This window comes from Ascaphus truei, chromosome 8 (assembly GCF_040206685.1).
Source record: "Ascaphus truei isolate aAscTru1 chromosome 8, aAscTru1.hap1, whole genome shotgun sequence".
In the NCBI taxonomy this organism is placed as follows: Eukaryota; Metazoa; Chordata; class Amphibia; order Anura; family Ascaphidae; genus Ascaphus; species Ascaphus truei.
This window is the reverse complement of record NC_134490.1, coordinates 28,638,490-28,782,668: the sequence shown is the minus strand read 5'-3', so window position 1 is coordinate 28,782,668 and position 144,179 is coordinate 28,638,490. Positions and strand designations below refer to the sequence as shown.

At 41.9% G+C, this 144,179-nt stretch overlaps 2 protein-coding genes across 9 annotated transcripts; both read left to right on the top strand.

Moving 5' to 3' along the window:
- Positions 1-52,709: 52,709 nt before the first annotated feature.
- Positions 52,710-103,925, top strand: WASHC2C (WASH complex subunit 2C). 5 transcript variants are annotated; one of them, XM_075611033.1, is made up of 30 exons: positions 52,710-53,052; positions 55,854-56,018; positions 56,657-56,722; positions 57,205-57,378; positions 58,833-58,926; positions 62,815-62,882; positions 63,813-63,857; positions 66,415-66,501; positions 71,867-71,954; positions 73,267-73,332; positions 74,127-74,239; positions 74,760-74,826; positions 75,691-75,750; positions 76,738-76,890; positions 78,923-79,020; positions 79,504-79,596; positions 82,167-82,265; positions 86,412-86,531; positions 86,962-87,122; positions 89,125-89,230; positions 89,755-89,922; positions 91,471-91,656; positions 92,168-92,296; positions 93,272-93,373; positions 96,084-96,203; positions 96,698-96,760; positions 97,133-97,345; positions 98,190-98,804; positions 100,373-100,556; positions 102,855-103,925. In XM_075611033.1, the coding sequence occupies exons 1-30, from the start codon at positions 52,951-52,953 to the stop codon at positions 102,986-102,988; spliced, it is 3,939 nt and encodes a 1,312-aa protein (XP_075467148.1). In that variant the 5' UTR covers positions 52,710-52,950; the 3' UTR covers positions 102,989-103,925. The 5 variants fall into 5 exon arrangements, with proteins under 5 accessions (XP_075467148.1, XP_075467149.1, XP_075467150.1 ...); XM_075611034.1 differs by having other exon boundaries at positions 76,738-76,899; positions 92,183-92,296; XM_075611032.1 differs by having other exon boundaries at positions 52,711-53,052; positions 76,738-76,899; positions 102,855-103,924.
- Positions 103,926-106,278: 2,353 nt separating this feature from the next.
- Positions 106,279-139,460, top strand: ZFAND4 (zinc finger AN1-type containing 4). 4 transcript variants are annotated; one of them, XM_075611027.1, is made up of 10 exons: positions 106,283-106,632; positions 108,871-109,170; positions 118,668-118,743; positions 118,875-118,942; positions 122,643-122,829; positions 129,824-129,971; positions 131,134-132,270; positions 133,529-133,583; positions 135,766-135,883; positions 138,865-139,460. In XM_075611027.1, the coding sequence occupies exons 2-10, from the start codon at positions 108,987-108,989 to the stop codon at positions 138,998-139,000; spliced, it is 2,109 nt and encodes a 702-aa protein (XP_075467142.1). In that variant the 5' UTR covers positions 106,283-106,632; positions 108,871-108,986; the 3' UTR covers positions 139,001-139,460. The 4 variants fall into 4 exon arrangements, with proteins under 4 accessions (XP_075467143.1, XP_075467146.1, XP_075467142.1 ...); XM_075611028.1 differs by lacking the exon at positions 133,529-133,583 and having other exon boundaries at positions 106,279-106,632; XM_075611030.1 differs by lacking the exon at positions 108,871-109,170 and having other exon boundaries at positions 106,284-106,632.
- Positions 139,461-144,179: the final 4,719 nt, after the last annotated feature.

Here is a 144,179-nt window from a genome sequence, read left to right as displayed (position 1 = left end):
TGTTACCAGGTGTGGTGCGTTACCTGTTAGGCTCACAGGAGGGCTGAGCTTCCACCACGGGGAACCTGGGGCAAGTATAATATGAGTAACCTCGTACTCGGTGCAGCACCTCCACCTGCGATGGCTCCCACCAGAGGGGGAGTGGTTCCTCGCAGGACAATATATATCACTCAACACACAGTATGGATAACAACTATTGCCTGTACTAGTGTGACTGTACTCATGCATCACCATCAATAAATCAACAGGTGTTCCTCCCTAGAGGAGACACTAACTAATGCGTCTCGCAGGACGCTACCTCCACCTGCACCTCCACCGAATGATCCCACCCAGTGTCCAGTACCCCACACAGTATTACCCCACCCTCAAGTGAGAGAGATAAGTGTGACTGCGCAGCCACTATGTCCCGTGTGAATGTGATATGACTCGTTGGTGCACTTGTTGATTGTTACCTGCCAGGCACTCCGGTGCCGGGCCTGCCACGGAACTTCACAAAGGATCCTGATGTTGGCTGAACACAGGAACTGCCGTCCGGGGCGATCCCACCCGGATGATTACAGGAACTACCGTCCGGGGCGATCCCACTCGGATGACTGCTGCAGCAACCGCAAAGAACTGAGCCCAAACCTCTAGATGAACGCACCGCGCCCGCTGGGTCCCTAACTGGCTCTGAATAGTAAGGGGCAGGGTCCCTAACCTGGGGCCTGTCCCTGACACAACTCACTCTACTGTGTGGCTCAGGGCTATCTCGGGCCTCGGGGCTGCTGGCCTAGTGCAGGGAGTCACTGACTCCTGCACCCTACCTCCTTCCCCTGGCTGCTCCTGGCACTGACTGCCTAGCGTGGGCTCAGCGCGTGAAATGTATCTATTTCTCCTGCAGGGCAATCCTTCAGCCCTATTGGCTACTCGGGGGCACCTGGTGCCTTTCCCCCTTAGCCTCCTGGGAATTGTAGTTCTGTGGAGGCTATTTCTACATTGGGGCCGCGCGCGCGATTCTTCTGTGCATGCGCGACTCCCTATAGGCCACCGCAACTCCCTAGCTGCAACCGCGCATGCGCAATCCCGGCGCCTGCGCACGCAACCATAATGGCGGCCCCCGCTAGCCGAGTGCGCCGCCGAGCCTCCTACGGCTCGGATCGCTCCCTGCTCCGGCCCCCACCTTTGGGAACAGCCGATGGGTCCGTCGCTGCCTCCGGCGGCACCCGCGACCACGCTGACCCAAAGGAGGGGGGTCTCTGGGAGCCGGAGGGCACCGGGGCTACATACACTTCAGAGAGAGTGAGGCACCAATCATATCATCACTTCAATTATGATCCTCTACTGATGTCACTGGGCACTCAATCAGCTGAGACCTGAAATATAAACATACAAGTCAATATACATTTCTCAGAAGGGATATATACTTGAATAAGAGATTGCATTAGAGGCCTGCACAACTCCAGTCCTCGAGGGCCACAAACAGGCCAGATTTTCAGGATATCCCTACTTGGATCAATTAGTGGCTCGTAGAGGAACATGGAAAAAAATCAGAGCTTCATTCAAGCCTGCTGGCATGAGGGAACTCAGCTTAAAATCCACCTACAGTACTTACATTCTCTTTAGTGGAGGGATTTCTCCAAATCACCCCCTCTAATTCCCAATGAGACTCTATCTATTGCGAATGCAGTTTGTAAAGTTGCATCTGCATCATGATGTACCAGAAAGTGTCACGCAACTGTAGTGATCCTTTCTAGCATGAAAAAAATGTTTCTAGTATGCTCCAGCACACAAAATCTCAACTCCCTGGTTGGCATTCCTGCATAAATTGATGTGCAAAGACAGAATAAGTAATAGACCGCACCTAAAACATTGCTTCATACAATATTTGTTTGTGCCAGAGATATCATCAAAAGTACTTTGTTCCAACAACCTGAAACACTGGAAAAATCCCTATGTCATTTTTGAGAAAGGTCTGGGGCTGAGGTTGTATTATGTGAGTAGTGATATGAACCAGTTTATCTTTCAAATTGGGAGCAGTTCTGCTGGCGAGACTAATTCTACTCCCTAATACAGTACATCTTGTAACAAAACATGCCAATGTTTTTGGAGTATATTGCGCCTATATGTCCTCCACTCAACCTTAAATAAAAAACTGTTCCCCAGTTTCTTCAGGTACGATGGTTTCAAAAGGATAAGGGTGCGGGGTACGTCCAGTGTGGTATGTAAAATATATAGAAAAAACACCAATAGTGTAATATGTAAATGCTGGTATTCAAAAATTGACTGAAATAACTCACATTTTGTGAGAAAGTTCAGGCAATTCACAATCTATGGCAAATGGATCCAGCGGATAGCTTCATATCTGTGGCTTAACGCAAAGAAAGAACAGAGAGAACCATAGCGCAAAGAGTATCTGTAAATCTTTATAAGTTAAAATGATATCCTAGCCTCCAAAGTGAACACGTACAATGGGAAAACTAAGTAAGGCATAAAACAATGAATATATGTTACGCCGGTGCTGCCAGCAGACCAGACCTGTCCCTTATACTGAGGTGGGGACGTATATGTGCACACACCCGCAGCAGAAGGAGCGTGTCCGGAGTGTGATGTTTTGGTGTTGCCTGGCCAGGTGGAAATAGCTGTAGCAATACTTGCCGGTACCGGTAAAAGAAGAGACGTAGTAGTTGCCGTTAGCCAAGGTCAGGGAGAGGAGAGATCTGGAACGTCGAGGTCCAAGCTGAGATCGAGGTACGTGAGAATACGCGTAGTCAAGAGGGAGCCGGGGTCGGGAGCCAGAGAGTGTAGTCCGCCAAGCTGAGTCGTAACCTGAATGAGCAAAGACAAGAGAGAGCCATAATAGACATCCACAAGGAGAGACTATGTCGAGCAATGTGAAAGTGGTACAACAGGCATTTTATAGTGCGGCTGACCAATAGGAAGTGGAGGCAGGCCTGGAGGAGCACGAGGTGCTGTCCTGGATTGGTTACCTTGATAGGCAGATAGGTGAGCAGCTTTGGCACTATGTAACAGCCTGCGTGTGTGTTGGGGGCATGTCTCACTGCCAGAGCAGTGAATAAATTATCTTCGCCTGGCGTGCGCTCTGTAATATCGGAGAGCGCGCGCCCAGGACAAATGGCAGCCGTCTGAGTGCGGGCTGCCTGCGGGGCAGCGGTGGCCCATCGGGGACGATGGGGAAGCCCCAGATCCACGGGAACCAGGTGGTACTGGCGCCGAGGACATCCCACGGCAGCGGGAGCCGTAGGAGGTAAGGGGGGGTCACGCTGTGACTGCCGTGACCCCCGAATCCTCACAATATTAAATGGATTTTGCTCCCAAGTGGTGACCTCCCCGCGACGCTGCTTGGATGCTGTGTAGTGCCGGCTGATATTTTCTCTGGTTTTGCGGCCGCCCGGGAAATCCAGAACGTCCAGTTACTGCTCCTTCTCATGCAATATGCCTCTCAGGGACACAATACCTCTCTCGGACTCAACGCGTTTCACTTGAAAACTTCGGCTTTGTCAGGAGTCATAAGGTTAACCCACACACGGGTAGGATTTAAAAGGGACTGGGCTGCTCCCGTTGGTTGAGCAATCATCTGTTCTGACACTGCACAAATTCCATAGATTCGAGTTACAAACTCTGTATATGTCACACAATAGATGGATATAAAATGCCCAATGTCCCACAAAGGTTACCATGAAACTACTAAAGCTATAAATTACATATTAGGCATGTAATATATACAATGGCAGTACACATACGTATATATAAATGTGAGATGTGATGATGGTGTTTCCAATAGGATATTGTCATTGATGATTGCATATAGTAGCTTTCTGCAGTTATCTTCTCCAGATATTGACACGTCTTTCTCTTCATGATGTTATCATTCTCTACCTCCTGGTCTCCTATTCCCCAAGCCTAACTGCTGTGTATTTATCCAGATAAAACCACCCAGTCAGCCATCTTAACTTTAAGTGTTATATCATATCATTGTATTTACATACAGTACTGATGTCATGTGAACTTCTTCTGAACATATAAGAAGCTTTAAGCTGTAAATGGTTACTTCAGCATATCTTCATTGGTTAAATGGTACTGTAACTGTCTATCATAGCATCTTATCTCAGCCAGGATCTACAGTTGTTAATAATCACTCAGTGTCAACAGAGCAGTTTAAGCAACTTGAGATCATAATATGACCTTTTGTATCAATTCTGGTTATTAGAATAGACTTCACATGTAATGAATCTAGGAGATCATCAAAAATAACCTTCAAACTTATTCCAAGAAGCTTTAAGCTGTAAATGGTTACTTCAGCATATCTTCATTGGTTAAATGGTACTGTAACTGTCTATCATAGCATCTTATCTCAGCCAGATCTACAGTTGTTAATAATCACTCAGTGTCAACAGAGCAGTTTAAGCAACTTGAGATCATAATATGACCTTTTGTATCAATTCTGGTTATTAGAATAGACTTCACATGTAATGAATCTAGGAGATCATCAAAAATAACCTTCAAACTTATTCCAAGAAGCTTTAAGCTGTAAATGGTTACTTCAGCATATCTTCATTGGTTAAATGGTACTGTAACTGTCTATCATAGCATCTTATCTCAGCCAGGATCTACAGTTGTTAATAATCACTCAGTGTCAACAGAGCAGTTTAAGCAACTTGAGATCATAATATGACCTTTTGTATCAATTCTGGTTATTAGAATAGACTTCACATGTAATGAATCTAGGAGATCATCAAAAATAACCTTCAAACTTATTCCAGTGTTAAGACACATCTCCTTATCTTAATAAGACATAATTTCAACAATCGTCCTGCAATCAATCCTTCATAAGCTTGTGTAGCCATCTAACCCATGGCTACTACAATCCTCTGCCTTAACATGTAAGCCCTGGTACCAGTTCAGGCAGTGTTAGGGTTAATCATTGCTCTTGCTGCAGTAAGTAACTCCCTAGTAGTTACAGGGGGGGGGGGGGCATGGGCGAGGTGCTGCCGACTTACTGGGGCTAAGACCTGGGACCCTTCCCTGGTAATAAAAAGAGGCTGCAGCTCAAATTATAGCGTTCTGATTCTGTGTTTTGTGTGTTCTTAAGCCAGGGATCTGGTTCTGTTCTGTCCTTCCCTCCCTCAGGGGAGTGGGAGCTGATACACCTTATCCCATCATCGGGTAAGGGAGCTAAGGAAGGGGGAGGGAAGAGAGTTTTCCTGCAGTGTCTGCTCCTATCTATGATAGGCCCTTGAGGATGGAGGTGCTGCACCAAAGACAAAGAAGATAATACCCAAAAGCCTGACCTGTTGATCCCCCAATACCATCGGCGGATGCTCAGATCCCCTGAGAACCTACAGGTGAGCAGCACTACACCAGGTAGCAATCGCCTAATCTCCAATGTTCAAGGGTATGTGCCACACATGAATAGGACAAAGTTTTTGTTAATACAAAATGCTACAGTGGATTACTGGTGGGAATAGGGAGAGTTTACCCCTAAGGAAACAGCAGAGATCCTTAGGGATCGTAACAGATACATTCGCCTAGGAATGATTTCACCTTCAGGCCTGGAGGTAGTGACGCAAGAGAAGTTATCCAAAGAGTCAATATTTTGGGTACTGCCAGGGCAAGCCTGTGGGCAGAATCTTATTAAGAATAGTAGGGCGGATCGCATAGTGCTACAACACTATAGAAAATCTCATGGATATGACTATCCTTATGTCCCTGAAACCCTAATGAGTGAGGCTGCGGCTAAAAGGGAGTAATGGGTCAGATATGCCATATTAGACTACCTGTCTCCCCTCTGTAATGCGGCTTGTTACTACAATGAGGAGAAGGTATCCTATCTTGTCAGAGTGTGGAAGGTAGGCAGGAATATCTAAATGGATAGAGTATTGTATATTTCAGAGAGGGGCCAGAAGCGTGACAGTACCGGATGGTAAGGGCAGGATGGTATGCAAGCCTGACCCAGCCCATTATTATTAATCAACTGAGTATAGATTCTCCTGTATAGGGAGGATTATGTTATTGCTCCAGTCATTATCTCATGTTTTACCATGTTATGTTTTCCTGTCCACCAATTTAGGGAAGGTGTATAAATTGGTTGACTCAGCGAGGCTGTGAGGGTTCCACCTGGGGGAGAATGTAGTCATCGAACACCTGGCTACTACAATCCTCTGCCCTAACATGTAAGCCATGGTAACAGCGCAGTTAATGTTGGGGTTAATCATTGCTCTTGCTGCAGTAAGTAACTCCCTAGTAGTTGAGGTGCTGCCGACTTACTATGGCAACTATGGCTTACTATGGCAAAGACCTGGGACCTTCCCCTGGTAATAAAAAGGGTCTGCAGCTGAAATTATAGTGTTTTGGTTCTGTGTTGTGTGTGTTCTTAAGCCAGGGATCTGGTTCTGTTCTGTCCTTCCCTCCCTCAGGGGAGTGGAAGCTGATAGCCTTTATCCCATCAGGGGGTAAAGGAGCTAAGGAGGGACTCTTGTGGCCTCAAGCTCCTTGGGTCTGCTCCAGGGACCAAGAGAGATGTATGCTGTGAGAGAAATAAAGACACTGTTATTTTACTCCTGCCTGAGGATGCCGTTATTCAGGGGGAGGGAAGAGAGTTTTCCTGCAGTGTCTACTCCTATCTATGATAGGCCCTGGAGGATGGAGGCGCTGCACCAAAGAGAAAGAAGATAATACCCCAAATCCTGACCTGTTGATCCCCACTACCATTGGCGGATGCTCAGCGCTCCTGAGAACCTACAGGTGAGCAGCACTCGCCAAATCTCCCATGGGTCTGGGGGAAGGGTGTTACACTTACATATGCTTGAACTTTTTTAAGAAAAAGACAATTTCTTACAGGACGTAACTGAACTTGAAATGCAATTGTCTTGTATATTTAGAGGATTAAGTGGAACAAACATTTTAGAGGGTACAATTGGTAAATTAATTAATTTATATTTATGTATGTATCTATGTCTTTATTTATATAGTGCCATTAGTTTACATAGCGCTTCACAGTAGTAATACACGTGACAATCATATAAATAACAAATAATACAAATAACAGATCATGGGAATAAGTGCTTCAGTAATAAAAGTAACATTGTAAAATAGGAGTCCCTGCTCTGAGGAGCTTACAATCTAATTGGTGGGTAGAAAGTACAAAGACAGTAGGAGAGCATTCTGGTAAGTGCGTCTGCAGGGGGCCGAGCTTTATGTATCGTGTATAGTATTATCCACAGTGGTATTCATATGCCTCTTTAAGCAAGTGTTTCTTAAGGTGGGTCTTAAAAGGTGGATAGAGAGGGTGCTAGTCAGGTTTTGAGGGGAAAGGCATTCCAGAGGTGTGGGGCAGTCAGTGATAAAGGTTTAAGGCGGGAGAGAGCTTTAGATACAAAAGTGGGTAGAGAGAAGACATCCTTGAGCAGAACACAAGAGTTTGAATGGTACATAGCGAGAAATTAGGGCTGAGATGTAAGGAGGGGCAGAAGAGTGTAAGGCTTTAAAAGTGAGCAGGAGAATTGAGTGCGAAATGCGAGATTTGATAGGAAGCCAGGAGAGGGATTTCAGCAGGGGAGACGCTGAGACAGATTTAGGACCTATTTAAAATTAAAACCTGCCCCATATTTAAAATTATTTAAAACCTGCCCCCATATTGCCACACATATTACAGTATGGATGAATTTGAAATGGGGCTTTAGTAAATGCTGCAATGCAGATTTTAAAGTATGGGGTTACCATTTATCATAAACCCTTATAGATTATATGTTAATTAATATCCTATTTAAAATACATGCTATTTACAATATTATACTTTAAAATACATTTAAATTAGAAGTTTATGTTAATAGTTTGAAGTTCTTTTGTTTACAATGAGATTTCAAGATCTGTACACAGGCAAATATTATGAATTAAAAATTAAATATTAAAAATTAATTTTAAACTAAAAGCGAATAATTTCTCAAATGAAAAATAGTTAATATGGGACAAATTTCAATTTTTTCTGACCCAGAATGAGACTAATAATGTGTTACATGATTTTAAATAGTAACATACAAGTGCACAAATTGTATATATTCTAACTATGGCTGTGTAACATCAAAGTGTAACATTTAAGTGTGTGGAGTTAATCTTGGAGTTATAATCTATGGATGTTTTCTTTCTATATCATTAATCATGGATGCATTCTGAATATCTGGACTAACATTCTGACTTATTTCTTCAAACAGGTATGTGTGAGCTGGATTCTACTACTATCAATAGCTACTGATTTTAAAATGTATTAATTGGTATGTGTGAGCTGGATTCTACTACTATCAATAGCTACAGATTTTAAAATGTATTAATTGGTATGTCTCCTTCAATCAATTTGCAAGATCCTAAAATTTAATTAACAATTTGGTGTGTCTGAGTTGATTAGGCAGACCCCTCCCTTAATTGTTAGTCAATGTGATTGTGTTTTAGAATATTTAAGGCCTCAGTCCCGCTGCGCTCGTTGGCGCGGGCGGCCATGTCGCGAGTTCCCCACCAGCAGGGGAATCCTCGCGAGCCGGTCCCCCCTGGCGGCACAGCTGACTACACGCTGTGGCGCGTCATCCGCTAGGAGACACAAGAGAATGGTGTTTCCTAGCGTTGACGCGTCACGTGGTGTGGCTGTGAGCCAATGGGGAGGGGAGGCTTCGGGAGGAGGAGAGGCTTCGGGGAGCGGGGAGGAGTGTGGAGTGAAAGCAGGTGAGTGCCTGTCTGTGTGTGTATGTATGTGTGTGCCTGAGTGCCTGAGTGCGTGAGTGCGTGAGTGCCTGCCTCTGTCTGTGTGTGTGTGTATGAGTGCGTGAGTGCCTGCCTGCCTGCGTGCGTGTGTGTGTGTGTGTGTGTGTGTTTGTGTATGAGTGCCTGCGTGTGTGTGTGTGTTTAAACTTACCCTCAGCAGCTCTAGCTCCAGCCCAAGTTCGTGGAGGGAGGGGGGGGAGAGTAGCGGGTCCCTCCGCTCAAGCCACGCCCCCCTCCCTGTCAAGCCTCCCACCCCCGCCCACCTCCCGCTCCGGCTCCCGCTCCCTACAGACCGCATATCGCGGTCTGTGTATGTCAGCGCCCCGCCTGTCTGCAGTGCGGGTGCGCTGACTCTGGGAGCGGGGCCTTAGCCTAAGGCAGGATACCTTGGCTGTGAGCCATATGGCTGTGTAACATTGAAGTGTAACATTTAAGTGTGTGGAGTTAAACTTGGATTTGAAATTGGAGGTGCAGATTGGAGGAAGATCTGAACTCTGAGCAACAACTTTACAACTGTGAGAACTTTACTTCATAAAAGCTGTGATTAATTGTACTCTGCCTATCCTCCAATAACAGGGAAGTCTCTCCCCCTGCATCTCACTATGCCCTCATTGCATTTTCTGTTTACTGTTTCCTCGCTCCTTGGTGAATGCCCCTGTTCTCTACAACTTCCCCACTACCCACTGCACCATTATTTATACACCACTCTCCCAACAACCCTCAATAAAAATCACCCCAACAAATCCTCCATTCACACCCTCTATCTACTCCTTCCTGCTGCTGGGGATCTCCCCTAAGCCTGAAGCCAGATATATACACCTGATCTCAACCCACGGCTCCCTGCCATCTCTTCCCCTGTAAATGGTGTTAACCTTTTCATTTAACACTGACTAACCTTAAAACTTGCCCCACAAATCAAGCATCCCAATAGCCTGCACTCATGGCTATTGTCCCACAGTCACTTATACCACCCATTGTGGCCAAGCACACCCATCTACAGCACTTATTCCCTCACCTGCTGTCTCTGTAAGTTTCCCCTCAAACCTCTTAGATTGCAAGCTCTTCGGGGCAGGGATTTCCTTTCCCATTGTCTGATTTTGCTGCACTTATTGTATTATTATAATTCCCTGTACTGTATTCTTTGTGAAGCTCTGAGTACACTTTTGGCGCTATATAAATAAAGACATACAATACAATACAATACAATACTATCAATTCTAACAAAATCTTTAAGACATTGATACAAACAGAGAACTAGTATTACACTAAACATACGACACAATCTTTGTCCATTTAGGGACAAGGGGCACATGAAGGCAAGAAAGCATATAGGGAAGAAAACATAAGGAACAGTTGATTAATACTCAAATAACTGAGACAAATAAAATATACAAAAGCTTAAATAAAGAATGCACACAATGCGCACCAGGGATTAGGTAATTGTCATTTAATAATAAAAATACACAAATAATACTGAGGGGATCCAACCCCACCTCAGTAACAATTGTTACACAGCTAAGTTACAGTGACCATACATATGAACCCTGAGATTCCTATATCCCTAACCAGTATAACACATAAAATACAATACTGTATAAAACAAAAGTGATCAGTTAATATAAAACAATAATCCAAGCTGGTTTATGGAAAAACCGCCATAGAGGACTATCAATGGCTGACAGAGGGAGACGGTAACTCACACTGAAACAGAGATGCGGGTCCACGGTGACCGTATGAAGAGGAGCTCCTGACGAAGCACGTTGTAGAGGTCACGACAGGTCATCCTGCGCGTGTTTGCTGACGGGCTGAGACGGTGCCTGCAGGAAGCACATGCGGTGGTTCCATCTCTGCGGTGCCGTGATCCGGATCTTCATACAGTCACCGTGCACCCGCATCTCTGCTTCAGTGTGAGTTACCGTCTCCCTCTGTCAGCCATTGATAGTCCTCTATGGCGGTTTTTCCATAAACCAGCTTGGATTATTGTTTTATATTAACTGATCACTTTTGTTTTATATTGTATTTTATGTGTTATACTGGTTAGGGATATAGGAATCTCAGGGTTCATATGTATTATCACTGTAACTTAGCTGTGTAACAATTGTTACTGAGGTGGGGTTGGATCCCCTCAGTATTATTTGTGTATTTTTATTATTAAATGACAATTACCTAATCCCTGGTGCGCATTGTGTGCATTCTTTATTTTTGTTTTTCAGGGTGTCTTCCCCCCTTTTTAGGGGGGACCACCTTGAGGTGGGAGCTGCTTAGGGAGACGCTCCACACACGTGCAGCAAAGGGATTTTCCATTACCAATCAACTGTAGCACGAGCGCTGAACATCCTGTATTACCTGCTATACAAAAGCTTATTCTGCTGTTCCTTTTACATCTCATTATGGATAACATGTTTTGAAATTGTTATGTACAAAAGTTCATCTAACCCCGTTTCATATCAAAAATGTATTCTGTATACAATTAGTTACGTATACAAATATAATAGTAGAGTAGATTAAAATGATAAATAAATACATAAATTAAAACACCCTAAATCTGGGTGTGGAATCTCCATCTTTATTAAGATACCGGCCTTGAATAAGTCAACACAGTGATCCAGATGTTATGATTAAGGACATTAATGTAATTTTAAATTCAAACATATGATGCACTATTGCACCCAATAAAAAGGAAGAAAAAAGAAAAGATATAAAAATGTGCACAATGTTAAAAAGATCCATCAAACCAGGAATACTCCCAATTCGATATCAACGTTTAGGCCTCTTGGTACCAGTGTCCTGAGCCTATATCCAATAGATTTCTTTCTTGGTGAGCTCAAGATCTCTGTTCCCACCTCTCCAGTATTTGACTATCTTCTCTATGTCTTGGTATTTCAGGCTTCTTGAGTCTGCTTGATGGTGGGTACAGAAATGTTTAGATAGGTCATGGCCCATAATCTTTCTTTTAATATTACTCAGATGTTCGAAAATACGAGTTGTAACAGGTCTGGCGGTTTTGCCCACATATTGGAGGCCACAAGGGCATGCCAATAAATAAATCACGTCATCTGTCTCACAAGTTATGTGTTTTCTAATTACAAACGATTCTCAGATCACGGTAGATTTTACATTGTGATTTCTCCATTGATTTAAATTTGCAAGCTCTGCAGGAGAAACAACCATAGAAGCCTTTTTTTGTATTCAGCCAATTTTCAGAGTCTACTTTCTCTTGCATCAGTGCACTTGGTGCCAAACGATTTTTAAGATTGTTGGCTTTACTAAAAATAACCCCCCGGTTTATCTGGGACATGGCCCTTTAGTATTGGGTCGCTTTTGACAAGATGCCAATGCTTATTGATCATTTGTTTAATTTTCATCGCATCTTTATTATAATCAGTCAAAAAGGCCCATTCTACATTGGTCCTTCCACTTTTGATGCGTTCCTTCTTTTTAACCTTGATAAGATCTTTCCTGTCCAAGGTTTGTACCTTGTTTAATGTTTCTTTAACTATTTCTGGTCTGTAGTCCCTTTATAAAAACCTATTTTTTTAAAGCTGGACTGTGTGCCAAATTCTCTCTCGTCGGTACAATTTCTCTTTAACCGTCATAATTGTCTATACGGTATGTTGTCAGTCCATTTAGGGTGATGACAACTTGTCTTAAGAATAACATTGTTGCTATCAACAGGTTTAAAAAAAGTTTTAACATTGAGCTTCCCTTCATCCACATAAATGGTGAGATAGATGAAGTCAATTTGTACCTCACTTGCCTGATAAGTAAACCTTAAATTATTGTCATTATCATTAATAAAGGACATAAATTCATCCAGACTCTGTAGATATCCCCTCCATATTAATAGAACATCATCAATGAAACGCCACCATAGGACCATGCTCGCACGGAGCCCCGCATAGGACCAGATGACTTTGTCCACTCAAACCCCCATGAAGAGGTTTGCGCAGCTCGGTGCGAACTATGTTGCCATGGCGGTTCCACACTTTTGTACAAAACACTGATTATTTAAACTGAAATAATTATGATGCAGTGAAGGAGAACTGGAGGCAGACGTAAGCAAAGTAACAAAAATGTATTGAGGCATGTAACCTAAAAGTTAAAAAGAGAAACCTCTAACGCGTTTCTCGACAATGGCGCTTTATCAAAGAGTAGTTTCAAGAGTCAAACCGGTGTCTCTTTATAGGTGCACCGCACCAGAATAACTGCCTACCTGCACTCCCAGGTAAAAAGTGCCCCTGGGAGGCAAACCAATCCGGAGAGAATGAAACCAAGGAAAGAAGACAGTCTGACAGTGTGGAGGAAACCTACAAAAGGGCACTAATAACTAAACAAAAATAAATAATACATAAACCAAAACATAAATTGACTCATAGTAACAAATAAAATAATTAATAACAACAAATAAACTGGATGTAGAGAGTATCACTTAAATAATTAATCTAACAATATAATAATATAATCCTATAATTAATGATATACAAATGTACATAATAACTGTGGAACTCAACAAACTACCAGAGGCAATAAATGATCTACTACTCTTCCTAAATGTGTGTAATATTGACTGATTGGATTGGATTAGCATAACAGCAATTGCCAAATTTAAAGAAACCATGTATTTGATTAAGATTCAGAACACTTGCAGACCTTGAGTTGAATAAACCATGCAAATAAAACTGTGGATCAAAGGAAAAATAATTGTGGGTTAGTAAAAATGTGATTTTTATCAATATTACACACGGAAAAAAAGTACATACAATTCCAGTATTTATTCATTGTAATCCAAATTTTGTGATTCATTACTTGACTTGCAGTTGTGGTCGAGGATACACAACTTGGACGATTAGACCTCTAGAGGTTAGAATAATGCAGCACATTCGTACTATCAAAAAGCAAGACTCCATGCTCCCAGTTTCCAGACATTTTTCTAACTGCCTGGAAATGTATCTAACTTTCGCTTTTCAGCGATTTAGTCCATACCGGTCGGTCCCTATACGAGGGGGTGATAGAATTAAACATCTTAACCAACGTGAGATGTATTGGATTCATTCACAATATACTCTATCCCCCTTCGGGATTAAAATAGAATGGGGCCTCAAACATTTTCTTTTAAGTTTTTTGTTAGGATACAGGTTCGATTCTGTGTTTCCCCTGCCTATTCCCAGGTCATTTGATACTTTATGGTTTCATGATACATATGTTTCTATTTGTTATGTACATTGTTACATTTGTTTCTGTTGCTTAGCTGAATTGCACTTTTTTTATATTGTTGCTATTTCTCAGACTTTGGTTGATTTAAACTTTGATATGTATATTCCCATGAGACTAAGACTCAGATCATTCAGGAGAACGCCTGAGAAAGCCGACATTCTAACAAAGGTGAAACGCGTAGGGGTTTTGCCACTTTGAGGACACCGTACAAACCAGCCAGCCAGGCACCTTTGGAACACCATACTGTGGTGCACAAGCTAATGCGGAAGTACCAACTTCGGCAAGGGCAACACCGACATGAGGAGCTGAGCGGGACATCGGTGGCTGAACGCGGCTGTGATGGTAGAGGGTAACTAGGCTATACAATAAAGGTGAAGCCCTCTGGTTACCCCAGAATCAGTGGGATAATACACGTGGAAAGTATAGTGACCTCTGCTTTTTTCTGTTTTCATGTTCCCTTAGCCCTAGAACTGCGGGATTTCTTGTGTGTCAGTTTTAGGTGGGACATTTGGGTGGAAATGCAATAATTTTGTTTGCAGGAGTTCCTGGGGCCAAGGTTACCGGTAGTCGTTTAATTCTCCTCAGCGAGCAGGCATGATTTGCCGGTTTGCAGGGTGAATTACACCGGGGCTACCCAGTGTTCCACAGACTCCTGGATTTCGAGCCCAAATATCCCCAATCCATTTCCCGTATAAGGTTCCCCAAAGTATATTCTTTACTAGCTGATATACCCGGCGTTGTCCGTGATGTAATGTTCTGGCTCCCCCATCCTCCCTCTCAACTCCCTTCCCCCCCCCCTCTTCACAGCTGTTCAGAGCTGTGCCCCTCCCCCACTGTTCACAGCTCCGATTTCCCCCCCCCCATTCAATGCTTTGTTTCCCCCCCCCGGCTCACAGCTCCGTCCCCCCCCTTGTTCACAGCTCCGTGCCCCCCGTGTGTTTGGCAGCTGAGCTGACTGAGGGGGGAAGTGTGTGTCAGTCAGTCAATGAGTGTGTGTGTCAGTGAGTGAGTGAGTGTGTCAGTCAGTGGGCTTCCCCCCCTCTCTCCTGAATCCCCCCCCCTCTCTCCTGACTCCCTCGCCCCCCTCTCTCCTGGCTCCCTCTCTCCCCCCCTCTCTCCCCCCTCTTTCCTGACTCCCCCCCGCTCTCCTGACTCCCTCTCTCTCCCCCCCTCTCCTGACTCTCCCCCCCTCTCCTGACTTCCTCCCCCCCTCTCCTGACTCTCTCCCCCCCCTCTCCTGACTCCCTCTCTCTTCCCCCCCCCTTTTCAGACCCCCCCCCCTTCGCCAGCGCTGGTCCGCTGTGCGCCGCCATCTTACCGGGGGCAGCTGCAGGAGGAAGGGGGTCCTTCCGGAGGCTGCCCGCCCACTGCCTGTCCACTCGGCGCCGCCATCTTACCGGCTGAGGCACAAATTGTTGGCAGGAGCAAAATGTCCCTCTCCACACACACACGACGGGAGTGAGAGGTGGTGGAGAGTGGGATTGGCGCAGATCCGAGGAGGCTGCTTGGCCCCCCAGCGGCCATGTCCTGGCCCGCGTGGCCACCGGAGGTAAGGGAGCACCGGGGAGGGAAGTTAGCGTTGGCGGCTGGGGCAGGAGGGCCGTGCCGCGCTTCCCCTCCGTCCGGGAGCCGGTTGGGAGCGAGGGGGGAGGAGCCTGAAGTTGGCGGCTGGGGCAGGAGGGCCGCGCCGCACTTCCCCTCTGTCTGGGAGCCGGTGCAGGGTGGCGCACGTGAGGGTGAGTGTGATGGAGGGGGGGAGAGAGGTGTGTGTCTGTCTGTGTGTCTGTGTGTGATTAGGCCGAGGGGGAAGAGAGTGGCAGTTGGGTGACGTCATAGAGCCACCAATCTGATTGGCCAGAGGCTGAGGACCAATCAGATTCACCGCATCTAGCACTAACCTTTCGAATTTATATATATAGATTAAAGTGTACTTTATATTGTTTTACAGTTACTATAAGGCTCTATGCTGTCCACCAGAGCATATGTTTACTGTGCCAGCAAGTCTGCATAGAGTCCGTAGTTCAAAGAGGAGACTGAATGTTGAGAGGTGTCGGGGTTGTATGTGGACGGGGCAGGGCAGAGTACTGAGTCCGGAGAACAGAGACCCCCTGCAGGGAGGATCCTCAGGTCTGCCAGACTTAATTGAGCCTGCCCAGTAGGTGGCAATAGGTTGGCCATGGGAAGCGGCAGAATGTCGGTGTGTTACTATTGATCGATTCATATGTCCTGCCCATGGGGCATCCCAAGCCGGCTTCACACGCTCCCTCGTCTGACATCAGCCAAGAGACGGGCCACTGTTTCTATTGGCTAGTGGACAGAGTTCCCACTCCCTGATTGGTCGCTCCTCCTACCTCCATGCTATGGATAGCTTAGTGGAGTGTATGTAAGGAGATGCCCCAGTCAGAGAACCAGACGATTTCGTGGCTTGAGTCGTTGAAGCTAGGGCAGGCTTTTCAAAGTTGCTCTGTCCCAAATAGCAGAGCAACCGGCTTCGTTTTGAAGCTAGGAAAGTCTGTCCTGCAGAGACTAAGTCAGACGCGAGGACCAAGTTCTCATCTGAGAACGTAGCTGACGCGGTCAGGAGTTCCTGCCGAAAAAAGTTCCAGGAGTATCGGGACTAGGTCCCGGTCAGGAGTTCCTGCCGAAAACAGTTCAGGAGTTTCTGCTGAATCCAGGACGTCCGGAACAAGGTACCAATCATGGTAAGCCCTTGCAAGCGGGCGCCCTGCACCTAGGAAAGGCTAGATCTAATACCCCAGACCCCAGTAAGTGTGTATATTTCTGTATTTTGTGTTTCTGAGGTCGTATCCAAATAAACCTCATTTTATTTCACTGCCTTGTTTTGCCTATTGACTGACTTAAATATAAATGTGTTAGGAGACTTGATCTCCCGTGACAGCTGCGTTTTCAGGATACTCCAGAGTGGCTAGCGTGTGCCCTTATGACACTCATTGCACTCAACAGACTGGGAAAATGTGAGTGCAACCTGTATTTTCCCTGTTCTGTCAATGCATATTAAATGTTATTATGCTATGTTCTCTCTATGTTTTTCATGTGAGGAGGTTTTCTGTGTGCAGTTATCACCATCTGAACACTGCATTTTTGGTCAACTGATCACCACAGACTATTTGTGAGTGCTTTTATTCACCAATTGAGCAATGCACGGGAGTTCATTTTACTTATTTGCTCCTTCACTTTTTTCACTCTATTGCCTCTGGTAGTTAGTTGAGTTCCACAGTTATTATGTTCATTTGTATATCATTAATTATATGATTATATTATTAGATTAATTATTTAAGTGATACTCTCTACATCCAGTTTATTTGTTTTTATTAATTATTTTATGTTACTATGAGTCAATTTACATTTTGGTTTATGTATTATTTATTTTTGTTTAGTTATTAGTGCACTTTTGTAGGTTTCCTCCACACTGTCAGACTGCCTTCTTTCCGTGGTTTCATTCTCTCCGGATTGGTTTGCCTCCATGGGCCACTTTTTACCTGGGAGTGCAGGCAGGCAGTTCTTCCGGTCGGACACACCTATAAAGAGACACCAGTTTGACTACTCTTTAATAAAGCGCCATTGGCAAGAAATGCGGTAGAGGTTTCTCTTTTTAACTTTTAGGTTACATGCCTCAATACATTCTTGTTACTTTGCTTACGTCTGCCTCCAGTTCTCCTTCATTGCAATGCTCCTTTTTTTCCAACTTTTTTCTACTTGTTTGCATCGCCTGAAGGAATCACGCTGGGATGTCAGGATCACCTACATATGGGTCCTTGAGTTATTCTACGCATACACAGGACTGCTGAGAATTTGCTGTATAGCCACAGTAGTATTGCTAAGGGAGTCTTTCTGGTGCCGTGCATTGCTGCTGGTTGCCATCGGGTGACTACCGGCTCTCCGTGATATACAGTCTGTCCCTATTCTTTGTGATTTATCCATTTAATCTCCTGCTACAGCCACATTCTACATACAGTGGCTGACACCCCGCTCTTCAAGGATTTAATTAATTCCGATTAATTACCAGCCCAGGGTTTGTAGCACCTACCATTGAGGTGTTTCCTCTCTACATTTGATTCAGGGTGAATTCTATTTTCTCCTAGAGAAAGCCTGCCTGTTCTTCTGTTATATCCTGGTCTTTGTTGAAGACTTTTTTTTTTTTATCACATCACACCCCTGTACATGCCCTATGGACATGTACAGTGATGTCACATCACAGGTTGCTAGTATTAAGCCATTTTCCCATGAAAAATTCTCTAAAAGGCCTAAAACATCTGTGGTGTCTGGTAGATCCAGTAGGATTTTTGTCCCTTCACATATTTTTCTAAAAACACGTCTATGTATTCGGACAGATTCTGGGTTAGGGAATTAATGCCAGAGATTATTGGTTTTCCCGGGGGATTTATGTATTTTGGGCAGGAAATTAAAAATAGGAAGTTTGGGATTTTCTTCCGTCAGATATTTGTATTCCCTGTCCTCTAGGATCCCTATTTTTTTCCTTTCGATAGGATTGTTCTCAATTCATCTGAATCATTTTTTTTTGTTGTTTCAAAGTTTTTTTATTAGGCTTTAGTACATTTCACAAAATTACAGGTACATAAAATATTTTGGCCTAATACAAGTTTTTCACTTTTTGTTGGTGTTGGTGTTTGTTAGGGAAAAGCCTCAACATTCCCCTGACCCTCAGGGGTCTGCAGGGGTAGCGTGAGTGTAGAAACAGAAAAGGGAAAAGAGGGGGTAGAGAGGGTGGAGGGGGGGGGCATTGCCTCCCTTCTCCTCAGCTTCCATTACTGGAGTCCCTGTTCTATCTTGATTCCTTTTTTATTGTTACTGCTGCGGCCGAGTTTATTCGAGCATTTGCCCGTTCTCGGCCGCAGCAGTAAACTGGCGCGTGCCGGAGGGTGCCGGGCGCGCGCCGAAGCAGCGGAAGAGCGCCCTCCGATCGGGGCGCTCTCCCTCCCGCTGCCGGGTCCGCCGGGTCCCCCGGAACCCCCTGCCGCCGTCCCCCACATCGCGGGACACCAGGGCTCCCTCGGGGAGCCCTGGACGCGCGTGCAGGGGGCGCAGGCTCCCGATGACGCTAGACCGCGCGTCGGTGACGCGCGGCACGCCGAGGGGCGGCCACTAGCAAGCCGGGAAATCTCCCGGCTTGCGGAACTGGCCGCAGTGCAATAAACTGTGTCGGTAGTGTATGAGGTGTTTCAGCGCTGGAGTGCCATTTGGGTCAACCATGAGTCCCATGTCTTATAGAAAGAGGCAGTGGACCTTTTCAAAAAGGCTGACAGTCTCTCCATTTCCATCACCTCCTGAACCCTTTTTTTTACTGTTTGTTTAGAGGGGGGAGACACCTTCTCCAGGCGGCTGCCACCGCACACCTAGCCGCTGTGAGAATGAAGGAGACTAATTTGCCTGTTGGTCGGTCCAGTATTTCTAAGGGCTTAGCCAACAGGTAGGTCAGCGGGTCAATGGGTATTGTGAGGTCTGTGACCTCTTTTATTAAATTTTGTATAGTTTCCCAGTATTTCTGAATTTCCGGACATGTCCATCAGATATGGGCCATGTCCCCCTTTTGACCGCAGCCTCTCCAACATAGATCGGAAGCCAGGGGGTAGATTTGATTTATTCTAACTGGGGTAAGATACCAGCGAAACAGTATTTTATATATGTTTTCTTTGATTGTGGTACATATGGAAATTCCTAAGGCTGTTTCCCAAATACTTTCCCAATCCTCTCGGTCTATATCTATATTCAGTTCTGCTGCCCAATGTAGCATATAGTCGTGTGTGGGGGCTTCTACACTTCAGTTCTGCACAAATTTGCGTTATGAGACCTTTCTGGTGGCCTGTTTCTCTACAGAGCCGCTCGAAACCAGTGAGAGGGGGAAATTCCAACGTTGGGGATAATGTTTGAATAAAATGTCGCATTTGTAGGTATTTGAAGACGTTCAACCCTACTATTTCATATTTGGTTTGTAAACTTTGGAAACTCAGGAACTGCCCAAGACTCAGGAGGTCGGCAACTACCTTGATGTTTTTTGTTTTAAATTGATCGAATTGTCTGGGCTCACATCCAGGTGGGAATTTTGGATTTTTATGAATTGGTGTAAGTTGAGAATGAGGTACTGTGAGCTTAAACTTAAATTTGCATTTCGTCCAGGTCTCCCATGTGTGTCTCATCGGGCCTAATTTGAATTTACTATTCTGCACATCTAAATCATTTTTAATATGGTCCCTATCCAATTTTTGATAGGATGTTGGGGGACTCAGAGACCTATCTGCTTCTCTGATATAATCTTGTCTATTCATTACGACGACACCCCCTCCCTTATCTGCTTGTTTTATCACAATGCTTTCCCACTGCCAGTTCTGTTAAGGCGTCTCTTTCTTTCTTGCTTAAATTATGGTTACATTTCATTTTCTTATCAGTTAGTTCTTCAAAATCTTTTGAGATTAGTTACGAAAATACATTAAGTAAATTGACTTTCTCCCTTTTGGGTAGAACGTAGATTTTTGTTTAAGTTTTGTGTGTATAAACTCCAGTTTTGGGATATCAACAATCTCAGGTAAATTTACTATGGGATTAGCCAAGTTCCTCATTTCAACCTCTTTGTTGAGAAAAAATCTCTTCGCCGTTACCGTAATTTCATGAGATATCTATTCGCATCTATAAATAAATCAAAGCCAAAGAAAATATAGTGTACACGGTTGAATAAGTGAGGGATGTATACCTAAAATCTTGGCTCATATGTCAGCCCACTTACAGGAAGATGAAAATTATATAGCTTCCTCCAAAGAGGAAGATAAATGTGAAGATAAATGTAGATATTCCCTCAGGGGGAAAGAGACTACAATCCAATAGTAACACTTTAGCAATTAGGACATGTACTTCAGCTACAGATTGTGAATTGCCTGGATTTTCTCACAAAATGTGAGTATAACCATTGCAATTATTTCAGTCAATTTTTGAATACCAACATTTGCATATTACACTATTGGTGTTTGTTCCTATATTTTGTACATACCGCACTGGACGTCCCCTGCTCCCTTATCCTTTTGGAACCATCAGATCAGGAGCAGGAAAAAGAGGAAAACACTGAAATCACCCCAAAAGCCATGAACAAATTATTCAAAGAGATGCAGGGGGTCTTCCGAATAGCTTTAGATAAGGCTGTGGCTGAATTTACAGTGGATCTGACTCCCCTGACTGTGAGAACACTGCATCTGGAAAATAAACTCGAAAAATACTTACAGAGCCAGGGTTCAATTGAAGACGAGGTATTTAGACTTAACGACGAGATCAGGATCCTGAAAGAAGGCGGAACCTCACGGTAAGGAACATCCCAGAAGCAATTGAATTAGAAGAATTGCAACCATATTTAACAAAACTATTTACGCAAATAGCTCCGTCACTTCAAACAAGCGGGATAGATCACACACCGCTCTTGGTCCAAGATTTGCAGACCCTCAGAAAAGCAGGGATGTAGTAGTAAAATTACACTAGAAAAAATGAGTGTATATAGCGCTAAAAGAAATAATGTGTGTATTTTAAGTGATATTAAATTAATAGGCTGCCAGGTGATACTAACTCCAAGACCTAGTTAGCAATACAAAACACAAATATACAATACAGACCGGCGCCACTAATGTCCAATGGTAGAATAAAGATTGTCCAATATGGGAATGTTCTCACACGGATGGTAACTTTAAAAGTAGTTTTCTGCTGTATCTTCACTGTGTGAACTCCATCAACATGTTTAAAGAGAAGAAAAACAAGAAAATCACATCATAGTGCAGATATGCAATGATATATAACACCAAACAAGACTAACATTACACAAAACATATAACATATAACATGTAAGGCTGGCTGAAACTAAAATGAATTTATTTAACACAATAATATCGCAGGTGTGGGATCCGGTTGGTAAAAACCGGAGTCCTACTTACAGCACTGCCATAGACCATGAGCGGGGGTTTTTTGTTAGAGTTGAAACCGGCTGCAGCTCCGTCGAACACGTGGTATCCTGGGAGCTCCACAGTCCTGAAACCGGAAGTGCGTCGCTCCGTGCGACTCGCTTCTTCTCCTGGTACCGTCAATCACTCTGCTGCCGGAAATGTACTCCTGGAGGCGGGTGGAATCGCCAAAATGTCCCTTCTCTATGGATTACTACGGCTCCAATGCTGTCCTCTGCCACACTGCACAAGTAGTAAATGATACTGCCCAACGCGTTTCGTGCGCATGCGCACTTCTTCAGGGGTTATATAGATCACTGGGCATGGGATGTTTATATACTGACTGAGCCTTTGCTATTGGATAATTAGACCCCAGCATGTAATTGGTCTAGGCGGCTGTCAGTCATGCCCTTTATACAATCAGCCTTAATACATACATAACAAACTCTTACAACAAATACATACCAACAATAATGAAAATAAAAATATTGTTATTTGACTTTACTAAACACATCTTTGCTCCATAATCACATTTAAGTTATTTCATAATTTAAAATAAATTTATATTAATAATTAACTATAATTGTAAATGTATATTAAAAAATAAATAAATAATTTAATATTTTAAAAACAACAATTGATACTTATTTATTTAAAATATTATACTTAGTGTGTTAATGTTTTAAAAATGCTCCCAGGTCAAAATCAATATTTAAACCATTGGGTGAGAGGGTTTTCAGCTCATAGATCCAGTAAGACTCTCGTCTACTGATCTGATTGAGCTGATCACCCCCCCTCCAATTGACCTGCACTGCTTCAATAGCTTGACACTTCAATCCCTCTGGGTTTTTATTGTGGTGTGTTAAAAAGTGGTGTGACACACTATGAGTAATGAGACCTTTTCTGATATTATATACATGCTCATACACTCTCCTTTGATAACACCTCCCTGTGCGGCCCACATACTGAAGGCCGCACGGGCACTGAAGCAAATAAATCACATATGTTGTGTGACAATTGATGTAGGATTTTATAGAATACATTTTTGTTGTCACATTAGATCTAAAAGTTTGGGCATTACAGCTATACGTGCAGGCCGTACATTTTGTACATTTAAAAAAGCCCCTTTTCACATTTGTTGACACAGATTTGGCATGTTCTAACGGGCAGCTTGGTGCCAGACGTGATTTTAAATTTGCTGCCTTAGTGAAAATAATCTTAGGTTTGGCTGGAAGGCATGATGCCAAGGTACTGTCACACTGGAGAATGGGCCAATGCTTATTTATAATTTGGCGAATCTTTGGGGCCATTTCGTAATATTGTGTGACAAAGGCCAGATTGCCCTTAAATTCCTTATCTTTAGCTGGTTTCTTATATTCTAATAAACTATTCCTATCAATCAGTTCAACCTGCTTTGAAGCTTCTGTGAGGAGTTTTTCAGAATACTTTCTAGCCTTAAACTTATTTTTCAGCTCCTCCGCCTGAACCTCAAACGTCTCCTGATCGGAGCAGTTGCGCTTCAGGCGGGTGAGCTGTCCCTTTGGTATATTTTTAATCCAACTGGGATCATGTTGGCTATCCGCTCTTAGGTAATTATTTGCCTGTACGGATTTAAAATAGGTCTTAGTCTGGATCTTATTATCTGCTACTGATATATCTAGGTCTAGAAACTCTATATGTTGTTGGCTATGATTGAATGTAAATTTTAAATCCCTATTGTTATTGTTTAAATAGACAAAAAAGAGTTCCAGCTGTTCTGGACTACCAGACCAGACAAACAACACGTCGTCTATGAAACGGCGCCAGAGAACCAGGTGTGCCCCAAGAGGACAGTTGTTCCAAACATAATCCTCCTCCCAACTGTCCATAAATAGATTTGCATAACTTGGGGCAAACCTGGTTCCCATTGCCGTTCCACAGACCTGTAAATAATATTGTGAATTAAACTGAAAATAATTGTGTGTTAAAATAAACCGAATGCTATTTAACAAAAATGATTTACGAACTGTAGAAATGATATTGTCTGATTCAAACATGCGTTCTACTGCTTGACACCCTTTAAGATGGTTAATCGTGGTGTATAAAGATGTTACATCTGCAGTCACCCATGTATAATCAGGACGCCATTCTAGGCCCTTTAATATCTGAAGGACATGGGTAGTGTCACGCAAATAGGATTTTGCCTGACAAACTAAAGGCTGAAGGTGATAATCAATAAACTGTGATAGATTAGATGTGAGGGATGATATGCCTGAAATAATAGGTCTGCCTGGGGGAAAACTTATGTTCTTGTGAATTTTGGGGATAAAATAAAAGATTGGTGTGCGTGGAAAAGGGGAATTCAAAAATTCTAACTCTTCTTGTGTGATAGCTCCCTCTTCAAGGCCCTTACTTAGCAACAATTTATATTCTGTTTCGTATTGTGCCAGAGGGTCTGCTGTTAGGGGGAGGTAAGTGGTAGTGTCCCCAAGTAATCTCATGGATTCCTGTATGTAATACTGAGTATCCATCACCACTATACCCCTCCCTTTGTCAGCAGGTTTTATAACGATTGATTTATTATCCTCCAACTGGCGTAATGCCACCTTTTCCTTAAGATCTAGGTTGTCTCTGCGGATCTTATATGATCTACTTTGATTTTCCAAATCTTTTGTCACTATGTCAACAAATGTGTTTATCAAATGGCCCTGTACAAATTTAGGATAAAATGTAGATTTAGATTTAAAAATCTTTGTTGATTGAATTGAACTAGGTTCCGTGTCACTCAATTCTGATCCCATTTGGTTTGTAATTGGATCCTTCATGAAATATTTTTTCAACGCTAATTTACGAGCAAATTTGTGTACATCAATGTGGAGGTTGAAGCTATTTGGCCCACAAATGGGTGCAAATGTGAGTCCTTTACCTAACACCCTCTTTTCATCACTGGTGAGTTTATAATTACTGATGTTAAAGACACTTTGAATTGGACCACTGTCCTTCAATTTATATCTATTAACACCTCCCCTTCTTCCTCTGGTGCATTTTTTCTTTTTTTGTAATTTGAGGGAGGCTGGGGATCTATATGTGTTTTTATTATCTCTACCTGTGGGAAAATGTGTTCTCTCTCCTTTCTCCACTCTAAAAAAGAGAAGCTTGTTTTAGCTCCCTGAGTGGGTAATGGTGTAAAGGAGACACTATCAGGCTCACTTTCTGATTCTATCTCTGAAAGTACATGATACTTATTGTTGGCCAATAATGTTGTTTCACGCTTGGCCGCCAATTGCGCATCATAAATTTCTTTGGCCTGTTTCTGTTTTAAATATTGATTCGTGTCATGACGAGGCAACACTCTTTGTGGTAATGGGATAGGGATAGGAATGGGTAATAGAGGTAAATGATGAGGTTTCTTTGGCCCTAGCCTATCTCTATTTTTAGGGTTCTCGTTAGAGACTGTATTGTTACTCTCTTTCCGACTACGTTTAGTTCCCAGAAATTGACCACTGTTCTTTTTGTGGTTATCTGTGGTTTGGACCTGATTACTTTTATTTTTCTTATTCCAGGTTCTCTGGCAACCTGTATCGTAATCGGTCTTGTCTCTGAAAAACTTACTTTGTTTCGTACCCACTATTTCCAATTCGATTTGATCCAATCTTTTTTTAACTGTGGGTTCAAGTTCTTGTAATTCCTTATTGTTTAAGAAAGGATCAAGTTGAATTTTCAAATCTTCAATTTCCTCGTCTAATTGAATTAGAGTTTTTCTACGTTGATGTATTAGTAACTTCATTAACGAAAAAGAACAATTATCTATAATATCATTCCATTCTTGCATAAATGGTATATTTTGAGTATCCACTGTTGGTACTTTTTGGACTCTGAGCCCTCTAGGGATACGATGGTTTTCTAAATATTTACTCAGAGTGGTGACTTCCCACCACTGTTTACTCTCTGCAATTAGAGATTTCTCTAATTGTGCCATAATTGGATAGAAATCAGCCTCCTTGGGCTCCACTCTAGGCACCGAGTGAGGGTCTTGAAAAATAAGATCCACATCTAAATTTCTACGTGATCTAGATATAAATAAAGTGCTCATAGTGATATATTTATAGTGATATTAAATAACTTAAAGCTGCTACACCTACGCTGGTGAACTAAAACAAGAAAAAATGAGTGTATATAGCGCTAAAAGAAATAATGTGTGTATTTTAAGTGATATTAAATTAATAGGCTGCCAGGTGATACTAACTCCAAGACCTAGTTAGCAATACAAAACACAAATATACAATACAGACCGGCGCCACTAATGTCCAATGGTAGAATAAAGATTGTCCAATATGGGAATGTTCTCACACGGATGGTAACTTTAAAAGTAGTTTTCTGCTGTATCTTCACTGTGTGAACTCCATCAACATGTTTAAAGAGAAGAAAAACAAGAAAATCACATCATAGTGCAGATATGCAATGATATATAACACCAAACAAGACTAACATTACACAAAACATATAACATATAACATGTAAGGCTGGCTGAAACTAAAATGAATTTATTTAACACAATAATATCGCAGGTGTGGGATCCGGTTGGTAAAAACCGGAGTCCTACTTACAGCACTGCCATAGACCATGAGCGGGGGTTTTTTGTTAGAGTTGAAACCGGCTGCAGCTCCGTCGAACACGTGGTATCCTGGGAGCTCCACAGTCCTGAAACCGGAAGTGCGTCGCTCCGTGCGACTCGCTTCTTCTCCTGGTACCGTCAATCACTCTGCTGCCGGAAATTGAAGATTTGAAAATTCAACTTGATCCTTTCTTAAACAATAAGGAATTACAAGAACTTGAACCCACAGTTAAAAAAAGATTGGATCAAATCGAATTGGAAATAGTGGGTACGAAACAAAGTAAGTTTTTCAGAGACAAGACCGATTACGATACAGGTTGCCAGAGAACATGGAATAAGAAAAATAAAAGTAATCAGGTCCAAACCACAGATAACCACAAAAAGAACAGTGGTCAATTTCTGGGAACTAAACGTAGTCGGAAAGAGAGTAACAATACAGTCTCTAACGAGAACCCTAAAAATAGAGATAGGCTAGGGCCAAAGAAACCTCATCATTTACCTCTATTACCCATTCCTATCCCTATCCCATTACCACAAAGAGTGTTGCCTCGTCATGACACGAATCAATATTTAAAACAGAAACAGGCCAAAGAAATTTATGATGTGCAATTGGCGGCCAAGCGTGAAACAACATTATTGGCCAACAATAAGTATCAATGTGAAAAAGAAAAAATGTGCACAAGCGCTAAAGACTAAAACACCAGTGTGACAATTGCAAAATATATATATATAAAGGCTGCCTAGTAATACTGTCAGTACTGACAGAGAAAGTGAAAGTGAAAACAAAGAAAAACCTGGCGCCAAAAGTTCATTGGATAATCCTGTACTCCTCAGGGGATCAGCACACTTGCTTGACAGGCCATATAGGGGAAAAAACACAAACAGACACAGATCATAGTGCAACACTGTAGGGTTAAAACAGGTCTACACTAATACACACACTGCACATATAACATAGAGACTCCTAGTGACTATAAAAACTATTTATTAAATAAAAAGAACTATGCCATAAAATGGTTTGGACAAATGATCTCATTTGTCCAAACCATTTTATGGCATAGTTCTTTTTATTTAATAAATAGTTTTTATAGTCACTAGGAGTCTCTATGTTATATGTGCAGTGTGTGTATTAGTGTAGACCTGTTTTAACCCTACAGTGTTGCACTATGATCTGTGTCTGTTTGTGTTTTTTCCCCTATATGGCCTGTCAAGCAAGTGTGCTGATCCCCTGAGGAGTACAGGATTATCCAATGAACTTTTGGCGCCAGGTTTTTCTTTGTTTTCACTTCAACAATAAGTATCATGTACTTTCAGAGATAGAATCAGAAAGTCAGCCTGATAGTGTCTCCTTTACACCATTACCCACTCAGGGAGCTAAAACAAGCTTCTCTTTTTTAGAGTGGAGAAAGGAGAGAGAACACATTTTCCCACAGGTAGAGATAATAAAAACACATATAGATCCCCAGCCTCCCTCAAATTACAAAAAAAGAAAAAATGCACCAGAGGAAGAAGGGGAGGTGTTAATAGATATAAATTGAAGGACAGTGGTCCAATTCAAAGTGTCTTTAACATCAGTAATTATAAACTCACCAGTGATGAAAAGAGGGTGTTAGGTAAAGGACTCACATTTGCACCCATTTGTGGGCCAAATAGCTTCAACCTCCACATTGATGTACACAAATTTGCTCGTAAATTAGCGTTGAAAAAATATTTCATGAAGGATCCAATTACAAACCAAATGGGATCAGAATTGAGTGACACGGAACCTAGTTCAATTCAATCAACAAAGATTTTTAAATCTAAATCTACATTTTATCCTAAATTTGTACAGGGCCATTTGATAAACACATTTGTTGACATAGTGACAAAAGATTTGGAAAATCAAAGTAGATCATATAAGATCCGCAGAGACAACCTAGATCTTAAGGAAAAGGTGGCATTACGCCAGTTGGAGGATAATAAATCAATCGTTATAAAACCTGCTGACAAAGGGAGGGGTATAGTGGTGATGGATACTCAGTATTACATACAGGAATCCATGAGATTACTTGGGGACACTACCACTTACCTCCCCCTAACAGCAGACCCTCTGGCACAATACGAAACAGAATATAAATTGTTGCTAAGTAAGGGCCTTGAAGAGGGAGCTATCACACAAGAAGAGTTAGAATTTTTGAATTCCCCTTTTCCACGCACACCAATCTTTTATTTTATCCCCAAAATTCACAAGAACATAAGTTTTCCCCCAGGCAGACCTATTATTTCAGGCATATCATCCCTCACATCTAATCTATCACAGTTTATTGATTATCACCTTCAGCCTTTAGTTTGTCAGGCAAAATCCTATTTGCGTGACACTACCCATGTCCTTCAGATATTAAAGGGCCTAGAATGGCGTCCTGATTATACATGGGTGACTGCAGATGTAACATCTTTATACACCACGATTAACCATCTTAAAGGGTGTCAAGCAGTAGAACGCATGTTTGAATCAGACAATATCATTTCTACAGTTCGTAAATCATTTTTGTTAAATAGCATTCGGTTTATTTTAACACACAATTATTTTCAGTTTAATTCACAATATTATTTACAGGTCTGTGGAACGGCAATGGGAACCAGGTTTGCCCAAAGTATTGCAAATCTATTTATGGACAGTTGGGAGGAGGATTATGTTTGGAACAACTGTCCTCTTGGGGCACACCTGGTTCTCTGGCGCCGTTTCATAGACGACGTGTTGTTTGTCTGGTCTGGTAGTCCAGAACAGCTGTAACTCTTTTTTGTCTATTTAAACAATAACAATAGGGATTTAAAATTTACATTCAATCATAGCCAACAACATATAGAGTTTCTAGACCTAGATATATCAGTAGCAGATAATAAGATCCAGACTAAGACCTATTTTAAATCCGTACAGGCAAATAATTACCTAAGAGCGGATAGCCAACATGATCCCAGTTGGATTAAAAATATACCAAAGGGACAGCTCACCCGCCTGAAGCGCAACTGCTCCGATCAGTAGACGTTTGAGGTTCAGGCGGAGGAGCTGAAAAATAAGTTTAAGGCTAGAAAGTATTCTGAAAAACTCCTCACAGAAGCTTCAAAGCAGGTTGAACTGATTGATAGGAATAGTTTATTAGAATATAAGAAACCAGCTAAAGATAAGGAATTTAAGGGCAATCTGGCCTTTGTCACACAATATAACGAAATGGCCCCAAAGATTCGCCAAATTATAAATAAGCATTGGCCCATTCTCCAGTGTGACAGTACCTTGGCATCATGCCTTCCAGCCAAACCTAAGATTATTTTCACTAAGGCAGCAAATTTAAAATCACGTCTGGCACCAAGCTGCCCGTTAGAACATGCCAAATCTGTGTCAACAAATGTGAAAAAGGGCTTTTTTAAATGTACAAAATGTACGGCCTGCACGTATAGCTGTAATGCCCAAACTTTTAGATCTAATGTGACAACAAAAATGTATTCTATAAAATCCTACATCAATTGTCACACAACATATGTGATTTATTTGCTTCAGTGCCCGTGCGGCCTTCAGTATGTGGGCCGCACAGGGAGGTGTTATCAAAGGAGAGTGTATGAGCATGTATATAATATCAGAAAAGGTCTCATTACTCATAGTGTGTCACACCACTTTTTAACACACCACAATAAAAACCCAGAGGGATTGAAGTGTCAAGCTATTGAAGCAGTGCAGGTCAATTGGAGGGGGGGTGATCAGCTCAATCAGATCAGTAGACGAGAGTCTTACTGGATCTATGAGCTGAAAACCCTCTCACCCAATGGTTTAAATATTGATTTTGACCTGGGAGCATTTTTAAAACATTAACACACTAAGTATAATATTTTAAATAAATAAGTATCAATTGTTGTTTTTAAAATATTAAATTATTTATTTATTTTTTAATATACATTTACAATTATAGTTAATTATTAATATAAATTTATTTTAACATATGAAATAACTTAAATGTGATTATGGAGCAAAGATGTGTTTAGTAAAGTCAAATAACAATATTTTTATTTTCATTATTGTTGGTATGTATTTGTTGTAAGAGTTTGTTATGTATGTATTAAGGCTGATTGTATAAAGGGCATGACTGACAGCCGCCTAGACCAATTACATGCTGGGGTCTAATTATCCAATAGCAAAGGCTCAGTCAGTATATAAACATCCCATGCCCAGTGATCTATATCCCTGAAGAAGTGCGCATGCGCACGAAACGCGTTGGGCAGTATCATTTACTACTTGTGCAGTGTGGCAGAGGACAGCATTGGAGCCGTAGTAATCCATAGAGAAGGGACATTTTGGCGATTCCACCCGCCTCCAGGAGTACATTTCCGGCAGCAGAGTGATTGACGGTACCAGGAGAAGAAGCGAGTCGCACGGAGCGACGCACTTCCGGTTTCAGGACTGTGGAGCTCCCAGGATACCACGTGTTCGACGGAGCTGCAGCCGGTTTCAACTCTAACAAAAAACCCCCGCTCATGGTCTATGGCAGTGCTGTAAGTAGGACTCCGGTTTTTACCAACCGGATCCCACACCTGCGATATTATTGTGTTAAATAAATTCATTTTAGTTTCAGCCAGCCTTACATGTTATATGTTATATGTTTTGTGTAATGTTAGTCTTGTTTGGTGTTATATATCATTGCATATCTGCACTATGATGTGATTTTCTTGTTTTTCTTCTCTTTAAACATGTTGATGGAGTTCACACAGTGAAGATACAGCAGAAAACTACTTTTAAAGTTACCATCCGTGTGAGAACATTCCCATATTGGACAATCTTTATTCTACCATTGGACATTAGTGGCGCCGGTCTGTATTGTATATTAGTAAAATTACACTATTACACCACAAAGGCGAGAATAATAAGGGGTTGCAGGAATCAAGAATATCTGGACTTGGAGAACACCAAGATTCAGATATTTCAAGATCTTTCCAGATCCACCATTTCGAGAAGAAGAGGTCTTCGCCCAATTACAACAGCCCAGAGATAATGATATTCGTTATATATGGGCTTTTCCATTTCGTCTAGTCGCAAACAAAGATAGGAGACAAGTTTCATTGAGATTCCCGGACGAGGCGGATACTTTCCTAGGGGTCCTGGGCCTGTACCCACAGTCGGGACCAAAACCGCAGAGATCCCCGAGACCCGAGAGAACGTCGAGATTCACAACAAAGAGAAAGAGGAGCCCGATCGGAGGATCCCGAGACCGCCCTGCAGACCTGAAAGAGCAAAAAGATCTGCTTTCACGGTTTAAGACCAGTGGTCTAGAGGAAGAGGTTGGCGGACCAGAGTTTGTGGTCTGCGGTGCACTTTCTTTCTCGGTGGCCCTATTGATAGACTTGCCGGCTCTCTGAGGCCCTTTGAAGCCTGAGAGGGGAGCTAGGGAATCATGAAAAGGAATGCTCTCCAAGACACTTAAAGTTATTTTCGTTAAATGTCTGTTGGTAATTAGTTAGTTACTCCCACAGGTTATTAGGAAAGATCTATACTCTATATACTGCTATTAGTTTATAAGCAAGCCTCAAACATCTTGAAGAGAAATGGTTATACAGTATATTGACCTGCGAGGATCCATATCCTTTTGGTTCATTTTCAGTGATAAATATTTTAAGAATGTTTGAAGAAAGAACAGAGAACGGTTTGATAAAGAGAAAAGGAGGGATGAGAAGGTAGTGAAATTGGTTTATATGTTCTAGACCAGGCCTGCACAACTTGTCAAGTGAGAAGGGCCGAACTGCTCCAAGGAATACAGATTCGGGCCGCACGGGTAAAATCATCATCATCATCATCTCTCCCCCCGCACCGCTCATCATCATCCTCATATCTCCAGCACCCCTCAATCTCTCCCAGCACCCCTCATCATCCTCATATCTCCCCCAGCAACCCTCATCCTGATATATATCTCCCCAGCACCCCTCATCAACATCCTCATATCTCACCCAGCACCCCTCAACCTCATATCCCCCCCAGAACCCCTCATCATCCTCATATCCCCCAGCACCCCTCATCATCTTCATCCTCATATCTTCCCCAGCACTCCTCATCATCTTCATATATCTCCCCCTGCACCCCTCATCATCAACGTTTGTGACTCCCCATCTCTCACACCCCCATCTCTCCCCCTCACCCATACACAATACTCACCCTCCACATCACACACAATACTCACCTCCACATCACACACAATACTCACCCTCCACATCACACACAATACCCCCCTGCAGACCACACACATTTTACCCCCCCTGCATCTCACACCCCCCCTGCACCTTACCACCCTGCACCTCACCTCACCCCCCTGCACTCCACCTCACTCCCCTGCACCTCACCCCCCTGCACCTCACATCACCCCCCTGCACCTCACATCACCCCCCTGCACCTCACATCACCCCTTTGCACCTCACATCACCCCCCTGCACCTCACATCACCCCTCTGCACCTCACATCAACCCCCTGCACCTCCCCTCACCCCCCTGCACCTCAGATCATGGCGGAGAGCAGACAGGACTGCACACACTCGCAAGCAGCAGGCACCGGAAGTGCTGCACTGCTAGAGTGTGCAGTCTTGAGAGCGGGCTGGGCTTGGCTTGGCTCGGGGGGGGGGGGGGAGAGCGGGCTTGGCTCGCGGCGGGTGGCGGAGAGCGGACTCGGGGGAGGAAGGAGGAGGGGGAAAGCCGCCGCTGCACCCACTTACTATCACTTGAGTTTATTATTACTTTGGTCTACTAGTACTGCTACAGAGTTGATCATCTCATCTCCCCCCCACCTTTTTTTTAGGGTCTAGAAAAGGCCTGCACAACACGCGGGCCGCGGACCGCATGCGGCCCGCCGGCACTCACTGTGCGGCCCGCGTATTGTGCAGGCCTTTTCTAGACCCTAAAAAAAAGGTGGGGGGGAGATGAGATGATCAACTCTGTAGCAGTACTAGTAGACCAAAGTAATAATAAACTCAAGTGATAGTAAGTGGGTGCAGACTATGAACTGGAAGTGAATCAGCAAAACACAGTTACAGAGCACTAGATTGTGTACTGAGAGAGAATTCCCTTGGTTGCATGCCACAATGTATAAAACATAAATTTTAATACAAGAATTAGATCATAAAACATATATCACTATATGTAGTTATAACAGTAATTAAAAAAGTAAATGGTAGTGAGGCAACATATATATATATATATATATATATATATATATACACAACAGAGATGGTGCTGCACACCTATATAATAAAAATACAGTATGTAGCAATATAATACTTGCGTTTTAGCACCGGTGCACCTGGTTCAGGGAAAACCTATCTGAAGAAATCCTGTATATGAAGGTAAGAAGATGATCCAGGGCACAGCTGGTTTCAGCAAAAAATAATTTATAACATGACGTTTCGGCCCTTGCAAGGCCTTTAACAAGTGACTGGCATATGATGAAATAAATTCTTTTTTTCTGAAACCCGCTGTGTCCCTGGATCACCTTCTTACCTCCATATACAGGTGCTAAAACGCAAGTATTATATTGCTTCCTCCAGTGAGGCAACCTAACCAGGAAACGCCCTCAATGATCACAATCAAAATGTGTAATGATAATACTTATAATGCCTAACTAAGGAGACATTAGGTTAAATAGATTAAATGGCAAGTTTACTGCCAGCAAAACAGGATCAAATTGCAGCCAACCACCATAATAAATGCTAATGGTGTTGCAAATAGCTTGTGCAAATATGAAGCCCAAATAATGGGGTGTAGCCACTACTGTAAATGTTAGAGGGAATGTACTTGTTTTAAAGACCATACAATATAATGAGACTAAGTAGACAGTTTTAAAAAGTAAAGGAGCGGGGGGCACGAGCGCAACGTCAGGTCGAATGCACGTGTTCTAGTGAAGCTCCATGCATCCCGCCCGCTATATATTTAAATAGAGCCTCAGATCGGCACCTCGTATTCATCCAAAAACCATGGCGGCAGGTGGGGGAACATCAGGAGAAGACCCTGAAGAAAGACCGGAAAGGCAAGGCTCCAGATTTGTCCCGATTCGGCCGGGGACCCTCCATATCGGCGGAGAAAAAGAAAGATGGCGCCGAGGTGCACAAGGTGCACGAGGCGCACGGAGGGAGAGAGAGGCAGAGGGGCACGGCTGGGGGGCAGAATGTTTCAGAGGCATGGGTGAGTGGCACAGCAGGGAGAGATATTGAACTCACCAAGCAGGACCTTCAGGTCATGCTCAGGGAACTGCAAGCTGCGTTCAAGGTATTACTGGATAAAGCAGTGTTAGAGTTTAAAGCAAAAGTTTCACTGTCTAAAAGAACCACAGAGCTGCAGAACAAGATGGACGATACCTTACAAAATCGGGTAAATACGGACGACGAGGCATCTCAATGAAGAGGTCAGAGCCTTGAGAGACAGTATGAATGATTTGGAGAATAGGGAGCGGAGGCAGAATTTACTAATTCGCCATATTTCTGAGACGGTGTCCATGGAAGCCCTGCATCCAAATCTTAAGAGACTCTTCTTGTCAATTGACCCCCAACTGCAAGACAGTGAAATGCTAATGTACAGAGGTCATAGAGCGTTGAGTCCGAGATTTCATGATTCCAGAAGAAGTAGAGATATGGTATTGAGGCTTCATCAATACGCAACTAAGGATAGGATTATAAAGGGCTGCAGAAATAAAGGATCAATCGACTTCGAAAACGCCCCTATTCAGATTTTCCAGGACCTGTCCAGATTTATTGTAGAAAAGCAAAGAGGACTGCGACCGGTGACAGCGATACTCCAGGAAAAGGGGATTCGAGATCGATGGGGCTTCTTGTTCCGTCTAATAGTTAACCACGGAGGGAAACAGGTTTTGATCCACTATCCTGAGGTATCTGCATCTTTTCTCTCAGCACTAGGACTGGACTCCAAGAATAGATCGGGTCAGCAGCAAAGATCTCCAGATGGCTATTTCAAGGATGAGCGATCGGCCGAGGGGGCGATAGTCCGAAGAAGTCAGAACCAGGACCTGCTATGTTCTTGAGAGAGCTCTGCTGAGCCCCTTTTTGTTGTCCAACCAAAGCTTTGGAGGTTTCAGTATGAGCCCGCGGTGCTCTTGCTGGCCATCGAGTCGGCGATCCATGGCGGTCCAAAGAAATTGACGTTGGATCCGCAGCTTTTGTTTTTTCTCTTTTTTCTCTCTTTTCTCTCTGTGTTTTTTTCTCTCTCCCTTATATCTTTTAGGTTCCATTGTATGTATGGCTCTGTCTGTGATTCGGGGTCACCTTCCTTCTGATTCGGTGATAGGCTCTCTCTGTGGAGAGGAGAAGCCACCTCGTGGTATCTCTAAAATCGATATTTGCACGGAGCTGGGAAACGTATGGACTGATTGGCCAGGCAGTGGGCGAGTGGGCCTTGGCGCAAAGACTCGAAAGAGATGGTTTATTTGAGGGGTTGCGCGATACACTGATACGCAAACTACAGATATAAAGGACATTACATTTCTAATAAAGGACAATAGCAGCCCCTGCTTGTGAAATTAAACTTAACAGTTATTGAATGTTTAAAAAGAGAAATATTAAATGCGATGTATATTGTTTCCCAGGTTGTTTACCTTTCCTTCTATCCAACTGTGCTATATTATTATACGACAAGCTGTATATGTTTAGGGGTTTTTAAATTGACAGGAATTTACCTATTTTTTAATGGCATATCTTGTGCAATCTATAATTAAGGTGTGATAGGAGGTTGAGAGTAAATGAGGGTGGGGTATATGGGGTGGAAGAGAGCCCTGTATGCCTTGCATCAAGTCATCCCCAGTAGGGCCATATGCCCACCAGGTCATTTAGGGACTGGCCGCAAAATTAGGAAGAGTGGCTGGCTACACATCTTATTTTTCAATTACATTTTTGTTTGTTCTTTTGTTTTTCTCCAAGTTCCCGGCATTGGAAATTTCCCTCCCCCTTTTTTCCCCCTTTTTCCCAGTTGTCCATTACAACCGTTAAATTTTTTCGAGCACAACTTTCACGAGGGATAGACAGACACGTCACTGGGAATGGCTAGTCAAACGCCACTGAAGTTAATCGTTCTGAATGTTAAGGGCCTTAATAGTAATTGTAAGCGTAGATTGGCCTTTGAAGAATTTAGGAAACTGAAAGCAGATATTGTTTTTCTACAAGAGATGCATTTTGACACCCAAAAGCCCCCGAACACTTTCAACGGGATATACTCTGTAGCATTCTATTCTTCTTTTTCCAGTAAAAAAGGGTATTGCGATTTTGATAAAACATGATATCCCGTTCCAGATATTGGAGGTTTAGAGACCAAGGTGGGAGGTCCCTTGTGGTTCATGGACTCCTCTCAGGCCTACATATCATACTAGTGATTGTATATGCACCCAACAAGGGACAAATTGATTTTTTTAAGGGAAACATTGGAGTCTATTGGAGATAGCGGAGAAATTATTTAATCCATATCCTATTGTGCACATCTTAAAGATCCATAAGTCACAGGTCTGCCCTCCTGGGCAGCCCATTGTGGCTTGTATTGGATATTTTGGAGGTGGATTATTACGTTACGTTGATGGCTTTTTACAGCCAATTTTTAAAAAAATCTTCCTTCTCTCTTGAGAGATTCAACAGACCTGCTATGTGCTATGAAAGCAGTCAAATGGCAAAAAGATTATCGATGTGTTACGATGGACGTAACATCTTTATACTCCATCATAGATCATGACCAAGGCTAAAGGCTATCCAACATTTCCTACAGTCCTCCTCACTTTCCACTTCACTTTGCACTTTTCTGTTAGACTCGATCACATTTTGACTCACACACACACAACTATTTCTCGTTTGATTCACAATTTTATTTACAGACAAGTGGCACGGCAATGGGGACATCCTTTGCACGCTCATATGCCAATTTATTCATGGGTTTATGGGAGTCCACATTTATTTATTGTGAGTCTAATTCATTACGTGAGCATATTGTTTTTTCTAAATGCTATATTGATTACCTAATTTTGATTTGGAAGGGGGATCCACATTCACTGGACACTTTTATTAACACACTTAATCATAATTCACTTAATATTATTTTTACATATGAACATAATATTAATCACATTAATTATTTGGATATCACTTTATTCATTGATGTTGCAGGAGATATACAGACTGACATATATAGGAAACAGAATGCCAGGAACACCTTTCTTAAAGCAGAAAGTAATCATCCAAGGTCACTAATCAGAGGGATACCAAAGGGGCAATTCCTCCACCTTAGATGGCTCTGTTCAAGTGAGGAATACTTTGAATCACAAGCTCTGGAATTGTCTGATAGATTTTATCTTAGGAGCTGTAGCACTAGGGATATAGATGAGGCCTATTTTAATGCGAAACTCTCTACCCGTGCCGATTTATTGTCCCCCCAAAAAACAGGTTCTGGATTTGATAGATCCAGACCTGATAAATCATCAGCTAATTTACACAGCACAGTAGGCAGGCAACACAGATCCGTTCCATACTTTATAAACATTGGGGGACAATTACCTTGGACAAAGATATTCAACAGTCTGTTGAACAAGGACCAAGATTTGCATTTAAATAAGCAAAATCTTTGTCTAACTATCTTTCCCCCAGTCTGTTTAATACAGGGTCGGACAGTATGTACAGTAATAAAAAACCATCAGGCTTTTTTTAATGTGACAGTTGTAGCGTCTGCTCTTATGCCAATCCCATGAAAACAATCAAGTTATACACAGTAAGAAAATTCCTAAAATTCAAACTTTTATTAACTTTAATTCTAATTTTGTCATTTACTATTTAACGTGGATGTTGTCGAGGATATGTCGGTCGGACCATTAGACCTTTGAAGATTAGAATTATGGAGCATATTCGCTCCATTAAGAAATAGGATGCTTTGCTCACAGTATCTAGACATTTTTCTAATTGTCCATCTGGAAATTTGACCAACTTTCGGTTTTGAGCTATGGAGTTTATACCGGCCCCTATTCGAGGGGGTGACAGGATTAAGCATTTTAATAGACGCGAGATGTTTTCGATCCATTCCTTAAACACTTTATCACCGTTTGGGATAAATGTAGAATAGGATCTATAACATTTCCTATACTGTACATATACAAAAAGCAATATCCCCGGCGCTAGTGAGTTAATGCCCACAGTACCATATTTCAAATGACAGTCCTTGGTTGAAAAACTGTCCTGGCAAATGGGTGGATTAACCAATAATGTTCTGGATGGATTAGATGGTCCTCAGAGAGTAATTTCAGGTGGTCTCTGTAATGAAACAAAGACACACCAATTGCGCAGTAAGATTAGGAACCCCTGAGGAAGTGACACATGGTCACGAAACGCGTAGGGAGGAGGAGCTTAGTATCGTACGTGCATGCCCACCCACTGCTGATCCCATCTGGTCTTGCCTGGTTGGAAGCAGGTTGCGGACGGCATTCGTTAGTGGCACCCCTCACCCATACCAATTGTAAGTGTGGGTAGTGTGTTATTTTTAAGTTTATTAAAGTGTAGTTGCGTATTACACTAGGCTGTGTTTTATTTTCCTTGTACGTTGGCTGCGGCGGCTTATGCTGTATCCGTGAAGGCACCATCAAGTACCAGGAGAATCACCCCGTTCATCCACGTGGGGTCCGTGGATATCGAGGTGAAGACGTGGCCCAGTACAGATTCTCTCCCCTGAACAAACAAGAATCTATCTTGTAAATTGGGGTTTTTCCCGCTTTAGTTAGGGTTTTTGTTGTAATCTTACTGCGCAATTGGTGTGTCTTTGTCTTTGTTTCATTACAGAGACCACCTGGAATTACTCTCTGAGGACCATCTAATCCATCCAGAACTTTATTGGTTAATCCACCCATTTGCCAGGACAGTTTTTCAACCAAGGACTGTCATTTGGAATATGGTACTGTGGACATTAACTCACTACCGCCGGGGATATTGCTTTTTGTATATGTATTTTGTTTTAGTAGATTTGGAACCGTCTATTGTCTGCTGTCCCCTAGGCAGCTGATTTTTTGCACACTGACTTTTTGCACTTACACTTATTTGGTTTAGTGTAAATTATTATTCTTCACTTGTTAGTTGGATCAAGCACTGATAGAGAGTGTTATTAGTTAGTTTGTTGTTCATTTCCTATACTGTAATATGATTTAGTCGATTACTATTACCATGGTCCTTCCATCCTGCCTCTGCTAATCCACAGTTTAATATGTTACATTTGAATGTGTCAAAAAGTATATCTTTCTTATGATACTTTTATATCTATTTTGTCTTGATACTCATGCTCTGACATGGTTGTCTTTCAATTGATGTTAGACATTTTGCTAGCTTATACTATACTGTACTTAGATTTCATCTATGTTTGCATAGACTGACTTTATTGCCTTTGTATTTAATGATATATTATATATTATATATATATATATATATATATATATATATATATATATATATATATATATATATATATATATATATAGAAAAAAAGGGGAGAGAGAGCGCACACCCATAGCGTAAAATAGTCAATTTATTGAGGGGAAGGGAGGGAAGGGATTAAGAAATGCGCTTACAAGAAAGCAATAAAATCAAGCATTGTGTGAATAATCACCACCATCCGGTTTGTATCTGCAGTGTCCTGGGGCAGTCCCGATCTTGCAGCATTAGGATCAGTGTCCAAACAATTGTCCAGGGCTGATATGATCCGTATACATGTGTAGGGTCCTGGAAAGATGGCTCCTCGTGGCTCAAGCCTCTGCAGCAGTCGCGCGGTCCAATCAGTTCCGGCGTGCGGTGATGACGTCAATGCCCCTGCGTCTAACGTGATGACGCTCCCTGACGCGTTTCGTCACTCACGGGTGACTTTTTCAAAGGCGCTGCTTTCCTTTCCCCATATATATATATATATATATATATATATATATATATATATATATATATATATATATATATATATATATATTAATTATACATTATTATATTTATCCATTAATATTATATTTTGTTATTTATATTGATTATTTATATATTATCATTCTTTAGGCATCCAGTTCATTTGTTTAATTTGTTCTATTTTTATTTTGAGTCATTTTTATTGTGTTTTTTAACCATACTTCATTTGGTTTATCTGTATGTACCCTTATGCGGGAGTGTTTTTTTACACTATAAGACAGTCAGCTTTCTGATGTTAACATTTATTTCAGAAAGCGACTGCTTCCCTGGGGTGTTTTTTTTACCTGGGAGACAGGTTGACATTTCTTCCGGTGGGGAAACGCCTACATAAGGTACACCCATTTGACTCTGAAAACCACTCTTTGGCAAACCGCCCTTTGGTGAAAAACACGTGAATGGTTTTCTTTTAAATTTTAGGCTGGTGCTTCACTAAATCTTTTTTTTGTTTTTCTCAAGCTGCCTCCAGTTCTCTTTCATTGCAGTGCTCCTTTTTTCCCTACATTTTCTAACCTGGGGCTTCTAATCACTTTCTAAGTACATTCGCCTGTTCTATACTTTTATTTTAACTGGGATAAGATGAAACAGGGGGGGGGGGGGGGACAAACAACTAAAATACTAAATCCCCCGCTTCTTTGTGAGAAAAATTGAATTGAGTTGACTTGACTCAGCCCCCTTAATTGTCAGCAGGCTCTGGGAAAAAATTGGGGGTGTAGCTTATCTTATACTGGGACTCTGAAACTGTGTAGGAGCCTCATTTTAAAACCTGAGTCTATCTAACTAGAGACAATAAACATATACAATAAACAATAAGGGAACCAGGGGGCACCACCAGGATCCTTGAGATAGCCAGGGTAATCCTTAACATTTTTTTTTACTATCTCCATATTTATATAATTTAGGGGGGCTGCTCCACTTCTAGAGTCTTAGCACTCTCTGATTCCGTGGTAACCCGCTTATCCATAACAGAATGTTTAGAGGTCAACTTTGGGGTTGTAGATCCATACTCAAACTCCAGGCGGGTCTAGTAGGAACATTGAGACCCCTTCATAGTCTTGGGGTAAGTCCCAGAGAAGAACGTCTCAACTTGGGGTCAAATTCGGTTCGCCCACCACTCTCCAACCTCCCCACCTCTCGCTGTTGGATCCACTCGTCCTCTTAGGATGTAGATAGAAAGGTTCTAGAACTTGACCGAACCTGGGAGCCACAAAAAGAGTAGTTTGTGGTATGATGATTGATGGTGTTGTTTTATGTTATTGTGTATCTAATAGTGTTGTTGTAATTGGTGGTACCCCCTTCCCTTTCTTTCCCCTCCCCTTTTATTTTCTATATCCCCCCCAAGTTCCTTTTAAACAAATAAAAAATAAGTTTTAAAAAAAGCACACTTATCAGTGTGTACCCTTGGGTAATAAATATAAAAGCAACAAGTCTAAATCAATGTGGTTAAATAAACAGGTAGGGAAGAAATGGAAAGGAAGAGGCAGGCATTTAGAATCTTATAGTCAGAAGGGACAGAGGCATCATATCGGAATTATAGGGCATGTAACAATAGTTTCAAAAGGGCAATCAAATTAACAAAAAATGTAAAAAAATAAAAAAAAATTTGGAATAGAAAGTAAGATCAACCCTAAAAGATTCCTTCACGTACCTTAATAACAAAAAATTACAAAATAGAACGGAACCTTTTCAGGTTGAGCTAAAGTTGTAAGTGGAGTACCTGAAGTTTTGGTACTGGGATCCCTGCTTTTTAAGTTGTGACAGGACGGCTTCGCTGTAGGGTCAGATAGAGTCGACACAGTGTATTTGAGACTTTAACAAACCCTTCTGAGGATTACTTCCCCTCATTCAAACCAAAGTATTGTAGGCAAAACAAATCATAAAAACAAAAGCCTACTCCCTACTTATTTTAAAAGTGAGCTATATATGATGCCATTTAAAGCAGATTACCAACCTTATTTATATTTCCTAGCTATATTTATTTATTTATAAAATGTTTTACCTGGAAGTAATACATTTAGAGTTACTACTCGTTTTCAAGTATGTCCTGGGCATAGAGCTATGATGACAAATAATACATGGTTACAAATACATAGTTACATAAGTGAACAGGGTATACGTTATATCCAAGACATTGCATGCACACATATATATATATATATATATATATATATATATATATATATATATATATATATATATTTATTTTTTTAAAACAAAGCCTACAGTAAATTGTTTGTATGGCAATTCCTACTGTTTATTCTCACCAGGCAGAAGTACTTTCCAGGTGGTCAAATTTTGGTTGTAGGGTCAACTTTGGTGCAGCGGCCAACAGAAAGCTGCAGCGTTATTGGGAAATGTGACATCAGGAGATGACATTGCGATTTTCTGTCGGTGATTCCACAACCAATATCTTGGGAACTTGGCATGCTCCATGGTTCAGGTATAATTTAAAAAAAAAATCAAAATTGGAACTGCTGCTTTCCAAGTTTTCAGGGTAACAATCTTTACCCATCCACATTTTAAACAGAGATAAACCTTGTGCTTGGGGAAATGTGAGCTACGTTCTGGAAGAGTTATGGGGGAGAGAGAGCAATGTCCTTTTTATACAAGACACATACCAAGTCAGGAGGGGAAGGGCCATAGTGAGGTAGTCGGCCACTATAGAAGGTATTTCCTTTATTGTTGCCTTCCCAGGATAAATCCTTGCTGATCAGGATGGATTAGAAAAGTGAGATACTGTAAACATTAAGGGCTATTACCAAAAAGTGGAAGTCAATAAGACACCTTACGCACTAGAAAATGTATTATGGAATAGCACCACTACCACCAATGGCTCGAAGCTTGCTGGCTAATATTTTCACATGTTTTACAGGTGACCCTGAATTTAGCGATTTACCTATTACAGTCTAGAAGTCTGTCATTTGTTTTCTTTCAGTTCCACCTAGTGGTCGATGAGTTGTTTTTTTCTTTTTTGTTCTTCGGGATCATTGCTAGAGAGAACTGCGAAACTTTCCAAAATGCATTTGCAAACTTTTTCCGCTTTTTAATTAATTACATTTTTTGTACCAAATTTGATTCCTGGCGAAACCAGTTTGCAACATTGTTAAGGGACAAAAGTTCCCACAAATCACATCTTTCCACAACCAATTTGCTGTTTTACCAATGAACTGCAGTTCAATCACAATTCCAAAAGTGTTTCGCCAAGCATTTTCTCCTCTCTAGCAAAACCCAGACTTGAGTCTCTGGGTGCAAGTTAGCATCATTAATTGAATCGCTTGGCAAATTATTACCGTTCTGTGATTGAGCTCTGACTGATTTGCAGCTTTGCAATTTCGCATGGTTTGAAAACTCGGATGAAAACTTTGTCATGCCTTGAAAGTGGCAGCAGGTTTAAGACGCTTTGCCCAAAGGGTTAAACTAAATTACACTTTTCAAGAGAATATATAGGTATTGCACTGTGTATGTTTGTCATATTGGAAGTAGCTTTGGGCATCTTTGTCTGTTTTTTGTTGTATACATTTAGCCACGCCCACTAGCACTCCTTTTGACACTTATATACATATATATTATGTGGTAATGGTTGGGGCTTCTCAGAGCTTGTTGGGTATCTGTATGTTTATTAACTGTGTGCAGCTGGTCTCAGTTGCTTTTGGGAGGGTAGTGGCCCCTCACCCCCAAGGTTTAAGCTCGCCCCTTCCCACTTTCCAAGTTGGCATGTCAGTTTCACTTTGCCAGGTTACGACAGATCCAATGCAGATCATTCTTACTGTAATTATACAGGTAAATAAGCATTTTAACCCAGGGAGTGTTAGGACCTGCTACGCTCATGCCTTGAAATTGTCAGCAAGCTTAAGATGCTTTGGCCAAAGGGTTAAACTAAATTACCCTTTTTCAAGAGATTATATAGGTATTGCACTGTGCATTTTTGTCACATTGGAAGTATCTTTGGGCATCTTTGTTTGTTTTTTGTTGTATTTAAACATGGTACCTCACAGATCCCAGCACAACCCCAGAACAAGCCTATTATTTGGCAAAACAAGTTGGGCTATTTGGACCTTGTAGGCCACCATACCAACGACTCTACAATCCAGCGCTGACATCAGAGGTCTCCGGAGCGCCTGCTGGTGAGACAAGCAGACGGGAAAGACTCCGTGTGGATGACCAGGCAGGACGGGAGTACCAGCTGCTGACGAGAGCGGAGTTAGGGTTGGAGTGCGCCCCAAGTCACTCCCTGCACGCTCAACAAAAGGAAAAAAGCAGCGCTAAACACTAATCTAATATAAATTAGTTAATTACAAATATACAGTGATAAACTTAAAAGTGCTAATGGAGGAAGGTAATCAACGCGCCAGAGAACATCTTTTCTTCTTTACTCCCTGTACACTACCTTGGGGGAGAGCGTGAGTTTACTGTATCCCCTTTGTGTTGTTTGTTGCTTGGAGATAAAACGTTATTGCACCAGCATTTCTGTATGTGTTTCTTCCTACATGTATCTGTGATGGCGGTTTAACCTATGAGACCCTGGTTCAACGGAGGAGTGCACAACATCACTCAGCAGGGCTGGTATCATTTATTACCGTGCAATCCCTTTATTATTCACTTTATTCAGTTTGTGCCGTGAACACGTATTTTATTCACTTTTGGTTATTGCAGTGAAACTGCATGTGTTTTTGGCAGCACCTGATATATAATGCATAACAAGCATTGGAATATTGCACTTTAAATATTTGTTTATTTGTCACTTGTCACTAATTTAAGTTTGCGCCTTATTTTCTTCATCTTCAGACTTACAACTAGACTGACTATAATTTAAGACACTTCCTCCCTAAGGCACAGAGGGGGGGGGGGCACAAGGTCTGCAAAATGATTGGCTGTACACAGACCCAGTTTCACCTCCCCCCCTGTAACTCAGAGAGGCATTATGAGGGAGGTAGGGGGGGTAAACCCACAGGATAGCCTGACACTGCCTGTAGCTACTAGGACTTATGTGTCAGGAGGCAGAAAATATAGCCCTGGACCAGCCATGGCTACATGTGTAAGGAAAATTAAATCACCCCAATCAAGCCCTAAAGTTCACCTCACTAGAACATTTAGAAACTTTAACCCACAATAGTTTCTGGCTGACTTTACCAACCGTCCTTGGTACAGAATCGACTTAATTCCCGACCCTGATTCTGCGCTCGACTATTTCCATTCCGAGTTCTTAAAACTCTGTGATACCCATGGCACACTATGCAGAATAAAAGTATGGGGCCCACTTTAAGTGTGTTACAACTTACCTTATAGCTCTCTACCATTTCAGGGATGCCTTGTGAAAAAGCTACAAAGTAATTGGCACTACCAAGGATCTTAATAACTACAGATGCCTGCGGAATATGTGCACAAGGCAAACAAGACATGCAAAAGCACAATATTACTCTGACAATCTTCGCCAGAATACATCAAACCCAGCTAACTTCTGGAAGGTTATCCACAATATATACCAACCTTCTAGCCATCAACAACCAAGTAATATCAATAAGGTTGATATTACTCTGACAAACCTCACTGACATTGCAAATGCATTCAATGATTACTTTGTGGGGTGTGCCACTAACTTATTAGCGAAACGCAACCCAAACCACAAACATGAACCTCATTCAGAGAGTACCTGTATAGCCCCACCCTCTCCCACAATTGCTCACAATTTCAATTTTTCCCAGTATCTGAAGAGGAGATTACACAGGCGCTCCCCAAATTAAAATTAATCAGCCAATGTGGACCTGATTTACTGCAATCTAAGTTTCTTAGACTTGGTGCCCCAGCTATTGCCAAACCAATTGCTTCCATAGTCAAATCTATTCTGTCTGCAGGCCATATCCCTAAGACCTGGAAAACTGTCAGAGTTGTCCCAATCTTCAAAAGTGGGGACAAAAACACTGTCTCAAACTACAGGCCAATCTCTCTTCTCCAAATACTATCCAAAGTCATGGAACAATGTGTTCACTCCCAACTAAGCGATTACTATACCAGGAGAAATTTCCCTAGCCAATTCCAATCTGGCTTTTGCCTCAAACACTCCATGGTAACTACCCTGCTAAAAGTTTGGAATGAAATCTAGTGTGGAATGGAACTGGGACACCTCAGTGGTGCAATATTCCTAGATTTTGCAAAGGCTTTTGATACTGTTGATCATGTTATCTTGCTTAACAAACTCTAGAGCTCTGGAATAAGGAAGAATGCTTTAAACTGGTTTCAGTCCTACCTATCAGGTAGATCCTAACATGTATCTATCTCAGGCTTTAACTCCAACCTCTTGGATATCACCTGTGGTGTCCCGCAAGGCTCTGTTCTGGGGCCCCTACTCTTTTCTGTGTTCATCAATGATCTTCCTACAGCTTGTAAGGGAGCTTCAATACACATGTATGCAGATGACACAATCTTATATGCACAAAGCCCTAGCCTCTCCAACCTTGAACACATACAGTACTTCAATCTCACTTTTTGACACTTGAAAATTGGATTTCCCAAAACAAACTGTTTTTAAACACTGACAAGATTGTAACAATGTAATTTGGGACCAACAGTGTGATCTTCAGTAGAAGAAATGCAGAGCAGAGCAGCAGGGAAGAAATGCTCCCTTACATTCTCCCCTGTTTTATACACTGCAATATTGCCGGTTAAGGCCGAAACCGGGACCGGAAGTGATGCGGCGTTCACGTGGGAGCTTCTCACATAATAAAAACACAGAAGAGCTGAGAATCTGGGAGACGGCATACCCGTTGGCACCAGCGACATCTAGAGCAGCGGTGTGCAAACTGGGGGGGGGAGCGTTTACAGAGGCCCCGCTTAAATTAAGTGCCGGGGGAGCTGCAGGGCCTCTGTAAGCCTTTACGTACCTTGGCTCCGGTGGCTTCCTTCCCGCGTCGCCAAGGCAAAGCGGCGTCAAATGACGCCGCGAGGTCATGTGACGTCACGTTGCTATGGCAACGTGACATCATGACGCCAGAGCGGAGGTAAGTGGGGATGAGGGGGTTGGCGTGGGAGTGAGGAGACCGTCGGCAGGGGGGCGCAGGGAAAAAAGTTTGCTCCCCCCTGATCTAGAGTGTGGATGTCAATAGTAGATGACGCTGATTCACTAGTGTCATGCTTCAGTCCATGGGAAAACCGCCCGCCGAAGACTCCCGCCCTGCAACACGCCCCCTAGAAGAGGGGGAGCGACACACAAGCGGAGCCTGCCCCGAACAGATCCACCATGGACAGAAGCTGACATGATAGAGTAAAAACTGACATAGTAGGAAAACAGGGTGCCAGATGTAATATATAGGAGATATTTCTCCATGTCAGTTAAAATTATATGAAAATAATACAGAAAAGATATACAAAAATTATAATATATTAAAAGAATGAAACACATCTATAAGGAACAGCATAAAACATACACCTTAATTAGAAAAGTCTAAACCAATATATAATTAATCTGTACGGAATAATGTAATTATATAATCCGATTAGTAATACATATATTAAAGGATAATGCTGATCAATACATTAATATTAGTATTTAAAGGATAAATTATATACGTGACATGGATAATATTTGAGTTAAAGCATTGATAATAAATAGGATTTGTTTAGGGTAGGAGTAATGATTACATAAGAATCATAATAGAGGATGAAATAATGTATAATGAAAGGGTAACTTCATGTGAAATGATCTTAATAAAAATTCATATACAATAATAATGTTGAATGTTATTCTATTAGTAATAATATGTCTATAACAACTACAGTGAATAACAATGTAAGCTCGAATAAATATGTTTTAAACATATTGTGAAGTGATTACAGTATTTTAAATGAAGAATGTTTATAGAGACTGTATACAGTATCATTTTAACAACAGAAGTTCGTAACTACTGAAATATATTATAAATGCTTAATAAGATCTACCAAATCAATACATCATTAATTAGTGATTATACATACATCTATAAGATTCTATCACTGAAAGTGCTATTGATGAACATATTGCAGTAAATACAGAGAGAACATAATGTCTGTTGGAAATCGAACAAGGAAATGTTTGAGTTCCCAGGATGTGTTTATTCCAAGGGGAGACAATGACCCTGTGTTTAAATCCAAAACATTTCTCTACAGTTGAGGATTGTTTCTCTGTTTCCTCCCCTGGTTGGTGTATTAATCTGTTCCAGAGCACTAAAGGAAAAATTCTCCAGATTGCCATGAGGACATGTAGAAAAATGTATTGATACTGGGTACTTGTCATCCTTTATTAAAATTGATCTTTGATGTTCTGCTATTCTGATTTTTAGAGGACGTATCGTTCTTCCAATGTATTTACTGCCACAACCGCATTTAAGCATGTATATAATGTAGTTGGAGTTGCCGGTCATTAGCGATCTAAATTTATGTTACTTTTGTATAACTTTTTACTGTTTGTCATACGAAGATAAAGCACTTTGCGTGTGAAACGCGTTAGAGTGTTAGCTCCAGTACTATCTATTATGTTTTCTATCAGCCAATAAACACTTTTTTTGGTCATTACGTCCCCCTTCTCTGATTTTTCAACTCTCAAAGTAATACTTCCTGGTAAAACATTTTATAAATAAATATCCCAACTCCAAACCATCCAAAACGCTGTGGCAAGACTCATCTATCACATTCACTGCTCCACTTCTGCTGCTCCACTATGCAAATCCCTACACTGGCTTCCCATTTTTCTAGAATCCCATTTTAAATCAAAACTCTGATTTACAAAGCTCTAAACGACGCCGCCTCACCTTACATCTCAGCCCTCATCCCCAAATATATCCCTAAAACACCCTCTCTACTCTGCTCACAAAATTCGCCTTTTCTTCCGTCTTATTATCACCTCTCACTCCCACCTATAACACTTCTCCTGTGCTGCCCCCTCTGTCTGAAATTCCCTACCACGTACCATCAGACTCTACCCCAAGCTTTCACATTTAAAAACTCCCTGAAAACTCACCTTTTCTGGCATACCTCTAACATCCAACCCCATTGAGACCAGCTGTGCAGCGGCACCAATCTCCATGCTATGAAACATCCCCAACCTCAAACCTTAATGGGATCAGCTGTTTGGCTGGACCATACTCCAACCATGCGCCATCCCACAATAAGCAGTCACTTTACCTTTTGTTTCTACATCGTCACTCATTTCCTCTAGAGAGTAAGCTCTCACAAGCAGGGCCCTTATTATCTCTTTATATTTGTTTGTCATTATTTGTATGCAGCTGTTTAATTATCAAATCTCTGTACCCCCATTTTACCACTCTGTGGAATATGTTGGCGCTTTACAAATAAACAATAATAATAATTGTGTATGCGGGTGTAAGGGGGTCACCCCCGGTTCCCCTGATCTTCCTTTGCCCCCTGCCTTACCCCTGTGGCAGTGGGGGAAGGCGACTTCTCCCTGTTGGCGCCGCCATCTGGGCCGGCGCCGTCAGGGTCCTGATGCTCGCGCATGCACGAAGGGATGCGCATGCGCAGATAGCCGCGGCGGCCATGTTGTGGTTGGCGCGAGGTTCACGCAATGCGCTGAGGTTGGCAAGGGAAGCGGTGGCCATTACAAGTGTGAAGGAGCTCTGGGAGGTTGCGCAGACGCAGTTAAGCGTAGCGGCGGCCATTACAGCTGCGCACAGGCGCAGTAAAGATCGCGCACGCGGTCCCCATAGGAAAGAGCTGTACCAAGAACTACAATTCCCAGCAGCCTCTGGGGACTGCACTTTCACCCTGGTCACAGGCAGCCAGACAGCCAATAGAGCTGGCAGCTTCTCCTGCAGCAAAGAAGATACAATGTTGTGTGCAGACAGGGTTTTGTCTTCAGGGTGTTGGATCCAGGAAGTGATTGGGGAAGGAATGTACAGAGAGCAGTGCTCTGCTGTACTAGGCCCCAGACACCCCAGGCCAAGGTAGGCCTCACTCCCCACTAGGTTAGTGGGTAAGTTCATAGCGAAGGCCCCTAGGTTAGGGACCCTGCCCTTAGGTGCGTGTGAGGTGCAGCCTTGTCAGTGTCACGGCTGTCAGTGCTGACAAGAAGGCATAGTGTGTGTGCAGTGTAGCTGCAGGTACCAGTGTGTGTGCAGCCATTTGCTGCAGGTACCAAGCAGGTTGCAGTGCGTTGGTTGCAGTGTGTTGCTGCAGGTACAGTGAGTGTAGTGGGTTGCTGTGAGTATTAGGTAGGAGTTAGTGAGAGGGGATCCAGGGGTTGAAGGGAGAGGTAGTGTGGGTGCAGGGGGTCAGTGACCCACCTGCATAGGACAGGCTACCCCGTAGGCCCCTAGGAGCGTTCCCTGAAGTCACAGAAGGTTGCTGTGCTGCAGGGACGACCTATAGTAGTAGCGAGAATCACCCTTCACTGTATTACCAGCTAGGGACAAAGGGACAAGTGTGAGGAGCAGGTTTGCTGGCGAGTCGTCTGGGACCAGACGGCTGGACATTGAGACCCAGGAGGCAGACCGCGATCCGTCTGATCCTTTTCGAAGAGGTACCGGTCACCGCCGTGACCGGAAGGTACTATAACAACAAGTGCACCAACACCGGTCATCAGGCGCTGATCCCTCCTTAGGCTAAACTCTTTAGGGACACTAGCGAGTAGAGGACCGAGCCTATACCAACACATTGCTATACATGGACACGGTGTGTGGGGCACGCGGTGAGGGGACGGAGACTTACTCCTAATGAGTGGGTGAGCCGCTAAGGTTATACCGTTAGAGTATAAGTGTACATGTTATGTGTTATTGCCACCCTGCATTATCATAGTAAAGGCATTGGTTGTTATACATGCTGAGTGTATGTGTATTAATATATTGTCCTGCGAGGAACCACTCCCCCTCTGGTGGGAGCCATCGCAGGTGGAGGCGCTGCACCGAGTACAGGCATACCCTGCATTAACGTACGCAATGGGACCGGAGCATGTATGTAAAGCGAAAATGTACTTAAAGTGAAGCACTACCTTTTTTCCACTTATCGATGCATGTACTGTACTGCAATCATCATATGCGTGCATAACTGATGTAAATAACGCATTTGTAACAGGCTCTATAGTCTCCCCGCTTGCGCACAGCTTCGGTACAGGTAGGGAGCTGGTATTGCTGTTCAGGACGTGCTGACAGTCGCATGCGTGAGCTGCGGTTTGCCTATTGGGCGATATGTCCTTACTCGCGAGTGTACTTAAAGTGAGTGTCCTTAAACCGGGGTATGTATGTACAGGGTTACTCATATTATACTTGCCCCAGGTTCCCTGTGGCGGAAGCTCAGCCCTCCTGGGAGCCTAACAGGTAACGCACCACACCAGGTAACATTAGGTTCTCCTCACCTACACACTATATACGATTGGGTGGGGGAATACCCGTTACACGAGTATATTTGAAGCATGTTTTCTTTGTTTTGTTTTTTAATATAAACACTGCACAATGGAGTTTGCTGTTTTCCATTTTTTGTTTTAGAAGAATCTGAGACCTATTCCTGGAAACACTTGCTCATGGTCAAACATGGTTATAATTTGGTTTCTGGAAACCATTGATAGATTGCTACTGTAGCAATTCCAATTAAAAAAAATACTGCAGCACTGCCAACCCACTTCTATAAAAAATTGCTGGCAAGGACTGAAATACAGTGAATATGATCTGGTGTTCGCAGACCACAAATTACATTTTAATTGGATAATGCTGATCACTTGATGAGTGAATTTGTATTGCTTCAGTGGCCATACTGACCTGAGTGCTTAATATATATTGTAAGAACACATGATTACCCCTTTTCTGCCAGAGGGACCCAGAACATGTACATTTAGTCATCAATGCTGCATTAGCAAGGACCCAGGTATGTGAGTTTTCGGGATTCTTGATTAAACAAACAAAAAAAACACGTTATGGTGAGTACAAAAAAGTGATAAACCCCCTCCTCCACCTTACAGTGTATATAGCACAAGTGGTATCTTTATTTGATAAAATAAATGTTGAGCCATTTTTGATCCTTTTAAAACTCTGTGGCACTGAAGGTCCAAATGGTAAATGAGGAAAGACTGAAGACGATGAAAATGGTTATAATTGATGGTATTCGAAGCACAGGGGGGCGCATAAACCCCACATACATATTTCTATCTCACAGCAAGGACCACACTCCCTGGCCGGGAAGCAACACAGAGGAGGAGCCTTTCCCGCCCTTTCTGACAACAGCAGCTTGTGAAACTTGATCACGTGCTCTGACACCACTTCGGTCACATGACAGGGGTCACCTGACGCTGGTTCCAGTATGGCGTCGGTGACAGACTAAGTAGATAGTATCGGTGATGTTCTAGTGCGCTTTCCTCGCCGGAGCGTGACGTCATACCGCGACGTCACTATCTCCCCACCGGCGTACCTGTGGAAGCCGCCGACGGTTTTTATTTTTCCGGACACTCGGAAAGGGACGGCCCCGGTTTCCCGGAAAACCTCCACCTCTGGTTTCACCCATGAACGGGCCGACGGCAGAGGAACCGGTGTGGGAGAGGTCGTGGTCGTTGGAGGAGATCGGGAAGAGCAGCCAGAGCTGGTCGCTGGGGGCAGATGCCGGGGTGAGGAGACCCCCTTGGGATGTGATATGGGGGCGGGTGGACACGTGACGTGTGCTTAACCCATGCAGTGTTACAGTGATCTGCAACACATTGACACTGACGAGATTGTAACTATTTACATCTGCTGCCCTATTAAATGTAGGTAGATGCCACAGTCCATAAATGATTTATCCTAATATATAAGTCTATACCTTACCCCCCAAACAGAACTGTTTGAGTCCTATCATTTGGGAGAAAATGGGGGTTCATGATTGAGAGTCCAAGTAAGTAACCCCCCTAAGGAGGCTCTGTAACACATGCAATTTACCATATGCAGATATATTCTCATATTACCAATAAAATTATACACCTCACAGTAGAAGTGGCATTAAATGCCTATAACCAAGGTGATCATTATCAGAGAAGTCTCTCCTAGCTTTGATTAGCTCAAGGTTCTGAACTTGAACCACTGGTAGAAATAGGTTAAAAAAAAAGTACAGTGACTAGATTTTCCAAAGTAAAAACCTTGACGCATTAGAAAAAAATATATTTATAAAACAAATTTCATCACTTGAAACTAAATATTAAAATGGTACTTGTCTAATAGCGTCCCCATTTGTTGTATTATTGATTTATTTCAGTTTCCTAACAAACTCTTGTGTAGCAAAATAATGGTGTCATTTATTAATATAAACCTTTGGGGGTAAGTATCTCTGGAAGCAGGGGGTCCCTGTTAGATGAAATTAACGGGGTTCAACTCCGGAGACCCTCAACTACAAATCCTATATTAAAAAATGAAAGGAAAAAAAAAAATACTTGGGTTTTTAAAGAGTTTTAAGTGAGGTCCAAACTGGATAAAGCTAAAAACCGGGACATTTAAACGATTTTGAGAACATTGTTGTGATACTGGGACGTATGGTCACCCTATATAAAAGGTACGGTGAATTGAATAGTTACAGGACCTATACAACCGGTACAGTTGGAGGGTATGAGAGTCATTGCCAGCTAAATAAGGGAGAGGGAAATGGTTATAGAGCCATCTGCCGGGTAAACAAATACTTGGATTAAATGTGGCCTTGACCCTTCTCGATGACTCCTAGCATTGCAAAGCAATGTATTTTCTGTTTCCTCTGACACTGATGGGGTTAATATTCACAGGAAGGGGGGGGGGTATTATTAACCCCTTTCCATCAGCCAAAGATATACTTGACCCTCCACTGCCAGTAGGACCCCTAATGTGTTGTCTGGCAGCAAAGTTGTTAAACTGCCCCCATGCAATCCAATGTATTTACACTTAATAATATTTTAAAGTAATTGAGCAGACAAACTTGAGGAATTTATCAATACAAATATTGGATCTCGATAATTGAAGCATTCCCTGATATTTGCAGTATTGGTTTTATAAGCTAGGCCCACTGCACCTAATGTAAGATGGCAATTCCTCCATGACCAAAATGTTACTGGTGGCAGTAACATGTTTACTCGGCTGTAACCCGTTAATCAATCAATGCCTTTTTTACCCAAATGTGGCACCTATAAGTATTTTTACTTAAGTTTAAGTTAGTTTGTAAACACCAGTGAGCTGACACCTGGAACAGGTTTGATTTCGTCTGGCTGCTCCCTTTTATCCAATGTCACTGGGTGTTAAGCAGGAATTTGCACTAATATCTTTTATTGTTTTTCTTGGGACAAACGTAATTTAAAAAAAAAGGTGCAATAAAGGCAAATCAGTGCCAGGTTACAAAAGACAGAATAAAGAGAAGTGCTAGAACAAGAGGTCATGTACTGAAGCTAGCGGGTGGGAGGTTTGGAAAATAAAAGGAAGTACTTCACTGAAATGGTGGTAGATTCATGGAATTGCCTCCCAGCAGAGGTAGTAAAGAATAATATAGTAAGGGAATTTAGAACTGATTGCAATAGACACAAGGTTATCCTAAATATGAAAGGTAGGCAAGGATAAAATATGGTGTGATTTACAATAGAGTGGAAAATGGAGGGTCAAATAGAAACATAAAATTAGACAGCAGATATGAACTATGTTGAAACCTGAACACATGCAATAACATGACCAGCACGCACTAACAGTGGGATGGGGAATGCAAGAGAGACCTTATTCAGAAACATTGACCAATGTTGTTGTTTTTTTTTATATTACATTTCTGTTTTTTTACTGTGTGTGCTCGTCATACATTAGTTGCAAGTAAATATAGGGAACATTCCCCAAACAAATTGTATAGAAGGAATGAGGAGGACACCAGTATTTAGGAAATTGCAAACATGTCGTTGTGATTCTAAAGGATAAAATACAAGTACAAAAGTAACATTACAAGACCATAATAAATATATACCCAATATAAATACAAAAAAATAGGCTGAATGCTTAGAGATACTTGACGCCTCTGCCTTTTGTCAAGAGTCTTGGTCTATACAGTATACAGGCATACCCCGGTTTAAGGACACTCACTTTAAGTACACTCGCGAGTAAGGACATATCGCCTAATAGGCAAACCGCAGCTCACACATGCGCCTGTCAGCACGTCCTGAACAGCAATTCCGGCTCCCTACCTGTACCGAAGCTGTGCGCAAGCGGGGAAACTATAGAGCCTGTTACAAATGCATTATTTACATCAGTTATGCACGTATATGACGATTGCCGTACAGTACATGCATCGACAAGTGGGGAAAAGGGAGTTCTTCACTTTAAGTACATTTTCACTTTACATACAGTACATGCTCTGGTCCCATTGTGTACGTTAATGCGGGGTATGCATGTACACTGTTTATCACACACAAACCAGCCATCTCTTTCTGTTCTGTATTAGCTCCTGAATTTCCTTCGAGAATTCTCTCAGCAGACCATATCAAGGACGCACGAGATCGAGAAACGGTTGGATGGACTGATTCGTGAAGCAAAAGCCACAGATTGCCGACTGCACAATGTCTTCAATGATTTTCTCATGTTATCTAATACTCAGTTCATTGAAAATGTAAGTGCTTTAAAGTGGGAGGGAGAAAAAGATATCTATATCTATCTAGATACATAGGCTATATTTATAGGATATTGATCCAGAGGAAAGCAAAGTGAACCCCAGACACCACACCACCTCCCCTTCAGAATTGTTTTAAGTTATGTGATGGTAAACCCTACAGTCTTGAAAATGCAAAGACAGCAGTACAACCAACTTAACACTGATGATAACCATTAAGGTTGAAACAGGTCTGTGAATGGTTTCTCTGGCTTTGCATCTGATTCCCATGCTGTGCTTTAAAGCTGGGTTAACAGCGAGCATTAGTTTCTATGGGCTCCATGTTACAATGGTTTTTCAGACAAAAGGTGACATAGTGTGCTCATTTGCATGTCACTTCCCAGAATCCCTTGCTGCAGTGGAAGCACTGTATGCTGGGGATAATGGTGAAACGCAGGGTTGTAGACCTGCCTAAGAGATGTGAATGTGCTCACTCGTGATAGATATCTATCCTATCTATCTCTGTATTTTTGTCATATTGGAAGTAGCTCTGGGCTCCCTTTGTGTGTTTTTTTTCTTCTCGCTTTAACACCATCTTTACACCTAGCTCCCTCTGGCAATATTGAGGTGTCTGATTTAAGTGTTTTTACTTTTGTCAGAGAGTATACGATGAAGAAGTTGAAGAGCATGTTGTCAAATCCGATCCAGGAGACAAGCTTGAACAGGTATGACAAATCTTTCATTATGTCAAGATGATTACATACAGAGTGAAATCATTTGATTTCATTTGGATACTATTGACAGTGCTTGAATTATCCACAACCAATTTTTAAATCCGAGTAGAAATGGGTACCTAACATTTTTGCCAATCCGTCATATAAAGATATAAAATTACTTTGCTGACTGCCCTCTCCTAGCGGAATGGGATGTTTGGCTGCGATTATACCTCCACTGACACCCTGCCACCGAACAACTCCCCTCAAGAACACCTCGCCACTTGACATGTCGCAGTACCGATCCCGATCTCCGCTCAGATGTCCCGTGCAGGACATTTAAAGATAGTGGCGACCTCTCAGGTCATCTGAGTGTGGATTTTATTGCCGCTGGATTATGGGCTTGGGATCTTGTCAGCACCGATTTTTGGATTTGTTCACACCCAACATAGTAATGCCAAATTACTTTATTTTTATTTTTTTTTGTCTTTAAGGAGAAAACACGGGAACAAAAAGAAGCTGAGTTGATTCCAAAAGTACAAGAGGCTGTCCGCTATGGATTGCAAGTGCTTGAAACTGCATTTGAGCAACTGGATATTAAGGCAGGAAATTCAGACTCAGAAGAAGAGGAACTAAATGAACGAGTAGAACTTATTCTAGAGCCAAAGGTAAATAAGCGATGTAAGATCATGCTGCCCCGCTGCTGTTACTTCGTAATGTATATGTAATTCGTGAATTGGAACATATGTTGAGTGAATCAGAATTCTTTTTCTAGGAGCTAATTGATTTAAAGCAGCAATCCTCCCTCCAGAAGCCTATATGAGTTTAACTCCTATAATGTTAATATCTTGCCCACCAAGCATGTCTGTCTTTTTTTTTTTTTCTTTTCATGATTTTCTTGATCTCTAGCTTCTGATGTTACCATGGTAACCTTTAGACTGCTCTGGAGAGAGCTCCATTTTAAGTTGCCGGACAATTAATCCAAAATGCTTGTTTCGCAAACAAAGCATCCAATTTTTCTCTTAAAGTAAAAAAGGAAAAAGCGAGAGAAAAAATTGCGATCACGCAAGACTGTTGCTTTAACCGTTGATCTTTAGTCAGTATTGAACATTTGTATGCAGTTTTAACATTCATTCATATAATTTGCGTATACATAGTTGCTTTTCAAATTTAGGGGCCAAAGGCACAATAGCAAGTAAATATAAGTATGTAGTGATTGCTTTCTAGGAAGTACTGGTGCATCATACAATTCCATTTCGCAATTATTTCCCAATATTGCATGCATTCCTTGAAGAAGCAATCATTGCATATTTCTGCTTACTGCCTATTGTGCCATTGAGCCTTAATCTTTCCTCTTTGCTGCATCATACAGTTCTGTTTAGCAGTTACAGGCGGTCCTCGGTATCCGACGGCCCGCTTTCTGTTGAATGCCTTATCCGACGCCGCATAATGCAGTCCACTGGAAGCATTATCCGACATCGGAACCGCTTATTCAACGCTCACCGCCGCGGATAAACATGGACCCGCAATCCGACGGTCCATTATCAGACGGCGGTTTGCAGGATGTGTTCCGTCGGATAAGCGTGGACCCCATGTATTCCCCAAAGAGGACAGATGTAGAAACGGGTCACATTTGTGCCCCTTGTCTTTCTGAGCTGATCTGTAACAAAACTGTTGGTACCTTCACGTCAACAACTTGCTTTACCAAAGCTTCTCCGAAAGAGATACTGGTCTGAAGTCATTGGGCAGTAGCCTTTCATGTTTGTTCCTTCGTAATGTATCTTCAGACATTAATAATTTTTTTTGCTAGTTTGGCACAATTAAAGTTCTAAATGTTTGTTTTTCTTTTCCAGTCCGTCTCCGAGGTTTTTTTAGTGGTTTATCCCCATTTCCTAAACGTTGTACTGTAGCGTATTTTGCAAAATCCTATTAAATGGAAGCTACGATAGTTCAAAATGAAAAATGTGGATATGATTAAGCAATGTAATGGTGGTTTAGGATAAGACTTGTTATACTAAGAACGATCTTAAAAGAACAAATTAACTATCCACTTTATTAAAATATTTATTTTTTATTTTTAGATTTAGACAAAACTGAGATCAGTTACCTGTTTTTGTTTCAGGATCTTTACATTGACAGACCTTTGCCTTACTTAATCGGCTCTGAACTCTTCATGCAGCAAGAGGATGTGGGACTAGGAGATCTGTCCAGTGAAGGTATTTCAAACAACTGTGTTGGACAATATACCAGTAATATGATGATACTATAAGTAGATAGACATTTTTTTTTATATATATATTGTATCAATGGTTGGGATTCACTAATCCTATATTGGCTCTTGCCATTGACTTAAATGGATCACTGTGTGAGAACCCATGTTGAAGCTTAGTGAATCTTCACCATTGATGCCCTAGGGAGGTTGCTCTGACAGTGCTGCTTTTGTGTCTTGTCTGTCAGTAAGACTTGCAACATGCTTTTCTTTCCTTCTTTATGGCCATCATCACACAAGTCAAAGTTGCAGTGGATTATTTATTCTGATGGCAACTGAAAACTCTGCACCTTCAATCTTGGCAATCTACATAGAATTACGACACCCCTCCTTTCCTCCCAGCGCAAGGATAGCGTCGCCCCCTCCTTTCCTCCCAGCCCAGGGATAGCGTCGCCCCCTCCTTTCCTCCCAGCCCAGGGATAGCGTCGCCCCCTCCTTTCCTCCCAGCGCAAGGATAGCGTCGCCCCCTCCTTTCCTCCCAGCCCAGGGATAGCGTCGCCCCCTCCTTTCCTCCCAGCCCAGGGATAGCGTCGCCCCCTCCTTTCCTCCCAGCCCAGGGATAGCGTCGCCCCTCCTTTCCTCCCAGCCCAGGGATAACGTCGCCCCCTCCTTTCCTCCCAGCCCAGGGATAGCGTCGCCCCCTCCTTTCCTCCCAGCCCAGGGATAACGTCGCCCCCTCCTTTCCTCCCAGCCCAGGGATAGCGTCGCCCCTCCTTTCCTCCCAGCCCAGGGATAACGTCGCCCCCTCCTTTCCTCCCAGCCCAGGGATAGCGTCGCCCCCTCCTTTCCTCCCAGCCCAGGGATAACGTCGCCCCCTCCTTTCCTCCCAGCCCAGGGATAGCGTCGCCCCCTCCTTTCCTCCCAGCCCAGGGATAGCGTCGCCCCCACCTTTCCTCCCAGCCCAGGGATAGCGTCGCCCCCACCTTTCCTCCCAGCCCAGGGATAGCGTCGCCCCCACCTTTCCTCCTAGCCCAGGGATTGCGTCGCCCCCTCCTTTCCTCCCAGCCCAGGGATAGCGTGGCCCCCTCCTTTCCTCCCAGCCCAGGGATAGCGTCGCCCCCACCTTTCCTCCCAGCCCAGGGATAGCGTGGCCCCCTCCTTTCCTCCCATCCCAGGGATAGCGTCGCCCCCTCCTTTCCTCCCAGCCCAGGGATAGCGTCGCCCCCACCTTTCCTCCCAGCCCAGGGATAGCGTCGCCCCCTCCTTTCCTCCCAGCCCAGGGATAGCGTCGCCCCCTCCTTTCCTCCCAGCCCAGGGATAGCGTGGCCCCCTCCTTTCCTCCCAGCCCAGGGATAGCGTGGCCCCCTCCTTTCCTCCCAGCCCAGGGATAGCGTCGCCCCCTCCTTTCCTCCCAGCCCAGGGATAACGTCGCCCCCTCCTTTCCTCCCAGCCCAGGGATAACGTCGCCCCCTCCTTTCCTCCCAGCCCAGGGATAGCGTCGCCCCCACCTTTCCTCCCAGCCCAGGGATAGCGTCGCCCCCACCTTTCCTCCCAGCCCAGGGATAGCGTCGCCCCCTCCTTTCCTCCTAGCCCAGGGATAGCGTGGCCCCCTCCTTTCCTCCTAGCCCAGGGATAGCGTCGCCCCCTCCTTTCCTCCCAGCCCAGGGATAGCGTTGCCCCCTCCTTTCCTCCCAGCCCAGGGATAGCGTCGCCCCCTCCTTTCCTCCTAGCCCAGGGATAGCGTCGCCCCCACCTTTCCTCCCAGCCCAGGGATAGCGTCGCCCCCTCCTTTCCTCCCATCCCAGGGATAGCGTCGCCCCCTCCTTTCCTCCCAGCCCAGGGATAGCGTCGCCCCCTCCTTTCCCAAGGATCCATTTTTATCCCTTCCTCCCCTACATGATCAGGGATATGAGGAGTTTAGGTTGCTTTCATAATTTAGAAATGTAATAATAAAAACACCACATACTTTTAATGTTAAAAACAAAACTTCCAAATTGTTTACATGAAAATGTAAAAATAACTAATTTGAACAGTTAAAGGTGTCTTGTACAGTTTTTAGTTATTATTGAACAGATATTTAACCATATACATCTTGTATTGCCCAATCCTAATGTAAACGGATTAAAAGTACAACTTCCTTTTGACTTGAGCAGCTTTTGCAGTATATTAAAAAGTTACGTAGTTTACCTCCACATAAAGAATTGCAGTTTCTGTATACATTTTCAATTACCAGTTAATCAACAAACTCAAAACCTATTGATCTTGACTTTTATACGTACATTTCTGTTTTTATCTTGCCTGCTAGAACACAGTTGAAGTAATCCATAATGGTGTTACATGCATCATGACTTTAGTTTGCTGGATGAACCCATTGTGAGATGTAATGACATTTCCTTTTCTTTTGTCCTGTAAACAATACAACCGTGGATTACTTCAAAATTAGCTTGTCACAAATCCCCTGATGACTACGTGTGAGTTATTTTTATTGAAATGGCATCTCAAGTGGGAAAACACTATTCATTACTTAAAGTTTCAGGAAATATGGTCTTTAGAGCTGCAGTGGTATTAGCTTAAACCGTGTCTCACAAACTACAATGCGTGACAAGTGTCACACCAGATCCTTATAACTGCACTCAATGTACATATAAATGGAGACACTTAATAAGTCTAAGGATTCCAATATCCTAAAGGCAACAATAGTGCAGCCATATGGCCACCCCTCAGGGAACCCGAGTATACACTCCACTAATACATTTTATGAAAAATAATACAATTGTAATATATGATCTAGACTATGCAAGTGATATTATATACAGTGTAAATATAAACAATACAAATACCCATAAGTGAGGCTGCCCAAGTGTCCGGCTAGTACAACTACAATGAGCTGAATACCTCTGATGGTACAGAGGGTCTGCAAATACCCGATCACCTCAGGATAATAGATATGTAGGGCATCCCATGTGGGAAGGTAAGTAGGAAGTCAATGTAACTATATGTACAGTGATGCACCTATGTTAAACCCAGATTAGTCACATAGGTCTATGGATAGCACCCAGTAGGCAGTGTTTATACTGTACTTGATTGTATACAGAGCCTGGGATAAACATTTGTTGGGTAAGGGAAGTAGGTAAATCTACATACCAGGTTTACATGCCAAATAGTAATGTGCCCTGCAATAATATTAGGAGACACTGTATCCTATGGGTACACATAAGAGATGACTGAATATATTCATTCAGGTGGTACTCAAAGAAAGATAAGACCATTCATATATATTGATTATCTCATGTAACACCTACATATATTGATGCATCCATACAAATAGGTAAATGAGTGGATATCAATGTGTGGATTTAGGCCTAAATTAAAAAGGTAAGTGGTATAGCTGCTAGTAAATCAGTCTGCAATGGTAAGTAAACCTCGCAATACAACCATGCATCTTGGTGACTTCCTGGTTGGGCGGTCTCACTCGTCGATGTCAACATAATGACGTCATCAAAACCATGTCTCACCTAATCTTGCACTTTAGAATGCACTAGTCCAGCCATATGTAGTGTTTAAAAATGGGCATTGTGATCAAGAGGATAGAAAACAGAGGACGGGTTCACTGAGCGTAATGGCAGATATTACACCCCGATCTAGTGTTAACTGCCATGGACTTCAATGATGGTTAACGCTGAACGGTACCCCGCATCTTCGCTTTGTGAATCTCCCCCAGAGAGAGATGACAAAGAAATGTATCAGAGCATGGACTTTGAGCATCCATTTCCTAAATCCCAGGGTTCATCCCCTACAACTGGATTCTTTTCAGAAAGGGATAGTGAATTTTGGAGTATGACTTTTATATGTGGGGATATTTCTTACACAAACCTCTCCGTTGCTGTTGAAACAGAAGGGTCTGTCGATAATGACCGGGGCAGCATAATTGACAGTGAAGAGGAAGAAGAAAAAGATGAAGAGGTAAGAAAGTTTCCCAATTGTCGGTTTTTTTTTGTTTTGTTTTTTACATTTATTAAGAAATTAAGCTTTCCAGCTGCATAAAGGTGCAGTCCCTCCTAGGACTAAAGTGAACAAATGTCAGTGACATGTTATAAAGGGTTGCAACTGGTTGATTGGTGCACCTTTTACCCAGATCTGACACTTCGGAGTAGTTTTACATGGCTCTTTGCATTTGGTTTGTAACCTTCGTGAGCTGAGACATGGAGGAGTTTGATTTCCTCTGGCTGCTCCCCTCTCTGTGATGTCATTGTGTTAAACAAGAGTTTTCCTAGCCATAGCCCATTCTCTCTCTACCCCTTATTTGTACTCTCTAATGAGGACAGGGTTAATGGTAAAGAAAATACTTTGTTAAATTATTTACAAAATATTTATAATCTGACTGGTTTCCTTAAACAGATGTAACCATACCTAAAGCAAACATTTGTTGCCTTTGATTTTTTTTTTTTGGGGGGGGGGGGATTCAGGGCCTCTGAAGAACTTCCTCTATCCTTAATCAATCTTGTCCTTATCAGAGGCAGTCAGTCTTGTAGATATCAGTGACCTAACATAAAAGAAAATCAACTCCCTCGCAAACGGTATCGATAACCATTTAAACATGCCTCTGTCATTAGTCCACTTTGGTCCTAGGAGGGATAGCTCTTTTTACAAACTGTAATGTCTCTTCATTTGCAGTCAAGAATATCTCACTGCAAAATGTCAGAAAATTGATTTCATTAATAGGAGCTAATCTCATATGATTGGACTAATCAAACTAAAGTTTCTTCATGGTGATCAGGCAAAAAAAAATAATCCAAATAACTTTTGTTCTGTTTTGTACACATACAGTAATGCGTAACGGTCCGGCAACTTATATATAGAACACTTCAGGATATCACCTTTTTTCCATTCTAGGAATCAGAAGATGATTTGGGCAACAATTCTGAGGAAAAGAAATTGGTAAGGGAGCGTTTCTTAATGTGTTGTCTACTGGATATTCTGCCCCTAAATCACTTCAATGACCAACGGAACAAGAATTTTATTAACGTGAATGTCTCGGATGTCGCTGTGAACCTTCTAATTTATTATAGTTGTTTAGGTCAATTTCCTAATGGCTGATTTAAAATCGACATCTAGAACAAGTGCTGAATATTTTAGATCTCTTGGATTCCCTGTGCACCTGGGTTGGATTTCACCTCTGTGTTCATATTCACTTGGTTAAATAAAGAAACACAACTTTTGAAGTTTCCCAAAATCTTGCCATCTACTTCACTCTTCATTAGATTGGAGCGGAATGTGAAGCAATGCAGTGAACTGTTAACTCTGTGAACTGTGTTTAGTGTGGCTCTCATCATGCAATTGCATACTATTTGGTTCCTCTTCCTTCCTGGCACAGTGTTACCCGTGCAATCCATGCCAAAAAAACAAGTTTGTACACTAGCAATCTGACTTCCTTTAACAAATCTCTCATGATTAGAGAAAAGATTTGACATATTTTGATTCTCCTAAAATGAATTACAAATTTAATTTCTTATGGAGATCTGAATGTGGCTGTTTGTCAATCAAGTGTTCTCCTAGCCCACTCTGTCCTTATCGGAGAACCAAAGCATTTGTGGGACTGGCTGTGGAAACTCTTGTCACACAGTGACATCAGACCGAAGGGAGCAGCAAGAGGAAATCAAACTCCTCCCAAGTCTCGGCTCACCATCTTTTTAAACAAATTTTAAGAACATTAAAAAATTTTTTTATTTGGTTAAAAAAAAAAAAATGTAATCACCCAAATGTAACTCCTTAAAAATTTCACTGGTATTAGCACACACTGGTCCTATGAGAGAGTGCACCTTTTTTAAGTGCCTGAAAAACAGAGCACCTAGTTTATCCTAGTTTCACTAAGCACCATTAAATAAGGGTAAATACCATTACGTTCACTAAAACAGCAATGCGTATTGTTTTCCTTGAGTTAACACCTTTTTCACTAAGGTGATCAAATGCAAAAATAACATCCGTAATTAAGCTCTTCATCACGATGTAACGTTACTTTGGGATAACGCTGCGATACCTGCGAATAGCGGCTATTTAAGTCTTGGCGTCACTCGCAGCTAGAAACTGGAATAGGGCTTTTACACGAGAGACCAATATAGTATCGGGTCTATTTAGTTATAAACCTCCAAAAGATGAATGTATTCTCCACTAATACCTGAAAATATGCATATGTGAATACCTTTTTTACATATTTGTTTTTATTTGCATAATTCTCAGATTTTTAAAGGTTTGTTCACCGTTATTTCACCATGTGGGTCGCATGTAAATCTGTCCCCCTCCATCCTTCTCCCTGTCCCCCTCCATCCTTCTCTCTGTCCCCCTCCATCCTTCTCTCTGTCCCCCTCCATCCTTCTCCCTGTCCCCCTCCATCCTTCTCCCTGTCCCCCTCCATCCTTCTCCCTGTCCCCCTCCATCCTTCTCTCTGTCCCCCTCCATCCTTCTCTCTGTCCCCCTCCATCCTTCTCTCTGTCCCCCTCCATCCTTCTCTCTGTCCCCCTCCATCCTTCTCTCTGTCCCCCTCCATCCTTCTCTCTGTCCCCCTCCATCCTTCTCTCTGTCCCCCTCCATCCTTCTCTCTGTCCCCCTCCATCCTTCTCTCTGTCCCCCTCCATCCTTCTCCCTGTCCCCCTCCATCCTTCTCCCTGTCCCCCTCCATCCTTCTCCCTGTCTCGTCCTCTCCAGCAAAAGCTTGATTTCAGGGTAGGCTGGGAGAGTAATGTCAGAGTTGGGTATGACCTGTATTTTGTAGTGTTATTTGATGGGGTTATCGTAACGGGAGCTTGGTTAATATGAGAGGGAAATCATTTGGGCTGGAATGAGCTGATTTTCACGCCGTCTAGACTAACAGCCGATAATGTCACTTTATTTGCTTTTGTGAATACTGCGTTATGATTAATGTGCATTAACTAGCCTTTTTAACGCGGTGCTAACAACGGCATAGTGATTCTGGGCCTTTGTGTGCTATATCTAGTAAACTGAGCTGCTCATGATACCCTGCTTCCCATGTCTGTTCTTTGTTATACTCCGAGTCCCTGTTCAATATGCTGGAAAGCCAAATGAAGGAAGCTCAGAGGCTTCCATACCATGAAAGAGGAACAATCGCCGAGCCAAATTCAATATGCTGTGAAGCCCACTTTTGATTCTGTATGTCTCCCAATACACTATTTTGAAGTACCCGCTCTCAGGAGCTTAAAACATGTTGATGAATAGGCTTTGACAGCCTTATTCTTCTTGCCCTTACGTAATATACATTTAGCACCGGAGCTGCTTGGAGTGAACATAAGATTATTTTTTTAAGATAAGCCACAATTGAACACTTAACTAAGGACTAAGCTCTTAAACAGAGGAAAGTTGTAACGCAGGACAAATCAAATGGAGTTTAAGATCAAAATCCTTTTAAAATGTCATCCTATATTTTACTGATGCATTTTTAATTTTTTTTATTCCTTGCTGATTATACTTTTCCCCTCCCCAGCACACTGCATTGAGTGATGAAGACGAGGATAGCGGCTCTGACCTGTTTGATTCAGACAAAGAGGAAGACGAGGAAAACGACAAATTGGTAAGGCATGATTTTCAGCCCTCAAACATGACTTCTCCTATCTGTATCGCACTATCAATATAGTGATTATTGCGATGCTAGATGCTCCGAGTTGGATCTTGACCTCAACAAACTATACCAGTGGTTGGCAAAATGATATGCATGTACATTTCCCTTAATGGCCTTCAGCCTTGCCCCTCGCCGCGTCTATACTGCCTTCTGCATGCCTGACCCAGGGTGATGTTTTGGGGATTGGAAAGGGAGGTCCTGTGAAACAACAAGAAAAGGGCAGCAGAGGAGTCAGTAAATAGAATTCTTTACTAATATTACAAGAAATATCCATACTTATAATTCAAGTAACACGTAGTAAGCACAAAATATTGTGACCTCCAGCTAGGGGGCAGCAGGGAATGGGATTCCTCTATTATAAGCAGAAGACAAATACTCTGGTTCCCACAGGGTTCGTGCAGCTCCCAGTAAATGGAGTGATTCGCTATAACAATAGACTGTTATTCAGTCACTGTAACGCACTGATCAAACTACCACAACACGTGTCACCTTAATCCGTTCATCAGTTGGTTGATTCTTAGGGCTGTTATATACTGCGTGCGTGCCTATGCGAACGTGCGTGCACGTGCCGCATGCTTTTTGTATGTATACAGTGTTTAGAATACTGTATGTGTGTGTGTGTTTTATTATTTATTAAAAAAAAACATTGGTAGAAATAATATATTTATTAAATTTGTGTAAACACATGCATGCATACATACATACATAAACATGCATACATATACATACACATGCATGCATACATATACATACACATGCATACATATACATACACATGCATGCATACATATACATACGCATGCATATATACATATACATGCATACATATACATGCATACATATACATACGCATGCATGCATACATATACATATACATACACATACGCATGCATGCATACATATACATACACATGCATACATATACATACACATGCATACATACGCATGCATACATACATATACACATGCATACATACATATACACATGCATACATATACATACACATGCATACATATACATACACATGCATACATATACATACACATGCATACATATACATATACATGCACATGCATACTGTAGACGGACGTTCACAGAGGTACACAATTGGAGACTTTATAAGGTGAAATTTTAACGAGGCTTTATTGTGCCTTTTCCTTAACATCAGGAAACCATCCAAACAAGTGGGAAACAAAGCTTCTATTCACTTGGGAGTGGTTCTAGTGAAATACTATGCAATTCACAACTCCCTTAGTTAAGCATGTCTCCCAGCCCCTAACACATAGCATGATATGAACAGATATAAAAAGTCTTGTAATAAAAGTCTTATCTGTTCCTTGTGGTTTGGAGGGAAAATCTTCTCTGTCCCTGGTTGCTACCTTTTCTTCAGGGGTTGTCAGCATTCAGGTTTAGAAGTTTCCCCTGTGTCTTGGAAGCAGCTCTGCTGTGTCTTCTGGCAGAGATCAAGACATGGTCAGCTCCAGAGATCTGTGTCCTCTTGGTCAGTCTCTCCTGGGAGACTCAAGAACCTCTGCTCTGTCTCCAAAGTTCAGCTCACACGTGAGCTAAGGAGTCACTTCCTGTCTCAAAGGCAGGCTTTTTCTACCACCTGTAATCAGGCAGGTGGTGTTAGTTAATTTGCTACCAGCAGTTAACCACCACACTGCTGGATTAGAGGCACATTTGTGAACAGGGATACACATGCATGCAGATACATACGCATGGGTGCAGATACATACGCATGGGTGCAGATACATACGCATGGGTGCAGATACATACGCATGGGTGCAGATACATACGCATGGGTGCAGATACATACGCATGGGTGCAGATACATACGCATGGGTGCAGATACATACGCATGCGTGCAGATACATACGCATGCGTGCAGATACATACGCATGCATGCAGATACATACGCATGCATGCAGATACATGCATTGAGCGCAGGCAGCGGCGCGAAAAGATGAATTTCCTCATCTTCGCCGCTGTCTGTCGGCTCCCCTCTCCCTGCCGTGCGGGCGCGCAGCCCTTGTATAGAAAGGCTGGCTGACGTCAGCCAACTAAAATTCCGCGCGCACGGCACTATATAGAACGTGCCTTAAACCACTAATGGGCACTTAGAGCCCAGTCGGCAAATCACAGGTGTCATTAATAAAACCATAAAAAACCTTGCATGGCACAGTTCACTGAGAATGAAAGATTAATTCTTCCTATCTCTGACATGTATAAGATAAATATACAGACAGAATATATATAATTTTCACATATAATGAATGATCCATACATGTATAAAAAAATAAGAAAAAATCCATAGTGCTATGTTTCATATTAAAGTAAATTCAACTCTCTTATCCATTACATATTTATTAAACCTTTTATTTTCAATACAAAAAAATGATGCATTAAAAATCACGTTCTTTCAAAAAGTCCCAGAACTGACCCATGTAAGTTGACCTATACTTGCTTAAAGGGGCATTTCCTCATACCTGACTTTTTTTGTTTCATTTTAATAATGCAGCAGTTTTTTGCCTTTACTGTAATACGATTATCTAAGCTGGCAATCGATCCGTTCTCCTGTGATCGATCGCCGAAGATCCTGCTTCCCAGGGCACGCAATATGGTTGCCTCTTTCAAAAGAGGAAGTGCTGTAGCTTCCTAAATGGTTGCTATAGAGACATCATTGGATGCTATTTCACTTGGGCTTTTTGTTTGCCTTCCTCTGGATCAATAAAGTGTAAATACAAATATAGGATAAGTATATGTTGTCTACATTTTACATAGGTTGAGCTAAATGGACATGTCTCTTTTTCAACCTTATCTACTATGTAACGTGAATGCTGCTTAAATATAAAACATATATAAATGGCATACCAGAATAATATATCCAAATACCCTGTCTTCATTCCACTAAATTAGGATCTTATAAAAGGAATGATTTCAACTAGATCATTAAAACCTAGAGGAATTCTAGTTTTGCGGGTATATATACCCATAATTGCTCTCTGACCCAGCGTGATCTTTTTGCGAATTGCAAAGGGAGGTCACGTGACAAAAAGGCCTGTGTCGTGTTACAGGTTCCGGGGACTCCAGCTGAGAGACAATACAGCAGTTGTGGGCCTGAGAGCTGTAAGTGAAAACTCCCGGGCCACATACTGTCCAGTGCTGCCTTGTTACCCACCATTGATTTGGACCTTGTCTAAACAGTGCACTTTCTGAAAACACTTGGCTGTCCTTCCCTCTGTTTTATTTAGCATTTAGTTAGATTGTTACTTTCCATGAGTTAGCCAAAGAATGACTACCTGCTAACAGAGGCCCAGTGTATACAAGAGGGCAAGAAATATAGAGATGGAGGTGTGATGGGCATAAACTAGAGTCAAAAGTGACCATCTAGACGAGAGAAGATGAAAAAAGAAAGTAAAAGATTGGTGTTTATCTGCTGTCCAAACAGTCTCATATTATGTTTAAAACCTAGGTCAGGAGTGGCCAACTCCAGTCCTCTGGGGCCACAAACAGGTCAGATTTTAAGGATATCCCTGCTTCAGCACAGTTGCTCAATCTGGTTCAGTCAACAACTGAGCTGAGCAGGGATATCCTGAAAACCTAACCTGTTGGTGGCCCTTGAGGACAGGAGTTTGCCAGCCCTGACCTAGGTGTACGTGCAAAGTAAACAAAAGGTCATTGAAACAAATTCAAACTATTGTTTTAAAACAGTGAAGTCCTGTTTGGTGTCTGGTCAAGGGAAGTATATATGTTGACTTTTTAAAGCAACAAGACATGAGTGTAAAATGGCACCCGTGGCTCAAATGTATTAGTGACAGTGGATTGTGGGTAAGAAATGTACCAATATATATTTTTTGAACCATGAAAAATTGTGTTCCTTCATAAGAGGGTACTGAAATTGCCACTGTATGTCGGCACCCTAATTATAAATAATTTCAAATGTCGTGGCTGTATTGGCATGCTCAAACTTGTGTGTGAAACACAGCATTATGTAGCAACCCAAAGGGTCATTTTTATTAGGCAAGGTTACGCCATAAGATATCTTCCAGCACAGTATAGTAAATATAATCCATTAAAATGAAGGGATTTTAAGGCGTCTTCCACTGCAAGGAGGTTTCTTTTGGAGTATCACTGCTTAGTAATTATGGCCCTTTAGCAGGTTCAACCCTCTACGCAAAAGCCTAGCACTGTTTTGGCAGCAAATAGTTCACTGCCTAGAAGTGGCAGGAGCACTAATGAGCCACCTGGGCAGAAACCTTTAAAACATTCAGCCTGCAGTCCAGCACTGTTGCTGTTCTGGACTGCAGATGGTTACTGGGTCTGATATCTGTTACCCTATTATACTGCTGAACTTTAACTGAGAAAAAGCTATATTTATGGTGTTGAACTTTTGGCTGAGCAAAAGACGTATTTTTTTTTTATTGATTAACTTTGACTGAATAAAAGCCTACATTTATTTCTCCAAACGCAAGTCTCTTGTCATTACCTCTGCGGGTGTCTCCTACTGGTCCGTTGTGGCCAATACTCTTGTATGCGACGTTATGATGTTGTTCAAGACAAAAGGGGTCTGATCCAATAGCAATGCTTAGTAAATATGGCCTAACATGTTATGATTGTAATTCTTCCTTAGTAGGTAATTGCTTAAGCCTAAGGCCCCGCTGCCTCAGACCACGCGCCCGCACTGCAGACAGGCGGCGTGTGGAGAGGCACTAGACCGCTATCTGCGGTCTGTAGGGAGCTGGAGCGGGGGGCGTGGGCAAAACGGGTCGGGTGGGCGCGGCAATGACGTCAGGGGGCGGGGCCATCACTGTGTGTCAGGGGGTTCCCTCCCCCGCCTCCCCGCTCCCCGAAGCCTCCCTGAGGAGAGAGTCTGTGGGAGGGATCAGGGGGGCTCCCTTGGTGCTGCAGCTGCTTTCCCCGCTTCCCGAAGCATTCCCCGAAGTCCTCCCATCCCCCTCTCCGAAGCCCTCCCCTCCTCCCCTCCTCATTGGCTCACAGCCACACCACGTGACGCGTCGCCGCTTGGGATTACAATTCTCTTGAATCCCCTGGCGGCTGACGCGTCACAGCGTGTAGTGAGCTGTGCAGCGAGGGGGGACTGGGACCGGCTCGGGAGGATACCATCAGATGGTAAGTAGCGCGGCCGCACGGGCCGTCGGAAGCAGCGGGACCCAGGCCTTAGTCAGTATGGACAACAGTTTCAAATGACTATTGCCTTTCTACATAGTCATTCTAATAACATGTAAGCTCGATGCAAAATTACCTTCTTTAGGATCCAGAATTGAGTATTCTTGACACCTTGTTTGCCTGTAGATGAAGACCAGACCAACATCTTTTGCTGATGAGCTGGCTGCACGGATACAAGGGGATATTCCAACAAAGCAAGAGACCAATCAGGCATGTAAGTATAGTAGATTGAAAAAGTGTAGAACGCTGCATCAATTGTATAAATGTGATACACACATTTAAGTGAAGAGTATTCAGAGATATATGTATATGTGTGTGTACACACACACACACACACACACACTAAATAATAAATAATGGTGATATATGCACAAACAAGGAAACAGATTTAGAAATGCAGGGCATGTTCAGGGTACATGTTACCTTTCTGTAGGCTACTGTTCCGCCACTTGTTGAAAAACTGCCGTCGTCCTATGCTTCAAGCTGAGTAGAATTGGTTGTCTCTGGGTCACGACTCCGTCAGTGTCCTGGAGACCTCCCACGGGATGATGTCGACTTCCCTCTGATCAATATGCCTCCTTGGCGTTCAGATGGCAAAAGATTCCGGCAGAGGCAAAGATAGCAGCAAACAGTCCCACACTCCCAGCTAGGGGATACGAAGTCCCTCAATGAATGCCTTGGCTCTGGTGCCTAGTCGCGGGGCCGCTGACCTCCTTGAATTTTACTGCTGTTAAGTGACCCTCCAGCGCTGACTCAGTTTAGACACCGCAGGCTACCAATGGGCCAATAAGTGTTGAGGGGACAAAATAAGCTGAATTACAATGCCTCAAACGTCCTTCGCGTTTTGTAGATTAATTCTACTTCTTCAGGGAAACCATTCTTTACATGCAAGTATAGTACTAGTACACGGCTGGTCATTTTAGTTGGTATTCTCTGATTACAGTTTTTGCCATAGGGTAATAATGAGATGCATATTGTATAGTGGTATGAGTTTTTATTAAGCATCTAAGAAATAAGTTTGTCTAAATGGTTTCCTTTTTTGATATTTGGCAATTCTGAGTATTTTGGGAGTAGTCTTTCCGCAACTCAGATGTTATATGTGACCAGTGGGGGGGGGGGACGCCCCCCCCTTTTTTTTTTCTTTAACTTTTTTATGCTACTAAAGTTTGCTTTAAATGACAGAAAGCAATTTAATATAAATGAATCCCAAGTACCTGTTTTTCTGAGTACCTGTACTTGTCCCTATAAGAAAGTGGGATCCCTGTCTTTCTCTATTGCAGAAGTGGCCAACTACAGTCTTCAAGGGCCACCAACAGGTCGGGTATTAAGGATATTTCTGCTTCAGCACAGGTGACTCAGGTGAAAATTGAGCCACTAATTGAGCGACCTGTGCTGAAGCAGGGTTATCCTGAAAACCTGACCTGTTTGGCCACCCCTGCTCTAGTGTCTGCAGTCTAATGTGCTGGAATAAAAGATTCGAACTGGAAGGTTCTTTGCTAAACCGGCTTAATGTTTTTGTTTTCCAGCTAAATCATCATTGGAGGTCAAAACAAAAAAAGAGAAGCGAGAAGCGAATAAAGATCCTTCAGATGGTAGGAGAGTGAACATATTTATTAATCCTCCTTCATTAATCTCTCCGGTGCCAAGACAGGGGAGACTACGCTGTTCCAATCGCGTTGACTGCTCTGATGGAGCAGTGAACACTATGTCCCCTAGAAAACATGAAATAATAAAGCAATGTTCTCTGTATGTCAAATGGCTCCCTAGAGTGTCGGCCTCATGACGTACAGGGAACATCATGGGGCACGCAATGGGTTAAGGCAGGGGTGCGCAAACTTTTGTCTGCGCGTCCTCCCTACCCCCCATACCTGTTCTCTGGCAACGTGGCGGCGTGTGTTGCTGCCACGTTGCCAAGAGGGCGCAGTGCCAGAGACCAGCTAAGTGAGTTACAGAGGCCTCGCGCTCCTCGGCATTTAATTGAAATGCTTTGAGGAAGAGCGCAGGGCCTCTGTAAGCGTGAGTGCGCCCCCCTGGGTTAAGGCAAGCGTGCTCAACTGCAATCCTCATGCCCCCCACCAACAGGTCAGGTTTTCAGGTCTTCGACTGAGCCTCTGATTGAGCCACTTGTACTGAAGCTGGGATAGCCTGAAGACCTGAGAGGTTGCGGGGGCGGGGGGGGGTGGCGGGAGGGGGGGGGGGGTCTTGAGGGCTGGAGTTGAGAACCCCTGGGTTAAGGCAAAATAACACTGCACATCTTGTCCTGATTGTTCCTTCTATACTGAACTATACTTTCTGAAAACATTGTTTTTTCAAACACAAAACGCAAGGAAAGTAATCCAGGTTTTTTTTAAAATCTGTTTTTGTTTTCTTTCATTTCTTGTTCAAGATGAAGATGATATCTTTAAACCACCCAAACTGACAGATGAAGATTTCTCACCTTTTGGAAGCAAAGGCGGCCTTTTCAGTGGAGGAATGGGTCTTTTTGATGACGACGAAGAGGTATGCATAATATTTAATGTGTATATGGGAGGAATAGCCGCCTCCATTGTCTGATCTATGGGCTGATTTTTGCACCCACCCTGTGGTTAAATGGAAGATAAAGGTTTATTGAAATGTCAACCTCTCTTGTGGGATTTTTGTGAGATATTTTCTTCTATACGTTATATAGTCTGACCGTAGTAACAGAAACAAAATTATGTTTTTCTAAATCAATGCGAAGGTATGCGGGGAGCAGATGTAGTCAGTACTTCACCCGCAAAGGTATGTGCAGAGTAAATTTACTCCCTATATAACTTTTTGTGATACTTACAGTAACAAAGTTACTACAGTGGTATGTTCTTAAGTTTTCAATATGCAAATTGTTGTGAGAAGGAAATCACCCAGCATTTCAGTTTATAATGTAAACTGACCCTTTCAGCTTTCATTCTCATATAGGTATTTAAAGCCCTTGAAGGCTTATGGTGTATAATCTTTTTACAAATGTAACTCAGTTTCTCATCTACTTTTGATTTCTGCCTAGGGACTTTTTGCAGACGTTCAAAATGAAGAACATAGACAAAAAGAACCAAGTCCTGTAATTAATTCAGGTAAGAATAAGTGTAGCGTGCTAAAGAAACCTATTGCAAAAAGTATTTTTTTTTCTCCCCCAAATGGATTGTTTGTATTATATGATACACATCTCTCCACATAATATTCTTAGCTGCTGAGTAGCAATCAATAGAACATGGCTATTGTTAAACTAAAATGAACATGTATGGAATTCATTTGCAATCTAGTTGTTTGTTTTTTTTTTCAACTTAAATTTGTATACTTTACCAAGTAAAAATGTAGTGTACGTGAGCATTTTTGGCCGATTCTATTTCTGAGGTGGGAGCCATCTCTAGGGGACCAGGGTAATCATATAAATTCGTGGTAGATAGCAATTACAGGGGGGAGTGGGGGAGACTTCCGCCTGATTCTTGAAAATACACACAGATGGTCCCAGGGGGCTATAGGCTCTTACAACCTATCTACACTTGCATTGCTGAGCCTTTATTATGTTCGGCATCTAGTGGCTGTTCAGGGGCTCAATCTAGTTGTTTTGTTGTGATGGGAGTATTAATGGCCCCTTCTCTTTTTTTTTTTTTTTTTAAATTAACAAATTTGAGCTAAACGTGTGTATTTTTTTACATTGCAGTGTATTACTGGCCCCTCTCACAGCAAACGTGGTTATATGTAAATATATAACAGCTTGTTTATAGGTAGATGAAAGCAGGGGTATAGGGGGGTACAGAAAACAAAGGAGGGGGGTTAGGGGAGGGGGTTTTATATCCATTTAGTTTCCAAACAGGGAGCATAAATTCCGACATTCATTGTTATTACTTAGACCTGTTGTTTTTTTTTAAGGATTTCTCTCTTGCATGCCATAGAATCGTACTGGTCTGGAGTGTGTATTTTTTTTTTTTCCCCAGAACCATCGCCATCAAGTTCGAAAAAGAAGGTACCAGTCGGAGGTGTGTCTCTGTTTCCAGGTAAGAGTTTTTTAGAAGAGCATTGGATCTCGGATGAAATAACTGGCCAGACCTGGTTTTAAATATACAGTGCTCCGTAAACTGCCTCCCACAGTAATTAAGAGCCGATCCACATTACCCTGAACTCGTAGAATATCTGCACTCCTAACCACCGGACAAAAATTAAATAAAAGATGCACGGGGTGAGCCTAGTTTGGCAACAAAAGAATCCATTAGAGATGTCACCGCTTTCTGTTGGTGACCCCGCAGGCATGTTTGTTGGTTTTGTAGGTGTTTTTGTTACACACACTTACACACTTTCTGGAACAGGGAATCACTGGAGTTTTGAGGACTGCAGATCGGCTCCAGGTGAAATGGAAAAAAAAAAAAAACGAGTATTGCTACTTTCATGAACCAATGACCGTTTTTCAAAATTATACAACTCAAGTGAGCATGGGCGGTTAGAAATCTTTAATGCTGTGAGATTTCCAAAGCTCTGGCCGCTATACATTTCTTGAAGAAATTGTTAATCAATGAATAGGCATCACAACCTTACAACAGGTCTGCTTTGAGTGTAGGAAAATTGACCCAGAGGGAGCATTACACTTGTACAGGAAACTCCTTCAAAAGCCCTTTTTGTAGTTTGTTCCTGCTGTGACTTTTTTTTGGCTTCTATTGACAGAAAAAGTGGTGTATTTTGTAAATCCCTTTGTCCCACTTAGGGCCCCAGAGTGTTGAAATATCCTAGTACTCCCTTGTAATTAAAAATCCTCCCTTCCTTTCTATAATGAGTTACAGCTCCAGCGATTCTGAGTCTTGTTTCTGTTTGTGAGATATTATATTTGTAATAAAAAATGTAACGAGAAATTTGAAGGAAATAAATATGAAATGCAGAAAGTATTAGTCTTAGATTTGATGGCTTCATCTAAACAATGTAATACCCCATTTTAAAAACAGATTCCCGATTTTTAGTTCCTGTGAAATGAATTCACCCTTTTCCTGTTGCAGGAGGGGGGGATGTGATAGGCTCCTCCATTTTAGCAGACAGAGAGAAGAAGAAACCGCCAACTCCTACAGTAGATACAACTCCAAAGCTGCCTACCAGCACAAGTCTGTTTGAGGATGATCTCTTTGTTGGATCAAATGCTAAACAATCTGCAGGTAATTCAGGTAAGCCTTTGCTGTTTATTGTGAAAAGTAATGGAAAGATGCAAATCTTTAATTACAAATGTGTTTATTTTTTATAGAGCTAGTGAGTACACACTGCTATGAAGTAGAAAGATAAATGCACAATTACATCCTAGAGTCTAGCTTTGGTACGTAGGGCATGGAAAGACTAAAGGCCATACTTTTTAAGTGTTGCACAGCTGTAAGACATTGGTTCACTTGGATGGGACATACAGCTTAGCACTGCTAATTAAATACAGCCCTAAATAACTTGCCAAACTCTCATACAGCTGGCGCTGTGGTTAAAAAAAATTGATCTTTCATTTCAAAGACTCGTGCTTATAATTCCTGCATGTAACTAGCAATCTAGAGAAAAGACGTGCAGACAGAGGAACTATATGGTGTAGTAATTTATTATATATATATATATATATATATATATATATATATATATATATATATATATTATGCCCGTTGTCTGGTTACGGTTGTAACTACAAAGATGGTTACTTGTCCATTTTATTGATGATTGACTAATCTACGTGTTTAGTATGTTTTTTCCTCCGTTGGTACAATAATGGAAAAAGTATGTATATACGTACGTAGAGTCCCAGAACAAATAGTCCAAAATCAGTGCTTCAGAAAAAATGGCAAGCGTGGGTTTGCAAATATATTGTTTTGACTCAAGCAGATAATACTGCAAGAAATACTGTAAAGTTGAATGGTACCAGAGACTTGTGGTGTAATGATGTAATGATATGAACATGCAATGTTGTGAATAACTCCTATTACGGAGTGAACACAAGCCCCATGATGTTGCCCTGTGGAGTCGTCTGTTTGAAACACAGCCGTGAGACAGACGGACCCCAACCAGGTTAGGGGTGTTACCTGGAGTGAACTGCAGTCTTAATTGAATAAACTTAGAAATATCAGCGGATATATCAAGTGCTCACCACGTCCACGATGTTTCTCCACAGTTGGCCTCTGGAATCAGCGTGCACACGGCTGAAGGAGAAGAGTAACCGGATATATTCCTACGGGCGAAGAATGAAGCGGTGCACTGTTGCAAATGGGATGGAGGCTGGATCACGTAAAAAAGGGTAATTTTATTCTAACATGGTAACACAATAAAAATCATCCTCGGGGAACGGTAGAGAACACAAACGCGTTTTGCGCCCAGGCATTTTTGAAAAAGCGTCAGACAGCACGAAACGCGTTAGTGTTCTCTACCGTTCCCTGAGGATGATTTTTGTGTTGCCTTGTTAGAATAAAATTACCCTTTTTTTAGGTGATCCAGCCTCCATCCCATTTGCAGCAGTGCACTACTTCATTCTTCCCCGTGGGAATATATCCGTTGATATATGTACGTAGTAGATGTTCTTGCCAAAGTTAACGCACAAAGTAATGCATTAACGTTATTTATCTCCTTAACCATTGATTTCAATTGCACTACTGTTAAATAACGTAACGCATCTTGTTAACGGGTGCTGTAACGTTTTATGTGTATATTTTCCTCCCTTATTTGAAACATCAGGTCCTGTGAAACTAAATCATAGTTCTTGAAAGATTTAATTTTGAAACTCCCTTACTTGTTTGGGAGAAAGTTTGGTCAGCCTCACTTTGGTGGCTAGTAGAAAGCTTTGACGACATTGCGAGAGGACATTACAGCCGATCGGATGACCTTGTGGCCAACTTTGTTTTCCCTTGCAATTGAAAAGTAAAAAACGAAATAACTCAACAATCCAGAGGGTCCCTGGGCCTTAGAGTGCTGCGATTCAGCTTTAGAGGAACCGTTGGATCATATACTGTAAGGCAGAACCAAGACTATTGCTGTTTGTTTGAGGGTCAAAACATCTGATCGTTATAATTTTGAGGAACTGAGCTCTTTAACCTTCATTTTGCTAGATTATAAATGATGCCCATAAACACCGACTCAGAGATCTAACCTGTATTGGTGGCAGTCAAAGGACCATTGGCCATCTAAATGACACTTCATTTGCTTGTATATGTCTCTTCTGACTTGCAGTGAAAGCCAAACCAGCACCCGATCTGTTCGCCGATGACTTGTTTGAAGACGAGTTATCTCTCCCTCCTCCAGCGATTAACAAAGAAAAAGAAACAAAGGTAATTAAGCAAAAAAAGTATGGTCAGAAAGCTATGTACTATATAGGTTAAAAAACAAACAAAATCCTTGCATGTTCCTACCAATTTAATGCTCTAGAAAAGCTAATTATGTACATTTTAATTTAGTGCATGCAGTTTTAAGTCAGGAAAAGCATCCATCAGAAAAGTAAGGTTTTTTTTTGTTTGTTTTTTTAGAAAAGCGGTTGCAAAGATGAAATGGATAGGTTTTTGAACACTAGAAACCTAAACAAATCAAATGAAGAGCAGGATATGCTCGGGGGACAAGATGCTAACATTATTCGAGTTAAACTCATGGGCCTCTAAGGGAGATTGCAGCTTTCATGTATTAGAACAGTCTTTCCTGTCTTTAAGCTATTTTGGAAAACACTACGTACCTAATCGGCGTTCTAAAAATATACCTACATTTACAAGTGTTTCATTATTCGTGTTTCTAATACTTATTATTGCTCTTTCATTTTTAAGAACCTACAAGTGCCTACCGAAAAATCCAAGCCACCCGAATCGTCAATCAAAAAAACAACTAGAGGTCTTTTTTCGGATGAGGATGATTCAGAGGTATGTTTTGCCATGTTATCTGGCATTGGTTAGAACGCGGGGTCTGATCGGTATTTTATGCCAATGTTTGTCTTGTGTTTATATTCTCTTTGACAAAGCACGGTATACCGTGCGAAACGCGTCAGAGTGGTTTTTGGGGCTGGCGGGTGTCAATAAAGCCAACACTTGCGTGTCATTATCCTGGTCTGTGTCCTTACCTGCATGGGAGTTGCACCGCTTCATTTTTTTTTTTGGATGTTATCTGGCAGCAGATTTGTGACTTCAAGGTCAATTATCATTTGTCAAAAAAATTGTTTACTATAGTTGCGTTATGAGAGCGCGGATTCATACTGGTGCAGACGGGAAAAAGATTTGTATACTAAAGTTATTAAAGATAAATACCTGCTTTGTTAAATAGCATAATTTCTTCTCGTGATCGACAATACAGCAGGGCCCCGCTTCTCGGTGATCCGCTGATACGGCGGCACCGAGAAGGGGGCCGCCATGTTGAATTTGACATTGCGCATGCGCAGAACGGACGGGGGCACGCATGCGCAGAACGGCAATAATGCCGGTTTGCGCATGCGCAGCACTGAAAATCGATGGATCCGCTTTCCGGCGATTTTCACTATATAGCGGGCCTCTGGAACGGAACCCGCCGTATTCCCGGGGCCCTGCTGTATAAAAGCATTAGTGTATGCTCCACATATACTTCTTGACCAACTAAAGCTCCTAACCATTTTGCTGCCTTAAGATACTGTAATGGATTGTATGCCCCTTTTTGGCATGTGAAGAGCTTTTAACATCATACACCTCTCCACCTCTCTACCTCTTTCCTCCCATCCTCCTCTTTCCTCCCATATCCCAACACACAATACGCTAGGGGGGGAGGAATGAGATGTGGGGAATACAATTGGGGGGTGGGGGGAATAATAAGGGGGGCCCTGCTCCTTTAATTTGACCTGGGCCCCAAGATTCTACTGGGGGTAGTGTGTGTGGGTGTATTTGGGGGGGGGGGTGTTGTGTGTTTTTTTTTGGGGGGGGGGGAGTAGTGTATGTATGAAAAAAAATAAAGGAAGGGTATTATTATTGTGAGGTGCATTTTATTCCACCACATATTTTGTCGTATGTTAATGCTTATACAGTATATACCTATTAGTGTGTATAGTATGTGTTTGGAGGGGTGTAATATTCATGAATGTGTTGCGGCTCTCTGAGTATTTTGGAGAAAATTATTTTTATAAAATGGCTCTTCTTCCTTGAGGCTGCAGACCCCTGACCTAGGGGTTCCCAAATGGCTGCTATAGAGCATTCTGGACCAGCTGCTGATCCCTTTGGGGTTCATCACTCTGGCCTCATTCTTCACTTTGCATCGCCAGAGCAGGATATGGTGGTTAAGAAGGATTAAAGCTAACCTAAAAGCAGATCTAGATATACATATTTATTTTACGTTGTATGAAACAAGAGGTCCCCCTGAATTGGACCTAGGTACTCCTAGTTATGGGCATCCTCTGGTTTGAGAGATTTGAATATTAAAATTCCCTTTAGAACAATTTTTATCCGGAAACCGTATGACCACTGGGGCAGGCATCGTTTTGGAGGCCAATGGAAAGCCGGATCATCATCAATGACATTGCAGCTTCAGATTGAGCTACCATCTTTGTTTTTCCTTGGGAGGGGGGAGCTTTGAGTGCTTCAGTTCAGCTCTAGGGGGACCCTCTGGTTCAAGAAAAGTAATAAAACACACGCACAAAATAATTATTTGGGAGGGATAGTCTCTTTAATCACAGCCCACAGCCCCACCCATAAGCCCCAATGGAATACAATATATTTTTGTTTTCCTAATTAATTGAAAAGGCATAGTGCACACCATAGTTCAGAATTTAAGGAACTGCTGTATGTAGATGCCACCCAGTCCTGGGGCATCATGAATCTAGGGTGTGTACCATAAAGACTACAAGTAACCTAGTGAATACAGTTCATATATAAATACAGACACAACACTAGACCAGTGATGGCCACCAACAGTCAATGACTGAGCCACCTGTGCTGAAGCATGGACATCCTTAAAACCATGGCCTGCTGGCCACACCTGGTCTAGACTACCAAGTCACTTGTTCACCACATGTATCATTATTTAGTAGTACAGGCATACCCCGCATTAACGTACGCAATGGGACCGGAGCATGTATGTAAAGCAAAAATGTACTTAATGTGAAGCACTACCTTTGTTCCCCTTATCGATGCATGTACTGTACTGCAATAGTCATATACGTGCATAACTGATGTAAATAACGCATGTGTAACAGGCTCTATAGTCTCCCCGCTTGCACACAGCTTCGGTACAGGTAGGGAGTCGGTATTGCTGTTCAGGACGTGCTGACAGGCGCATGTGTGAGCTGCCGTTTGCCTATTGGGCGATATGTCCTTACTCGCGAGTGTACTTAAAGTGAGTGTCCTTAAACCAGGGTATGCCTGTACACCAGATCGCTGTATGAGGATCGATCTTTTTGCATAACACTGCGTGCTTGTTCAAGTCTGTCATAACGTAAACTCGAGTAACGTAAACGTTTTGTTTTGTTTGGTTCCAGACAGATTTATTTTTTCCCAGTCAGAGTGCCAGCAAATCTAAAGCCACATTACCAGCAACAAAGGCAGCCAAAGCGCTCTCTTTTTTTGATGACGAAGAGGTAAGTGGCACTTTTTTTTTTTTATATACAAAGTGATAAAATTTCTCCAGGCTGGGAAAATATATAACACTAATGCATAGGGTGGAATATAGCACTCCTTTACTACTTGGCAGATTGTCTGTGATGTGTTGGTAAAGATTTTTAATACGTTTTCATGTATAATGTATTCTTTTTACATAGTTTATGGGGCATTTTCACATTTTCATATATATTTTTTTTTTTTTTTTTACAACTTGGTGTTATTTGCTGTCTCAGATTCAGTTACCCTTAAGGTCTTGCATATTTGTATCTTTTGAAAAATTAATATGTATCGCTTCTTGTTGAACACTAGATTCAAGCATATCCGCTACTCGTGTTTATCTGTTCACTAATAATGGCATGGAAGGGAAGGGGAGGGTTAATTCCCACTTGTGATGCTAACCAGGAGTAGGCAATGTTTGATCATGATATAAAAATATAAACATCTTCATAGCATAGGACAGTTCATAAGACTCAGGATTCCAGATAGTCCAATGTTAAACACACTCCCATAGATTATGCCACTAGCCATATAGGTAAGTCTTATGTGGTGGTCTAGGTAACCGTGTGTAGGACTGATCACATAAATGAAGTAAATGGATTACTCACTGCTGACCTTGGGGATATCCTGGTCCTGTCCTACGTGCTCCTACCAAGGAACAATTGAAGAGAGTACAGGGAAAACGGCGGTGCGTCTGCTGCTGCTGCTGAAGATTGGAAACCACAAACTGCAAACGGGAAACGCGTCAGAGTGTTCTTTTTGGCTGTTACTATGCCCTAAAATAAATTTTTGCACCTAGGATATTTTGTGGTTTGCAGTTTGGAAACCACAATCTTCAGCAGCAGCAGCAGATGCACCGCCGTTTTCCCTGTACACTAATAATGGCATCACAATCGCTTCGCTTTTTCCCCTTCACTTGCAAAGCAAACAGTTGGTAACAGTCTTACCACCCAAAACAATAGCTCATGGGTTGTGAAGCACTGCAAAAGCATTTGTTTGCATGGAAATGTCACATGTTTTGAAATTATTAATAAAGAACGGTTAATTGCCTCCATTTAACCCAGCATGCCACTATCCTTAGTTCACTTTTGTCCTTGGGCAGGGCTGCCCCTTTAAGTAACATGGTCTGTGTTGAAATATTGCAGCAACCGTACATGCTTTCTAACTTCTAGACAGTTTACCTTCTATTATGAAGGACCTGAAGATGTGACCCATACTGATTTTGAATATCCGCATTGGTCTTTGCTGACAGCAATCCCTTCATTTTTTTTATTTTTTATTATATACTTGAACCCAGTGGTGGACCAATATAAAGTTGCAACGTAGACTCTTGATGACATTGCAGGTTTCTATTGAGGCTGAACAATGGGCATATTATGTCAGCTGGGAAATAACTTTTGCCTGGTGGACAGAACCATATCCATCTCGAAAACCAGGGGATGGGGTCATGATGGATCAGCTCCAATATAACACTTCACCCCCCCCCCCCCCCCCCAAATACAGTACTGTCTCAGTTTGGGCTGTTGTAACATCCTCATACACAGTATAGAAGGTAAGTTTGTAGGCGGGCACTGCAAAATCAGGATCTCAGCCACAAAGTGTAGATAAAATCAGCTTTATTTGGACATGTTGCTGGACATCACAGAGACTCCTGTTTCTCTGACGCGTTTCGTTCCTAGTAGGAACTTTATCAAAGAGTAAATGGAGTCTCAACAAACAAATCTTAAATAGGCAGGTCTCCCTCTGCTATTGGCTAATAGTGTGTTGACACAGGTGAATTTGCTTAATCAATTGCTGATTAGAAAATTGAAGCCTCATGCGTGGAGGAATCCTGCCTATTCTCAAGATGTATTTTACATACACATAGAGACAAGTAATAACATACAACCATATACCAAAAAATTTTATATTAAAAAAATTAATTAAAAACAACTGGATGTGAAGTGCAGCAACTTAAATATAAAGGTATATACTATAATCAATAACACTCCCCATACTAACTATAGACTTCATACACAGTATACACTAGCTAGTAGTATGGCTTTAGGGAGTGATTGATCTATAGAGCAAACGGAGTATATCTCCTGTATAGGGTCTTGGTGATTAACTGTGATGTACTCCAATGATGGTCTATAGCCTGATACAAATCTAAATGGTAACTGCAGGAATACAATTCCTACTTATGTCTTGTTAAAGAGACTTCATACTGTCTAAGGCTTGGGCCATACAGCCTTTGCCTGCGCGGAGGCGGGCGAAGGCTGTGACGTCACCCGCGTGAAGCGTGTGCGTTTAGTGTCCATGTTGGACATGCCATGGGGGCCGTGCCTAGGGGTGTCACGGAGCTGGTTCGCCCTCATTCGGTGAACCGCTCACATGACCTGCCTGTCGCGCCAAGAAATCAGTTTCAACTGATTTCTTGTGCAACACGCGCCCCCTCCTGCTTGTGTCCGCGCGGTCTATGGGTGTGATCAATGCCTTTAGGCAATGTGATCATACCTTGTGCGGACGCCTCCGCGCAGTCTGCAGCAGTATGGACCTGTCCTTACAATGAAGCTATATTTCAGTGTAGCGCTTCATAGCTCATAGTGTAGTCTTAACTCCTCTAGTCACTACAAGAGCTTGTACTTAAAATAGATCTGTGTCTCATGCAAGTTTATTTCTACTTAGATCATGTAAGCCTTGCAGTAAACACTTCATTTTAATTCACCGTTAGTTCTCTTGTTCTACATATGGAGTAGTGTTAGCGTTTGAATAACATTTTGATCCCTGTTGGAAGGTCTGCAGTAGATACCTGATGTAACAAAGGTCTAGATGCCTGATATATCAAATAATGACCATAGTCTGATGAGTCCTTGTATCCCAACGATGTTGATTCTATAACTGATGTTTATCCTATATCATATCTATTATCCGCAGTGATAAGGTTGAACATCCAGAATATATCACGTTTGATGTATAGATTTGTGTTACTACGAGACATTCGGTACTGAATTACATTTGTTCATTGCCCACTTAGTTTGTTGAGCCTTTAGTGTTTAATTGCGCGTATTCACGCAACGATTACCGTGAAACAATCTGAACGCTCTGTGTTACGTTTATTTTACCCAAGGATATTCAGCCCTTAAACAGTGAGGGGGTTAGAACTGGCGCGCATATTAGTACTGGTCTTCTGTTTAACATTTCATTGGTGCCAGTAATATAACCTCCAGGGTTAGTGTATACAATATTTATCAATGCTTTGTTATTCCTCGCACGCCACTCGTGTATATCTGAGTGTGATCTCAGCCTTAGTGCAGCCCGCTGTTTCTATGTGGTCGCTGGTGCCTGGATTTGGTCACCGCAAATTGTTCAAGCACTTTAAGCTCCGTATTACACATGAATCATAATGTATATTTACTTATTGGAGTTTATTTGATCAAGTGGTTTACATTGCCTTTTATTTAATATTTTAGATATGAATATTTATTGATTTAAAGTTTGTTTTACACAGTTTAATTTGTAGCATCATTAGACCATTACACTTCTGGTCTGTTGTGCACCTCTATAGGGATTTCTTTGTGTGGACCGTATCTTCTTAGCAAGACTCATCAATGTCTTTGTTTAGTATTCAGTTTCCCTGGTAGCACGCAGAATAGTAAACATTATACGCATACCTAAGAATTTGGTTGGTGCGAGGTTAATCTCATTGGTTCTTTGTTGTAACATCCTCTCATAAATATAAATGTTTTGTATTGCTGCTCTCTGCCAGTAGCATACTTGATATAAGAAATATTTCACAAAATAAGTAGTGCACTCTGCAATATAAAGAACTTTACAAATAACTGTAATAATGTTCCATAAATGTTTCTACAGCTTGAGACCCTCTGGCACTGCCCTGCAGGCATCCCTCCTCTAAACAGGTCTCTCTGCCTGGGAACAAGTGTAGCTTGCGAAAAGCTGTTTGACACAGCTGTGTAAGGGCGCAAGTGCAATTCTGAGGCCTTTTTAACCCCTTTAATACTGCAGATTTTCTGTCTTGAGCCTGCAAAGTTAATCATGCGATTTTACTGTGGGGAGGATACAGTGATCATCAATACATTTACCCCATCACAAGCATACTTAAACTATTAATTTTTTTTATCTTTAAGGATTTGTTTGGTTCTGCGCTAGAAAAAAAACCAGCTGTCCCTGTTAAGCCAACCCAGCAAACTACATTACCAGCCGAGTCCAAGATACAAAAGTCAAACCTATTGTTCAGCAGTGGTGAGGTACTGTATAAATGTCTAAAATCTCATAGATTAGAAATGTCTGTCTCGCCAAAAAATGGCACCCGACTCTTTAAGGAACGCAGTGTAAAATAAAAGGCATAACTCCCCCTTGGAGCACAAAACCTCCTCCACAATCTCTCCCAGCTTTCTTACATTTTGGGGGTGGAGGCGCAGCGGTTACATAGGCCCCGCACTCTTCCCCAAGGCATTGGCCATGGCAACGCGGCATCACATGACCCCCGCGGCGTTATGTGACGTGGGCACACAGGTAAGGGGGGTGGGGCCCGCGAGCACTGGGGGAGAGCAGGCAGGGGGGCGCAGCACCAGATGTTTGCGCGTCCCTGGTCTAGATAATTATTCTTAACGTGTGTGTGTGTGTGCCCGTGCGTCCGTGCCCGCCTTCCTTTAACATTTTGTGTTTATACCTCAGGTTCCCACCAGTCTCTCGAATAAGACAAAACCAGTTGAACAAAGTCAGACCAAGAAAGATGCAGCACTTGGACCTCCAGAAAAGGAAGTGAAGGCTGAGAAGATGACCAGCCTCTTTGATGAAGTGGAGGAGGAGGATTTATTTGCAATTACAAAAGAGAGGTAAAACTGGTTTCAAACAGTGGCTGGTCTACAAGGACTTTTCTGAACGAAAACAATTATTTAGGATAAGATTAGTATTTGTTTAGTCGGTTGTAGAAAATTGACCTGTTATGGTTCACTTACTCATTTCTCCTAAATGTCAGTCACTACATTGACTCCCTGTCCCAATGCTCTATCATCAGAGAACCGTTTTGAAAGATTTGAAATGAATAACGAGTTATGGATTTTGCGTGTGATTTTATTTATCCCTAAGACCTGGAAAACTGCCAGAGTTGTCCCAATCTTCAAAAGTGGGGACAAAAACACTGTCTCAAACTACAGGCCAATCTCACTTCTTCCAATTCTATCCAAAGTCATGGGAAAATGTGTCCACTCTCAATTAAGCGATTTCTACACCAAGACAAATTTCCCTAGCCAATTCCAATCTGGATTTCGCCCCAAACACTCCACCGTAACTACCCTGCTAAAAGTTTGCAATGAAACCCAGTGTGGAATGGAACGGGGACAACTCACTGGTGCAGTATTCCTAGATTTTGCAAAGGCTTTTGACACAGTCGATCATGCTATCCTGCTTAACAAACTCCAGAGCTCTGGAATAGGGAAACATGCTTTAAACTGGTTTCAGTCCTACCTATCAGGAAGATCCCAACATGTGTCCATCTCAGGCTCTAACTCCAACCCCCTGGATATCACCTGTGGTGTCCCGCAAGGCTCTGTTCTGGGGCCCCTACTCTTCTCAGTGTTGATTAATGATCTTCCCACAGCTTGTATGGAAGCCTCAATACACATGTATGCAGATGACACAATCCTATATGCACACAGTCATAGCCTCTCTGACCTTCAACACATACTTCAGTCTGACTTTTTGAGACTCGAAAACTGGATTTCCCAAAACAAACTGTTTTTAAACACTGACAAGACTGTAACAATGGTATTTGGGACCAAGACTAAATTTGTAAAGCTTCCAGTGACTGAGCTCCTGATTAGAACCAACGCTAACACCACCCTAACACCTGTCACTAGTTTTAAATACCTGGGCTTATGGTTTGACTCCCACTTAACATTCGGGATGCACATTGATACCCTGACAACCAAGACCTATGCCAAACTAGGGGTACTTTATAGGAACAAATCCTCCCTAAGTCTCCTGGTCAGAAAGCGTATCGCACAGCAGATGCTAATGCCAATTATTGACTATGGAGACATAGTATATGGCTCGGCTCCTCAAACCCAGCTTAGCAAACTTGACACCCTCTACAATTCAATTTGTCATTTTGTTCTCCAATGCAACTACAACACACATCACTGCGAAATGCTCAAAGAACTAGATTGGTCAACACTAGCGTCTAGGCGCAAAGTTCACCTTTCCTGTTTTGCCTTTAAATTCTTCATGGGCAAGCTACCCAGCTACCTGAACAAGCTCCTCACCCCTACCACCTGCAGCACTTATCACCTGAGATCAGACTCCAAAAGACTATTCATGGTCCCAAAGCTCAACAAAGTATCCGGACGTTCCTCCTTTTCCTCCGTGCACCCCAAAACTGGAACAACCTACCAGAGACTCTCACATCCACCACCAGTTTAAGTTCTTTCAAATCTAAGGCTGTTCACATTTTAACCTGGTCTGTAACTGTTTCATACGCTCATAATATATATTTTCTTTAACTGTGCACACAATGTCTTGTATATAATGTATACCCTGTTCATTTATGTAACTGTACTTGTAACCATGTACTATTTGTTTTACTCTGTGCCCAGGACATACTTGAAAACGAGAGGTAACTCTCAATGTATTACTTCCTGGTAAAATATTTTATAAATAAATAAACACCCTGTTCCATTACTGTCGGCCTACGCAAATTATAATTGTTTATGGGGTTTGAAAAGATACCTACTTTCAACTCTGGAACATTTTCCATGGCCAAATAAAGGCTTTTGATTTGAATCATGTTTCCATTGCAGCGATTAAAAGTAAAGTGTAAATAACGGTCTCTCTTCTCAGCCACAAGAAGCATCATCGGGTTTCTCTGCTGTTTGAGGACGACCAGAACAGTGAAGGGTCTTTATTTGCTTCAGTCACCCCAGCGACTCCAGCAGTTCAAGCTTCAGTATGTGTTCCAAAGTGTAGTGGTAGTAAATGTATTCTTCCTAACAAGAACCTGCAGCTTGTCATACTTTGTATTGGACTTGACAAAAAAGTTATGCGTTGATATTGTACAAGATCTTTTACAGGCTTAAAAAAAATAAGTGGTATACACAGATGTGTAGACATTTAGTTGACGTTTCTGTTCAGTCAAGAAGATCTGGTTTGTCCAGTTCAGGATGTTATTAATAAAATACCATATTGTAAGTTATTTAAAGTTCTTTTATAGATATCTATCCTTTTTTTTTACTATTCATATTGGGGGAGCTTCTTCTCTTTGCTGGAGAAGATTTTAGCCGTACTCATTTGAATGTAAATTAACTTCTCCAGCTCTGGAATGCTGCTTCCCAGCATAGTGAATATGTGCCTGAGATAGCTCTAAACATATGATTGTGTATAGAATGTGTAATCTGAATGTACAGTGCTGCATGTTATGGCGTCTGTACCTGCAATAAGGTGTTTTGTGTGCTTGTTTGTTTTTCTTTCAAGCAACAAGCTAAAACTTTGACACCAGCAACTCCAGGTAATAATGGAGCTGAGAAGGAATCCTTGTTTGAGGACTCGGAAAAGAAAGCCGAGGTGAAAAAAGATGAATCTGTAGCACCAATAAGTGTATCTGAGAACAAGGAGCCGTCATCACTACAGAAAAATGTGAAGGTAACGTTAAAGATCTCTCTAAGTAACAAATCTGGCTCTCTCAAATAATCCTTATTTGTAGCTGAGGGCTGTCGCGAACCATAACAATGGGTGGAATGTTATAATGACGGGAGACTTCTGATTTTGGTATATATTCCCAGTACAGCATAGCTGGGACCAAAGATCTTCTGACTGGGCATGAATACAATTCTCTTTTTAGTCAGGTGTGGCATTGAGAACACATGTATTATATTTATAAATGTTGCTGACATACTTTGTACATAAATTAGACAAAGGCAATTTTTGAGCAAAAGTAGCGCATTGTTCCAAAATGTGCCGTGTGTACCTGCTTGTGGCAATGCAATTGTCCATAAAAGGGGTCATGGAGGAATAACATGGTGGACATTTTCTAATGGCATGTTTGAAATTCTGCATTTACGTGCATCCTTCTTTAGCTTCTGTTATCCTGTGCCAAAAATACGACTTCTAGCACCGGATGTAAAACACCATTTCTTATATTATGTTACAAGAGTGAGTCCAAAATGGTTCAATGCATAAACACACACTTTTTGTGTTGATACATTGAGCAATAGATTAATACATACTATAGACCTATATATTACTATTAGTACAGTAATACCATACAGCCGGTCTGATGTTTTTATATGAAGCTTTGTATGGCTACTCCACAAATGCATATACACTGTGTTCAGGGGGAAAAGGGACCCCTTTCATATCTTATATATTTCTCGCTCTTGTAGGTCTGTTATGTAGATTAACAATATGTACAAGATGCACTATGTAGACAGTCAACTGATGTTAACTACATTGTCACTGTATTATGTCAGCAAGTACCAGTTACACTGCGATAGGTTCATGTTCATTAAATAAGAAATGGGAGTTTTTCCTTCTTAGCTCATAAAGGTCTTAAACTGTTTTTATCTAATCAGAAACACTAAGATTACTATAAAACTTTTGTTTAAAGTATGGTTCAAAGTGTGTTCAAAATGTCCTCCACCTGCTGAAACACACGCCGAAGACAAGAACGCCACTGTCTGATTGCATAATCGATAACGTGTTGATCCAGCTGCTGCCACTCCTAAACGATACATTATTTTACGAATTCGTTTTTTCCGTCCTAGCGACCATAAAAAGCATTTTGTGTATCATTTTAAATCATAATTTATGCTATCTCAAACACGTTATAAAGTGCTTATCTTCTTCACTAAACACCATTTTGTAACTATGTGCTTGATGAGGTCATCCTGCTGTCACCAATTCCAAAGACTATTTGATTATCAAATCATTCCTTAATGTAATCTACTGTGACAGTCATATAATTGCTCAAATTTTCATGAAATGGGATTTTTCTGGAACATTTGATGAAAAATAAAAGGGTTCCCATTTTTTTCCTGAACAATGTATATAATTTCACCTTAAATGTGTTTGACGTTTACCAAGTGATCACCTGTATATTTTATAATCTTTTGATGGGTCTTCAGGAACTGGCACCCCAAGCTACAGATGATGGGTGATCTATGCCTAACAGATCCCTTTTTTATTACCCAGGTAAAACAATTTGCTTCCCCGGAGCTAGGAGATCTTGAAAATGACGATCTATTTGCAGCCTCTCCACCACCTGATCAGTACACCAAGATCAAGACCAAAAATGTACTGAGTCTTTTTGAGGATGAAGAGGATGGTAATGTTGAAGATCAGCTCGCTATTATTAATACACAAAAGGAATCCAGGAAGGTAAATAATTGAAATGATGAATGGGATATTCTACAACTATTAAAACAACTTATTAATGTAATTGCCTTCCTTAAAAAGATCCCATCTCTCTCTACCCCACCTCCCCCCACCCCAATATTAAAAATGTAACTTATTTGCTTCTTGAATGAGTTGGGTTGTTTTATTGAATGAATGAAGGTGGGGCTCATGTTGGGTGCCCCCTAGTATCTGGTGGGGCTATGAGAGGGGGGGGGGGGAAACGAACACCCCTCAAGATCAAAAGGGGGGCCCATTTGCTTGTGGGCGGTGACATCCCTTTCTGAACCCCACAATCTCTCTGGGATCTAGTCATATTTATTTGACTTCATGCACATTTTGATGTACATGCAACATGTGCAATTCTTTATCTGTCCAGTTATGTGCGACTGCCTCAATCTTGGTCATTGTGCATGGTACTTGTTTTATATATGATGGTGGTGTTAATGATGTAAAAAGAAAAAAGTAATTTCACTGCACCTGCATTATTATCTAGATCTCCTCCGAGAAGAGTTCACATACGAAGAGCACTGGAGTATTTCAGGATGAAGAACTTCTCTTTAGTCGAGAATTACAGAAAGACAATGATCCGGATGTTGACCTTTTTGCAAGTACTAAAAAACAGGTTGGTATGAAGTTTTCTGTGTTCTTTACCACTTCTGGAAAATCTGGGTTGGAATCATGCAGTGTGGTCTTTAACCAGCATAACCAATGGACATATCTTGCATGCAGACGTAATAGACAACTCAAACATTTTATCAAAGCAAGGATCAGGAAAATGGACGCCTAAGAACAATTTAAGGAGACTAAGATTGTGGCAGATACCTGCCATTAATCGTTGCCCACAGACAAATGTAATGTACTTTGAAAATCTGGTTGAAGGCACAATAGATATACATTTTGCTTTAGTCCTACAAGGCTAGCCAATCGGAGAAATAGAACTTGCACACGCAAACCCGATTTCAATAGAGAAGAAATAGGCGTATTTTGTGGTATCTCTTGTACCACCTGCAAGTCTTCATTGTCCCCCACTCGGGCCTGTTGACAACTCACACAGCTTAGTGGGGGTGAAACATTGAAGATAATGAGGTTGGTTGCATGCTTTTTGTATGGGAGTCCAAATCTATTTATCAAATGTGTGTAGTGTTCTACATATCTTTCCCCCCAACCATATTGGTATGTCTGTATACTTTCTATGTACTTTGATAGCTGCTTGAACTTACACTGTAATGCAGTCACGGCTTTCAAACTATTTGAAGCCAGGGCAATCTTTCATGTAGTTGGTTAGCTTCTCCAGACTCTGCGGGTACTATTATTTGCTTGTAAACCATTACGAATAGGACAATGGAGGCCAGCTTCCTGCATGCTCCACCTTTTACTGGTCCTTTTAAGTATGCTGAGATTTGTTGTTTTTTTTTTTGTTGTTTTTTAAGTTGATTGTCTTAAGTTGGTAAGGAAATGAATACTTGCTGTGGACAAGCCCTTCTGTGCATAGTCTACACATGATATAGGGGAGCTCAGGCACCCAATGTATCTGTCTGTTTGACTACAACCTAACAGACTATATGTAAATTAAATCTTCCTTTTTTGTACATTTTAGTCTGAAAAATCCAACCCCGCAAAACTGTCAAGTGGAATGGGATTATTTAGTGACGAAGAGGAAGATGACCTCTTTAGTACAACGAAACCCAAAAAGCCTCCGGTACATCTATTATTACTCTTATTTTATATAGTTATTCCAATAAGCATGCTTACTAATTCCAAAGCCAGTTCAGACAGGTAATCGTATTTGTTTAGTGGATATATTTTGTTTGTTTCCCAATTAATACATGCATGTGTTGCTTTGTATAATGATGGATATCTGTATATACTTCCAAACTTTCAGTTATTTCTTCTTAGAGAAAAGAGAACTTGCCATGTTAAAGCAGTTTATTTTTGTCTTTGCTGCTCTTTAAAACACCTCAGAGATTACAGGACAATATACAGAATTTGCTCTTGGTGTTAATGGGGTAGGAGGATGTAAGGACTTGCTAGAGGGGGCCTAACACTTTTTTTTAACATTTAGAGAATCCCTTGTTAGTTTCTTCAACTTGAGTTTACTGATTCAATAGGCTTCTGTATGGATGTTTCGCCTCTAAATATCAATCAAGACTTGTCAATAAGAAAATGGGCCTTAATACTTTTTCGTATCTGTTTCAAACAAAATAATGGCGCTTTCATACGCTTCATCCAGGGCAATATTACAAATGTCAGTCTAAAACTAAATTTTCAATTCAAATTTGAGAGAGATTGAAATTTTTGAAATTGGCATTTTTCAGGTGTGCTCAGTTTTGTGCCCAGAGTCTCTCCCCTCCCTTCCTCCCCCAAAACCCATATTTCAATGTACTTTTCTCATTTCGTTTCAAATTTGGGGATTTCAAACAAACTTTTATGGGTAGTAGTTTTGATAGAATATTTTCAACTGTTTTCCAGTTTGATCGAACTTTGTCAGTTTTGTATATTTGTACTTCCCTTATTGCACAAGATGAAAAACCACTTCCCTATGTAATTGTTTTCTTTAGAAACTGATTCAATTATTCCTCTTTCATTTCTTTTAGTACATCGCATACTTCTTAGCATGGAAATGCATTGCAAAATGTTCTGTGTCAACATACAGTGGCAGTGCATCAACCTAACTATCATTTTGTTCATGTTACTTTACAACCTGACCACCTGAGCTGGGAAAGCCATTGTCTTAAATATTTGTACATGAACAAGTTTAGTACTCAAGCTATGTCTTCGGCGTGCACTTGTTTTTGTGTATGTATACTAGCCTGAAAAGCAAGTTGCCAAAAATGGAACAAAAATGACAATGGGCTAATAAATCTATCCAAGTTGAATAACTGCTAACTACTGACTAACTATTGACTAATAACTATCACACGTGTGTTGTATCAGAAAGTGAGATAAGGACATTTGAGAACTCCTAAAAACGGAGACAGAAACGGAAAATGGGAGATGACGAGAGAGTGATAATAATTGAGGGATGGAAGAGTATCCGTGTACCATAGGTACAATGGGTGAAATAAGATTAAATGAAATAAGGTTAGTTTGGCTGGTTATCTCTACCATTCATGTCTGTCTTGCCTCTGCAAATTCTTTTTTGTATTCAAATTGCTTGAGCATGTGCTCCCTTTGTTACCAAAGGTAGTTTCACAAAGATTGAATAATTCCTCAAGTAATTCGTTTACTAACTAGCATCCAGCTTATGCATAGTGTGAGAGCGTATTTAAATCCCAATACATAGGCCAAAAGAAATTTGTTGCAGCTTCCTATTGGGCCGCGTAATGCAGTAGGCTTTGATTTCCCTAGAGGGGATGATACTGCCACGATCAACACAGGTATGTATCTCCAGAGCTGAAAATATGGCCATTCAACTCTGAATACCCTCTTACGACCCATGTAAAAAATAAAAAAAGGTGTTTGGGGGAAGGGGAGATTGCTCCTTTAATGGTTAAAGGAATTACATGCCAAGAACAATACCAACAAACGTGGGAAGTTCTGACACATTTTTGCTTTATCATTGGACTTTTATAGTAGTTTATCAGCTGCTTATACTCTGTTATAAAATAAAAGTAGTGGAAATTCAGCTGCTCACCATTTGATTCCTGGTGTATAACTCACTGCTATCCCTGGACGGGTTAGGGAGCTGCACCGTAGTAGGCAAAATATAAATTTCAAGAAATACAGACCTTTTTTAATGGTGTAACTGTTCCAATAGTTTTATCTATATATCTTATCTGTGTAAGTATTATTATTTTAGTTCTGTTTTAGCTGAATATTTTTGCCTGGTTTATCCCCCTGAGTACACATGCTGTTTAAGTTGGTACTGATACTTATCTGTTTCAGTAATGATGATGACATCCTTACTGTACAGACATTTGCTCTGCAATATATATAGCACAGCCCATTTCACAACATAGGGGGTTTTGTTTTGGCCTTTTTGCGACATCTAGTCTTCAGGAGCGTAATTTCGCTTGGTTATTGTATGCCTGGAAACACTGGATCACTTACAAGTATATTTAAGCAGCTGTGTGAAATGATGCATGTTACAAGACCACAACAAAAAAAGTGCAAGTTGTATTAACAAAGAAGTAAAATGTGATGAGCTTTTCTTTGAAAAATCGTATACGTCTATTTTTTTGCCCATTATCCACTCTCCTTGTAACTTTAAGGAATGCAAGCTCTACGGGGCAGGGATTCATTGTGCCTGAAAAATTATATGTACGGTACAGCTCTGCAGAAGAAAAAACATAATATCATTAGTTTTGCACCAAGAAATATTTAATACATTACACCCCAGGTCCATTTTATCCGATGTATAAATATTATCACCACTACATAGTAGTAAATGTATTTATTTTTTACTTTAGAAAGTGGAAGAAAAGAAAACGGTGATTAGAAGAGAAGGTTCTGATACTTCTAAAGAAATTAGCAAGGTTTCTGAGGCTAAACCAGACATCGTGAAGGTTGTGAAGCCACGAGATGCTGAGGTTGGTACAGTATACGAATAGTAAAACTGGTTAATGAACAGGTGTCTCTGCTGGTGTAGTGTGCAAATTAATTAACTATATAACGCTTCATTGCACTCATCCACAATTAATATTGGTGTGTCCTGTATTGTAAGTTGGCTCTTACAAGTCAGTTAAAAGTTCTGGTAGGTGTTCTGGAGAAATGCAAATTTGTTGAAGGTAGTGATACTTTAGTGGACTTATAGTTCATCATAAACTAAATTTAGTGTACAGGCGGTCCTCGATTATCCGCCGGAATCCGTCCCCCAAACCACCGTCGGATTGCAGATCCACTGTTAATACGCAGCAGTGAGTGTCTAATAATCCATTCCGACGTCGGATAATGCGTTCAGCCCTAAACAACTGCTTGGCTTGTACTCCAGTTTTACAACTCATAATGATTTTATTTTATAGTTTTATACGCATTATTATTTTCATTGTTTTTTTTATTTTAACCCACTTTAATTTTTTTATAGACACCCACAGGTCCTGCTTCAATTAAAACAAAAGGTTCTTCCTCTCGTATTGGAAAACTACAAGTAACTATTATGTTCACAATTTCGCTTTAGCTTTCTTTCCTTGTTATTCTTTTATTTTCCTCCAATTGCTGACAGATTTACAAAATTAGATTGACATTGTAACCTGAGAAATAAAATCTACGCTTCGTTTTTTCTCCCCTCCTCTGTGCTTTTGATTGGGCTGCGTTGAACAGACCCTGGGTGGTGCACGCTCTCGCTATATAGCAAGTATCTTATTTTTGTTGCACTCTTTGCTGCTGGGTGGAACTGCAAAACTTTGCAGACCAATTAACTGCTTATTTCTCCAGCATGCAAAGTGTTCATGTTTACAATAAAATAATGTATTTATACTTGAAGGCTCTGACTTATTAAAGTTGCATGTTTTCTTTGCAGGCAAACTTGCTTATTAACCCTGCTACAATGTTACCCGGTGCAGTTCCCAAACTGCCAGGAGCAAGGCCTGCTGTCCCAGGGTTAAGTGTTTTAGCTCCACCATGTGAGGATCTGAGCAGTATTGCAAGGTCACCCACTACAAGCAAAAGTGCAGAAGAGGGAGTGAGCTTTGCGAACCCAGCAGAGGTTGATACCCTTAACAATGTTAATAAGGTAAAGTAAGACACATGTAAGATGTTTTGTGTACTGTAACAGATGCCCGCCACAAACTGGGCAGAACCACGAGACCGAGGTGGGGGTTAGAAAATACCGACCTAGAGACGCGAGGTTGCATTCGGTATGCAGGTTCGTAGTCGTGGATAGCCAGGTCAGGGTAGGAGAATGTAGGATCGTTGAAGGCAAGCCAAGGTCGATGATTGGAGAGAGCAGGATAGTAAATGGGAACTAGGCAAGGCAGGGCAAGGTGAGGTAACAGCGAATGCGACTAGCACACGTCACAAGGTTTATGCTCAGCCAACTTCCTGGAGGAAGAGCCTGAGCCTAAGTAGCAGGACTGGCGAATCAGGTGCAAGATTGCTCCACAGGCAGAGCAGCCGAAGCCAGTCACGCGACTGGAGTTTGATGGGGGCGGAGCCGGCCTGATCTTCACATGTAGTGTGTACTAAAGTAAACCAGAACTAACCTTTGACATATATATTTTTTGGAGAGGTGGAAACATATTTTTATTTTGTCCAATATGTTCAAATTTGACAAGATTTTAAGAATATTTTTGGTGTTTAGTATGCATTCTTTAATAGATATATGTAAATATAATAATGTCAATATAATACAGTACATTTATTTTTACAGTATGTAAAAGTACTTGCACATGACAAATGTTAATTACCAATTCTATTCCTCTGTCCTAACCAAATGGCTACGCTTGTACCAGTCCTTGTTCAGCTCACTAGATTCTTTAAATACTTGGGTTTCTCTATTTTAGCGCTTTTTTATTTTATTTATTTTTTGTAATCTTGACTTCTGTAACAGTGTTGTGCAATTTGTTATTGTTAATTAGACCCGAGCCAAAGTGGCTGGAAAAAGACGACCGCCTTCGAGAGCAGGCAGAAAATTATCCCCCAAAGACGCTGGTGAGACCGAAGATCTCATTCCTGCATCAGCAGTGTCCTATAAAACAGATACAAAGTCTGCTGAAGCTGACCCATCCCAATCAAACCCGGGAAAGTTAGAGAGGGCTGAAAATATTTCTACAATGAAGCTATCTTTGTCAGAGAGTGATGTACAGTATCCAACGAATACAAAAGTGTTAACGAAGCCTTTAACGCCCAATGTGAATGACTTATTTGGTTCTGAGGACCTCTTTGGAAAAAATTCATTGTCTAAACCAGCAGTATCCAGAAGCAAAAAAGCTTCCCCTGATAACTTTACCAGCAGGCCCGGGCAAGCGTGGGAGAAGAAGTCTTCTGTTCTAGTATTGGATGAGGAAGGCAGCGATGATGACCTTTTCCAGACATTAAAACAGAAGTCCACAAAAGCACTTAAACCCACTGTTGTGCCTGACAACGAAGTCGAAGACAATCTTTTTGGAAGTCAAAAAACGCCGAAAAAAATGGATGTTCTGTCAATTCCACAAAAAGACGCAAACCAGTCCATAACCAGCAATATCTTTGAGGTATGAAATTAAATAATGCTGTTTTTTGTTTTCCTTATCTAGATGTGTAACCCCTTGATTGCAGAGCCATGTGTTGCTGGCAGCTAAGGTATTAAGGGTTGATATTGTGTAGCAGTCTGATTTTCTTCTGGACCTATATAGTTTATAAAACTGTACTCTTCTGTACAAGAGCCTCCAGATTTCTTTTATTTTTAATATGCATCCGTAGCAACCAAGTAATCTGAATAAGTGCCCTTTTCATGTGGCTACAATGTGCAATGATTATTTATATATAATCATCATTATCGCCATCAACCCTTGTCAATCCACTACTACTGGGTGACTGCCTCCCCAATGATCTTCCAGGTACTGCGATTTACGAGCCTCTCTTCTCCACATTGCTTCAACAACTTTTCTGATTTTAATCTTCCATATATATTCATGCAGAGCGCACCAGAAAAACTCGGCACCAAGTCAGGAATACAAAAAACTACCACTAAACTAAACATCTTTATTGCACTCCCCCCCAGTTGCATAATCGCTCAACATAAAATATGCTGGGAGATAAAAACAGGTGAAATAGCCCAACATGTTTCTTAGGCCGTGATTATACCCAAAGCAGCCGGCGGTGTCGCACTGCACCCCGCAGCTCAAAAAAACATTTCAGTAATCCAATGAAAGCTAACCTACCACGTGCGACGAGCGCGCGCCTGTAACTACAGGGCGGCATACGTGGTAGGTTAGCTTCATTCATATGAGCAGGCGATAACCACATTGCATGAGCGGTTCAGCCAATGAGGACGAACCACTCACGGCCACGCCTCCCTGTCTCCTGCTTGCCTCCTTTTCACATACCTTTCAGTGGTTTCGCAAGGATGACGTCACCCGATTGCACGCAAGCCCAGCTGGTTTGATCGTAGCCTAACTCTGGGCTTGAAATAGAAAAAAGTTGAATTTCTTTTTTTTCCTGACTTGTGCTGATATTTTTTTCCTGTTGTTAATATTGGTTAGCTCTGAACACTCAAGCATATTTCAAGGCTTTTCCTGGAGCACCTTATGTCTTGTATGTAAATCTCATGCTATGGCCTTTTTTTATTTTTTTTATTTAGAAAACAGTTGAAAGTTATATTGTATAAATAAAGCCCTAATCAAACCAGCATTTTTGCAGGGATCTCGCCCTCAGGCTAAACGTAAAGGTGTTCTTAAACCTTTTGCTGGCAGATGGGCACTGTGTGTGTGTGTGTGTGTGTGTGTGTGTGTGTGTGTGTGTGTGTGTGTGTGTGTGTGTGTGTGTGTGTGTGTGTGTGTGTGTGTGTGTGTGTGTGTGTGTGTGTGTGTGTGTGTGTGTGTGTGTGTGTGTGTGTGTGTGTTTTTTTTTTCAAGGTCAAATAGTTGCTTTAAATTTAACAAGTGCAGATATATGATTATTTGCATCAGAGACTAGACAACCTTGAGCCCACACGCTTTAGGCCAAGGTTATATGATGGCAGTAGTTCAGCTTTACTGAGGATAGTTAATTTACTCTGCTACATTGTGGGATATGCTTTAAAACATAAATATTCTCTTTCCTTTTCTTATGTATTGTTAAGGATGATATCTTTGCAACTGAAGCACTTAAACCAGTAAAGAAGGCAAAAGAAAAAAAACAGTCCCAAGAACCTAACCTATTTGATGATAACTTGGATATATTTGCTGATCTTACAGTCAAAACAAAAGAGAAGAAAACAAAGAAGAAAGTGGAACAACCCAAGTCGATATTTGATGATGACATGGGTATGTACAGCTCTGATTAGAATATTATTAGTGACAAACTGATATAATCAAACAAAAATGTTAGATTCAACCCTCTGGACCCCAGACCTATTTATAAAGACTATTTTTATTTTATTCAGAAAGCGAGAAACGTACGTCGGTGCGTGTCGCTACAGTGTGACGTCAGCACAGAGTTAGGGGAAGGTCGCAACTGTATTTCCAGCGTGTCCATATCCGTGGATATACTGAGTTCAAACTGATACATTGTATATTATTAATTTGATACTCCGGTTAGGCTTGTAAGGCGCGATTATAGAAGTCGCAGCTGCAACGGAACGCATGGCGTCGCGTGCCTGTCACCCTAGCGATGGGTGCACTGCGATGGAGCAACTGGGGAGGCGTGGCGGACATGTCACCAGGCTAGTTTGCCCTCATTGGCTGGACCGCTCACATGATGCGGCCGCAGCGCGAAAAAAAACTAAAAGATTTGTAGTTTGAAAAATCTGTCGTGCCGTCACTCTGCATCACGCACGTGCAGACTGTGGCCGCCCTCATTGAGGTGTACATATTTGTTCTCGCAGCGCGCTATGGCTGCCTTCATTGAGGTACGCAGATTTGTTCTAGCATCTCGATTTGGTGTGTGTGTGTGTTTCAGTCTGTCAGTGTGTGTGTGTGTGTGTGTGTGTTTGTTTGTTTCAGTCTGTCAGTGTGTGTGTGTGTTTGTTTCAGTCTGTCAGTGTGTGTGTGTGTGTGTGTGTGTGTGTGTGTGTGTGTGTGTGTGTTTCAGTCTCCGTGTGCTCCAGTGTCAGGCTACACTTATAGTAACAGTGACGTCAGGCTGCGGTCGCTGGAAAAATCAAATTGAGAATACTTCCAGCGATCGCGACAAAGCTGTCGCGTCGCGCTTACTATAAGCACACACGACAGCAGCAATGCATTTGTTTTGACGCGACGTTGCTGTCGCCGGCACTATAAACGCAGCCTCAGTATGCTATGTGTTTGTGTGTAAATGTGTCCGTTCCAGTTTGCTCTGTCAGTGTGCTATTTGTGATTCAGTGTCTGTCAGGGTTTTTCAACCACTTGTGTGAGGGGGGGTTATTGTAGTGTGCATGTAGATGTAGGTGGTTATTCTAATTTGCGTTTTGTGTGTGGGGGGCGGGGGGTACTGTATTGTAGGTGGGAATTGTATATGTGGGGGGCGGGGCGGGAAAGGGGGTGGAGGGGTAGATTGAGAGCTGGATTTAGTGTGGTAGGGGGGGGTTACTCAGTGATAGCTGAGGGGAGAAGAAGAGTGTGAGAGGACACGGGGTAGGGAGGGAGAGGGTGCAAGGGGGGGAGAGAAATACATGAGGAAAGAGGGGTGAATAGAGGAGGGTGAGCAAGTATAAAAGAAGAGGGGGGCTCGCTGGACACCAACAAGCTGGTGGGTGAGAAATCGACAAAATACGTTCACTCACAGGGCCCTGAACAAAAAATTTGCTCGGGGGCGACCCGCACATGTCTAGCTACGCCACTGCTAATACGCCTTGTTTTTAAACACAATATCAGCTATAATAAACACAAATAATAAATGATATAAATATTTAAACGTCCAGATATAATAAACACATGCCATTGTGCTTAAACACCACAAAGCGCTGATCTTCAATATCCCTACACCGCTCAATGCTGATAATTAGGAATTACTGTTCTTCGTGTCACAAGGCACAATAGACAGGTCTTTTCCAAATACTATTAACACATGTTTCCATGACCAGACTATATAGATTGTTCCTATGGTCGTATTGCCTCCCTAAATAAATGACTCCCACTATAAGAGTATAAGCTGAGTTTATTTTCTTAAGGGGGGTCTTCCCCCTAAGTAACGAGTGTTCGTGGTAAACCCAAGATCAGTATAATTATCCCTATTGAATCCATCTATCCTCTGACACCTTCTGTAGGTATTTATCCCACCTACAAGAGCAGTTATCACCTTAATCTTAGCTGGGTTCTCTTGAGATTCATTTGAATTTGATCAATTTTTGTGTTTTCTGTTTTCTTATGTTATGATTCCTAATAAAGGTTATTTTTTAATTACTTTACCATTTTACATACAATTTGAGCCCTGGAGCTCTTTTCTTGCTTTTGCAATTATCTGTTTACTCTATTTTATTTTTTAAACCATATGTCGTTGCTTATGTCTAAGTGAAGTGTTTTATTTCGTTGTGCAACATGAGTAGTGTTTAACAAGATCAGGAGCCTCCGAAGTGGTATATTTTCTTTTTCAATTCTGAGTCGCATCTTATTTGTTACATAAAATTCATTTTCTTTCTCTTTTAGATGACATATTTTCGTCTGGCAATCAAAAAAAACCACCCAAACCAAAGGTCAAATCAAGTCAGGCAACAGAAGCAAAATTAGACGGCAAGGTGTTCAGCGCTTTTGACGATCCCTTAAATGTTTTCGGCAAATAAAAGAAAAAACAAACCAAACAAGACATTACCCCGGAGTCATCAAAGCGTGCGTGATCTGCTGTACCATGTCCGAATTGGCAATATCAGCAGATTCAGACATGATACAGCAGGTCTTGATTTGATTACTCCCGTGAAATGTTGGTGTTGTATTCAATGCTTCCCATACAGAACATTTCACAAGAACCATCATTTAAACGCAATGTAGTAAAAAAGGACCATCTTGCTTACGAAGATGCTAAGTTTTCGTAATGCACGAACTAGGTTTAATTGTGTGCCAAACTTTCATATTTGGTATAGCCTCTCCTAAACCCTAGTATATCATAATTATAAGTACCTTGTTGTATGTGTGGGACACCCTCAGTAGCAGTGTCTGTAACATGAACTGTTCATTTACAAACACTGTGGAAAATCTTAAACCAACTTGTTTTTTTTCTAGAGAAGACTGCAAACAGATTACTGTACTATTATGGTCAATTTCATCTGCTGTTGTTACTGACTGAAGCACTGAAGACAAGTTGTAGCATAATACAGTGGCATCACTATTTTACATTAGTGATGCTACTGGGTTTTGCCACAATGTGCAATTTACACAGTTCTGATCTACTATCACAGTGGGTGACAGCAAATACATTCTGTATGTCAACTATTTGTTAATTGCTGCAGAAACATTTTTGGAAGTGCATAAACTATGTATCCATAAATTGATGTAATCTGTAATGTATATTGTAATTTCTAACTCTAAATGAACCTAACAGGGTATCTAAATTAGTAAAATCTTGTTCTAAACAACAGTCTGAACATGTCTGATTTTGCAAACTACATATTAATAGCTAGAATGTGCAGTTATTACAGTCTTGGTTGGTATGTGTGTGTTGTTTTCCCATATGAAGGGGAGCTATTCATAAATATACTACTAGAACAAACACAAAATATGCGTTCCCCAGCGCTATAAAATTGATATACTGTCCAATGTACTGTAGTCCAAATGTCAGTCCATAGATAATAGACGGACTCCGGATTCAGATGTTGGATTCTCCAAGAAATGTCTTTGACAAATTAGTATCCTTGTAGGGTGTCTCCGTGGGTTATCAAAAATTTATCTTGCTCAGGCAGGGGATAGAATCTGTGCTTGTGCCACGTCTTCGCCTCGATCATTCACGGACCCCACGTGGTCTGACCGGATGGTTCCCCTTCAGATGGTACTCGGGGCTCACTGAGCACGCCAATGACTGACACCCGATAAGGAAGGGAAAAGGACACAGCCTAGTGTAATATATGTAACTGCACTTTTAATAACAATAAAAAACAAACCACCCACACTTACAATGTGTATGTGGTGACTGATCGACTCACGAATGCCGTCCGCAGCCTGTATCCTACCCGAAGTACCCGGAAACCAACTGTTCTCGTGCACGCTGTACATTTGGTTTCCGGGTACTTCGGGTAGGATACAGGCTGCGGACGGCATTCGTGAGTCGATCAGTCACCACATACACATTGTAAGTGTGGGTGGTTTGTTTTTTATTGTTATTAAAAGTGTAGTTACATATTACACTAGGCTGTGTCCTTTTCCCTTACTTATCGGGTGTCACAGTCATTGGCGTGCTCAGTGAGCCCCGAGTACCATCTGAAGGGGAACCATCCGGTCAGACCACGTGGGGTCCGTGGGGTCCGTGAATGATCGAGGCGAAGACGTGGCACAAGCACAGATTCTATCCCCTGCCTGAGCAAGATTAATTCTTGATAACCCACGGAGATACCCTACAAGGATACTCATTTGTCAGACATTTCTTGGAGAATCCAACATCTGAATCCGGAGTCCATCTATTATCTATGGACGGACATTTGGACTACGGTACATTGGACAGTATATCAATTTTATAGCGCCGGGGAACGCATATTTTGTGTTTGTTCTATTTGTCCAACCGGTCCTGGAAGTATCTGTTTTATGAGGTTCCCCTTGGCAGCTCATCTCTTCCAGTCATTTGTTGACATCACCTTTCACTGGATCATTCACATGTTATGTTTCACCTAATTATCACCATTTAGTTTAATTGCACCTCAGTGTTTGGTTTAGGATAGCGCTTGCAGGGAATTTATTTTGGTAGTTTGTTTGTGAGATAAAAATACTACTGATTTATAGATGAAGCAAAATAGAGACACAAATATACATTCAATACATCTACGGAAATGCTATTTAATATATTTTTAAACTTTTTTTAACTACATATGTAAATTGTCAATCTCGAATGTATGTATATCTTCATTTTATATAGCACCATCGAAGTAGATAGCGCTTTACAATACGTGACATATAACACAACGGGAATAAGCGCTTCAGGCTAAATCTGAACGCCTACTATGGAGCAAACCATTGATAATTGTTCCATTGAGCAAGCTGATGTCACAAATTGGCAGAATTATTTCTGAATAGCTGTAAACCCTAATTACACCAGTATTTTTCGAATTACAATTGGTACTTTAATATTGTTTGAGTCCTGTAGAATGAAGTGATTTGATGCAAGTCTGAGCTGAGAGAACCATAATTTTGCCCAATTACTAATGGGCTAGGTGAGGGACTGGAACACAAAGTGACTTACTCGAGATGATACTGGGTGAGTGTCTGTTTCTGATACTGGAAATAAACACAGAAAATTCCACGTGCAAAACCAACACATCAAACACTTGACCTCACCTTAGTGTGGCTGCCTTACCATCATATGTCAATGAGCCATCTGGTGACTTCTTAGTGAACAATAATTATTTGATATCTTACATTTTATCAGCATGGGTTATATCAAATTCTGCATATTGGATCAACATGTATTTTATAGATCTCAAAGTCTGATGTATCTATCTAACAGCTGCATCAATTGGGAAGTGTAATTAATATGTAATATATGCATTTTTTTCTTTTAATAAACATACAATTGAAAACATCAGATCTTACAATTTAAATACAATTTTGAATGAAGAATATAAGCCAGTGCGATAAATGTTCTACACTCGGTGCAGTTATTCATTGGGGCAGAGAACCAGACATGTCTGCAGGGATCATGTGACCGGTCTCCTCACTGCCCAGCTGGCGCCGTCCTACCTGGGAGGGTGGGACACGTGATCACCGTTGTTAGGGGCCAGGGTTAACATCCGGGACATCCCGTAACAACAACAGCACTTGAGGCCACTCCCGCATCCCTTTCATGACAACTGCCAGTTAAGTCCCACCTACTTCCTTTATATCTGCAACAGCTTCCCCCCCATTTGTCGTTCTCATTGTCCACTGCTGCTCCTTCATTGGCCCGCCCGCCCATCAGTCTCCGCGACGTCACAAAGGAGAGGCGGTGTCGGGTCAGTCTGGCAGGGGAGAGGCGGCTAGGTTTCCGCGCTGCCAGCCGGTGTGACATACAGTGGCCGGGAGGGAGGGGCGCCACTACGGAGCAAAGGGAGAGCGATGTACGAGGGCAGCGACGGTGGCTCTGCTCGATCTCCCTGACCTGCGAGGGTGTGAAAGGGCGCCACTGCTCGGGACACCCCCTCTTTGATGGGTGCGCTTAATGCCCCCCGCCATCAAACACCAGCTGGGCCCCGCTGGCACCTCTGCTGTCTATCCTCTATTGTGTGATCTGAAGCCCTGACATGCCCAGGTAGGTCCTGACCCCCCCTAGGTGAAGCAACAAGGTGATACAGACTGTAATGTTCTCTTCAGATCAGAGTCACAGCGAGCATCCCATAGCATCACTATTCTATTTTCTTATTCTAGTTCCTGGGTTATTCACAGAATACTTGTATCCAAAATGTTGTATCCGAGAGAGCCGTGTAAAATATTGTAATACAATCATTGTTATGATATAGTTCACAGCTTTAGAGATATGGGGTGATGGTGACTACCAAATGCTACTACTGTACATATATTGGAAATTTGTTTTTCTATTATAGATTTAAACTATGCTTGGTGTATTGAAAGTTGGGGATCATTGTTCCTGTAAAATGCTATGTATACCAGTTAGCAATATAAATGATTATTCTTGTATACTACATGGTGTTTTTTGGAGACCTATAGTGTCTGTATATAAATTGCACAATTCTATTGCGAAGAACTATCATTATAGGGCAGGTTAGCATGATTCCTGTTTATGAATCCAGAAATCTGGCAGTTTTTGCAGAACTTTATCACAGGCATATAGATTTTAAAACTCCTTGATTCGTTAATGTTTGTTACAAGAAACCCAAAATTGTGTAGACGTTACGATTTAATAAAACAATGATTTCACTTTTCTGATTTGTACACTTGGAGATGTGAAAGGCAGTCTTTGGTTTTCATTGGGTAACGTAGATGTTAAATGAAGGCCTCCTTAGGGGATCAGGTTGTTTAATTTTATCCCACCCCGGTCCTTTACATTCGAAGCCCCCATAGTTACACATCTGTATGGTGGGATGTATATTGGTAACAATGTAGTATATTAGGAAAAACACCAGCCAGTATAATACTGTTTTTAACACCTCAGAGTAAATACAGTCAACTAACCTTAGTGTGTTTTATTGTAATCAAGTAGACCAGCCTGAGTGGAACAATCACCGAGAGTTTGGCATGGGCATAAGTGAGTGACTTCAGAAGAGGCCAAGACTTGCATTGGGGGGGCCACAGTGTTGTAAAATGCTATTTGGATGAGAAAATGTATTGATTGCTGACCACTGTGAGAGTATGTTATAGAAGTCTGGTGCTTCCTACCCACGGTTCTCAAATCTGTCTTGGAAAATTAACCCATATATTCCATGTATCTGGGACCTGTGCAGTCCCATGTTTTTTCTAATTCACGGGTGTCCTGGGGTTGCCATGACAATGTTAAATGGATATGTAGTATTGTGACCAGTAGGTCAACAGCCTTCCTCTGCCAGTGAGGGTGTTAACCTTTTTGTCAGTGTGCCCTTGAAGATAAAAAAATAAAAATAAACCCTTAGAATTAATTACCAGTTAGGCCAGAAAGCACAATTCAAATTCCACTACTTAACACCGTAAATCAATGTTGGGCTGTGTGTAGGTACATCTACAAGGAGGATACGTTTGTGTTGTGAGGGTAAACAACTGTCTATGGTTAATAAAGCTTTGGTTGTGAACTCCAGATACATCAAATAGGAGTGTAGTCGGAAGATTAATGTTTGAGACTGGCCCCCGAGCAACGCGTTATAACGGGGTTTAGCTGTACTAAACTTTGCTGTGGGATTATTTCCCTGAGCATAGGATTCAAGGCACGTCATAAAAATACCTAGTTGGAAGATACATAGATATTGGGAACCCCTTCTGGGGACCAACCTTATCCTTAATGGGGCAACAGCCACACCAGAGAGTGACCAAGGATTTAACCATCATTAGAGGGCTTAGATTACATACATAGGGTATTGCTTGGTTATCCCCAATATAAAGACCATGAGAAGGTGGCTGCGAACGTCTGCTCTAAATGGTTGATTTAAACTTTAAGCCCCTTCTTCAATCTACTGTGAAGTAGTTTCCATGTTCTAGAAAAAAAAATCACATGTTTTTTGAAAGGAGTTAAAGTCGTCTGCTGCCCTGTGAATGCGTTTCACATGAGAAAAAGGAACCCTAGACTTCTAACACATGCAATTTTCTGGGCTGAAATATCACCCTAGGAGATTGTTTAAAGTCATAGGCCCCTCCCACCCTGTTTAATATGCTGTAAAGTCTTTTCCCAGGTGATGGAGACTAAAGCTCCATGCAAATTAATTGCGACTAAAATATTCTCCATATTTTACCATTGATGAAAGAGAGAAAATGTTCTTAATCGGTCTCCATCCGATACACCTACCCTGTAATGTTTCGTTTTACCTACGTTTGTTTTCTGAAGTACTTATATTTATCTCCTTAGATGTACACATTAAATGATGGAAGAGCAATATTTTACCATTTCTTCCCAAACTTGAGGAAGCCTAATTTTTAAACACTGTTAATTGCTTTTTCTCACGAGTTTTTAAACCTTATGCAATGGCTAACAAGAAGGAACCTCCTTTTTTTAACGAAGATAACGTTGGATCTTTTCACTACAAACTACCTTTTTACGAGACAATGGAACTCTTCATTGAAACCCTTACAGGAACGTGCTTTGAATTACGAGTGTCACCACTTGAAACTGTGGTTTGCGTGAAAGCCAAAATTCAAAGATTGGAAGGTATTCATCTTCATTTTTTTTTTTTTATAAAATGTGGGTTTTGTGTGTCTCGGGGAAACTGGGCCTGTTCGTAACGTTTGGGAATCAAAATAATGCAATTCTGGCATAGCGGGCGATGGGCGAATTTGTACACCGATTTGCTGTCTGTTTTTGTGTGAGATGTGTCTGGTTGCTCTGGCTTTAGAGGTGTGAAAAGCATTAACTGGTAAATGAGAATAGAATTTGCACTGCTGTTTAGCAATAAGCAAAAATCACAGAAAAAAATGCACATGGATGGAAGCGTTCTTTCTATATTGCCAATTTTGCACTAATTCACAAAATCGTCAAAGCAGAAGTTTCGTAAACAAAAATCTGCAGGACTTTTTTGTATTTTTTTTTTGAGATCTGAAAAAATAACTATACCCACACCCTCATATCTGCACAAACCTGTTTTTTTTTTTTTAATTGCCTCTTGCTTTTGTGTTTTTAATAGATGCAGTAGTTTCTTACCCGTAAGGCAATGTAATTGCTATCTAAACTGCCGATCGATTGGCCAAGATTCTGCTCCCCATGGCGCACAATATGGCCGCCTATTTCAAAAGCGGAAGTTCTGTGGCTTCCTAAATGGTTGCTATCGCCACCCAATTTATCTTAATAAATTAACTAATAAAAAAGGGGCATACAGAGGGGGCGAGAAATAAAACAAAAAAAAGATGCTGTACGTATTTATCACAACTGATTTATTTATTAAAAATGGATTTTGAAGGTATTTTTGCTTTATTAAACTACATTGTTTCAGATTGTTGAAGCATTCCCATCTTTCAAATCTACAAATAATTTTAACAATTAAATAATAAGTAGAAGTGAGCATGGTGTGGTATAGATCAGCCCCTTCCCCTCCCCCCCTTTACCTTGGCTCTGGTGTCAAATGACGCCTTGGGGGTCGTGACGTTGTGTTGCCATGGTAATGTGATGACGTGTTGCTGGAAGCCAAGGTAAGTGAGTTAGAGGCCTTGCGCGGTCTCCTGGCATTTAATTTACATGCCTTGGAAGAGCGCAGGGCCTCTGTAACTGCTGCGCCTCCAACGCTCTTCTCCCGCCACCCACCCCCCCCCCCCACCCAGTTTGTGCACCCCTGGTATAGATGACTTGGAGTATTGGATGATGGTCAAGTTTATTTTCTGAATTTGGTCAATGACCTGAAGAAACCTTACATTTTAAAACCTTTCACACCTTTTTTGCATTGATCCTCCCATAATAGATGGTGTCCGATTTATATCTACAGTATAGTAAGTAACATTAGTACAGCTCAACCACGAAATAAAACGGAACCGCTTATAACGCGGGCTGAGCTTGGCTCCCAAACATCACCTACCTTTGTTTCCCTGGCCACCTGCACCACCATGCTGAGGGCGCGACCCAGCTTTTCAAGCGGTGCTATGCGAATCACGTCAGATGTAGGTGTGTGTCTGTCTCCGTGTGTGCCCGTTACCAATAAAGATTTGAATGGATGTTTGCGTGTTTTTTTTTTGTTTTGTGTTTTTTTTTAACATCTATTCAAAGCTTTATTGGTGACGAACACATACCATCCCCTGCGATGACTGACTCGTGGTGTCGGATCCCTGCATCCTGCTCCGGGCAAGTCCTGATCACGGTGGCCATTTTCTCTTTATTTATTTTTTTGCGATCCTGGTTATAACGCGGCCCTATTATGTGGACCCCGAGCACTGCGTTATAACGGGGTTCAGGTGTGGTGCTTATTACAAAGGATATAGTCAATTTTGCTAAAATCTTTGTGTTGTAAACTTGAGATGTTACATGTGGATCTCAAAGGTTAAAGGGGCACTGCTGAACACGAGACGGTATTGCCTAAACAATAATGCAAATGTAAAACCTAATGGCAAATGCACACAGACCTATTATGTTTTTGTGATATGGCATGAAAGTAAGATCTGTCAGCAACTTTTTTTTTTCTATTGTAGATTTAATTCCTAAGATTGAAAACAAAGAATGATGCTACTGACCCACGCAGTTTCTAATTGTATGCCTAATCATATTTGATCCATTGTTTTTCTTGATGTATAGATGTTTCGTAACAAAGCAAACATTAAAAATAGATGTGCAAACTTTTCACATGGGGTCACAAACTATGCAAATTGTTGTACTTTATGGGTTGCGGAAAAAGCCGCTGCCGAGTCTGTTCGCAACCATGAAGTCAATGGGGCACATGCATCTAGTGCTGGTAGTTATTGCGCTCAATCCAGCGATATGCCATTAACTTTAATAGGAGTTAACGCCAGAACGAGTGCAAAAGTCACACTGGAATTTGATGCATTTACCCCAATGTGCTGTGCAATTTTGTTTATTAATCTGCAAAATTCTCTAAAAATCACTAGTCACTTAGTGCTGAGACTATGAACTGTTTCGTTCACTGCCCAGCAATATTTTGTTTAAAGCATGCTAATTTGGCAGCCACACAAGGCCGCTTTTTTTTTTTTTTTTGTTGAAATTGTCAACATTTTCACAATTCAATTTTGGACAGTTTCACACATGTAATTAAGAATAAAATGGCACCACGTGCGGAAGTTCAAAGGGGTTTGTAGATGTTTTGGTTAGTTCTCATGGCAAAACTAAATCGGTTCGGTTTTTTGTGCGCACTAATTTAACCCTCTGAGTGCCATGGTCACGTGACCGCTTCACTGACAGAAGGGGATGAGCCATCCCTTTTTTTTATTCCTGATCGGTGTAGATTGCGTTCTGCGCTCCGTAGGATGCGACCTGCCCTAGCAAAATAAGCAGGTTTTTTTTTCACGTAATTACTGCGTCTTGGGGCACTCAGTGTTACGTTAACTAATGTACAAACAAGTCCCTCTTCGTGCTGTAAATCTTAATACATTTAGGCATATTAAGTATTCTGTAGCAATAGACTTTTACGTCACTTGCTTTTTCGCTCCAGCGATCTGTGGCCAGGGTAGACGTGACGAAGAGGAGTGTCGGGGGGCCGTGGCCGTGATGTCATGGAGCTGGTTCGCCCTCATTGGGCGTACCGCTCACGTGACCTGGCCGTCACACCGTGGAATCAAATTGATCGGATTCCTTAAGGCATTGTGATCGCGCACGTCTCCCCGACCATGGCCGCAGCCCTAGGCCTCGGGCCGCGCTGATCCACGCTCCTGCTCTGCCTCGCCTGCTCAAGCAGGAGCTTTTTTGCATCCTGGCAGGCGAGGCAGTGAGCGTGCTTTGGGGGCGGGCGGAAGCCGGGGCTAGTACCTCGCTCCCATTGGCTGTTTTCGGTCACGTGCCCGCTCCTCCGCTCCCCTCAGCGCCGAAATTTAAGCTTGCTTTTCTGCTCAAAATATCTGAGCCTCCTCACACATGCGGCAGCGGCTGCTAAAGCCGCGCTGATGACAGATGCAGGGGGTAAGTGCATCTGCTCAGCGCGGCCTGCAGTACTATGTCCCAGGCCTTAGAAGTGGTGATGTATTCTCCAGCTGATGTTGGTGTTGTGGTTCTCTGGTGCCCTCCGGAGTGACTGATCCCGGCTGCAATTTTGTCGCCCTGTGGCTGTTGTTCCTGCCTGTTGTGAGAGAGTCCAATTATCTCAGGAACCTGGGGATCTTTGGAGGTCAGGATAAAGTGTATAAAGGATTTGGGGGAATAATAAAAAAAATATAATAAATAAGCAGCCCAGTCTGCTGCCTTTTTAACCATCTTACAGCCTGAGCCAGAATTGCATTGTAAAATAAAACCCGCCAATCATTTCAGCATTTGTTCTTTACCTCCTCAAACCTACTCCTTTATTTCCAAATGTGTAGCAAAGGTAGGCATTTATGATTGAATATTTTCTTACCTTCAGCAAAGAATGCCATGTCTGTGATGCATGACAAAGCGTAATATAGATCTCTGCTTTATTGGAGACGCCTAACATTAATTTGACAGATTTTTGCAGTGAAATATATTTTGGGGGTAAAACCCTTTTAAAGTATTGCAATGGTCAAACCGCTGCATCAATGCCCTTGTCCTCTCTGCTTTAGCTTTGCTATAGATGTAGCAAGGCTTACTGTCTTCAGAACCGTGGCCACGCAGCTGGCAGGGGTCCATGCTTTCTTCTCAAACCCCCTGCAGCGTTAATCCTCTGGTGCGGGTGGGGGGAAGGAGGGTTGCAGCCATGGTAGTGTCACTGCAGCTGGAAGCACTAAGCGTTGCTACATTTGTATATACAGGCATACCCCGCATTAACGTACGCAATGGGACCGGAGCATGTATGTAAAGCGAAAATGTACTTAAAGTGAAGCACTCTCTTTTCCCACTTATCGATGCATGTACTGTACTGCAATCGTCATATACGTGCATAACTGATGTAAATAACGCATTTGTAACAGGCTCTACAGTCTCCCCGCTTGCGCACAGCTTCGGTGCAGGTAGGGAGCCGCTATTGCTGTTCAGGACGTGATGACAGGCGCATGCGCGAGCTGCCGTTTGCCTATTGGGCGATATGTACTTACTCGCGAGTGTACTTAAAGTGAGTGTACTTAAAGCGGGGTATGCCTGTATGTCTGTACAGCTAGTTTCACAAACCTCCCGGTTTAAAAAAAAATCTATAACCAAGCAGAAAACTGTCTAGGACATTTGGATGTGGTTGTTTCGTCGTGACCAAATGCCCGCCGGTGCATCGCCGTGACTCACGCTGCCAGCCACTTCACCGCTAAGGTAAGTGCCTTACCCTAAAACCGCCCTTACCCTAAAAACCCCTACCCTAACCGCTAAAGACCCCTAAATTAACCTTCTACCCCAACCTCTAAAACCCCTTCAATTAACCCCATACACAAAGCTCTAAAAGCCCTTAAATTGCCCCCTAGACCTTAACAAAGCTTACCTTGGAAGTGGCCGGCGACTGGGATTTCAGCAGTGGATAGGCTGCGGTGGCGGCCATTTGGTCATGGCAAAATGGCCGCAACCAAAATGGCCTGTTCCGACCAGAAAAGCCTGTAGGACATCATTATGCTTGAAATGTGTTGTACCTGTCCACTGTAGATTCAGGTGATAGTATTTCCACAGAGCAGTTTAGTCTGCTGCAGTGTGCAGGGTGGTAGAAATCGATAGAGCAATTTGTCTCGGTAGCTTTAAGTTGTTTTGTGTAATGCAGGGGTGCTCCACTCCAGTCCTCAAGCCCCACCCAAAAGCTCAGGTTTTCAGGATATCCCAGTTTCAGCACACGTCGTTCAATACTGATCCACTGTGCTGAAGCAGGGATGACCTGTTGAGGGGCTTGAGGACTGGAGTTGAGCACCCCTGATGTAATGAATCACTATACTCCATGTTACCTTTTGTTGGTACTACATTTCAAAGGGGGACCCTAACTTTTTCAGTGGTGCCACCGGACCCCAGCACTAGTGCATCATGTGACCGCTCCTGGAAACAGAAGTGGCGTTTTACATTTTAATGTTCATGTTTATACAGAATTCATGCAAATTGTTCTCCCTATGTTGTTGGAATTATCTTGTGAAGAGTTTAAAGCTTTGTTTCATCATGTGACTAGGTTTCTTGCTGAACAAAGGGTTGTGTTTGTCGGTGGTAAAGCAAATCTTTTCACAATATTTATTGAAGGAAGAAGGGCTTTCCACCCGGGGCAGGGAAATGTGTTCATCGGTGATCTGGGTGTTCTGACAGACGTTTGATTTTGTCCCCTGGAAATTACACATGAAGCGGTCTCGCCCCTTTTTATAATGCTAAACCAGACACTAAATTGGCTGGTAAAAACATGTGGTAGAGGGCTGCTTTGAAATTGGTGTGGTGTAGAGCAGGGGTGGGCAAACTTTTTATGCCGAGCCCCCCTTTTCATCCATGAAATTTCTCGGGGGGGCCCTCCCCCTGCTGGAGTAATCAAAATCACATGAAAAAAAGAAAAACTTTATTAAACGGTATACAATGTAAATACAAATACGTCTAAATACTTACATTTTTAAAACAGTTAAACATTACAATTTAATTGTTTTTTTTAATATATATATATTTAATACATTTATTTTCATTCACCTGAGTGCTGTCTCCCTTTTTGCTGCTATGCGGTAATGTATACTTTTATTATTTATATGGGACATGCACCTATTCATTATTGAATTTCTATTGGAGTGCCAGTGATTTTTTATCACTCACACACACACTATATATATATAGTATATAGTATATATATATATATATATATATATATATATATATATATATATATATATATATATATATATATATATATATATATATATATATATATAATATTTGTTTTTCCTGGTGGACTGTCAATATCACAAAGGCAATCCATTTGGGTGCATTCATCCACCCCTTTGCCACCTCACTGCCCTCTTTTTTTTGTTCCTTTTCCCGTTTGCATTTTTTCCCCTGCTCTTTAGCTTACCTTCCCCAGTGTCATCCACCCTCCTACTGTACCTACCAGTATTATTTATTTTTACGTTTTTAATGTTGTGTTTTTTACGTGGTTTGTTGTGTGTTTTTGTTGTGTTGTTTTTTTTTTGTCGTATTTTACTGCATTCCAAGTAACATTTTAGATGGCTGCAGCTTACCCTTTCAAATGTCAGCTGGGCAGAGGGTCACAGCAAATCAGGGTGCCAGTGGAGAGCAGGACCAGAGCGTTATTGCAGGGCAGACACTGGGAGGGGCATTCCACAACACAGTGCTGGTTCGTGCCCCTGCTGTCCTACTGCAGTACTGGCCTCTTCTGATGATTTTCTTGTGCAGCCGCCAAACCTCCGCGCGCACACACACACACCAAGTTCCACCGACCCCCCACCCACATAACCAAGTTCGGCCGCCTGCACCGCCCGCGCACTGCATTTTTGCCCGTCTGCCCTCCCGCGCACAACCGCTTTCGCCACCCGTCGCCTGCACCGGCCATGCGCACCCCCCCCCCCCCCTCTTTAAAAACCTTGTGCCCTCAAGTTTGCACACCCCTCATCTAGAGTATTAGTATTGTGCACTGTTTGGAGGGAGTGTTTGGTGGTGATACGGGCACAAGTTCCATTACGGAATGTGCACAATACGTCATTGGATTTCGACAGAATCTGGTGAATTGTCTGAAGTTTGACACACAAGCTGTGTAAACTCATCTGTTTGTCATTTGTTTCTACTTCTGTCACAGCTGCATTGTCATTGTTTCACACATGCTATAATGATTGCATAGTCACTATGGTAAAATCTCTCAACAACCCTTACTTCCCAGGAAGCCTTCATTAGCTACCCCCTGCTGAGTTCTAACCATGGATGTTAAGTTGTTGCATAAATTGACCTTTGTTGAAAGGTCACTGTTTTGCTTGTACAAATTAAAGCCTCATGACCTTTTAGTAATAATATACTGCAGGGCTTAAAATCTCTTCATGAAATGTGTTTGTTAGCTGAAAAGATCAGCAATGTGCTTCATCTTTAAAGGGCCACTGAGTTCCAATTTAAATGAGTCCTCATCAGGATTCAATAAAAAAAAATGCATGTTGCAATCCATGATACAACCCAAAAATGTAAGGGATGGTATATAGAAATGAAGGTGAATAGCACACCATTGTTAGTGGGTCACAATGGGTTAGGAAAAGCTTTTAATCCAGGAGCACAGATGCAGTATGTGCAACAAATGACAAATTTAAAGGTGTATGCTTGGAACCAATATGCATCATGAAAATACCTTGGGGTGGGTGTTTATTTAAAGTTACATATTCTGGTTTAGGGATAAATTCAATACATTCCAAAGTGGCTGTTTGGCCTGTTTGTCGACGCATGTTGAATTTACCCGTTGGTCTTAATTGTTGCATAGGATACCTGCAATCCATCCTGATTGGAACACATTCTGGTTATTTAAACGTAATGGTTTTATGTTGCGAGATTAAAACTCTGGAACCCTCAGCTTCTCTGTCATATTTGTGATTGTCGGTACAAACAAAAAACCTTATGACAGATTTGAGCTTGCAAGGTCATTTTTTTAAAGCTGCAGTTTGACCAATATCAAGTGTTTTTTTGTTTTTTGTTTTTTAAATCAGTTCTATACTATGAGTATTAAAAAAAATAAAACAATTTTAAAGACATTTTTTATGTTCTAATGTAACTAGCATTTATGTTCCTATAGCAACCATTTACAAAATCGCATCCCCTTCCCCTTCTGAAACAGCATCACCTTTTTGAGCCCTGCCCTCTCTAGCAGTGAACCAATTGAATCTAGTGCCTGCCTGGTCACATGATCTTCCTCACAGATTCTTTGGCCATCAGTGCAGCAGAAGAGAACCCAAGATGCATTTTTAGTGAACCCCCAGCCGAATCTTCAGCGATCAATCACAGGAGAACGGATCAATCGGCAACTTGGCTAATTACTTGTCGTATAGATTGTATTGATGCACATATTGAATGGGGGGGTGGGGGGGGAACCGACAGTTTGAACTGCAGCTTTAAAGGTGATTCATATCAGTGGCTGAGACATATTGTTTATGCAAACATTTTGACTTTTATTTATTTTTTAAGTCCTTGCATAGAGCAAATTCATACATGGTTGCCAAGTCGGCCAAGAGCACTGTAGTCAGTGATTTGGGAGAATAGTGTACAACTGTTTGGTGTGTAGAGAGGTCAGGGATATAATGCTTAATTATGTATTTTCTTTTCATTTATCCCGTTCAACGTATAGAAGACACCGCACAAACATTTAATGAAAAATGAAATAGACCGAAATTGTTCATATATGCAATAATTATTTATGACCTACTGTAGTAGAAGAAATGTAATAATTTTTTTAAAACTTAACCATTTCATTTCCAAAACGTCCGCATTGCTTGACATTATGGCATCGGTGTTATCCCATCGCCCTCAAGGGAAGAACTGACAGTAGTGGAGTGGGTCAGAGCAAATGGTTCTTCAGGCCCAGTCGGTATACGGTCTCCTACAGTGCACAATACTGCAAAGGTCTGAGTGAGTGTGTATCACTCCTTGCCTCCAGATAGGCCCATGCTACTAGTATACATCTATAGAGTTTCTCTCCATGAGTAGACCTATCCCTGTAATTTGCCATCACCCCCTCCAGTGGTGGGCCATTTCAGAGGTTTATTGTGCGCTGAGTGAAAGGTTCAGATGTCCTGGTCCCAGTCCTTTCAGGTTGCTGCTGGGAAACCATCTCCCATGGAACCGCACACAATGGCTTGATATTCCGAGATTAGGAAATGTGCCATGTATATTCCCGCTCATGTGCTGTGCTTGGAATGGCAATAACACCCTGAAAAAAGTGTCCTCATTTTGTTTGTAATGGAAACTAGATCGGTATATGTCTTATTAAATATTGGTGGCATGTGCTATTGTAAAGCACAATTTGTGTCTAGTGAGAAGTTTCATGCCACATTGTGTGACAATTCCATCAGCATGGAAAGGAACCTGTTGCATTTGGTCTGTTGGTATCACAAGATAAATATGTTGATTATTTTATAACTGAACCTTGCGTCAATAATGAGCAAGTTTGGCATCTTTTTATTTCCTAATAGGTATTCCAGTGTCCCAGCAGCACTTAATTTGGAACAACGTAGAACTAGAGGACGAGTTTTGCTTAAATGATTACAAGTAAGTACACTGTGCAGACTCCATGGAAATATTTAGTATCCGTTCATTGGCATTTTTAAGATTTTTCTTAACTGAAATAAACAATCTGTGGGTTTTATTTCTCTCGTTTCCCCCTCACCCCCCATTTGCAGCATTTCTGAAGGCTGCACTTTGAAGTTGGTGTTGGCTATGAGAGGTGGTCCAATTAACACACGAAGAGGTATGTACAAATTGGAAAATTATTTCATTGGATGGGATACTTGGTGTTAGTCTGGTGTCGTAGTCCTAAAACAAATACATGGCATATCTGTGTCCTTTTAACTTGTGCAAGTCCCACTCTCCTTTGTGCTTAGTGTGGTGTTTGCTTGCATGTAATCTTGCCAGTACTATATTTAGTGTGTGTTCCTCGTAGCAACATACAATGGCATTTGAGCGCAGGAACACCTTCCTTATTTTAACGTTTGGTTTACATTTTAACATATGTTAAAGGCTTCTAAATATAGACTTAAGAGAATAATTTTGAACCGCACAAGAACAAACGCTGCAGATGTTACCACAGAAGCTGCATCAGAGCTGCACTTTACATGTTTCAGAATGTATAGATTTATATGGGATTGGTTTTGTTTATATTATACCTAACCAGTGGCAGTGGCGTAGCTAGGCATGAGCGGGCCCCCGGGCAAAATAATTTCAGTGCCCCATTAATATTAATACTGCTGTAAAAAAAATTTCTCCCTCCCATCCTCTCCCTGATCCTCTCTATAATCAACAGCTCTCCCCCCTCAACAGCTGTCCCGCATCCTCATCAGCTACCCCTCATCATCAGCTACCCCTCAAACTCTCCCCCTTATCTTATTCAGTTCCCCCACACCAGCTCTCTCTTCCCCTCAACTCGCTCTCCCTTTTCCCCTCTCCTCACTCACACTCACACACACACCTTTGGCGGGAGGAGATGATCAGAGGAGCAGCCAGCAGAGGAGCTGTGGCAGCAGACACCGGAAGTTATAAAGACTTCCGGGTCAGACTGCTAGACGGTGCTCCTGCCTTGCTGATTCCTCTATCGGCTTCTGTTTGCCGGGGCCCGCTGCTGTGTCCAATCTCCCCCCCGGCTGTCTCTACGGGGGGTGGGGGGGGAGCAAGCCCCCCAAGATTGCGGGACCCTGGAGCTGCCCGGGCTATAGCTACGCCCCTGTACCTAACAATGTTTTGTTTCATATTCAAAACTAGGCTGTTTTTTGAGGGGAGGGAAGGCTCCTAAAATATGTAGGTGCTCGTCTATAATGTAACACAGGAGTTGCCAATTACAGTCTTCAAGGGCCACCAACAAATAAGGTTTTCAGGATGGTCCAGCTTCAGCGCTGGTGGCTTAGCACTTATAGTGCCGGTGACGTCAGGCTACGGTCGCTGGAAAAATCAAATTGAGATGACTTCCAGCCATCGCGTCGCGCTTGCTAGAAGCGCACGCGACAGCGGCAATGCTTTTGTTTTGACGCGGTCTGTCGCCGGCACTATAAGCGCAGCCTTGGTCAACAACTGAGCCACAGTTTGACCCACCTGTGCTGAAGTAGGGATGTCCTGAAAACCTGACCTGTTGGTGGCCCTTGAGGACTGGAGTTGGCCTCCTCTGGTGTAACACTTTACCAAACAAATGAACTGGTTAAGAAAAGTGGAAGTAAGTATTTGTGAGAAAATATTCTTCTATCAAACCTGTTTTTACCAGGGGGTCAACAGCTGTGGTCCCCCACGCTTTTTAAAAGGCTGAATATTTTTTGTAATGAAGACACAGTATATTGGAAATGTTATTATCTGTGCGTATAGATAGATATATTGATGAACAGAGCGAAGTGCAAGTATGGTGGTCCGTTAATGTTAATAATTGCGGTGCACTTAGAAACAATCCAGTGTTCCTTGCTCCTTCTGATCACAGAGGGGTGGTGGAGAAAGACCGGAGTGCGTTCCCATAACCAAGGGTTCAACATAATCTGTACAAGCCACAAACCCCATTGTTATGGTCAGGGCATCAAGCTCAACATGTTCTATTTTTAAGCTTGCAAAAGTCTGTACAACTTTGCCTCCGGCCGGCCACATGAACAAGTAATGTGCGCAAAGCTTCCTGTAGAAATTCTGTGTCCTCAAACACCCACTGTTTTTAAAAGGGTGGCACCCTGCAGGATACGCTATTCTTGTGATAAACTGCTACCACAATGAGCCAACAATCTCACTACATACAGGCTTAATACTGACACAGGTTTAAAGCAGAAGGCATTGTTGGTTGCTATTCATGAAGGCTATGCCTCTTTCACACTGCCTCCTTAGCTGGATTGAGAATAGAGTGATTGATTGAAATACGGATTTAAAAGAGCATTATGTTATTATTTAAATGAAGCTGAAATAAAGCAGCCTATTCACGTTATCTTTGCATATTGAAGAGCTTTATTCTAGTATTGCTGTGTGTATCCTGTCGTTTCACATCGTGAAAATAGCCCAGCGCCTGGGAAATAAGGAAGGTATTCAACAGTGACAACAGTTTTATGCCAGGAAGAAGGTGTGTTCAGGAAACGGACAGAAAAACACCCTGCTAAAATGAACTAAAATGTGGAATTGCTTTAGTAATGTGGAGCTGGGAATACTGAAATGATCTGAAACCGCAAAATAAGACTTGAAAAGGAAGAGACATAACCACACCTTATAACAAGGGTGGCCAACTCCAATCCTCAAGGGCCACCAACAGGTTAGGATTTCAGGAGATATCCCTGCTTCAGCACAGGTGGCTCAATCATTCACCTGTGCTGAAGCAGGGATGTCCTAAAAACCTGACCTGTTGGCGGCCTTTGAGGACTGGAGTTTTGACCCCCCTGCCCAATAACTAGTTCTCCAAAGGGCCTAAATCAGACACTTGGGAGTAGAATGGCCACAATCTTATTGCAATGTTATTTTGGATACATTTTGAGACTTATAAATGCTTGCAGAAATTGGTATTGCTTGTTTGAATATATTAATTTTAACAACTGGGCTATATATATTTACATTATTATCTTAACAGTAAGTTTCGGTGTGAAATACTGCACTTTGCTCCTGCTAATGTCATAGTAGTTGCTTCGGAATCTACGGGCTACATTAGGGCCCATTCGCAAGCCGCTAGTTGAAGAGCCGAGCCTTCTAACATCTAGCCACATGTTTGTATTTTTAAGAAATAGAAAGTGATCTACTCTTACAGCAGCATTGTGAGCTCCATGTTTGTTTTATATATTCCCATTGTTTGTATTGGCGAGGTCTCTGGATGCGGGACAGCTGCTGTCTTAGCCCCAGGAGACACTTCCCCCTTGTTAAGGTGTATCGTCCTTTGACTCTTCTCAGGAGTTTAAAATTGCCATGCACATGAAACTGCCAGTGATCCTTTGAAGTCTCTCCTATTCCAGAATCTCCCAATGCTCACTGGCTAACAGTAAACTCTCAAGTAGCCATATTGGAAGAGGGCAAATGTCCCTGTCAAAAATAAAATGTAATTTTAAATAAAATGCCGTTGCAATCCAGTAAAAGGATGGATTCTGGTTAAAACAGTCTACAAAAGTGATGCATCTCTGAAGGAAACTGGTGATTTTAAGGGTTTAATAGAAAAGTCAGCTAAAACCTTTGCCACTACTGTTCTATTCTGTGAGTAAGGCAATAGATGAGAAACAAATGTATATTTTTTCAATTTTTCTACCAAAATGAATGGATACAATGTCTTGCAATCGCCTCTATCAGTAATGGAATCAAACAGATGTTGGATTTTCATTGGTTTGCCTTATCAACCATTTTATACTTTCATCATTAACTATACTGGTTACCATGCACATATTAAATGTACTGGTTTGTGACCTTTTTTTAAATATTGGATAGAAGTATTTAAGTGTCTGGTTTATTTTTTCCATGTGCAGTGCCTCTCGAGGACCCAGTCAGAGAGATGGCTGAATACACGGATCCCGTTCGAGACGATATATGGGAGAAAGCTCCTTCGAATAAGCAGGTTACATTTTTGGTGTACCGGGAAGGAGATCAATTGAATTTCTTTCGTGTTGTAGACAGGGGAGATGGCACGTTAACTCCATTATCCGACTCCTTAAGGTAAGGGGTGGCCATGCTTTTATGTTTTAAAGAGAACTAGCAATCAAATCTACAGTATCTGTGGCAGCTCTGACTATCCAGTAATGTAAGTTCACATATCACACTCCCGTTTCTCATAATGCCAGGGAAACTCTGGGGATTGAGTTTCAGTGTGCACCAATGTAGGACTTGCGTCAGGCTCCTGTCTCTCTTGGATGTGTCCCCGTGTAGCACATTTCAGAAGGGAGAAAACCACCCTGTATGTCTTGGGATGCTCAGAGAGGGGTGATAACGTCCCTTCCCCCTAAGATTGAAAGGGAGGGTTCCGCCCGTTCAATTATGGGAGCGAACACCTCCTCTGAAAACAAAGAAGTCCATGTCAGGAGCCCTCCTTGATCTTGTGGGACTTTTAAGTGGGTGTCGCCCCCACGAGATCAAAAGGGAGAGTCCCCTCTTGATCTTCGGGGAAGAGGGGTGATAACCCTCCTCTGAATCCCAAAATGTCCCTGGTGCCAGTGGTACAAAAAAGGGCACTTGACTGCTTATCTCTTGCCAGCTTCTGCCTGTGTTGGCTTCACCCCTATATGACTGTGAACATGTTACTGTTATTAAAATTGGTTTTATATATGCCTATTTGTAACTGTTATGCCGTTAAAAAGAAATGCTATACAAATGTAAGATGCTGCTGTAGAAATATAGGATGGTGAACATTGATATGTAATGTATGTCGTTTATACTGTACATAAAATAAGAGCGAAATAGTGTTTTACTGAAAATGTATTCTTTTTAACATTTCGAGAAAAAAATTGACCAGAAAACAATGAACACATAGGAATACAACACACGGAATCTGGCAAACATAAAAATGTATAAATAACAATCTGGGTTGTTTGCAAGACTATAATCAATAATGGGTCTTTAAACACCGAATTGTCTTCATCACTGGAGGTTACAAGCACCCTCCGCACTGAACAGGTAAAATGCTGGAATAAAGAGCTTTTTAATCTGTCTCCAGAGTCCTCCAGACATAGTGAAAATGTAATACTTGAGTGATCGATGAATTTTATTTTTCTGTTTATGCAGTGCTAAATTGTTTTTACTCTAGCTAACCAAAAAAAAAACCTTTTGTAAACCAATTACCAACCAAATTAGCTTCCTTAATCTAATAATAATCGTTTTTTTTTTTCTTGTATAGCGCTGCTAGTTTTATGTAGCGTTTTACAGAGACATTTTGCAGACACAGTCCCTGCCCCGTAGATCTTACAATCTGGTTTTTTTTTGTGCCTGAGGCACAGGGAGATAAAGTGACTTGCCCAAGGTCACAAGGAGCCGACAACGGGAATTGAACCAGGTTCCCCTGCTTCAAACTCAGTGCCAGAGTTAGTGTCTTTACTCATTGAACCACTCCTTCTCACCATACTATAAAAAAAAGGTACGGCTGCTTATGTTTCTCAGGGAATTTTTACAAATTGCATTTCTTAGGTGCCTGTGAATGGGGAAGTGTTTATCAATTAAGTCTTTTCTTTACCCAACCATACCTGTCTTTATCCGAGAGCCACTAAAGATGTGGGATGGGGGGATTCTGGCTGTTCAAGCACTTGCTGAATACCCCGACACATCAGAGAATTAAGGAGGAACTAGAACAAAATCAACCCCCCTCTCCTGTCGGCTCACTATGGCCCAGACTCCTTATGACTATTTTAACGTTGAGTTAACCTCCGCTACTGTTACGATCTTTAGCTAGTACAGCTTTAACAAACATGTAACGTTAACACCACGTTAGAAGGCTAGCATAAAGAACGGCCGTTAAGGAAAAAGATGCGAATAAGTCGCTAGTATGCGTCCCCTACTCGCCAAACTCTGTTAATCTCAACACCAAAAAAGTTACTTTATATAGGATATTCCTAAACTTTGCATTTAGACAGTAAAATAGGGCAAATGTTATAGGCAAAGCCCTATTAGTGTCTAGATGGAAGCAACGCCGGATTTAGGTATGATTTGAATAACCTAGTGTTCTTTACCTCCATGATTTCACTCTCTTCTCCTCCAAAAGCCCTGTTTCCGTGTCTGGCTGAGAATAAAAGTAAACCTTAAATAACTTCAGGTTATCCTCAAATAACGGGACATTAACCCTTTGCTAATGAGTGCTAGTATGGCTTTTATTTTTCCATATAGTTCGCTTCATGAATAAGACGTTGCTGATTTATGTAACATCCTGTTATTTGCCCTGATTTCATGGACTTTAGTGTGTCTGTTTTATAAACCATGTAGCAAAATAACACAAATCCAGCGCTCGCCTAATAAATGACTGTGTCTAATTGAATGTATAGTGCCACCTAGTGAAATAAATCAAAGTGAAGTTACATCAAATGTATATACAAAATATCTTGGAAAAACATGGACTATAAGCAGAAAGTCTGAGGTGAGGTAAGGTGCTCAAAAGTGTCCTGTACACAGGAAGGAGGGGAATACAATCTGGATATTGAATAATAAAATGCATACATTTGAGTATCAACAAATTGGGGCACCAGATACCCTGAAGGTAGGGGTAGGCAGTCCAAAGACAGCCTCCTCTACCTCATTGGGCTGGCCCTGTGTACTCACTGTATTACTGCTTTCACCAGAGTATCCCCTCCATCGCGTGCTGCTGTAGAGAGTAATGTCCAGCAATGTAGAAAATGATGCAGCGCACCGCGATCCAAAAGAAGAACAGGTCTGGCCAAAAATAGAAGATCTTTATTGAAGTATCATAAAATCAAGGGATGCAACCCTTCTACGCGTTTCGTGCATAGCACTTTATCAAGAAGTCCTCTTGATAAAGTGCTATGCACGAAACGCGTAGAAGGGTTGCATCCCTTGATTTTATGATACTTCAATAAAGATCTTCTATTTTTGGCCAGACCTGTTCTTCTTTTGGATCGCGGTGCGCTGCATCATTTTCTATAAGCAGAAAGTCACTTGTAAAGTCTCCCAGGTAAAAAAACAATCGTGTGATTTGATATTCATTCCTGCTGCCCAGAAAACTCACAGATTTTCCAAATCCATAGCAAAGATGTTCGCAAAATAATTATTTGGCACAATTCCTCAGGGAGAAATGTCCATAATTAATGAGAGAGCAAACAGACAAAAAAGTAGGTGTAAATTTATATTGTGGAAATACAGCTAAACCCCGTTATAACGCAGTGCTTGGGGGCCACAGAATGAGATCGCGTCATAACCGGGATCGCAATTTAAAAATAAATAAATTGCCGCAGCGATCAGGGATTCTGCGTCCGCCAAAGGGGGAGAACTGGGATAACTTTCCCAGCTCTGCCTGAAGCCAGCGTCACAGCGGCAGCTCCCCCCCCCCCTCCCCCACAGTGTGTGTTTCCGTCCGGACATTACTCTCGGCAAATCCTGGCAGTTTGGCCAAAAAAAAATTTTTTATACGGGAGCCACGCTTACACCGCATTATAAGCGGATCCGCGTTGTAGCGGATCGCACTATAACGGGGTTGAGCTGTACCAATATTGAATGCAAGGACCCAATGTGCAGTCCGATGGCACGAAGGAGGTTACTCTGAGGCTTTTGATGAGTTGTTGGTAAGGAAGTTCGAGCCCATTATGTCGGAGAAAAGAGACTATACATAGTGTAATCCTGATCCAAAAAGATTTAAAGCAAATAAAACAGACACAAGGAATCGCACTCACAGATTCCCCGGTTAATCTGCATTGGAATTGGGGGACTGTAGCACAGAGGGACGCTAGCCTGACAATCAGCTGGCTGCCACATCATCAACGTGGGAGGCGTGTCCTGAAACGCAACAGAGAAAACCAACCTCATACCGGCATCCACACCGGACTTCCAGCTGACTCAGCCTTGGCGACTGCGGGATCTGAAGACGTTCTATTTTACACTTTAAAGATCGGGGAATCCGTGAGTGCGCTTCCTTGTGCCCTGTTTTATTTGCATTAAATATTTTTGAATCGGGATTATGCTATGTATATTCTTTCTCCCACATAATGGGCTTGACCTTTCTCTCACCCACAACTGATCAAGCGCGACTCAGAGTAACCCGGGTGCCATCGGACCGTATATCTTATCCGGAGTGTGTCCTTGCTTTCAATGGAATTTACCGTACCATCATTGGTATGTTCACAATATTATTTACACCTACTTTTTTTTTGCCTGTTCTCTCCCTGTTTATAAACGAACACACATTTTGAAATACTTATCCCTGTTGGACTTTGCTGGGGTTTTTTTAAATCCAGTCACCCAGGTGTAACCCCTTTAAACATGTCGCTTCCATTAATACTCTGGTCCAAGAAGGGATTTCTCCGTTTAAGACCTGCACCAGGATATTTGTAGCAGATCCAGTGTGTTTACTCCTAAATTGTTCCCGATACTTATTTGAGACCGCAATCCACCCTGCAAACATAATATATAACTCATTGGCTACGTGACTTCAGCGGTAATCAGAAACAGAAGAGCAATATCATCATATGTATCTTCAGTTATTAATCCTCTGCAATAAACTGTAGCTGCTTGTCTTCTAATATTTCCGTTTCACTATATAACTCTATGGTGTCTTCTTTTTCATGTCTCAAATGTGAGTTTCTTATCTATTATATTATATTCACCACCCGGCGCGTACTATAAACAGCTTGTTTTCCTGTCTAACCTTTCTTTGCTCTCCATGTTTGCAGTGTATCTTATTGTAGTTACATTTAAGTATCTCTACAATTTTCTGTGGGTTCAGTCTTTACGGGCTTTCGAAAGTTATAGGATGCTGGACTCCTCTTCAAATAAAAGCAGGTGTTCCGTTTCATCACTGTTGCTTGACAATCAGATGGGTGGTACTACACCGCTAATGCTTTTTTGTTCTAGTGAAATAGTTACCTTTGGCAATGGCTGTATTGGTCTTGTTGAAAAGCCTAGTTCCTGATCTGTTTCGTGTGATGTGCAGAACTCAATTACAGACCTATGTGGTATCTTTAAAGGGGCAATCCCTTCTAGGACCAAAGTGAACTCCTTCCAGTGACATGTTTAAGAGGTCTCATCTGGATAATTGATACCTATTTAACCTAAATATGATGCCTTATAAGTATATTACATTTATTTATTAATGTTACACTTGGGGTGGGTTTGATTTTTGCTCCCTTTCGTGTGAGCCTCCCCCCACCTCCTTTTTGGCTCTCTGATAAGAACAGGTGAGATAAGGGTAAAGATAACACTTGATTGACAAAAACGTCCCCATTCAGAGGCCCCATAGGAATTCGACTATGTAAGACCACCTCTTCCGTTTCTGATGTCCGTGGCAGATGGCGGTCATGGGATGGCCACCCTAGTGATCGCATAACCCGGAAAGGTACGGGGAGCTGCAATCTTTCCGCCTTCTTAAGTGTTAGAGACACTGCAATGTAGTAGGTAAAAAAAAATATTTGAACTACAGTACTTATTTGAACTTGTTTCCTTTGAAATGTCCCATTACCTTTTGAAACGGTTTTCACTTATTTGCAACTTGTCAAATATAAATGTGTGTGTTTTTGTTTTTAAAGGTGTCATTTGACTACATTTAACCAAGGTCCCTGTCCTTACTTCACTTTGCGTTGCAGGAATCACTATCCTATTAAAGCTGCCGTTTAAAAAAATATATATATATTTTTTTTTTTAATGTTCCCCCATTCAATATGTGCATTAATACAATCTGCACACTGACAAGTGATTAGCTAAGCTGCAGATCGATCTGTTCTCCTGTGATCGATAGCTTGCTCAGGGCTATTTAATTCAGTTCTTGCACAGCATTTTGGGCAATGTAGTTCCTGGAATATGATTGACTGGGCAGTTACTAGATACAATTGGTGCACTGCTAGAGAGAGGGCGGGGCTTAAGTGCCAGAGCCTATCAGAAGGGTAAGGAGGCTGTCACTTTGGAAATGCTTCCTACATTAGAAACATTAAAAATGTCTTTAAAACATTTTTTGTTTAATGCTACAAGTATTTTCTCATAGTACAGAACTGCTTTATTAAAAAAAAACATGTAGGATATTGCTTGAACTGCTGCTTTAATACAAATCTAATTGTTTGGAATTGTGTGTGTTTGTGTGTGTCTACAAAAGTAGTGATTGGACAATAAACCACTGTGTTGTCAATTAAAGATCTAATGCACTATTCATCTGCTGTGAATCCTCCAAATAAATGGGACTTAAAATGTACTTCGGCACATGGAAGCTACTTTACAGCAGAAATCTGCTTAATTCATAGTACCTTATTTAATATGCTATAAAGTAGCACCATTAACGTACTTCTCCCTCCCCTCTGCCTGTGGGTGCGCAATCGATTTTTTTTCCCCTGCTGTCAGTCTTCGTCTCCTCGCGCCCTGCTCCCCCCCCCCCCTGCCCCGCCCAACTGCTTACCTTGCTTCAGGCATCCTGTCATGTTGCCACAGCAACGCAACGTCGCATGACCCCGCCATGGCGACGCGTGACCAGGAGTGTCTGAAACAAGGTAAGTCGAAGTTTACAGAGGCCCTGTAGTTCCCCCGGCATTAAATTAAATGTATTTGGGAAGCGTAGGGGTGACTCTGTAAACCCCACGCCACCCGCAGCGAGTCTCATGGGGGCGTTCCCCCCACTTTGCGCACCGCTGGGTTAGAGGACAATTATATATGTGCATAAAGACAAAATGTATTGAATGTTAATTATTTTGGCACTTAGTGGATTACTTTAAAAGATGGAAGGACCTGTTCTCGTAACTTATTGCCGTACTAATGCATTCAGGAAGTATAATTTGGAGCTGTCTTGTATCTATAGTATATAATGAATTTAGGATCACATGTATGAAGTGCCAATACAGGTTACCGTGCCAGTATGTGTTCAATCCTATTCAAGTCAATGGGAGTTGATTCCACAATGGCTGTGATAACACATACCGGCACATGATGTATGTGCCCCTTAGTCTTAGCATAGCATAATAGCTGTTCTTTATTGTATGAGCTTATACATAACTAGTAAAGTGAAGCTTTGTTGTCTTTGTAGCGGAGGTTCGGTTTATAACTTGTATGCCGACGATGATGATGAAACTGAGGCTTCTGCATCTGGCCAACAGATAATGGAGAATTCCATCACTATGAACAAAATGAAGTTGTTGAAATCCAAGATGGAGAATATGAACCTCAGTAAAAAGGTGTTATAGACATTATGGACTCGTAACATTTCTCACCCCACAGTAATAAATAGAGTTGTGTTGGAAATGTAACACCCAAGACGTCTTCAACTCTTAAAGTGAATTGTTTTCAATGTTAGTGTTTTGCTTCTTTGTTAAAATATGTAGGAATTTAAATGTACGCCTCATTTTTTAAGATACACTATTGTGTAAACCGGGGAATGCCAGAGCACATCACGTGCTGAAAAGCTGTATAATACGGCCGGCATAAGCTTATAGGTGTTGTTCATATTAAAATGGATAAGAAGCAAAAGCTAACACTGTGTGCTCAATTGCATATTGTTTCCCAGAATCCCTTGCTACAGTGGAAGCATTGTATGCTAAGAGATCATGGTGAAAAGCAACGTTTCAGACACCTCTGAGACATGTGAATGTGCTCACGGGGGGGTATTTTTATGTTTATTCATGTAACCTACAGTGAGTCGGGGTCCCTAGTATATCTTTCTTCACACAAAGTTGATATTTGACTGGATAAAGGATTTTCCAGCCTTACTGGCTTATGTGTTCAAAGTAGTAATTTGGAGGTAGAGCTCTTATTTATTTTTTTTACTACTTTTAAATGTTGATACTTTTTACAGTCTTGTAAAACAAAAAAATGCATGCAATTCACCCAGTTTTACTCAACTTCAGGCAATTAAAGGGATTGTTTACTGAAGAAGTCAGAAATCTTCCAGTCTATAAAAGAGCTTAAGGCAATTTCCATGGTCTTTTTAGCTACGTCGTGAATATCAAAATCACCTCCAGTGTTTTTATGCCTGATTAATTTTGCATTGCAAGGATAGTAAACATTAAGGTTCTCTCTGCAATTTTTCATCAGCAGTAAACACTAAAACATTTGCTTACCTCTTTGATTTTATTATAGTAATTACATTATGGGGAAGATTCGCATAAGCACGATTGAGCCAAAAGCACAGAGCTGGCCAACTCCAGTCCTCAATGGCCACCAAAACAGGTCAGGTTTTCAGGATATCCCTGCTTCAGCACAGGTGGCTCAGTCATGAGTTGGCCACCCCTGCAATAGCATACTAGCTGCATTTTGTGGATCTTCCCCCTAAACGAGCAGTTATATTACTAACTACAGGAAGTATTATTGTTATTAATTTGTGTCATTTTGTTTTGACAGCCTAAGAAAACTTCAAAGTTGAAACCAAGGCCCCCTATGGTTCCGCGGCCTTCAAGTGGCTCAATGGCATCTGCTCGTCACAGGCTTTTAAGAGTTCTTCCCCACATTGGCCAGTCTTGCCTACCTCCTGGGAATCCACATCCCTCTGAGTCTTCCCATAATGCACTTTCTACCCTCACTGCTGCTAGAACAATTCCCTCCATAACTGCGGACTATCTAAATGAAGAGGACACGTGGGAAAATTCTGCATTGTCTCCCTCACTTAATAGTATTAGTTTACCACCCAAAATTTCCCGTGTAGAATTGGAAAGTGCAAGACCCCCTAAAAATAAAGTCTTCCCTCCTGTTGCACTTTTACACAACAAAGCAGATGTGTTGACAAAGGAGAGTGATGCCATCTTGCACCAGAATTTGAAGTTGCACGCATCCGAAGAAAATCCTAAGTCGATAACTGATTCTTTTGCCTTGTTAACTGAAGTAGGACCTGCTGAACCGTATGGGGAGTTATGTAGCTTTGGAAAGGCGAAGCCAGAATTTGGACTGACAGATGGAAGCAAAGAGTGCCCAACCATTGAGACCCACCATAAAACTGTTTCAAAAGCTTTGAACTCTGAAGCGATGGAGACTGGCATTAACACCAATGAATTAAGTCCTCCACGGAGCAAACTTCTCTCGCCTCTCCATTACTCTTCACAGATGACACACAACTCATTCTCCAAACCTCAACGACAACCCAAATGCTTTGAAATGGGAAGCTTAAGGCCTGCTGCTTCACAAAACATGTTCCGTTCACTAGAGGTTCGTAACATGGCCGATTCTTCGTTTTCCAGGACTACTAGATTTCGAGGCGTAAAAGTCGACTCGCCGGGAAAACGATCCGATGTCATTTCTAAAATGGAGGCTAGGGATATGACAGAGGTGGTTAATAAGGCTTCCAAAGAGCCTGTGGGCTCTCTAAACAATTTGGGATTTTTTGCTTCGCTGGCCCGAAGCACAAGCAGGGACAGTTTGCAGAGTTCTAGTAACCCGGGCAGGCTCCGAAGCTCTGCCATTGCACTACAGAGCAGCCTTCAGCACCTTCAGGAAGAGAGCTTTAAGAAAATACCACCCACAAATGAAACAGCTGAATTCTTTATTGTAAGTATCTACATTATGGTGGCGTTCAGTAGTGACGTCTGTTCTGCTTAATAATTTAGAGCTCTGCATTTTCAATCCCCAAAGCGACAATTAAAACCAAACTGCCACATGTTTTTAAATATTTAAAAAAGTAACAAATGAAGACAACAGGCACGGGCATAAATTACATTTTTATTCTCTTGCTTTTTACATTTTGTGTAATCAAGTTGTGATTACGGCTAGTAAGTAGATTGAGAACAAGAACTTGGCTGTACATATCAATGTTTATTTTCAAGCTTTCCTTTATGGTCTCTTGCCAGATACATTTATTTGTGGTTTATGGTGTGTATTTTTAAAATCTAGTAACTGTAAAAGCACGTACTCGACTCGTATGTTAAAGTTTAACATTTCTGCCGTTATCCACATTTCTAACTCTGTGAGCTAATGAAAAATATGAACCATCAGCAACAAATCTTTGGGGCACTAGTAATGCAGCGGGTGGGCAATGCCAGTCCACAAGGGCTACCAGCATGTCAGGTTTTCGGGATATCCCTGCTTCAGCACAGGTGGCTGTCGTTTATTGAGCCACCTGTGCTGACGCAGGGATAGCCTGAAAACCTGTCCTGCTGGTGGCCCTTGAGAACTGTCATTGCCTACCCCTGTAGTATATTATCTTGGCGCTTTGAAAGACCTTTGGCTGTACGATTCCATAATTCCCCTTCCGTAAATATGGTCTATTCGAGGTAATGGGCTTTGTAAGGGGTCTTCTGACCTGGAATCTCTCTTCTCCTGTACTTCTTAATAATGTGTTTTCTGGCACAAGGTGTTTCGTGAAATAGCCATTTATGTTTAATCTAAGGTTTGTTTGCTAGTTAACCGCAAATAATCATTTTCCCTGTAAGTTATCTAAAATCTTAAGCGCTTTGAAGATGAGACTATAAAACAAATCAGTTGCTGACAAATAATTTTCCAGTTTTAAAAGACTGATCCACATTACTGCTTTCAAGTCCTCTTCATTTTGATATATGGAATGTTAAAACCATCCTATCCAGACATTGACATTTGATTGGCTTTTTCATTAAAAAAAAAATTGCGGGACAAAAATGAGCAAATCACAAACCTGGTGCGAGTTTTCTCTTGCGAAATTTTGCTAATTTTCAAGTATGTACAATTTTTAGGATCACGTTTCATATGCCCCCCTCTTCTGGCTGAAAGATAATAATAATAAAAAAAAAGTTTATCATTGGCCCTTTTAACTTTTTCCCCCCATCTTTTTAAGTCTCCCCATGGGCTTGGCGTGAAGGGGAACAATGCAGCTACTGGAAATGGCAACGGTAAGGAAGTTCATTTTAAAGAGCTAATCGAAGCTGGCAATTTTTTGGGAGACTTTTTTTTTTTTAACCAGTTTCAAGCAGGTAGTCTCTATAGCTGAAACCTATAAATGTCAGTTTCGTGGACCCCCTACTTCCCGAGATGCCTCCATATGGTGGTGGCTTTAGCCGCTCGGCACGCAGGGTTCACATAATAGTTTCAAAGCTTCAGTGCCCTTTTTTTTATCATTTTAATTTATACAAATGTTTTACCAGGAAGAAATACATTGCGTTACCTCTCGTTTTCAAGTATGTCCTGGGCAAAGAGTGGTGATAATATATGGTTGCATTTAATGAACAGTGGTAATACATTCAATTTACAGACATATCATGGATAGAGATCAGGTTCGTCTTCTTATTGGTGACGCAGGAGCTTTAAACTTTGATGAGATACCGGCACAGTTTAGAAGTCTATCTCAGGAAGCAGGGGGTCCCTGGAGCCGAAATTAATGGGGTTCAGCTCCGGAGTCTGGCTGTTAGAAAATAATACATAAATAATGTGTTTTAGTGCATGAATTGCTTCTTTTAAACATTAATATTAAAAATCATCTGTGATGTCCCTTTAGTTTTTTTTAAACGTATGTTTTCCCCCCATTGAAACGAGATCCCCTGCTGCTGAAAAACACATTCTAAGACAGGGGAGCGTACATTTTTCCCCCTGCGCCACCCCCCCACCCTTAACTTGCCTCCGGCGTTCTGACGTCATGCGACCCCACGGTGTAATTTGCCATAGTGACGCGTCACCAGAAGCCGCCGGTGCCAAGGTAAGGGAAGTTACAGAGGCCTTCGCTGCTCCCCCGGCATTTAATTTAAATGCCTTCGGGAAGAGCAAGGGGCCTCTGTAACCGCCGCACCCCTGTTCTAAGCAACAGACACCCTCTCCCCCCTTTTTCACTCAGATTATTACATTTTGATATACCTTTACAAATAAGTTAATGCAGTCTGTGCATACTGATATTGATATAACTATGTTAAAGCTGCAGTTCAGTCAATATCCTGCATGTGTGTTTTTTTTTAATAAATCAGTTCTGTAGTAAGAAAAAATACTTTTAGCATTTTCTGTTTTTAAAAAAACAACTTTGAAAGACCAATTTTCTTGTATTCTATTTTAACAACCATTTGCTAAGGCACTGCCCCTTCATGTCTTGTCACAAGCCCTGGCACACCCCTTTGTCAGCCCTGCCCTCCCTCTTGCACACGTCACTGGGAGACTCATGAATATTCATGAGCTTCCACTGACTGACAGAAGCAGATGAAAAACATATGCCATATCTAAAGATGTCGCCAAATTTTGCCGATCAATACATGGAGAACGATTTGACTGGCAGCTATACAGTTCTTTAGGTAATTAGAGATTGCCCACATGAAACTATTGAATTAAAAAAAAAAAAAAGACTGAACTGCAGCTTTAAAGCAATCTGCCCCCTCCCACAAACAAAGTATACATTTTTTCCACTTTACAGGAACCAGGAGGTTCCTGTAACGGAAACGCAACAACGGTCCAGGGACCCAACAATTTCTGAGATGTTCAATTTTTTTAAACGTATTTTGCCAGTACCAATGAGGGCTGCGGATCCCCTAATCAGAAGCTGCAATGTCATCTCACGAAAGACAACGGAGTGAGGATGTCCCCTGTGGTCATATTGGTTTTCCTGGATAATAATTCTTGTAAATATCTTTTGGGGTGGCCCTGTAGCTTTGAGTGCCACAGTTCAGTTACAGGTGACCACTTGGTTCATATAAGATGGAAGAAAATCATACCCTTTTTTTTTTGAGGGGTGGGGGGGGAGGAATTGCTTTAACCTAATTATAGCAATATCTGTTTCCAGTGTTTTTTGACGTCATAGTTTTGAAAAGGTTTAGAACAGAGGTTGCCAACTCCAGTCCTCAAGGGCCACCAACAGGCCAGCTTTTAAGGCTATCCCTGCTTCAGCACAGGTGGCTCAGTCAACAACTGAGCCACTATGGAGCCACCTGTGCTAAAGCAGGGATATCCTTAAAACCTGGCCCGTTCGTGGACCTTGAGGACTGCAGTTGGCCACCCCTGGTTAAAACCACTGAGACCAATGTATAGGTATATAATTATTTTATTTTTTTAACATGAACCTGGTTAAATCTGAAGTCTTGTGTTTTTGGTCTTTCGCAGTTGAATCAACACCTCTTTTCCCACATGTTAAATCTGCTATTCGAAACAAAAAGAAAGCAGCAAAGCACTGTTTTGTTTGCGGAAAGAAAACTGGATTGGCAACCAGCTATGAATGCAGGTGATTATTGCTGTAAATTACAATAAATCTTCTCATTCACACTGGGCAGTTAATTTAGCCTTTATTTATTTTTTTCCCCCTACATCTCAAACAAACTTTTTTATTGGCTAATGCTCCCTCGTAATAGCCTCAGCTGGGACTAGTGAAGTGTAAAGGAAGAAGACCTGAGAAAATAAATTTGGTTTGCTTGTACCTAATCTCCAGATAATATACTTTGAGTACATGCAGCTGTGCTTCCTTATACGTTCCATAATCTCACATCTTCGTTCCTAAGCTATGTAATATTTTGTGGATAGGGGCTGATCCCTGAAATGGTTGCTTTTTGTGAAGCCATTTCGCTGCTGATCTGCATTCAGTACAAAGTTCTAGTTGACATATTTGTCCTGGAGAGATGTAGATTAATTGTATGTTGTGATACCCGTTACCCCTTTTAATGCCAGGGGTGCTTGTGCTCGCCCCTTTGGCAGCAAAAGATAAGGGACTGCCATATAGTGCTTCATAGATCTGATTTCACAAACTCCATCTTGTTCACTACATGGACATTTGCCTCCTGGCAAACTTTTTGGTTTGTAGTTCTAATAAACACTTGTCATTTTCACCCTTCACTGCTGGCTCTAACTGGGAGCATCAATTATATTGCATCATAAAGATGAATTTGCAGTCCTGATATCCTCATGTCAATATATTGCAGTCCCAATGGCCACGTATAAATTGTAGTATATTTAAACCGCACAGAAGATGGCAATTTCCCAATTTATCACTGCAGAGAGGAGTGTCTCAGTGAGTAAAGACACTGACTGTAAACAATGACAGAGAATCGGGGGAACCTGGTTCAATTCCCGGTGTTGGCTCCTTGTGACTTTTGGGAAAGTCACTTTATCTCCCTGTGCCTCAGCCACCAAAATCGTAGATTGTAAGATCGTACCACACACTATACTGTAATTGTGAAGTGCTTTGAGTCCCATTGGAGGAAATCGCTATATGAAATAGTTATTATTCTAGTGATTGAGGGTTATCATGTACTCCTCTGGTATACTATCAGTCTGTTGTAATACTGATATAGCCAAGGATGAATACGGTACTGTCACAATTTAAAATGCAGTCTGTAGAAATAATATTTATCCTGTTTAATTTACAGTTGTAATGCAAAGATTCTGGATTCAGCCAATAACTTGCACACTCTGAGTCTGTAAACAGTCTTAGAGATGTAATCAAAAAGGGATTTTACTTAGTTTCCGTTATGTTCTCAGTTACAGCTTGCAAAGTTAAACAGCATAAGATAGGAAAACGCACCAAACACCCGGTGAAGCCCCAATCAGTCTAGTCTGATCCCGAGAGAGCAAGGGGAATTCTTGGCCAGGGCACCTGCATGGTCCATGGAGAAGCTTCTGGCACGATCCCCAGCCTAGGCTCTTATTTATAGCATTTTGTATTAGGCTTCCTCTTATCAGTGCTGAGTGTTGTAGCAAAAGCATACTTAAACTAATGAGTTTTTGTTTATATATTTTTATAGTCACTTCCTTTGCAGTAAAAAACTCTATATATGGTAAACATGTGCCAGAGAGAGAGAGAGCTCTGCTAGCACAAAGCACATGCCATGGCACACTTAAGCTGATGAGTGGTCAAACATGTGACAGAGAGAGAGCCCTGCTTACTTAAAGCACATGTGATAGCATACTTCAGCTAATAAGTGATACTTCCCAATACAACAGTTCGTAACCATTTTAGAGCATCAATCCACTGCTGTAGTATCTAGCTCCCTGAGCATGTCCTGCTCACTCTTATTTTAGTGTTCAAAATAATTGTTTTCTTCATCGCTAACATCTGGGGTTACTTTGGAAACCTTAGACTTCACTGGTTTCTCGGGAGACATCCATTTTGACCTACCAGACATTTCATCTTTCAACTGTTCATATCTCCTGAACAAAACATCATAGTTTAAAAGTGAACACATCACCTGAAAGGACAATGAGAAGTGACTATAAAAATATATAAACAAAAAAGGCAATCGGCACAGACTGCTTTAATGATAAATTAATCTTGAGTGTAAATTTAACATTTTGTAATCTCCAGTTTATGTATGTGTGTATGCATATCTCTCGGTATTGCAACATACATGGCCGTAGCGCTTAACACCAGTATATTATGTATGTCGTAAACTCAGGATCCACCCTGTGTAACAAGCGCTCACCACAAACTGGACGAGACCGCGAGGCTGAGGTGGGGATGTTAGTAGCCACCCACCTGTGGCCGCGTCCGGAGTGCAGAGTAATGGTTGAGTAGCCGAGTCAGGGTAGGAGAGGTCTGGGTGGTAGTAATACTCGCCATGGTCTAGGTATGGAGAATGTAGCATCGTCGTAATCCGGAGCCGTGGTCAAGGGAGAGAGAGTAGAATTGTCGTTATTCGTTGCCCTGGTCAAGGGGTCAGAGAAGGCAGAGGTCCAGGTACAAGCTGTGGTCAAAAATAGGAAACAAACAAGAATAGGCAGGGCAGCAGGAAGCTTTGAGGTAAGCACACAATACGTTAACAGGATTTATGCTCAGCCAGTTTGCCAGAGGGCTGGCTGAGTATATTGAGCACAAGCAGCCAAAGGAGAAGAAGCAGGAGGGTGTGGGCAATAAGTAGTTAGACAGAAGATGTAATTTGATAGTCTGGGGAGGGATGCACTACAGGTGTGGAACAGCTGATGAAGGTAGTAACCCGTTGATTGCCTGTGGCTGCGCATTGGTGGCGCGTGACACGCGCTGTCCGTGTCGTCACGGAGGCGGGACCTGGAATCCGGACTTGATGGGTCTCCCCTCCAGGCGGTGAGGCGCCTGCACGCCGGTTGAGGCGGACACACGCCACCCGTGATGTCACGGGATGTATCATGGGGGCAGGGCCTAAGCCCGATCCTGACACCCTTTAAAAATGGTTTTCCTTGAGTACTGTATTGTTTGAGAGCGTTGTCTGAATCCAAATGATTTGCCTTCTGTTACAGATGCGGAAACAACACTTGTGCAACTCACCGCTACGCAGAAACTCACAACTGTACGTACGATTACAAGACCGCGGGACGGAGATGTCTGCTAGAAGCAAATCCTGTTGTCAGCGCGCCAAAGCTTCCAAAAATCTAGAAGTGGTTATACACAGGCAGTGGTATTACCACGAAGAAAAAGGTTTTACTTGCAATGCATTTATTTTGCCCTGTTCCCAAAACTAAAAGATTTGCCAAGCAGCGGAAGCACATGTTACATGTTATTGAATAATGTGAATACTACTTTATTGGACAGCTTTTAATCCTTTTAATGAAAATCAGTCGTTCAAAGTTAAAAGGTAGTTTTTAAAAAAGCAAACATTTTCACTATGATGATTTACTTTTTTGTTATTGCACGTCTTGTGTTAAGTGTTTTATATTTAAACAAAAAAAATGCTATTTCACTAGACAAGTCTTTCAAAAGATGCACTTTACTGAGATTAATATTTACTGTATAACCTGAGGGGATACTGTAATGATGGTGTCTTGTATGCTACAGCTTTACTTGTTCTGTTTTTGGTTTGTCTTTTATGTTTAAATTATTTCACCATATATTATTTCTCCCATCCCTTAAACAACATGTTAAGCACCCGGTTGCAGTGTGATTTCACAGTGTGCTTCTTTCAAATTGGCATTACAAAACATTGTTATAACCTTTTCTAAAACGTGAACATATATTAAGCACGAGTATATAATTCCAGCCATGCAGTAGGGGTTTCAATGAAGTATTTTCTGGTACTATGCCATTACATTTTTTTTAAAATATATACATTTTAAATCTTTTGCAATCCGACATTTTTAACTTCACAAATTTTTTGTTTTTGCTAAAATGTTGATTGCTGTCATCATGAAAATGATAATAAATGTTGCATTTTAATGTGGTTTAGAGCGATTTATTACTATGCATTTGTACAATAAATAGAAAAGCTGCAGTATTTTCAGGTACGGGCAAAAGGATATGCATTTCCAAAGGGTGTGTGGAGTAGAAGAAAATGCTGAGCAAAATGCTAGTGTGTACAGTATATATGTGTGCACACACACACTTTGCCGGTGCCTGATGGGAAAATAAATAAATAATAGATAAAAGGGTGATCAGCACAGATTTGCTGCTTTTCTGGCATGGTGTTTTTGTATAGTGTTTATCACCCTACAGACATTGACACTCGTGTGAATAAACACTCCTGTAAATGTGGCACTGCTCCTTTAAAAGCCTCACACTGTGTGGGAACGAATTTCCAAACAGACCAGATACACATTTGTATGATGCACATTTGTATGATGCATAAGAAACATTTAGACCTCAGTTTTTAGGCACACAGGAAAGTGAAAAGTTTAAATGTAAAAAAAATGTTTTGGATATGTTAAACATTATTCCATATATAAAAACACTTTAGTGCTCTGGGCTACGAACTAGAAAGTAAACATATTAATTTAACAGTGTTTCGTGTTTTAATCTCATTAGAGACGACCATTATTTATCAAGAATGAATTTTGTTGAATGCCAAGAGGGCTGTTTATATACGACACAATCTGTGTATGTTGGGCCAAGCAAATGAAAATATGTGGCAGAACAATATAGCAAATTCACAGCTGAGCACACAGTATAAGCAAACAAAACGTCACAAAACATTGTTTAAAGACTTGCATAGCAGCAAGAAAATCCATACCTCATAGTTTTCCTTGGCAGACGTTGGGTGTTTAACAATAGAGCGGTAATCCCATTGATTAATTAGACATACATGAAATAATTCCCTTTACAAGAACCTTATCAGTCTAGCGATCTGTCTCCGTGCGAGTTGTGTTGTGCAAGATCGGTTGTGCCCATCACCACTTGAATGTTCAATGGAAATCACACCGTTGGAGTACTGCAGTGGGGCATCATTGTTTGAAGCCGTTGGATTTTTGAGTAACAAAGCTAAAAAAGGTAGTAGTGTAACTCAATTTAATAGGACAATGAGACTAAAAGGGTGTATTGTACTCGCATTGAATAAAAAGTATCAGCACTTAATTGAAAGCAGAGAGAAAGCCTGGTGAGACTTTGTATCCAATCCAAATCCAATTTAAGTAAAGCTACCAAATGTCTTTAACCAGGACCGGATTTAATTGCACAGGTTTATAGAAAAATGACAACTGGCTCAGACATAACTAGACTATATAAGGCTGTGATTATAAAGCGTGATCGCGTGGGCATGAAACGTGCACTAGCTGTAGCATAGCGGGGGCGTGGCGGATATGTCAAGCAGCTGGTTCGCCCTCATTGGCTGAACCGCTCACGTGACGCGGAAAAAAACCATTTGAATGGTCTTGAAAATTTGCGTGCCTGGTCGCTCTGCGCGCGCACTATGGGCGGCCTCATTGATGCACACACAGTAGTGTTCGCGGCGCGTGATGTCGCGCCTGCACTATGAACGCAGCCTAATGCTTGTAAAAGTCTCCAAAACAATACTGGATAAAATAAATGAAGTCACCAGAGGTGACCTTTTTAGAGCAGCCCTTTTTCTCAATATATTGCTTTCCCCTGCAACTCTTTGGCGGGTGGCGTCTCCCAGCATGCTCCGGCATCGCAGGCTCTCCCTGCAAATCTTCTCAATATGGCCACACGCCGTCACATGGTGCCGCGTTGCCATGACAATGCGATGCCACGTAACATCGTGACCTCGCTTAGCGTCCTGTTGTCATAGCAGCGGGCATCACCTGACGCAGTTACGGAACGTTCCCGTTGGCATGGCAACACGGCGCCGTTTGACGCTGTGCGGCCATATTGAGTAGATATGCAGGGAAAAGATGCTGGTAGACACCGCCCGCCACCCGCACAGGTGAGTGAATTACGCACCGATTGGGTGAAATTCTAGGAACAGGTTCGCGCGAACCGGCTGAATCCCACAACTGGTTACATGCAATTTTCAGATCATTTAAAAATTATACAAAATACAGAAGAATTTACAATGCATCTGATCTCAGACGCGCTATTAGAGAGGGTTGGGGTTCCTTACAATGCATCTGATCTCAGAGGCGCTATTAGAGAGGGTTGGGGTTCCTTACAATGCATCTGATCTCAGACGCGCTATTAGTGAGGGTTGGGGTTCCTTACAATGCATCTGATCTCAGATGCGCTATTAGAGAGGGTTGGGGTTCCTTACAATGCATCTGATCTCAGACGCGCTATTAGGGTTGGGATTCCTTACAGAATGCATCTGATCACCGGAGGACTGGAGCTGAGCACCCCTACAGTAGAGTACCAAACGTACTCTTCAACCACTAAGCCATTACGTGTTAATTTACTAGTTGATTCATAGGTGCTTTGAGTGCATAGAATTAGGGGCTTCTTGTACCTCTCCCTCCAACTGAAAGTGAGACACGTGTTTTTCTTTTTATCCTTCCCCCCCTAGTGCACCTATCCACCTGTCTCTCCATAAATGTGGGCGGGTATCCCTTCTGTTTTGTCCAACTTTGGAGTACCCCAGCACTTATAGCGGCATTGCATTTTTTTAATATATATTTAAAGCAGGGGGTCTCCAGAGCTGTTTATTTCAGCTCCAGGGACCCGCTGCTTACATACATACGTCCCTCTGTAGGGCATGCCGGTAGGAGTCCCAGCAGGGAGATCAATATAGCGGTTTAAAAGTAATGTGGACCGATAGGAAATTACAACATCATCCCGTGTGACTTCCTATTGGACCTTTAAACAGATCTGAGATACCCACATTACCTTGCGATGCAAGTATCGCAGGAAGCAGGGGGTGGAAATTAACACGGTTCAGCTCTGGAGAACCTCTGCTAAACCTAGGGAGAAAAATGAATATGGAACGCTTTAGGCAGGAGGCTTGTTCTGTGAAATGTTCTGTTTCTCAATTTGGAAAGCTATTCAAACTGAAAATTACAACGGGTTTGCTTGTTTGGCCTTTTATTAAACAATTTATACGGTACTAATCGTGATTGTATTCTCTGTAGCAACATAAAGTCTTATGATACAATATTGAATAAGAGGGATTTTTTTATTTTCAGGTGGAAATATAATTCTGGAGAAAAAATAAACATTTATCATATTGTTAAATTGTATTCAGGCAGCAACATCCTGCTGTTATACAGCAGGGCCCCGGGTATACGGCGGGTTCCGTTCCAGAGGCCCGCCGTATAGTGAAAATCGCCGGAAAGCGGATCCGGCGATTTTCAGTGCTGCGCATGTGCAAACCGGCATTTTTGCCGGTTTGCGCATGCGCATGCGTGCCAGGCGCACCCGCCCGTTCTGCGCATGCGCGATTTAAAATTCAACATGGCGGCCCCCTTCTCAGTGCCGCCGTATCAGCGGATCGCCGGGAAGCGGGGCCCTGCTGTAGGTGATACCAATGTGACATCATAATGGTATCTAAATTATATATGTGATATGGAAAAATGCAAATCTCTAAGAAAGGTTTGGTCTCCTATTACATAGTATATATGAATCCTCTTCCCTGGGGAAGAAACTGGACAATATTTCAGTCCTACTTTTTTTTAATGGAGCAGAGTTCTTGCCAAGCATTTTGAATAGAGACTGATGTTTATAGTTCTGAGGAATAAGATATTTTGTGTGTGCGCTGCATATAATGCAGCATTGCCGTCCGTGTGTAAAAAAAAAAAAAATAATAATTTTAAGTAGTGCATAAAGAGTGGGACGGGGAATGCAGTCAGTATTATCTAATACTACACAACTGAATTTTTTTTTTTTTAATATAGTATTTTTTATTAAATTCGAAATCCACGGGCACCAATACGGAGCCGTAACTTTCTATTGGTGTCCGAAGATGATTTCACAGCTGTTCTATTGGCTGCCGGGTGAGCCCTGACCCCGGCGTCCTATTTTGCCCAGTATCGCAGCGGGAAACCCCCTGACGCCACAAGACCTCAAAGGAACTCCGGGTATGGGCAGTGTGGAATGATACATAAATAACTGCACTGCTTTCTTGAAATGGTTACAGATCCTCAGCTGAATGCACTTTAAAGTTATTCCTGCTGTCTAAAAGTCCCAACATACTAGGTGGGCAACTCCAGATCTCAAGGTTCACCAACCGGTCAGATCTTACGGATATCCCTGCTTCAGCACAGGTGGTTCAATCAGTGGCTCAGTCATTGAGAGCCACCTGTGCTGAAGCAGGGATATCCCTAATACCTGGCCTATTGGTGGCCCTTGAGGACTGGAGTTGGGCACTCTAAAGTGTAGGAATTCCTTTCCAATATATATTTTTATATTTGGTGAACTTCATCCATGAATTGTATTATACTGCACTGTATTCTGTGATACA

Excerpts from the sequence above, each read along its gene's own strand:
- WASHC2C (XM_075611032.1), top strand. The coding sequence starts at position 52,951 with ATGAACGGGCCGACGGCAGAGGAACCGGTGTGGGAGAGGTCGTGGTCG. Across the intron at positions 57,379-58,832 it reads AACTTATTCTAGAGCCAAAG|GATCTTTACATTGACAGACC; the intron begins GTAAATAAGCGA and ends TTTTTGTTTCAG. Across the intron at positions 86,532-86,961 it reads TATTGTTCAGCAGTGGTGAG|GTTCCCACCAGTCTCTCGAA; the intron begins GTACTGTATAAA and ends TTTATACCTCAG.
- ZFAND4 (XM_075611027.1), top strand. The coding sequence starts at position 108,987 with ATGGCTAACAAGAAGGAACCTCCTTTTTTTAACGAAGATAACGTTGGA. Across the intron at positions 109,171-118,667 it reads CAAAATTCAAAGATTGGAAG|GTATTCCAGTGTCCCAGCAG; the intron begins GTATTCATCTTC and ends ATTTCCTAATAG. Across the intron at positions 129,972-131,133 it reads ATATGAACCTCAGTAAAAAG|CCTAAGAAAACTTCAAAGTT; the intron begins GTGTTATAGACA and ends TTGTTTTGACAG.